Raw genomic sequence first — 113,963 nt, 5'->3', positions numbered from 1 at the left:
GGAACAAACAGCTGGGAACTGCTGGTAAAGGCTTTTAACTGCTGGTAACTGCTGGTAACAGCTGTTAACGGCTGGTAACTGCTGGTAAGTGCTGGTAACAGCTGGTAATGGCTGTTAACGGCTGGTAACTGCTGGTAATGGCTGGTGACTGCTGGTAACTACTGGGAACGGCTGGTAGCTGCTGGGAACTGCTGGGAACAGCTGGGAACTGCTGGTAACGGCTTGTTACTGCTGGTAACTGCTGGTAACGGCTTGTAACTGCTGGTAATTGCTGGTAATGGTTCTGGGAACTGCTGGGAACGGCTGGTAACTGCTGGGAATGGCTGGTAACTGCTGGTAACTGCTGTTAACTGTTGGTAACGGCTGGTAACGGCTGGTAATTGCTGGGAACTGCTGGGAACTGCTGGGAACTGCTGGGAACGGCTGGTAACTGCTGGTAACTGCTGTTATTGTGTTCAGTTTAAGAATAAAACTATATATTATTAAAGACAACATTTTTTTATTTATTTATTTATTTATTTATTTTTATTTAACCTTTCTTTAACCAGGAAATGGTCCCATTGAGTTACAATAACTCTTCTGCCAGGGAGTCCTGGCCAAGAAGGCGGCTTAAAAAAGTTACATTACAATAAAACACAAGAGACAAGACAAAACCACTACTACATCACATCTAAACAAAAGTAAACATTAAAAACTGAGTATACACAGACACTAAAAAACAGACAGCGAACAAGGAATGAAATTAAAAACAATTGCAGTGGTCAGTTAATGATAATTTTAAAAGGTCTTTAAAAGAATTTATGGATGGAAGAACTTCAAGATTTAGAGTAGCTTGAAGTTCATTCCAAGCTTTTGGTGCATATGATGAAAAGGCTGTTTTCCCAAGTTCAGTTCTTGTAAGTGGAATATGTAAAAGTATTTTTTCTGATGACCTCGTCCTGTAAACACTATTTTGAAAAGAAAACAAATTAAAAATGTATAAAGGTAGTTTACCCATTAGGGCTTTAGCAATAAAAGTCAGCGCATGGATTTTTCTTCGGATGGAGAGAGAAGACCATTGTACAGTTTCATAAAGAGTGCAGTGGTGAGACCTGGCTGTAGCACCTGTGATGAAACGTAAGGCTGAGTGGTACAACACATCCAGTTTTTTAAGAAAAAATAACCTGGAGTGCATATACAGTATATCCCCATAATCAAGCACTGACAGGAATGTGCTCTGAACTAACCTTTTCCTTGCAGCATAAGGAAAGCACTTCCTCATTCTAAAGAAAAAACCCAACTTTGGTCTAAGTTTCTTACAGAGGCTCTCAATATGGACACCGAGAGACATCTTATCATCCAACCAGATCCCTAAATACTTGTAAGACGATACTCTTTCTATTTCAGTGCCAACTAGTGTTGACACACCAATGTTAGGTGAAGAACGTGATTGTGTAAAAGACATAATTTTTGTTTTTTTAGCATTCAGTACCAACTTTAACTCAATAAGAAATGTTTGTACATGATTAAAAGCAGACTGCAATTGTGTAAATGCAGCATTCACTGATGAAGCTGTGGTGTACAAAATAGTGTCGTCTGCATAAAGATGCACTTTTGCTTCCTTCAGGTCCCTACCCAAGTCATTTAGAGAAAATGGAAAATAAAATCGGGCCCAAAACCGACCCTTGTGGGACCCCCATTCTGACTTCTAATGATGTTGAGGTATAGTTATCAATAACAGTACACTGTGTTCTACCACTGAGGTAGCTTGAAAACCACCTTAATACAGTACCACTAAAACCTATATTTTGTAATCGCTTCAAAAGAAGATCTTGGTCCACCGTATCAAACGCTTTAGAAAGATCAATGAATATTGCAGCACAGGACTTCTTATCATCCAAGGCATTTAAAATATCACTTGTGACTACAGTTACAGCTGTGACTGTGCTATGGTCTTGTCGGAAGCCAGACTGCATTAGGTTTAAAATGGAGTTCTCGGTTAGAAATTGTTTAAATTGCTCATTTATAAGAGATTCAAAGAGTTTGGCCAGCACTGATAATCTAGAGATTGGGCGATAGTTGTCCAAAATATAAGGGTCTCCATTTTTCAAAAGTGGGAGGACAAAAGCAGACTTCCAAGATTTAGGAATAGAACCACTGTATAAACTAACATTGAAAATGGAGGCAATAGGGTCAGCAATCAAGTTTGTAGCAGTAAGCATTAAGGCTCGATCTGGTCAGGGCCAGTAGACTTTTTACAGTCTAATCCTTGCAAAGCCCTCTGAACTTCATAGGCAGAAACAGAACGGAAATTAAAACTATTTAGACTATTATTTGGATCTGGAACAGTCGTTATACTTTTAGTAAAATTGGTTGGGAGAGTTGACTGAGTGGCAATTCCAGCATTAATAAAGTGCATGTTAAAAGTATCTACCAAAAATAAAAGTATGAATAGCATATCTAATTTATTTGATAAACAATAATATGAAAATAATCATTTCTGTGTTTGGGAAAATGAATGGCTGAAACTTTCATAAAGATGATCAGCTACAGCGCAGGAACAGATATATCTGGTTAGCATACAGGCCCACTGCTGCCAATACTGGCAGCTTCAGTGACAGCATTCAGAGAGAAATATGTAAAAAGAAAAAGAAAGAACAAAAAAATCTGTGGTAAATTATCTGAGTACCAAAAGAATTTACTAAAGGGCCATACTATAGTAATAAAGGACCATGAGGAACAGAAATGGTATCAATCTTTTTGTAGCCTCTAGTTTAACATAGTTTAACATTTTTTGTATGATTCCAGTTTGATCTTATGATAGTTCATTTTGGAAAGAATGGGTTAGCTGTTTGCCATTACATCTAGTTTTCATGCTGAGCGAGGTTATTGTGCTCCTCATGTGAATGTATGTATGTATAGGTTAGGTTAGCCTTTAGTGGCGTTGTGTGTAAGGTTAACCTTAGGGTTTCTGTGCATTGTCACCCCAGAGGTGCACTGAGGTCCCATGAGCCCCCATAAAGGCAGTGACATCTCTGCAGTTCCCATTTCATACCCCAGTACCCCAAAACTCTGACGCAAGCCAGCTGTCACTCATGTCTTTTTCAGTATTATTACAAAAGGAGGACATTTCTGTAAAATGTTGCAGATTGGAAAGTTTTTTCTCAGTGAAAATAATGTTACCACCATGCTGCTAACAAAAAACAGGTAAGGTCTTTTTTAAATGACTGATTACTACCAGCAGACATTTAGTTTATCTGGAGTTATGACTGAATTATCTTATTTAGTCAAGAAAATTTAAAGACAGTCCATCCAATGTGTATCTATGGATCTTTTTATGAAAAAAACATTCACCTGATCTACTCGAATAGTTAAAAATTAAACTTCCATAACACTATTTTTGTGATTGTTATTTTTTACTTTTATTTATCATCCTTTTATCTACATTATTTGGAAAAATATAATGCCAACAATACTGCAAGTACAGGTTAAATATATAGATAAACAAATAAATAAACACACAATCAAAACTGTTATCTTTGTAATTTATTCAATAAAACTCAAATTATACACATCATTAGTGCTTCTTCATAAATCAGTTAACATCAGGGTTTTCACTTTTTGAGCACTAACAAACACAAAGCACTGTAGTTGGCCTCCGTCTCTAATCCTTCATAATTAAATGCCTGTCTAAATAATCTATTAGAGTCACCCCTGAGTACATCACTAGGTAAGATACAGCAGTCAGTAAGTCTAACATTCACACACTGAGTCATGCTTACACGTCAATGGATTCAAGTGCGACAGCCAGTCTGGAGAGGGGACAAAGTCTGTTTCAACGATGGTTCTTCTCGGCATAGAATGATTGATACAAATGCTGTATTGAGGTAGAAACATCGCTTCAACATCAGCTGCATCGGTATCTGATGAATCCCTCTGAGCACTCATTAGGGAGCACTACTTAAACCTGAAAGGGGTTGGAATAATACAGTACTGCAGGGCTGACCCTTAATGCCTCTTTTACACGCGTGTTCAGTCTTTCATTTAAATTGTTTCACATGGTTGGAAGCTTTATGGCAGCAATGGAAGACAGTCTACCCTTCGCAGAATTGTTCTGTCCTGTATAATTGGATTTTCACATTGGCTTGCTGAAGTGATGTTGTTGAAAGACATACAAACAACCATGTATGCATTCCATACATTACACCACTTCCCATCTTTTCATTCAGCTTCTTGATACAAAGAGCGATGTCTCTGAAATCCACAGTGAAATGTATACATTTTCAATGAACTTGATACGATGCAAATTGAAGTAGATAATAATTCTATTGAATTGGACTCGTTTGCGTTCTCAGTAAAGAGCCAACGAGAAAGCCAAGTATACCATACTTTGGCTCTGGTATAAATAAACTGAATTCAACTATGGGACATTACAGAGCTTCCCATGGGCTGCCAGTTTACTTGAATATGAACTCACACATGTGGAAACGAGGCGAAAAGGAACATTTTTAGGGAGCTTTACAGCAGCTTTATAGCACACCACTCAATATGGTCCTTCAATATTCATTCCACGGTCAAAGATGTGCCACATCACAGCTTCCATTTCTAGTCACTGTCTTGTGTGCAAATGAATGCAGTTAAGTGTGCAGATTTTAATATATAATTAATAAAATTAGACAATGACCAACATCATCATGTTTCAATATGCTTGTATGTAAAATGTGACATACATATGATAGTTTTGCAATTTAAATGATTACTTTCAACAACACACCAAAGGCATGACAGAAAAAACACATACTCGTCCTCTCTGACAGTCACGGTCCATTTCACTGAGTGAACCGACTCAGAATGAACTCAGATTTCCTCCTCTGTGATTGAGCAGATCAGACTCCTCAACAGCGGAAAGCCTTCTGAAAAGAGGATACCCCTAATACAAGGTTTTTAAATGCCCCACGGGACCTAGAGGGTTTAAGTAATGGATGGATGGATGGATGGATGGATGGGTGGATGGGTGGATGGGTGGATGGGTGGGTGGATGGATGGATGGGTGGATGGGTGGATGGGTGGATGGGTGGGTGGATGGATGGATGGGTGGATGGATGGATGGGTGGCGGGATGGATGGATGGATGGGTGGATGGGTGGATGGATGGATGGATGGATGGATGGGTGGATGGGTGGATGGGTGGATGGATGGATGGATGGATGGATGGATGGGTGGATGGGTGGATGGATGGATGGATGGATGGATGGATGGATGGGTGGATGGGTGGATGGATGGATGGATGGATGGATGGGTGGATGGGTGGATGGATGGATGGATGGGTGGATGGGTGGATGGATGGATGGATGGATGGATGGGTGGATGGGTGGATGGATGGATGGATGGATGGGTGGATGGATGGGTGGGTGGTGGATGGGTGGGTGGGTGGATGGATGGTGGGTGGATGGATGGATGGGTGGTGGATGGATGGATGGGTGGGTGGGTGGATGGATGGATGGATGGATGGTGGACGTACAGATGGGTGGATGGATGGATGGATGGATGGATGGATGGATGGATGGATGGATGGATGGACATAATGTGCAATATCAACAATTTTGTGATTGACATATTTTATGTTAATTAGTGATATTCAAAATACTAGCGATCTAAACACAAAAATAAGGCTATATTTATATATATTATTTTCCTTATCCATTATTTGTTGTTAGCTTACATGGCTAGCATAGTTTCTTTTTCTTCCTTGTTCTCCAATGACACAGCAGATGTGGATGCAAATGAAGACAACAAAAACCAGCCCTAACCTTTAAACAACAAAACGAGGCTTGGTGGGTTTGGTTCTGATTGCAGAATGCTTGAAAACACAGGACATGAGTCTACAGCACAGAAATATTGTTAGGAATAAGGCCAAGCCTTGCGTCATGCAACTGAAAGCTGAACAAAGAAAAAGAAGCTCCTAAATTAAGGTTAGCATTCAGTCTTTCTAATCTCACTGCATCAGATTATGTTACTCTCATACTGAAGCCACGGGGCATCCGTTCCTTTGAAACAGTATATACCTGACCACATGAGTAAATAGGTCAACATACAACACTTAATGCTCTTCCTTTTGCTTCTCATATAGTTGACACAGTATTCAATTTCACAATAAACAGACAACTTTGGAAATTGATTCAATGTGCTGTTATTTTTTTCATATCAGCCCAAAATAACATATTCATTAAATATGATTGATCTGTATGGAAGAGTAACATCCACTAACACAATCAGAACTGAATAGAAAATGTATAGAAATCTATGGCTTCAATAAAGTGGAAATGGAACTCATCACCAACCTTTCAGCTGCAGCGTCAAGTTCCTGCTTATTATAAACCACAATTATACTGATTCAACTCCCTCTTTGTCATGCTATGGCTTTTTCTCTGAGAGGTTGCTGTACATCACATGACATGACAAACCTCGGCTTCATCATTAGAGCTGTGCCTATGTTCACAGGCAGACCTTCACATTACAGCCTCTGCTCAGATGCATGTTTGAAGTTGGCTGCCAGCAAAAAGTTATCAAGCTCCCACTTCGGTGTTTAACAGAAAGCTCCAGTCTGCTTATTTTCTGCTCATCCCATTCACTTCACATTTTCAACTGGACCGCTTTAAGCAGTGTGAACAGGATCTGTGCGGAACTGGTCATGAGTGAGAAAAACACTCAAGCAGCAGATGCATTCAGTGCAACATGAATGCACTTCACAGCCAGATGACCAATAACCAGCCAGAAGGACATCACAATATACTTGAAAATGTTCAGCATCTTTTAGTTTTGAAAGTGAGCATGTCTTCTTAATGACAGAAGCAGACCGAGCAGCCCCCTGAAAGTGCTTTACTGTAAGACTCACGAGGTCAAGCTATTTCTGTTATTGTCTGCAAAGCTGCCCTACTTCCTGCTGCAGCGCTTGAGAAAGAGGAAATGAGACTGCCTACGAACGTTCCCTACAGCCAGAAGAAGAGAGTAGAGTTAACAAAAGTCAGAATGAGGGGCCAGCTCAGCATGGAATATGGCTTCGACTGTAAACACAGTGGAGGATATTGGAAAGATGCTGGTAAAGGTCAGAGGAAGGCGAAAGTACAAAAGAAAAATCGAATCTGACATCAGAGAGTTCTATAAATGGTCCCACTATTTTTGCATCCCTTCAACCAAATGTTAAAACGAGTCGTCACATGCTCTCTCACAGGCAGCAACACTTTTCTTCTGTCCTCAACTGTACAGCCTCGAGAGGTAGTTGTTATCCCCACTGCTCAGACATCCTGTCGGAACACGCCAGAGCAGCTCTGGGGAAAGAAAAACTGGCAAGGACATTTAATACCCACTCAGCAAGACAGCCAGAATATAATCCTTCCATCTCCTGTTGTCCCCATCTTTTCCTTACGGAAGCTCGAGAGCACTCCCAAATAGGGTGAAAACATATGCGAGACTTGGAATCAGAGGGAGAGTGTTGTTTTCTTGTGGGCCTTTTATTGTAGTATGGCTTTGTAGGCATGTGGAAAACATCCGGCATGATGATAAAAAAAAAAGATTCTTTTGTGATTACTGAGTTTTCAGGTATTTCTTGGGGTGCTCCACTCCTTCTTGGTCTCTCTGGGGCTTGTCGACGCAGTTGGCACGCCACGAGAAGCAAATGATGATCGAGATGATGGTGGTCTGGAGGAAGAGCATCACTCCATAGGTGGAGGCGATTGTGGGTCCGGGCAGACGGGACAGGACGGAGGGGGGCAAGAGCAAATCAGGATTCAGCAGGATGGCCCTCACCTCAGCTTTGATCATGTGGAGTTCATCGAGGATGGACAGAAACGTGCAGCAGTGGAACCATTGGTGGCTGTGGCCCCAGATGTCAAAGCGGCCCGGCGCGAAGCGCTCGGGGATCTTGCTGATGTTGAAGAGGGCTGACACCAGCAGCCAGAGGCAGTGGCGATAGAAGAAGCTGGGCAGGGCTGTGGAAGCAGCAAAGGAGGAGGAGGCGGTGGAGTAAGGTGATCTGGTCAGGAGGCGGTAGAAGACAGGTGTGGAAGAGATGACGAATGGGAAGAGGAAAACCAGCGTTCGTATCATGTATCGATGCTTCCTCCACCTCTGACGAGTGTTGCAGCAAGACAAGACGCACATGATTGCTATAACACATGCGCACGGGATGTAGAAGGTCTCAAAGAACATGCTGAACTCTGGCATTGCATACGATGTGAGAACCTCTTCAGGTTCATGGTTGGAGTCCATGTGGGAGCTGTTGTGTCCTTCTCTCTCCACTATCCCCGCCCGGGGATGGATGTAGTAGTAGTACGCCAGCGACGAGCCTACAGTGTAGGCGCTGATTGTGCCGTAATCCACGAAGAAGCAAACTTCTCTGACGACCAGAGACATTGAGTTCAGCAGGTGGGCCATGCTGCTGGCCATCAGCAGGCAGAACACCCCGATAAAGTAGTTCCACAGCGGATAAAAGAACGGGGCACTGCCATCAGGTGCACGGTCCCAACCGAACACCTCCACAAAGTAATACAAAAAAATGAAAACGGGCAGGAAGTGTGTCCAGAAATTCCCGGTTTCATTGGTGGGCCGGAACGCCGACAGTAAACAATCCCTCAGGCTGTAGTTTGGGAAGCGGTAGCCGGTCAGGATGAAGTTTTCTATGACTCGAGGCGGCACATCTGTGTGCCTCAGGAGAGGCAATGGCTGAGCGCAGTTCAGAAGCATGATGAAGACGGTTTATCTGCGCTGCCGTCAGCCAGGAAATGGATTTCGATTTGAGCTCCCTTGCAGAACACTTCAGTTTGTAATACCCTGCTGTTCCTGGTACTCCTGATCACTGCAGTCTGGGGTGGGTAAAGCATCTACAGGCAACAAAAGAACCCTCGGCCCAGCTCCTGTTGGACCATTGATTCTGGCTTCCCATGCAGGCCGCGTGAGCTGCAGGGAAATCCAAGAGCAGAGTGAGTGTGTAGTCCAGCGACAGGCAGGGAGAATGGCAGGGGGGGGCAAAACCCAGGCGCCTCAGGCCTCTCACTTGGTCCAATTTTTTTCTTTTGGTTTCTACTTTGATCCCCTCAGAGCATTACCAAAGGTCAGCAAAACACCCAGCATGCAACGCTTATCTGCTTGTAGGTCTTATTTTTTGTTGCATAGGACTTCTTCTGCATGAATGAATAATTCACACACTCACAGCTCGTTATGCATAGTTCTACAGCAGCAAACACAGATGAACGTCCCTTACTATGTGGCACGAGACTGCACAGCACATTAGTAACTGTCTAATGTTTCCATACAGCAGGGGATGCGTCCATTAAGCTGAGTGGTATGTAGGTCAGACTGGCCATTAGCCCCGTATCAGCCTCCAGCAGGCTTCTATTCCCACTGTTGCTCCTGGGCATTCAGCTTGTATCCACGTCCGACTTTTAATTCATTCAGCACCCATTCCATTCCGTTCCGTTCCGTTCCGTTACAGTGCAGTGCGCCGCAGTAAGAAACGAATCCATCTGTTCAGGAGAAACCGCTGTGTGTGTAGTCCTCTAACGGAAGGTCACGTATGAAAACGCCATTTTACAACCGGGAATCAAGGCTTTAAAATCACGGATGACAGCCAGAACACTGACGAGCGCGCGGCGTCCCGTGAGGCTGACGGCGCTTCAACGGAGCCCGGAGAAAACGGGACGCTGCCTGACAGGTACTGCCGTCAAGTTACACAGGTCAGGACAACACGTTTCCGGCGAGGAGTTTCAAAATAAAACATGTGACGTAACACCCTTCAGAGGTCATGTGGCGACCAAGTGAACAAAATGGGCACAGTTGTTCCTCTCTACATTTTAACCTTGTAGCACCCACAGTTGCAGATATGCAACAAGCTTTTTATTTATTTACATTATTTATTTACATTATATTTTATTTATATTTTTATTTACATTACATTATTTGATTTTTTAAATATACATAAATTATTTACATTCATGTGTAATATTTTTTTACATTATATTTTATGTGCCGACAGTTGTCACAGCATCATTTTCTTGGCTCAGTGAATTACACTCTGCTTTGCGGTGGTCTGTTCTAGTTGGTTCTGGTCTTGTTTGGTGTGGTCTGCTTTGTCCACCTTTCACAGCGGTAATGGGAGCTCAGGTCTCCAAATTGTATTATTATGATTATTTTTTTGCATTTTTTTTATTAGCTTCATGTGCTTCATGTATTTATATTACATTTTTTTTTGCATTTTATATGTGCTTCACTTTTTCACAACAAAGATCTGTGAAATCTGTTTGATTTGTTGTTGAATGGAAAGTTTATGATGGTTGCGTTCCGCACTTTGTATTAAGAATGTTCAATAAAGGTCTATTATATACATTTTATTGTGGTAGCAGCAGTTACTGGTGAACTTTCACTATACCTTTTTTTGCCAAACGATCTGCAGAGAATGACTTGGTTTTGTGAACAAAATTAATCAGGAAAGCCCACAGATGCAAATATACAACATTGCCTAAAATGATCAAAAATAGCCCAATTCCAAAAATTCCAAAAATATTGGTTTATTCCCACCCAAAAAGATGCAAGAAGAGCCAAAATGATTTTTTTCAATGATTATTCATGGTGCTACAAGGTTAATATGGTGGCATGATCAGTGGCTTCATAGTGTAAGTTTAGACTGTTTGCACATAGATCTCAATGTAGGAAATACTCTAAAATTCTTACATTGTATTAACTATTATCTAAGTGCCTTGAGATGACATTTGTTGTATTTGGCACTATATAAATAAAAATGAATTGAATTGAATTGAACTATTTCATGTTTTTGATGCTTAACTTTTACAAAAACAATTATGATTTTTGTCGTGTTATCAGATCCAGCTTGGCACTTTAAAACAAGGTCACGTGGGTCCCATCCAAGGCCCATCATAAACCCATCTGGGCGAACATATTTCAGGCATCCGTGGAAATTGAGATCAAAACTAGCCTGGCCCCAAGTATGTTAGCAAGTGGGCTCCATATATAAACCCTGACGCCGCCGATCAGGGCCCCACATATGGATGTTGGCTGGAAGGCGCAGTAATTGGTTATAAAGAAGTAAACTGTAAACAGTATGCAAGAGCCTTTTCCAGGAACCAGGGTCTTTCAAAGGTCCCTTCCTTGATCTCTTTCATTTCAATCCAATTCAGTTTATTTATAAAGTGCCAAATTACAACAAATGTCATATCAAGGCACTTCAATAATATAGTCCAATTCAAGCCAATTTGAGTTCAATTTATTGTAATCATAATCCAATCAAATCCAATTAATTAATTTAAAAATGAATCCAATTCATAAATATAGAGTCAATTAAAAAACATGATCGTAGCTAATATAAGGAAACCAACAGATTGCACCGCAACTTGTCTTCAGTCGAACCCCGGCCTGAGCGTGCCTGAGGCGACTGTGGAGAGAAACAACTCCCTTTGAACAGGAAGAAACCTCTGGCAGAACCAGAACCAGGAAGGGTGGCCATCCGCCTCCACCAGCTGGGGTTTGAGAAGACAGAAAAGAGGGGACAACAAACACTGTAACACCATTCAAAGGATATCTGTTGGAACAGGGAAACACGAGTTAATGACCACAATAATGTCACATGTATAATGTCATATGAGAAATTAAACAGGGGGGAGCAAAGTGAGGAAAGGTGTGACATAAGAGGCCCCCCAGCAGTCTAGGCCAATAGCAGCTTAACTATGGGATGTTTCAAGGACGATCTTCGTCTGGACGGTACCTGTAAGTGTAAAGTACCATTTTTCAAGTAACTTGTTACCTTCCTGAGTCTGGTTCTGCCAGAGGTTTCTTCCTGTTCAAAGGAAGTCGTTTCTCTCCACAGTCGCCTCAGGCACGCTCAGGACGGGAGATTGGACCGAAATAAAAAAAGTTTCAGTGCAATCTGTTGGTTTCCTTAGCTAGGAAATTGTTTTTGAATTGGCTCTATATGAACGAATTGGATTATTTTATGAATAATTATGATTACAATTAATTGAATTCCAATTGGCTTGAATTGGACTTTATTATCTAAGTGCCTTGAGATGACGTTTGTTGTATTTGGCGCTATATAAATAAAAATTAAATGAATTGAATTGAAAATGTACAGTGTAATAACTTCTAGACATTTTCATTTTTTTTTAGCATGTAAAACATACATACAGTATATTGCTGACGCAGTTGCCAAACCAACAAACAAACGTGATTTATTTTGAAGGTCTACTGTCTTAGTTTCCGGTCTGGTTCCAGCTCATTGCATGTCTTGCTGTAACTCGACGGAGTGCAGAAGTTCAAGCCAACGCTTTGATCAACCTGCGTTTTCCCTTTCCGAGATAATTACGGGGAGCTGCTGGTGTACAAGGCGCACACACGCGCGCACACACGCGCGCACACACGCGCGCACGCACGCACACACATGCATGCACGCACACACACACACTTGCAACCTGAAAAACGACAACAGAGAGGCCGATCCGTATTCTGCTTAGAATGCTCAGTCCGTCCCTGTTGGGTACAAACAGCCCCTGCCTGCCCCCCCCCCCCCCCCTCACCACAGTGCCCTGAAAGACATTCTGCTTCATATAAAGTTACAACAACTTAGCATTCATCTGCCTCATAAACAGGAGGCCATGTTAAATATTAACTTGTGTTTGAAGCACAGTCAGTGGAAAGTTGATCCGTGGCCTAATGGAGGATTCTAAAGTAGGGGAAAAAGCTGTGGGGGCCAGTAGCAGACGCTTATGTTTAATTCAATTCAATTCAATTCATTTTTATTTATATAGCGCCAAATACAACAAATGTCATCTCAAGGCACTTAGATAGTAAGTCCAATTCAAGCCAATTGGAATTCAATTAATTAATAATAATCATAATTCATAAAATAATCCAATTCGTTCATATAGAGCCAATTCAAAAACAATTTCCTAGCTAAGAAAACCAACAGATTGCACTGAAAACTTTTTGTTTTTCGGTCCAATCTCCCGGCCTGAGCGGCGTGCCTGAGGCGACTGTGGAGAGAAACGACTCCCTTTTAACAGGAAGAAACCTCTGGCAGAACCAGACTCAGGAAGGGTGGCCATCCGCCTCGACCAGCTGGGGTTTGAGAAGACAGAAAAAGGGGGGGGGAGGGGGGCAGGGGGCCACCGCGACGGCGGCACTGTAACACCATTCAAAGGATATCTGTTGGAACAGGGAAACACGAGTTAATGACCACAATAATATCACATATACATAAAGAGAGTAAAGTGAGGAAAGGTGTGTCAGATGAGGCCCCCCAGCAGTCTAGGCCTATAGCAGCTTAACTATGGGATGTTTCAGGATCACCTGAGCCATCCCTAACTATAAGCTTTATCAAAAAGGAAAGTTTTAAGCCTGGTCTTAAAAGTGGAAAGGGTGTCTGCTTCCCGGACATTTACTGGCAGCTTATTCCACAATTGAGGGGCCTGATAACTGAAGGCTCTGCCTCCCATTCTACTTTTAGAAACTCTGGGAACCTCAAGTAAACCTGCAGTTTGGGAACGAAGTGCTCTGTTAGGAAAATATCTTACAATGAGATCTTTAAGATATGATGGAGCTCGGTCATTAAGAGCTTTATATGTGAGGAGAAGAATCTTAAATTCTATTCTGAATTTAACAGGGAGCCAATGAAGAGAAGCTAAAACTGGAGAAATATGATCTCTGCTGTTAGTTCTCGTCAAAACTCTGGCTGCAGCATTTTGGATCAGCTGGAGGCTTTTCAGAGAATATGTTGGACAGCCCAATAATAAAGAATTACAGTAGTCCAATCTTGAAGTAACAAATGCATGAATTAGTTTTTCTGCATCACTCTGAGACAAGATGTTCCTGATTTTAACAATATTACGAAGGTGAAAGAAGGCAGTCCTAGAAACCTGTTTTATATGCGAGTCAAATGATAAGTTCTGGTCAAAAATAACTCCAAGGTTCCTCACTGTAGAACTAGAAGCCAAGGAAATACCATCTAGAGTAACTATATAGCTAGACAATTTCTCCCTGAAACGCTCAGGTCCAAAGATAACGACTTCAGTTTTGTCTGAATTTAGCAGCAGACAGTTCTGAGTCATCCAGGTCTTTATGTCTTTAAGACATGCTTGTAGTCTGACCAACCTATTGGTTTCATCTGGTTTTATAGATAAGTACAGCTGAGTATCATCAGCATAGCAATGGAAATTTATGCCATGCTGTCTAATAATGTTACCTAATGGAAGCATGTATAAAGTAAAAAGAATCGGTCCAAGCACAGAACCCTGGGGAACTCCATGACTTACTCTGGTGTGTGAGGAAGATTCTTCGTTTACAAGAACAAACTGAAATCTATCAGATAAATATGATTTAAACCAGCCTAATGCAGTTCCTTTAATCCCAATAACATGTTCAAGTCTGTGTAATAAGATACTGTGATCGACCGTATCAAATGCAGCACTGAGATCCAACAGGACAAGCACAGACACAAGTCCGCTATCAGAGGCTAAGAGGAGATCATTGGTAACTTTCAGCAGTGCAGTTTCTGTGCTATGATGCACTCTGAATCCTGACTGAAACTCTTCAAACAGATTATTTCTGTGTAAGTGATCACAAAGCTGAGCTGCAACTATTTTTTCAAGAACTTTAGACATAAAAGGGAGATTGGATATAGGTCTATAATGAGCCAACACTTCTGAATCAAGAGTAGGTTTTTTAAGTAAAGGTTTAATTACAGCAACCTTAAAAGTCTGAGGTACATATCCTGTCAACAAAGACAGATTGATCAAATCCAATATGGAAGTGTCAATTAAGGGGAAAACCTCCTTGAACAGTCTGGTTGGGATTGGGTCTAAAACACAAGTTGATGGTTTAGAAGAGACTATTGCTGTTGTTAGTTCAGAGAGATCAACTGGGCAGAAGCCGTCTAAATACAAATCAGGTTCTAAAGATACTTCTAAAGCTGCTGTACTTGATGATACATCACTGATAATAGTGGGAAGGACTCCATCAATCTTCTCTCTGATAGAAACAATTTTATTAATAAAGAAGCTCATGAAATCATCACTGCTAAGAGTTAAAGGAATAACTGGCTCAGCAGAGCTCGGACTCTTAGTCAGACTGGCTACAGTGCTGAAAAGAAACCTGGGATTGTTCTTATTCTCTTCTATCAATGATGAATAATAAGCAGTTCTAGCTTTACGAAGGGCTTTCTTATACATTGTTAAACTATCTTTCCAGACTAACTGAGACTCTTCTAAATTAGAGGAACGCCACTGTCTCTCCAGCTTTCTTGCAGTCTGCTTTAAAGCACGCAGCTGTGAATTATACCAAGGAGCCAACCTCTTCTGACTGATTACCTTCCTTTTCAGAGGGGCAACATTGTCCAGTGCTGTACGCATTGAAACTATAGTGCTGTCAACAAGAGAGTCAAATGCTGCTGGAGTAAAGTTTATGTAGTCGTCCTCTGTCATATCTGCACATGGCAGTGAAGAAAAGGATGATGGAATTAATTCTTTAAATCTGGTTACAGCATCCTCTGATAGACACCTTCTATATGTAAATTTCTTCTCAGAAACTGTATAGTCAAGTAATGTAAACTCAAAGGTTATCAGAAAATGGTCAGATAAGACAGGGTTATGAGGGAACACTGTTAACTGTTCACTCTCAATGCCATAAGTCAGAACAAGATCAAGGGTGTGATTAAGGCAGTGAGTCGGTCCGTGAACACTCTGAGAAAATCCAATAGAGTCTAATATAGAATTAAAGTTCATATTCAGGCAGTCATTTTCAACATCTACATGAATATTAAAGTCACCCACTACAATGACTTTATCTGTACTCAGCACTAACTGGGATAAAAACTCTGAGAATTCAGACAGAAACTCAGAATAAGGGCCAGGTGGACGATACACAACAACAAACACAAGAGGTTTCTGGGATTTCCACTTTGCGTGGGAAAAACTGAGAATCAGATATTCAAAAGAGCTCAAACTAATCTTGGGTCTGGGACTGATGAGTAACCCTGATCTGAAAATAGCTGCCACTCCTCCTCCTCTGCCTGTGGTTCCAGGAACGTGAACATTTAAACAGTCAGAGGGAGTTGCTTCATTAATGCTAACATGATCCTCCTGCTGCAGCCAGGTTTCTGTAAGACAAAATATATCAATATGATGATCACAAATCAACTCATTCACTAACAGAGACTTCGAAAGGAGAGATCTGATATTCAGCAAACCACATTTAATAGTTTGATGTTTTTGTTCAGTTAAAGTTTTTGTTTTAATAATTTCTTTTTGCACAAGAGGATTTGCTCCTTTTGTGTTAATTGATTGGGTGGGTAGCAGTAGGTGGGAAGCTGCAGAGAAGTGTGTAAGACTACAACTCTGCATCCTGGTCTGAACCCTGGGTTGTCATGTTTTAGGGTGGCAAATAAATTCATCCATATTTCTAGAAATGAGAGCTGCTCCTTCCAAAGTGGGATGGATGCCGTCTCTCCTCATCAGACCAGGTTTTCTCCAGAAAGATTGCCAATTATCTATGTAGCCCACGTTGTTTGCTGGACACCATCTAGACAACCAGCGATTGTAAGACGACATGCGGCTAAACATGTCATCACTGGTCAGATTTGGCAGGGGTCCAGAGAAAACTACGGAGTCCGACATTGTTTTGGCAAAATCACACACCGATGCAACATTAATTTTAGTGACCTCCGATTGGCGTAACCGGGTGTCATTAACGCCGACGTGAATAACTATTTTACCATATTTACGTTTATCCTTAGCCAGCAGTTTTAAATAGGATTCTATGTCGCCCGCTCTGGCCCCTGGAATGCATTTGACTATGGCCGCTGGTGCCTCTAATGCCACGTTTCTGACTATAGAGCTGCCAATTACCAGGGTTTTGTCCTCAGCGGGTGTGTCGCTGAGTGGGGAAAATCTGTTAGAAGCGTGGACAGGTCGATGGTGAACAACGGGCTTGACTTTAGAGCTATGCCTCTTCCTGACAGTCACCCAGCCACGATGTAATCCCGGCTGCTCGGGTTCTGCCTGGGGGCGGCTAATGGAGCTAGCTACGCTAGGTGGCTCCACACTGGCAAAAGGGGCCTGGCTCGCTATCGGTTGATTTTCAACAGTGCAGAGCCGAGCTTCCAATTCAGATAACCTCGCCTCCAAAACTACAAAAAGACTACATTTGTTACATGTACCATTATCGCTAAAGGAGGCAGAGGAGTAACTAAACATCTGACACACGGAGCAGGTGAAAGCAGGAGAAGGAGGAAGAGAACCGGTAGCCATGCTACGCTAGAGAACCAGACACACCGTTAAAAAGTGAGAATAAAGATTAAAGATCTGTAGGAGTGTGTTAGAACAGAACGGTAAGCTATAGAGTTTAACTATGCAAAATTGTGTAAGTTATAGATCGAAATAAAGTGATTATCAGTACTCCAAGCGGAGCAAGAAATTCCACAGTGCACGAGCAAGGTAACAGGAAGTGATGCAACACGTCTTACCGCAAAGCGTCACAGCGTCAGCAAAGCCTCCAACCCAACAAGGTGTGTCAGTTTATCATTTAATAACTAGATAATACTTGATGAAATGAACACACAGGCAACACACTGTGGTGGTGGGACCAAATCCTCAAAGAGCTTCCAGCTAAGTGTTTACATTTTTTTTCCAAAAGTACACTTAAATCCCCCTTCTGACATAGAAAGCCCTCAGTGGCATAGCTCTGTCTTATCTGAAGTATTTCATGTTCCGCTGTCAGCCCGAAGCAGCTGTTTGCTCTCTGAATGCAGGCCTGTTTGAGCTTCCAGACCCCTTTACTGCAGAGGCACTGTGCAGTAAAGGGGTCTTTCAAAGAGCTAATATCTAACTCACTCATCTTCTGTAGCCTACAATTCTTCTTTTAGTATAGTTTTAGTCTCTCGTACATTTCAACCCTTTTTATCTTGATTTTTTAAAAATACAATTTATACAATTTATATCTCACTGTTTGATCTGTTGTAAGCCTTAATAATATTTGAATATTTTGTGTTACTGAAAGTTTTACTTTGTTTTGTAAAACACTTTGTGCTAAAGTAGCAGAAGAAAAAATCAAACTAAAATACTACATTCTGGCGAGATAAATATAACTTCTAAAGGCTGTAGTATGAGCAAACTCAGGCCTTCAAGTGCTGCTACACCTCCTCTTCCCCCTCCAGCAATGACTGTGGTGGCCAGATGTCAGCAAGTCTTTTAACCAGCAATTTTGGCAGGATGGGGTGGAGGAGGGAGGAATGGTGCGGAGGCCACTTTCCAAAACCCCCGAGGAATAAGAAGCAGGCAACATGTCAGTGCACAGCCAACTGGAAAGCAGCAACATGCTGTTTTAATTAGTGATTGACATTCTCCAAGGATGGGATGGACCAGGAGCTTTTTGCAAGATGTTAGGATACAGTGCGAATAAAAAGCAGGACAGATTTAGATGCTCAGCCGTGATGATTACACTGGGATTGAGCTGAGATCAATATAACTTAAGGAAGTTGTGAGGGAAACTCTTAAAACAAACGTAGTGATCATGTGATCCTCCATGATGTTTTGCCTCGATGAAAAGCCTTTTTGATATCCTGAGCCTCTGAAACCAGTTCGCTTCATGTCCTGTCTGAAGCTCTGTAAGCTCCATTATAACAGTACCCACTATGTGCAGGAGAGTGTGAAGTTAGTCACAGCACATATGCAGCACTTGACTGGTCATGTTTGCAGAGGAAAGGCTGTCTTTAATCACTTTGATTCTCCATCCAGGGGGAGAGAGAGTGCTCGTTTTATTATCTGATGATGCTTCACATTCTTTCCTTCTCCACATCTTCCTTGCATCTGATGTCATCCTCTGCCCCCTGAAGGTAAAGCATGATGCCTCTTTAAAAGACTGTACCAGCTACTGTACACTGTCTACAGGTGGGTAAGATAACAGCGCTGCACTGGCTGACAGGAAATTACACGTGTAGAAAAAAACAAAGCATGCCCAGGACTACAAGAATGATGAATTGAGCAAAAAATGTAAAACCCGAGAGCACCGCTGCACTGATAACTGCAGTGCAAAGCAGCGCAGTCAGAGCATCTTAAACCTATCAGGGACATTTTTAGGTGACTCACTGAGTTTAAATATGCCCAAACAGCCCTTCAGTGTGGTAAACTTCCAGAGTTAATAACATTTTAAAGTCATGTCTCTCTGTTAGAAACCAGAGGATGTGGTGCACATTGCATGTGCTACTTGCTGGTGCACAGGACATGCCACCAATTGGAATTCAATTAATTGTAATCATAATTATTCATAAAATAATCCAATTATTTTATGAATACAACATATATAAACATCAGGCATCCATTGCACAAAAAACTTTGTGCAATGGATGCCTGATGTTTACACGTTCCATGACTGATTTGTTCCTAACATTTTAACAACGCTGTTGTACAGCTGATGATCATGATCTTGTTTACAGTTGCAGCTTCCTGTTGGTGAGAGGGTGCCAACCTTTATCAGAACTCCAGGAAACGGGCTGCCCAATTCATTTGAAAGTAGTCTGATGGAAAGTCTCAGAAAAGGTTTCATATTTACAGTTTTTAATCTATACTTTTTTAAGATAATTCACAAATTCAAATGAAAATGACTCATATTAAAAACAAACACATATACAGTAAAATTATTCTAATTTGTTTTTTGTTGATAGCTTATATTATGCAATTCATATGATTTTACATATGGACATCTGGATGTGACATGATCATAATCTGATGGTGTTGTCATGGCAACAAAACAATGCGGAATGTATGGAATGACTCCTCCACTCGTGTTTATGTGATTTGAGAAAGAGCAGTTTGTCAGCCGTAACAACTGGTCGAGGTCATCTGCTGGAGCCCAGTGAGTCGTTTCACAATCACAATACACAAAGACTTGAAGCAAGGGAAATATTAGTTTCCTTCCTGCTATTCAAGAGCACACAAAAACGTGCACATGCAAGTCAACCATGCGCTGTAATGCTGGATACATTGCATCCTTTGAAAGTTGATCCAAAACTAAAGTCATGATAGACAGCTCACGCTTTGTATTGGAAAAAAACTGCAAAAGAAAACATTAATACCCACCTAACTTCATCCAAGCATGTCATGCAGATATGAGGAGTTGTTTTGTTGAGCTGAATGAATGGATGCTACTGTATAGTATAGGACTTCAGCAGCTCTGGTTGTAGTTTTTTTTTGTCTATCCTGTTGAGATTTTTCAACTCCCTTTATTTATTCATTTATTTAGGTGATGTCTAGGATGTTGGACAGGAGGAAAATGTCATGGAGAATGTGAGATAACTGGCAAATAAAGTGAAAAAGCTTGCAGCAGTCACGACCGCAGTCAGGACAGTCAGGACAGTCAGGACAGTCAGGACAGTGAGGACCGCAGTCAGGACTGCAGTCAGGACAGTCAGGACAGTCAGGACAGTCAGGACCGCAGTCAGGACTGCAGTCAGGACAGTCAGGACAGTCAGGACAGTCAGGACCGCAGTCAGGACTGCAGTCAGGACTGCAGTCAGGACTGCAGTCAGGACAGTCAGGACCGCAGTCAGGACAGTCAGAACAGTCAGGACAGTCAGGACCGCAGTCTGGACAGTCAGGACAGTCAGGACAGTCAGGACCGCAGTCATGACTGCAGTCAGGACAGTCAGGACAGTCAGGACAGTCAGGACCGCAGTCAGGACTGCAGTCAGGACTGCAGTCAGGACAGTCAGGACAGTCAGGACCGCAGTCAGGACCGGAGTCAGGACCGCAGTCAGGACCGCAGTCAGGACCGCAGTCAGGACAGTCAGGACAGTCAGGACCACAGTCAGGAAAGTCAGGACAGTCAGGACATTCAGAATAGTCAGGACCGCAGTCAGGGCAGTCAGGACAGTCAGGACCGCAGTCAGGGCAGTCAGGACAGTCAGGACCGCAGTCAGGACAGTCAGGACAGTATGGACCGCAGTCAGGACAGTCAGGACCGCAGTCAGGAAAGTCAGGACAGTCAGGACAGTCAGGACCACAGTCAGGAAAGTCAGGACAGTCAGGACAGTCAGAACAGTCAGGACAGTCAGGACCGCAGTCAGGACCGCAGTCAGGACCGCAGTCAGGACAGTCAGGACAGTCAGGACCGCAGTCAGGACCGCAGTCAGGACAGTCAGGACAGTCAGGACAGTCAGGACAGTCAGGACCGCAGTCAGGACAGTCAGGACCGTCAGGACAATCAGGACAGTCAGGACAGTCAGGACAGTCAGGACCGCAGTCAGGACTGTCAGGACAGTCAGGACAGTCAGGACCGCAGTCAGGACCGCAGTCTGGACAGTCAGGACCGCAGTCAGGACAGTCAGGACCGTCAGGACCGTCAGGACCGTCAGGACAGTCAGGACAGTCAGGACAGTCAGGACCGCAGTCTGGACAGTCAGGACCGCAGTCAGGACCGCAGTCAGGACCGCAGTCAGGACAGTCAGGACTGCAGTCAGGACAGTCAGGACCGCAGTCGTAACCGCATTCAGGACCGCAGTCAGGACCGCAGTCAGGACCGCAGTCAAGACAGTCAGGACAGTCAGAACAGTCAGGACAGTCAGGACAGTCAGGACTGCAGTCAGGACAGTCAGGACAGTCAGGACCGCAGTCAGGACAGTCAGGACAGTCAGGACCGCAGTCGGGACCGCAGTCAGGACCGCAGTCAGGACCGCAGTCAAGACAGTCAGGACAGTCAGAACAGTCAGAACAGTCAGGACCGCAGTCGGGACCGCAGTCGGGATCGCAGTCGGGACCGCAGTCAGGACCGCAGTCAGGACCGTCAGGACCGCAGTCCGGACAGTCAGGACAGTCAGGACAGTCAGGACTGCAGTCAAGACAGTCAGGACAGTCAGGACCGCAGTCGGGACCGCAGTCGGGACAGCAGTCGGGACAGCAGTTGGGACCGTAAGGACAGGACAGTAAGGACAGTCAGGACAGTCAGGACCGCAGTCAGGACCGCAGTCAGGACAATCAGGACAGTCAGGACAGTCAGGACCGCAGTCGGGACCGCAGTCGGGACAGCAGTCGGGACAGCAGTTGGGACCGTAAGGACAGGACAGTAAGGACAGTCAGGACAGTCAGGACCGCAGTCAGGACCGCATTCAGGACAGTCAGGACAGTCAGGACAGTCAGGACCGCAGTCAGGACTGTCAGGACAGTCAGGACAGTCAGGACCGCAGTCAGGACAGTCAGAACAGTCAGGACAGTCAGGACAGTCAGGACCGCAGTCTGGACAGTCAGGACAGTCAGGACAGTCAGGACAGTCAGGACCGCAGTCTGGACAGTCAGGACAGTCAGGACAGTCAGGACAGTCAGGACCGCAGTCTGGACAGTCAGGACAGTCAGGACAGTCAGGACCGCAGTCTGGACAGTCAGGACCGCAGTCAGGACCGCAGTCAGGACCGCAGTCAGGACCGCAGTCAGGACAGTCAGGACTGCAGTCAGGACAGTCAGGACCGCAGTCGTAACCGCATTCAGGACCGCAGTCAGGACCGCAGTCAGGACAGTCAGGACAGTCAGGACCGCAGTCGGGACCGCAGTCAGGACCGCAGTCAGGACCGCAGTCAAGACAGTCAGGACAGTCAGAACAGTCAGAACAGTCAGGACCGCAGTCGGGACCGCAGTCGGGACCGCAGTCGGGACCGTAGTCGGGACCGCAGTCGGGATCGCAGTCGGGACCGCAGTCAGGACCGTCAGGACCGCAGTCCGGACAGTCAGGACAGTCAGGACAGTCAGGACAGTCAGGACCGCAGTCGGGACCGCAGTCGGGACAGCAGTCGGGACAGCAGTCGGGACAGCAGTTGGGACCGTAAGGACAGGACAGTAAGGACAGTCAGGACAGTCAGGACCGCAGTCAGGACCGCAGTCAGGACAGTCAGGACAGTCAGGACAGTCAGGACCGCAGTCGGGACCGCAGTCGGGACAGCAGTCGGGACAGCAGTTGGGACCGTAAGGACAGGACAGTAAGGACAGTCAGGACAGTCAGGACCGCAGTCAGGACTGTCAGGACCGTCAGGACAGTCAGGACCGCAGTCAGGACCGCAGTCTGGACCGCAGTCAGGACCGCAGTCAGGACCGCAGTCTGGACCGCAGTCTGGACATTCAGGACCGCAGTCAGGACAGTCAGAACAGTCAGGACAGTCAGGACAGTCAGGACCGCAGTCTGGACAGTCAGGACAGTCAGGACAGTCAGGACAGTCAGGACCGCAGTCTGGACAGTCAGGACAGTCAGGACAGTCAGGACCGCAGTCTGGACAGTCAGGACCGCAGTCAGGACCGCAGTCAGGACAGTCAGGACTGCAGTCAGGACAGTCAGGACCGCAGTCGTAACCGCATTCAGGACCGCAGTCAGGACCGCAGTCAGGACCGCAGTCAGGACCGCAGTCAGGACCGCAGTCAAGACAGTCAGGACAGTCAGAACAGTCAGGACAGTCAGGACAGTCAGGACAGTCAGGACTGCAGTCAGGACAGTCAGGACAGTCAGGACCGCAGTCGGGACCGCAGTCAGGACCGCAGTCAAGACAGTCAGGACAGTCAGAACAGTCAGAACAGTCAGGACCGCAGTCGGGACCGCAGTCGGGATCGCAGTCGGGATCGCAGTCGGGACCGCAGTCGGGATCGCAGTCAGGACCGTCAGGACTGCAGTCCGGACAGTCAGGACAGTCAGGACTGCAGTCAAGACAGTCAGGACAGTCAGGACCGCAGTCGGGACCGCAGTCGGGACAGCAGTCGGGACAGCAGTCGGGACAGCAGTTGGGACCGTAAGGACAGGACAGTCAGGACAGTCAGGACCGCAGTCAGGACCGCAGTCAGGACAGTCAGGACAGTCAGGACAGTCAGGACTGTTAGGACAGTCAGGACAGTCAGGACCGCAGTCAGGACCGCAGTCTGGACAGTCAGGACCGCAGTCAGGACAGTCAGGACAGTCAGGACCGCAGTCTGGACAGTCAGGACAGTCAGGACAGTCAGGACCGCAGTCTGGACAGTCAGGACAGTCAGGACAGTCAGGACCGCAGTCTGGACAGTCAGGAAAGTCAGGACAGTCAGGACCGCAGTCTGGACAGTCAGGACCGCAGTCAGGACCGCAGTCAGGACCGCAGTCAGGACCGCAGTCAGGACCGCAGTCAAGACTGCAGTCAGGACAGTCGGGACAGTCAGGACAGTCAGGACAGTCAGGACCGCAGTCAGGACTGCAGTCAGGACTGCAGTCAGGACTGCAGTCAGGACAGTCAGGACCGCAGTCAGGACAGTCAGAACAGTCAGGACAGTCAGGACCGCAGTCTGGACAGTCAGGACAGTCAGGACAGTCAGGACCGCAGTCATGACTGCAGTCAGGACAGTCAGGACAGTCAGGACAGTCAGGACCGCAGTCAGGACTGCAGTCAGGACTGCAGTCAGGACAGTCAGGACAGTCAGGACAGTCAGGACCGCAGTCAGGACCGGAGTCAGGACCGCAGTCAGGACCGCAGTCAGGACCGCAGTCAGGACAGTCAGGACAGTCAGGACCACAGTCAGGAAAGTCAGGACAGTCAGGACATTCAGAATAGTCAGGACCGCAGTCAGGGCAGTCAGGACAGTCAGGACCGCAGTCAGGGCAGTCAGGACAGTCAGGACCGCAGTCAGGACAGTCAGGACAGTATGGACCGCAGTCAGGACAGTCAGGACCGCAGTCAGGAAAGTCAGGACAGTCAGGACAGTCAGGACCACAGTCAGGAAAGTCAGGACAGTCAGGACAGTCAGAACAGTCAGGACAGTCAGGACCGCAGTCAGGACCGCAGTCAGGACCGCAGTCAGGACAGTCAGGACAGTCAGGACCGCAGTCAGGACCGCAGTCAGGACAGTCAGGACAGTCAGGACAGTCAGGACAGTCAGGACCGCAGTCAGGACAGTCAGGACCGTCAGGACAGTCAGGACAGTCAGGACAGTCAGGACAGTCAGGACCGCAGTCAGGACTGTCAGGACAGTCAGGACAGTCAGGACCGCAGTCAGGACCGCAGTCTGGACAGTCAGGACCGCAGTCAGGACAGTCAGGACCGTCAGGACCGTCAGGACCGTCAGGACAGTCAGGACAGTCAGGACAGTCAGGACCGCAGTCTGGACAGTCAGGACCGCAGTCAGGACCGCAGTCAGGACCGCAGTCAGGACAGTCAGGACTGCAGTCAGGACAGTCAGGACCGCAGTCGTAACCGCATTCAGGACCGCAGTCAGGACCGCAGTCAGGACCGCAGTCAAGACAGTCAGGACAGTCAGGACAGTCAGGACTGCAGTCAGGACAGTCAGGACAGTCAGGACAGTCAGGACAGTCAGGACCGCAGTCGGGACCGCAGTCAGGACCGCAGTCAGGACCGCAGTCAAGACAGTCAGGACAGTCAGAACAGTCAGAACAGTCAGGACCGCAGTCGGGACCGCAGTCGGGATCGCAGTCGGGACCGCAGTCAGGACCGCAGTCAGGACCGTCAGGACCGCAGTCCGGACAGTCAGGACAGTCAGGACAGTCAGGACTGCAGTCAAGACAGTCAGGACAGTCAGGACCGCAGTCGGGACCGCAGTCGGGACAGCAGTCGGGACAGCAGTTGGGACCGTAAGGACAGGACAGTAAGGACAGTCAGGACAGTCAGGACCGCAGTCAGGACCGCAGTCAGGACAATCAGGACAGTCAGGACAGTCAGGACCGCAGTCGGGACCGCAGTCGGGACAGCAGTCGGGACAGCAGTTGGGACCGTAAGGACAGGACAGTAAGGACAGTCAGGACAGTCAGGACCGCAGTCAGGACCGCATTCAGGACAGTCAGGACAGTCAGGACAGTCAGGACCGCAGTCAGGACTGTCAGGACAGTCAGGACAGTCAGGACCGCAGTCAGGACAGTCAGAACAGTCAGGACAGTCAGGACAGTCAGGACCGCAGTCTGGACAGTCAGGACAGTCAGGACAGTCAGGACAGTCAGGACCGCAGTCTGGACAGTCAGGACAGTCAGGACAGTCAGGACAGTCAGGACCGCAGTCTGGACAGTCAGGACCGCAGTCAGGACCGCAGTCAGGACCGCAGTCAGGACCGCAGTCAGGACAGTCAGGACTGCAGTCAGGACAGTCAGGACCGCAGTCGTAACCGCATTCAGGACCGCAGTCAGGACCGCAGTCAGGACAGTCAGGACAGTCAGGACCGCAGTCGGGACCGCAGTCAGGACCGCAGTCAGGACCGCAGTCAAGACAGTCAGGACAGTCAGAACAGTCAGAACAGTCAGGACCGCAGTCGGGACCGCAGTCGGGACCGCAGTCGGGACCGTAGTCGGGACCGCAGTCGGGATCGCAGTCGGGACCGCAGTCAGGACCGTCAGGACCGCAGTCCGGACAGTCAGGACAGTTAGGACAGTCAGGACAGTCAGGACCGCAGTCGGGACCGCAGTCGGGACAGCAGTCGGGACAGCAGTCGGGACAGCAGTTGGGACCGTAAGGACAGGACAGTAAGGACAGTCAGGACAGTCAGGACCGCAGTCAGGACCGCAGTCAGGACAGTCAGGACAGTCAGGACAGTCAGGACCGCAGTCGGGACCGCAGTCGGGACAGCAGTCGGGACAGCAGTTGGGACCGTAAGGACAGGACAGTAAGGACAGTCAGGACAGTCAGGACCGCAGTCAGGACTGTCAGGACAGTCAGGACAGTCAGGACCGCAGTCAGGACCGCAGTCTGGACCGCAGTCAGGACCGCAGTCAGGACCGCAGTCTGGACCGCAGTCTGGACATTCAGGACCGCAGTCAGGACAGTCAGAACAGTCAGGACAGTCAGGACAGTCAGGACCGCAGTCTGGACAGTCAGGACAGTCAGGACAGTCAGGACAGTCAGGACCGCAGTCTGGACAGTCAGGACAGTCAGGACAGTCAGGACCGCAGTCTGGACAGTCAGGACCGCAGTCAGGACCGCAGTCAGGACAGTCAGGACTGCAGTCAGGACAGTCAGGACCGCAGTCGTAACCGCATTCAGGACCGCAGTCAGGACCGCAGTCAGGACCGCAGTCAGGACCGCAGTCAAGACAGTCAGGACAGTCAGAACAGTCAGGACAGTCAGGACAGTCAGGACAGTCAGGACTGCAGTCAGGACAGTCAGGACAGTCAGGACCGCAGTCGGGACCGCAGTCAGGACCGCAGTCAAGACAGTCAGGACAGTCAGAACAGTCAGAACAGTCAGGACCGCAGTCGGGACCGCAGTCGGGATCGCAGTCGGGATCGCAGTCGGGACCGCAGTCGGGATCGCAGTCAGGACCGTCAGGACTGCAGTCCGGACAGTCAGGACAGTCAGGACTGCAGTCAAGACAGTCAGGACAGTCAGGACCGCAGTCGGGACCGCAGTCGGGACAGCAGTCGGGACAGCAGTCGGGACAGCAGTCGGGACAGCAGTTGGGACCGTAAGGACAGGACAGTCAGGACAGTCAGGACCGCAGTCAGGACCGCAGTCAGGACAGTCAGGACAGTCAGGACAGTCAGGACTGTTAGGACAGTCAGGACAGTCAGGACCGCAGTCAGGACCGCAGTCTGGACAGTCAGGACCGCAGTCAGGACAGTCAGGACAGTCAGGACCGCAGTCTGGACAGTCAGGACAGTCAGGACAGTCAGGACCGCAGTCTGGACAGTCAGGACAGTCAGGACAGTCAGGACCGCAGTCTGGACAGTCAGGAAAGTCAGGACAGTCAGGACCGCAGTCTGGACAGTCAGGACCGCAGTCAGGACCGCAGTCAGGACCGCAGTCAGGACCGCAGTCAGGACCGCAGTCAAGACTGCAGTCAGGACAGTCGGGACAGTCAGGACAGTCAGGACAGTCAGGACCGCAGTCAGGACTGCAGTCAGGACAGTCAGGACAGTCAGGACCGCAGTCAGGACCGCAGTCAGGACCGCAGTCAGGACCGTCAGGACAGTCAGGACAGTCAGGACAGTCAGGACCACAGTCAGGAAAGTCAGTACAGTCAGGACAGTCAGGACAGTCAGAACAGTCAGGACAGTCAGGACCGCAGTCAGGACAGCAGTCAGGACAGTCAGGACAGTCAGGACAGTCAGGACCGCAGTCAGGACTGCAGTCTGGACAGTCAGGACCGCAGTCAGGACAGTCAGAACAGTCAGGACCGTCAGGACAGTCAGGACAGTCAGGACAGTCAGGACCGCAGTCTGGACAGTCAGGACAGTCAGGACAGTCAGGACCGCAGTCTGGACAGTCAGGAAAGTCAGGACAGTCAGGACCGCAGTCTAGACAGTCAGGACCGCAGTCAGGACCGCAGTCAAGACTGCAGTCAGGACAGTCAGGACAGTCAGGACCGCAGTCAGGACTGCAGTCAGGACAGTCAGGACAGTCAGGACCGCAGTCAGGACCGCAGTCAGGACCGTCAGGACAGTCAGGACAGTCAGGACCACAGTCAGGAAAGTCAGTACAGTCAGGACAGTCAGAACAGTCAGGACAGTCAGGACCGCAGTCAGGACCGCAGTCAGGACCGCAGTCAGGACCGCAGTCAGGACCGTCAGGACAGTCAGGACAGTCAGGACCACAGTCAGGAAAGTCAGTACAGTCAGGACATTCAGAATAGTCAGGACCGCAGTCAGGAAAGTCAGGACAGTCAGGACAGTCAGGACCACAGTCAGGAAAGTCAGGACAGTCAGGACAGTCAGAACAGTCAGGACAGTCAGGACCGCAGTCAGGACCGCAGTCAGGACAGTCAGGACAGTCAGGACCGCAGTCAGGACCGCAGTCAGAACCGCAGTGAGGACCGCAGTCAGGACAGTCAGGACAGTCAGGACCGCAGTCAGGACAGTCAGGACAGTCAGGACCGCAGTCAGGACCGCAGTCAGGACAGTCAGGACAGTAAGGACAGTCAGGAAGGTCAGGACCGCAGTCAGGACCGCAGTCAGGACCGCAGTCAGGACAGTCAGGACAGTCAGGACCGCAGTCAGGACAGTCAGGACCGCAGTCAGGACCACAGTCTGGACAGTCAGGACCGCAGTCAGGACCGCAGTCTGGACAGTCAGGACTGCAGTCAGGACAGTCAGAACAGTCAGGACCGTCAGGACAGTCAGGACAGTCAGGACAGTCAGGACCGCAGTCTGGACAGTCAGGAAAGTCAGGACAGTCAGGACCGCAGTCTGGACAGTCAGGACCGCAGTCTTGACCGCAGTCTGGACCGCAGTCAGGACCGCAGTCAGGACCGCAGTCAGGACAGTCAGGACCGCAGTCAGGACCACAGTCTGGACAGTCAGGACCGCAGTCAGGACCGCAGTCAGGACAGTCAGGACTGCAGTCAGGACAGTCCGGACCGCAGTCAGGACAGTCAGGACCGCAGTCGTAACCGCATTCAGGACCGCAGTCAGGACCGCAGTCAGGACCGCAGTCAGGACCGCAGTCAGGACCGCAGTCCAGACAGTCAGGACAGTCAGGACAGTCAGGACAGTCAGGACCGCAGTCAGGACCGCAGTCAGGACAGTCAGGACAGTCAAGACAGTCAGGACTGCAGTCAGGACAGTCAGGACCGCAGTCAGGACAGTCAGGACCGCAGTCCGGACAGTCAGGACAGTCAGGACAGTCAGGACAGTCAAGACAGTCAGGACTGCAGTCAGGACAGTCAGGACCGCAGTCAGGACAGTCAGGACAGTCAGGACAGTCAGGACCGCAGTCGAGACCGCAGTCAGGACCGCAGTCAGGACCGCAGTCAGGACCGCAGTCAAGACAGTCAGGACAGTCAGAACAGTCAGAACAGTCGGGACCGCAGTCGGGATCGCAGTCGGGACCGCAGTCAGGACCGCATTCAGGACCGTCAGGACCGCAGTCCGGACAGTCAGGACAGTCAGGACTGCAGTCAAGACAGTCAGGACAGTCAGGACCGCAGTCGGGACCGCAGTCGGGACAGCAGTCAGGACAGCAGTCGGGACAGCAGTCAGGACAGCAGTCAGGACAGTCAGAACAGTCAGAACAGTCAGGACAGTCAGGACCGCAGTCGGGACCGCAGTCGGGACCGCAGTCGGGACCGCAGTCGGGTCGTCCAGCACCCGTACCCTCTTCTTCCTCTGCCATGTCTTTGGAATGTTTGCATAATGGGACTTTGCTTTCTTGAAAAATGGATGTATGTCCCTTAAAAAAGTCTTAAAGACAGCATAGGTTGCTATAAACATCAGGCTTCTTCTTTGCACAGAAAACTTTGAGGTGGCTTTTGTGAGTTTCTGTATTTGAGTTCTTGATAAAATGTTCCCACAGTAACCCCTGGCTTTGCATGCTGGTTCTTGATACATTGATGTTTGAGGGATCAGAGATCACAGGCTTTCCTTCAGATTCCTTGAATGGTGTAATGATATTCTGTACTGTGGAGGACTAAACAGGCTAATATGATCAATTGAACATAATTGTTTTTTAAATATCTTATCACATCTTTTTTTTCACATCCGTTAATATCAGCTCATCTTTGCTCTTCAAATTCTCAGCCCTGGGTGAATAGTGCTGCCATAAGTAGCAGGACAGTAGTCAGGACAGTCAGGACCGCAGTCAGGACAGTCAGGACAGTCAGGACCGCAGTCAGGACCGCAGTCAGGACCGCAGTCAGGACCGCAGTCAGGACCGCAGTCAGGACAGTCAGGACAGTCAGGACCGCAGTCAGGACTGTCAGGACAGTCAGGACAGTCAGGACCGCAGTCAGGACCGCAGTCTGGACAGTCAGGAAAGTCAGGAAAGTCAGGACAGTCAGGACCGCAGTCTGGACAGTCAGGACCGCAGTCAGGACCGCAGTCAGGACCGCAGTCAGGACTGCAGTCAGGACTGCAGTCAGGACAGTCAGGACAGTCAGGACCGCAGTCAGGACCGCAGTCAGGACTGCAGTCAGGACACTCAGGACAGTCAGGACCGCAGTCAGGACCGCAGTCAGGACCGTCAGGACAGTCAGGACAGTCAGGACAGTCAGGACCACAGTCAGGAAAGTCAGGACAGTCAGGACATTCAGAATAGTCAGGACCGCAGTCAGGACAGTCAGGACAGTCAGGACCGCAGTCAGGACAGTCAGGACAGTCAGGACTGCAGTCAGGACAGTCAGGACAGTCAGGACCGCAGTCAGGACAGTCAGGACAGTCAGGACAGTCAGGACCGCAGTCAGGACAGTCAGGACAGTCAGGACAGTCAGGACCGCAGTCAGGACCGCAGTCAGGACAGTCAGGACAGTAAGGACAGTCAGGACAGTCAGGACCGCAGTCAGGACCGCAGTCAGGACAGTCAGGACAGTCAGGACCGCAGTCAGGACCGCAGTCTGGACAGTCAGGACCGCAGTCAGGACAGTCAGGACCGTCAGGACAGTCAGGACAGTCAGGACAGTCAGGACCGCAGTCTGGACAGTCAGGAAAGTCAGGACAGTCAGGACTGCAGTCTGGACAGTCAGGACCGCAGTCAGGACCGCAGTCAGGACTGCAGTCAGGACAGTCAGGACAGTCAGGACCGCAGTCAGGACCGCAGTCAGGACCGCAGTCAGGACCGTCAGGACAGTCAGGACAGTCAGGACCACAGTCAGGAAAGTCAGGACAGTCAGGACATTCAGAATAGTCAGGACCTTAGTCAGGACAGTCAGGACAGTCAGGACCGCAGTCAGGACAGTCAGGACAGTCAGGACAGTCAGGACTGCAGTCAGGACCGCAGTCAGGAAAGTCAGGACAGTCAGGACAGTCAGGACCACAGTCAGGAAAGTCAGGACAGTCAGGACAGTCAGGACAGTCAGAACAGTCAGGACAGTCAGGACCGCAGTCAGGACCGCAGTCAGGACCGTCAGGACAGTCAGGACTGCAGTCAGGACCACAGTCAGGACAGTCAGGACAGTCAGGACCGCAGTCAGGACAGTCAGGACAGTCAGGACCACAGTCAGGACCGCAGTCAGGACCGCAGTCAGGACCGCAGTCAGGACAGTCAGGACAGTCAGGACAGTCAGGACCACAGTCAGGACCGCAGTCAGGACCGCAGTCAGGACAGTCAGGACAGTCAGGACCGCAGTCAGGACTGTCAGGACAGTCAGGACAGTCAGGACCGCAGTCAGGACAGTCAGGACAGTCAGGACCGCAGTCAGGACCGCAGTCTGGACAGTCAGGACCGCAGTCAGGACCGCAGTCTGGACAGTCAGGACCGCAGTCAGGACAGTCAGAACAGTCAGGACCGTCAGGACAGTCAGGACAGTCAGGACAGTCAGGACAGTCAGGACCACAGTCAGGACCGCAGTCAGGACCGCAGTCAGGACAGTCAGGACAGTCAGGACCGCAGTCAGGACTGTCAGGACAGTCAGGACAGTCAGGACCGCAGTCAGGACAGTCAGGACAGTCAGGACCGCAGTCAGGACCGCAGTCTGGACAGTCAGGACCGCAGTCAGGACCGCAGTCTGGACAGTCAGGACCGCAGTCAGGACAGTCAGAACAGTCAGGACCGTCAGGACAGTCAGGACAGTCAGGACAGTCAGGACCGCAGTCTGGACAGTCAGGACAGTCAGGACAGTCAGGATAGTCAGGACCGCAGTCTGGACAGTCAGGAAAGTCAGGACAGTCAGGACCGCAGTCTGGACAGTCAGGACCCCAGTCTGGACCGCAGTCTGGACCGCAGTCTGGACCGCAGTCAGGACTGCAGTCAGGACAGTCAGGACCGCAGTCGGGACCGCAGTCGGGACCGCAGTCGGGACCGCAGTCGGGACCGCAGTCGGGTCGTCCAGCACCCGTACCCTCTTCTTCCTCTGCCATGTCTTTGGAATGTTTGCAGAATGGGACTTTGCTTTCTTGAAAAATGGATGTATGGCCCTTAAAAAAGTCTTAAAGACAGCATAGGTTGCTATAAACATCAGGCTTCTTCTTTGCACAGAAAACTTTGAGGTGGCTTTTGTGAGTTTCTGTATTTGAGTTCTTGATAAAATGTTCCCACAGTAACCCCTGGCTTTGCATGCTGGTTCTTGATACATTGATGTTTGAGGGATCAGAGATCACAGGCTTTCCTTCAGATTCCTTGAATGGTGTAATGATATTCTGTACTGTGGAGGACTAAACAGGCTAATATGATCAATTGAACATAATTGTTTTTTAAATATCTTATCACATCTTTTTTTTCACATCTGTTAATATCAGCTCATCTTTGCTCTTCAAATTCTCAGCCCTGGGTGAATAGTGCTGCCATAAGTAGCAGGACAGTAGTCAGGACAGTCAGGACCGCAGTCAGGACAGTCAGGACAGTCAGGACCGCAGTCAGGACCGCAGTCAGGACCGCAGTCAGGACAGTCAGGACAGTAAGGACAGTCAGGACAGTCAGGACCGCAGTCAGGACTGTCAGGACTGTCAGGACAGTAAGGACAGTCAGGACCGCAGTCGAGACCGCAGTCAGGACCGCAGTCAGGACCGCAGTCTGGACAGTCAGGACAGTCAGAACAGTCAGAACAGTCGGGACCGCAGTCGGGATCGCAGTCGGGACCGCAGTCAGGACCGCATTCAGGACCGTCAGGACCGCAGTCCGGACAGTCAGGACAGTCAGGACTGCAGTCAAGACAGTCAGGACAGTCAGGACCGCAGTCGGGACCGCAGTCGGGACAGCAGTCAGGACAGCAGTCAGGACAGTCAGAACAGTCAGAACAGTCAGGACAGTCAGGACCGCAGTCGGGACCGCAGTCGGGACCGCAGTCGGGACCGCAGTCGGGACCGCAGTCGGGACCGCAGTCGGGTCGTCCAGCACCCGTACCCTCTTCTTCCTCTGCCATGTCTTTGGAATGTTTGCATAATGGGACTTTGCTTTCTTGAAAAATGGATGTATGTCCCTTAAAAAAGTCTTAAAGACAGCATAGGTTGCTATAAACATCAGGCTTCTTCTTTGCACAGAAAACTTTGAGGTGGCTTTTGTGAGTTTCTGTATTTGAGTTCTTGATAAAATGTTCCCACAGTAACCCCTGGCTTTGCATGCTGGTTCTTGATACATTGATGTTTGAGGGATCAGAGATCACAGGCTTTCCTTCAGATTCCTTGAATGGTGTAATGATATTCTGTACTGTGGAGGACTAAACAGGCTAATATGATCAATTGAACATAATTGTTTTTTAAATATCTTATCACATCTTTTTTTTCACATCCGTTAATATCAGCTCATCTTTGCTCTTCAAATTCTCAGCCCTGGGTGAATAGTGCTGCCATAAGTAGCAGGACAGTAGTCAGGACAGTCAGGACCGCAGTCAGGACAGTCAGGACAGTCAGGACCGCAGTCAGGACCGCAGTCAGGACCGCAGTCAGGACCGCAGTCAGGACCGCAGTCAGGACAGTCAGGACAGTCAGGACAGTCAGGACCGCAGTCAGGACTGTCAGGACAGTCAGGACAGTCAGGACCGCAGTCAGGACCGCAGTCTGGACAGTCAGGACCGCAGTCAGGACCGCAGTCTGGACAGTCAGGACCACAGTCAGGACAGTCAGAACAGTCAGGACCGTCAGGACAGTCAGGACAGTCAGGACAGTCAGGACCGCAGTCTGGACAGTCAGGACAGTCAGGACAGTCAGGACCGCAGTCTGGACAGTCAGGAAAGTCAGGAAAGTCAGGACAGTCAGGACAGTCAGGACCGCAGTCTGGACAGTCAGGACCGCAGTCAGGACCGCAGTCAGGACCGCAGTCAGGACCGCAGTCAGGACTGCAGTCAGGACACTCAGGACAGTCAGGACCGCAGTCAGGACCGCAGTCAGGACCGTCAGGACAGTCAGGACAGTCAGGACAGTCAGGACCACAGTCAGGAAAGTCAGGACAGTCAGGACATTCAGAATAGTCAGGACCGCAGTCAGGACAGTCAGGACAGTCAGGACCGCAGTCAGGACAGTCAGGACCGCAGTCAGGACAGTCAGGACAGTCAGGACTGCAGTCAGGACAGTCAGAACAGTCAGGACCGTCAGGACAGTCAGGACAGTCAGGACAGTCAGGACCGCAGTCTGGACAGTCAGGACAGTCAGGACAGTCAGGATAGTCAGGACCGCAGTCTGGACAGTCAGGAAAGTCAGGACAGTCAGGACCGCAGTCTGGACAGTCAGGACCCCAGTCTGGACCGCAGTCTGGACCGCAGTCTGGACCGCAGTCAGGACTGCAGTCAGGACAGTCAGGACCGCAGTCGGGACCGCAGTCAGGACCGCAGTCGGGACCGCAGTCGGGACCGCAGTCGGGACCGCAGTCGGGACCGCAGTCGGGACCGCAGTCGGGACCGCAGTCGGGACCGCAGTCGGGTCGTCCAGCACCCGTACCCTCTTCTTCCTCTGCCATGTCTTTGGAATGTTTGCAGAATGGGACTTTGCTTTCTTGAAAAATGGATGTATGGCCCTTAAAAAAGTCTTAAAGACAGCATAGGTTGCTATAAACATCAGGCTTCTTCTTTGCACAGAAAACTTTGAGGTGGCTTTTGTGAGTTTCTGTATTTGAGTTCTTGATAAAATGTTCCCACAGTAACCCCTGGCTTTGCATGCTGGTTCTTGATACATTGATGTTTGAGGGATCAGAGATCACAGGCTTTCCTTCAGATTCCTTGAATGGTGTAATGATATTCTGTACTGTGGAGGACTAAACAGGCTAATATGATCAATTGAACATAATTGTTTTTTAAATATCTTATCACATCTTTTTTTTCACATCCGTTAATATCAGCTCATCTTTGCTCTTCAAATTCTCAGCCCTGGGTGAATAGTGCTGCCATAAGTAGCAGGACAGTAGTCAGGACAGTCAGGACCGCAGTCAGGACAGTCAGGACAGTCAGGACCGCAGTCAGGACCGCAGTCAGGACAGTCAGGACAGTCAGGACAGTCAGGACCGCAGTCAGGACCGCAGTCAGGACAGTCAGGACAGTAAGGACAGTCAGGACAGTCAGGACCGCAGTCAGGACCGCAGTCAGGACAGTCAGGACAGTCAGGACCGCAGTCAGGACCGCAGTCAGGACAGTCAGGACCGTCAGGACAGTCAGGACAGTCAGGACAGTCAGGACCGCAGTCTGGACAGTCAGGAAAGTCAGGACAGTCAGGACCGCAGTCTGGACAGTCAGGACCGCAGTCAGGACCGCAGTCAGGACTGCAGTCAGGACAGTCAGGACAGTCAGGACAGTCAGGACCGCAGTCAGGACCGCAGTCAGGACCGCAGTCAGGACCGTCAGGACAGTCAGGACAGTCAGGACCACAGTCAGGAAAGTCAGGACAGTCAGGACATTCAGAATAGTCAGGACCTTAGTCAGGACAGTCAGGACAGTCAGGACCGCAGTCAGGACAGTCAGGACAGTCAGGACAGTCAGGACTGCAGTCAGGACCGCAGTCAGGAAAGTCAGGACAGTCAGGACAGTCAGGACAGTCAGGACCACAGTCAGGAAAGTCAGGACAGTCAGGACAGTCAGGACAGTCAGAACAGTCAGGACAGTCAGGACCGCAGTCAGGACCGCAGTCAGGACCGTCAGGACAGTCAGGACTGCAGTCAGGACCACAGTCAGGACAGTCAGGACAGTCAGGACCGCAGTCAGGACAGTCAGGACAGTCAGGACCACAGTCAGGACCGCAGTCAGGACCGCAGTCAGGACCGCAGTCAGGACAGTCAGGACAGTCAGGACAGTCAGGACCACAGTCAGGACCGCAGTCAGGACCGCAGTCAGGACAGTCAGGACAGTCAGGACCGCAGTCAGGACTGTCAGGACAGTCAGGACAGTCAGGACCGCAGTCAGGACCGCAGTCTGGACAGTCAGGACCGCAGTCAGGACCGCAGTCTGGACAGTCAGGACCGCAGTCAGGACAGTCAGAACAGTCAGGACCGTCAGGACAGTCAGGACAGTCAGGACAGTCAGGACCGCAGTCTGGACAGTCAGGACAGTCAGGACAGTCAGGATAGTCAGGACCGCAGTCTGGACAGTCAGGAAAGTCAGGACAGTCAGGACCGCAGTCTGGACAGTCAGGACCCCAGTCTGGACCGCAGTCTGGACCGCAGTCTGGACCGCAGTCAGGACTGCAGTCAGGACAGTCAGGACCGCAGTCAGGACCGCAGTCGGGACCGCAGTCGGGACCGCAGTCGGGACCGCAGTCGGGACCGCAGTCGGGACCGCAGTCGGGTCGTCCAGCACCCGTACCCTCTTCTTCCTCTGCCATGTCTTTGGAATGTTTGCAGAATGGGACTTTGCTTTCTTGAAAAATGGATGTATGGCCCTTAAAAAAGTCTTAAAGACAGCATAGGTTGCTATAAACATCAGGCTTCTTCTTTGCACAGAAAACTTTGAGGTGGCTTTTGTGAGTTTCTGTATTTGAGTTCTTGATAAAATGTTCCCACAGTAACCCCTGGCTTTGCATGCTGGTTCTTGATACATTGATGTTTGAGGGATCAGAGATCACAGGCTTTCCTTCAGATTCCTTGAATGGTGTAATGATATTCTGTACTGTGGAGGACTAAACAGGCTAATATGATCAATTGAACATAATTGTTTTTTAAATATCTTATCACATCTTTTTTTTCACATCCGTTAATATCAGCTCATCTTTGCTCTTCAAATTCTCAGCCCTGGGTGAATAGTGCTGCCATAAGTAGCAGGACAGTAGTCAGGACAGTCAGGACCGCAGTCAGGACAGTCAGGACAGTCAGGACCGCAGTCAGGACTGCAGTCAGGACCGCAGTCAGGACAGTCAGGACAGTAAGGACAGTCAGGACAGTCAGGACCGCAGTCAGGACTGTCAGGACAGTCAGGACAGTCAGGACCGCAGTCAGGACCGCAGTCTGAACAGTCAGGACCGCAGTCAGGACCGCAGTCTGGACAGTCAGGACCGCAGTCAGGACAGTCAGAACAGTCAGGACCGTCAGGACAGTCAGGACAGTCAGGACAGTCAGGACCGCAGTCTGGACAGTCAGGACAGTCAGGACAGTCAGGACCGCAGTCTGGACAGTCAGGAAAGTCAGGAAAGTCAGGACAGTCAGGACCGCAGTCTGGACAGTCAGGACCGCAGTCAGGACCGCAGTCAGGACCGCAGTCAGGACTGCAGTCAGGACAGTCAGGACAGTCAGGACCGCAGTCAGGACCGCAGTCAGGACTGCAGTCAGGACACTCAGGACAGTCAGGACCGCAGTCAGGACCGCAGTCAGGACCGTCAGGACAGTCAGGACAGTCAGGACAGTCAGGACCACAGTCAGGAAAGTCAGGACAGTCAGGACATTCAGAATAGTCAGGACCGCAGTCAGGACAGTCAGGACAGTCAGGACCGCAGTCAGGACAGTCAGGACCGCAGTCAGGACAGTCAGGACAGTCAGGACTGCAGTCAGGACAGTCAGGACAGTCAGGACCGCAGTCAGGACAGTCAGGACAGTCAGGACAGTCAGGACCGCAGTCAGGACAGTCAGGACAGTCAGGACAGTCAGGACCGCAGTCAGGACCGCAGTCAGGACAGTCAGGACAGTAAGGACAGTCAGGACAGTCAGGACCGCAGTCAGGACCGCAGTCAGGACAGTCAGGACAGTCAGGACCGCAGTCAGGACCGCAGTCTGGACAGTCAGGACCGCAGTCAGGACAGTCAGAACAGTCAGGACCGTCAGGACAGTCAGGACAGTCAGGACAGTCAGGACCGCAGTCTGGACAGTCAGGAAAGTCAGGACAGTCAGGACCGCAGTCTGGACAGTCAGGACCGCAGTCAGGACCGCAGTCAGGACTGCAGTCAGGACAGTCAGGACAGTCAGGACAGTCAGGACCGCAGTCAGGACCGCAGTCAGGACCGCAGTCAGGACCGTCAGGACAGTCAGGACAGTCAGGACAGTCAGGACCACAGTCAGGAAAGTCAGGACAGTCAGGACATTCAGAATAGTCAGGACCTTAGTCAGGACAGTCAGGACAGTCAGGACCGCAGTCAGGACAGTCAGGACAGTCAGGACAGTCAGGACAGTCAGGACTGCAGTCAGGACCGCAGTCAGGAAAGTCAGGACAGTCAGGACAGTCAGGACCACAGTCAGGAAAGTCAGGACAGTCAGGACAGTCAGAACAGTCAGGACAGTCAGGACCGCAGTCAGGACCGCAGTCAGGACCGCAGTCAGGACCGTCAGGACAGTCAGGACTGCAGTCAGGACCGCAGTCAGGACAGTCAGGACAGTCAGGACCGCAGTCAGGACAGTCAGGACAGTCAGGACCGCAGTTAGGACCGCAGTCAGGACCGCAGTCAGGACCGCAGTCAGGACAGTCAGGACAGTCAGGACAGTCAGGACCACAGTCAGGACCGCAGTCAGGACCGCAGTCAGGACAGTCAGGACCGCAGTCAGGACTGTCAGGACAGTCAGGACAGTCAGGACCGCAGTCAGGACAGTCAGGACAGTCAGGACCGCAGTCAGGACCGCAGTCTGGACAGTCAGGACCGCAGTCAGGACCGCAGTCTGGACAGTCAGGACCGCAGTCAGGACAGTCAGAACAGTCAGGACCGTCAGGACAGTCAGGACAGTCAGGACCGCAGTCTGGACAGTCAGGACAGTCAGGATAGTCAGGACCGCAGTCTGGACAGTCAGGAAAGTCAGGACAGTCAGGACCGCAGTCTGGACAGTCAGGACCCCAGTCTGGACCGCAGTCTGGACCGCAGTCTGGACCGCAGTCAGGACTGCAGTCAGGACAGTCAGGACCGCAGTCAGGACCGCAGTCAGGACCGCAGTCAGGACAGTCAGGACCGCAGTCAGGACAGTCAGGACCTCAGTCGTAACCGCATTCAGGACCGCAGTCAGGACCGCAGTCAGGACCGCAGTCAGGACCGCAGTCAAGACAGTCAGGACAGTCAAGACAGTCAGGACTGCAGTCAGGACAGTCAGGACAGTCAGTACCGCAGTCAGGACCGCAGTCAGGACCGCAGTCAGGACAGTCAGGACAGTCAAGACAGTCAGGACTGCAGTCAGGACAGTCAGGACAGTCAGTACCGCAGTCAGGACAGTCAGGACCGCAGTCCGGACAGTCAGGACAGTCAGGACAGTCAGGACTGCAGTCAGGACAGTCAGGACCGCAGTCAGGACAGTCAGGACAGTCAGGACCGCAGTCGGGACCCCAGTCAGGACCGCAGTCAGGACAGTCAGGACAGTCAGAACAGTCAGAACAGTCAGGACCGCAGTCGGGACTGCAGTCGGGATCGCAGTCGGGACCGCAGTCAGGACCGTCAGGACCGCAGTCCGGACAGTCAGGACTGCAGTCGGGACCGCAGTCGGGACCGCAGTCGGGACCGCATTCGGGACCGCAGTCGGGACAGCAGTCGGGACCGCAGTCGGGACAGCAGTCGGGACAGCAGTCGGGACCGCAGTCGGGACAGCAGTCGGGACAGCAGTCGGGACCGCAGTTGGGACAGCAGTCGGGACAGCAGTCAGGACAGCAGTCAGGACAGTCAGAACAGTCAGAACAGTCAGGACAGTCAGGACCGCAGTCGGGACCGCAGTCAGGACCGCAGTCAGGACCGCAGTCAGGACCGTCAGGACAGTCAGGACAGTCAGGACAGTCAGGACCACAGTCAGGAAAGTCAGGACAGTCAGGACATTCAGAATAGTCAGGACCGCAGTCAGGACAGTCAGGACAGTCAGGACCGCAGTCAGGACAGTCAGGACCGCAGTCAGGACAGTCAGGACAGTCAGGACTGCAGTCAGGACAGTCAGGACAGTCAGGACCGCAGTCAGGACAGTCAGGACAGTCAGGACAGTCAGGACCGCAGTCAGGACAGTCAGGACAGTCAGGACAGTCAGGACCGCAGTCAGGACCGCAGTCAGGACAGTCAGGACAGTAAGGACAGTCAGGACAGTCAGGACCGCAGTCAGGACCGCAGTCAGGACAGTCAGGACAGTCAGGACAGTCAGGACCGCAGTCAGGACCGCAGTCTGGACAGTCAGGACCGCAGTCAGGACAGTCAGAACAGTCAGGACCGTCAGGACAGTCAGGACAGTCAGGACAGTCAGGACCGCAGTCTGGACAGTCAGGAAAGTCAGGACAGTCAGGACCGCAGTCTGGACAGTCAGGACCGCAGTCAGGACCGCAGTCAGGACTGCAGTCAGGACAGTCAGGACAGTCAGGACAGTCAGGACCGCAGTCAGGACCGCAGTCAGGACCGCAGTCAGGACCGTCAGGACAGTCAGGACAGTCAGGACCACAGTCAGGAAAGTCAGGACAGTCAGGACATTCAGAATAGTCAGGACCTTAGTCAGGACAGTCAGGACAGTCAGGACCGCAGTCAGGACAGTCAGGACAGTCAGGACAGTCAGGACAGTCAGGACTGCAGTCAGGACCGCAGTCAGGAAAGTCAGGACAGTCAGGACAGTCAGGACCACAGTCAGGAAAGTCAGGACAGTCAGGACAGTCAGAACAGTCAGGACAGTCAGGACCGCAGTCAGGACCGCAGTCAGGACCGTCAGGACAGTCAGGACTGCAGTCAGGACCGCAGTCAGGACATTCAGGACAGTCAGGACCGCAGTCAGGACAGTCAGGACAGTCAGGACCGCAGTTAGGACCGCAGTCAGGACCGCAGTCAGGACCGCAGTCAGGACAGTCAGGACAGTCAGGACAGTCAGGACCACAGTCAGGACCGCAGTCAGGACCGCAGTCAGGACAGTCAGGACAGTCAGGACCGCAGTCAGGACTGTCAGGACAGTCAGGACAGTCAGGACCGCAGTCAGGACAGTCAGGACAGTCAGGACCGCAGTCAGGACCGCAGTCTGGACAGTCAGGACCGCAGTCAGGACCGCAGTCTGGACAGTCAGGACCGCAGTCAGGACAGTCAGAACAGTCAGGACCGTCAGGACAGTCAGGACAGTCAGGACCGCAGTCTGGACAGTCAGGACAGTCAGGATAGTCAGGACCGCAGTCTGGACAGTCAGGAAAGTCAGGACAGTCAGGACCGCAGTCTGGACAGTCAGGACCCCAGTCTGGACCGCAGTCTGGACCGCAGTCTGGACCGCAGTCAGGACTGCAGTCAGGACAGTCAGGACCGCAGTCAGGACCGCAGTCAGGACCGCAGTCAGGACAGTCAGGACCGCAGTCAGGACAGTCAGGACCTCAGTCGTAACCGCATTCAGGACCGCAGTCAGGACCGCAGTCAGGACCGCAGTCAGGACCGCAGTCAGGACCGCAGTCAAGACAGTCAGGACAGTCAAGACAGTCAGGACTGCAGTCAGGACAGTCAGGACAGTCAGTACCGCAGTCAGGACCGCAGTCAGGACCGCAGTCAGGACAGTCAGGACAGTCAAGACAGTCAGGACTGCAGTCAGGACAGTCAGGACAGTCAGTACCGCAGTCAGGACAGTCAGGACCGCAGTCCGGACAGTCAGGACAGTCAGGACAGTCAGGACTGCAGTCAGGACAGTCAGGACCGCAGTCAGGACAGTCAGGACAGTCAGGACCGCAGTCGGGACCCCAGTCAGGACCGCAGTCAGGACAGTCAGGACAGTCAGAACAGTCAGAACAGTCAGGACCGCAGTCGGGACTGCAGTCGGGATCGCAGTCGGGACCGCAGTCAGGACCGTCAGGACCGCAGTCCGGACAGTCAGGACTGCAGTCGGGACCGCAGTCGGGACCGCAGTCGGGACCGCATTCGGGACCGCAGTCGGGACAGCAGTCGGGACCGCAGTCGGGACAGCAGTCGGGACAGCAGTCGGGACCGCAGTCGGGACAGCAGTCGGGACAGCAGTCGGGACCGCAGTTGGGACAGCAGTCGGGACAGCAGTCAGGACAGCAGTCAGGACAGTCAGAACAGTCAGAACAGTCAGGACAGTCAGGACCGCAGTCGGGACCGCAGTCGGGACCGCAGTCGGGACCGCAGTCGGGACCGCAGTCGGGACCGGAGTCGGGTCGTCCAGCACCCGTACCCTCTTCTTCCTCTGCCATGTCTTTGGAATGTTTGCAGAATGGGACTTTGCTTTCTTGAAAAATGGATGTATGTCCCTTAAAAAAGTCTTAAAGACAGCATAGGTTGCTATAAACATCAGGCTTCTTCTTTGCACAGAAAACTTTGAGGTGGCTTTTGTGAGTTTCTGTATTTGAGTTCTTGATAAAATGTTCCCACAGTAACCCCTGGCTTTGCATGCTGGTTCTTGATACATTGATGTTTGAGGGATCAGAGATCACAGGCTTTCCTTCAGATTCCTTGAATGGTGTAATGATATTCTGTACTGTGGAGGACTAAACAGGCTAATATGATCAATTGAACATAATTGTTTTTTAAATATCTTATCACATCTTTTTTTTCACATCCGTTAATATCAGCTCATCTTTGCTCTTCAAATTCTCAGCCCTGGGTGAATAGTGCTGCCATAAGTAGCTGAAATGGTCCTCCTCTTAGTTTTTTTGCAATGTGTTGCAGGATGGAAATGCAAAAATGAATGTATATTAATAATCACAATAATTAAGTGAAATGAAGGAAATGAGAATGTCTGCAATCAAATAAATGTCTCTTTATAAATTTAAAAATCACTGCATATTGCTATCATTATTATTCATTGGCACCTTATATTATGGTTAACGCAATCGCTTCACAGTAAGAAAGTTCCTGGTGTGAATCTCTGTGCAGTCTGCATGTTCTCCCCGTGTATGCGTGGGTTCTCTCCGGGTACTCCGGCTTCCTCCCACCACCCAAAAACATGCATGTTAGGTTAACTCAGTGTTTCTCAATTCTCGTTTGTCTCTGTGTGGGCCTGTGATGGACTGGCGACCTGTCCAGGGTGCACCCCGCCTCTCACCCAATGACCGCTGGGATAGGCTCCAGCCCCCCCATGACCCTGAGTTGGATTAAGCGGGTATAGGAAATGGATGGATGGATTCACCATTATGTAACATCTTTTTCTGATTCAGGGTTGTAAATCAATAAGGACTACTTCAGGGTCAAATTTGAACAGATTTATGTAATATCACATTTAGTTGTTTCATTATCCTTAGACAGCCCTGTTCAGTTACTCATTATTCGATTTCCATCTGATTTGCAGTCATCAATATAGATATTTAAAATGCCATACATAATTGCATGTATCATAATAACAAAACGTATTGCAGAGCGGAAAGCTGTAAAGTTTTCACTCATCTTATGTCATTGTATGGACCACAATGTAAATTTACTGGGCCTATATATTGACCTATAGGTACTGTGTCATTTATTCCTGCCTGAGCAAAGTTCACCTGTATCTGCAGTATTCAGTGCACTGCAGCTGAATGTACGCAGCAACAGAATGTAGGACTCGCCATATGGAATCCACTGCATAAAAAGTGTAAGAAATCACATCCAAGACTATTATTTGGTGGCTACACAGATTTTTATTAGAGTATTATAAATGTCTGACTACCTTTGAATGGCTTAGCAACAGGTCCACCAGATGTGCCTTCTGGTCCTTATGACTGCCAGTTTTACACATCAGTGTTCCTGCTCAGCATCTGCTTTACAGCACTTGTATACACACTGTAAAGCCTGGTTTATAGTCGGTAACGCAAGACGCAACGCAAGACGCAACGCAAGACGCAACGCAAGACGCAACGCAAGACGCAACGCAAGACACAACGCAAGACGCAACGCAAGACGCAACGCAAGCCCTTGCGCGGTTGCAAGCCCCCCCTTGTGTGCTTGCGTGTGTCACCTCAATTTTCTAAACTTCACGCAAGACGCAAGCGCAAGCCACTGGCTGTGGTCGAAACTGCCTACTACTTGATCGATCTGACAGTATTCAGAGCGTTTACACACAGTGCACTTCACTCCTGCCCGAGCCGAAATCAGCCGGCCTGAAAAGCTGATTTCCCTTAAGCTATAAACTCTGTAAATATATAACTTTAGCAGCATTTGAAACATTTTCAGGCGAGAAAGTAGTCGTTTAGACCCCCAAGGTGTTGAAAATCTGACAAAATACCGGCTATTTACAAGAAGAAGAAGAAGCATGAATCTATGGAAGAGAGACTTGCCAAAGAGCTCCTGGCGGTGAATTTCCTTTCATCATAGTAGGCTTGTCATTGAAAAAACCCGCTACTCCACCTACTGCCTACTATGATGAAAGGAAATTCACCGCCAGGACCTCTTCGAGTGGATTCATGCTTCTTCTTCTTGTAAATAGCCGGTATTTTGTCAGATTTTCAACACCTTGGGGGTCTAAACGACTACTTTCTCGCCTGAAAATGTTTCAAATGTTGCTAAAGTTATATATTTACAGAGTTTATAGCTTATGGGAAATCAGCTTTTCAGGCTGGCTGATTTGGGCTCGGACAGGAGTGAAGTGCACTGTGTGTAAACGCTCTGCATACTGTCTGATCGATGAGTATGCCGTTTTCAAGTAGTAGGCGGTTTCGAACACAGCCAGTGGCTTGCGCTTGCGTAAAGTTTAGAAAATTGAGGTGACACACGCAAGCACGCAAGGGGGGGCTTGCAACCGCGCAAGTGCTTGCGTTGCGGCTTGCGTCTTGCGTTGCGTCTTGCGTTACCGACTATAAACCAGGCTTTAGGAATGCTTAGGAGCCGCATAGACACAGAGACTGACATTACAATCGGGGGCGCTGTTGCGTTATTCTACCTTTAAGGCCGGGAAAGCGTACACGTCTTTTTTCCTGTATGTAGAAAACATGGCTGTTATGCTGGCTAACCTCATCCCAGCACTTCTGTCACCTGAAAATCTGGTGGAAAAAGAAATTGGAGGAGTAAAACTCACCTGCACTGCTGCACTACTTCAAAGTGAGTTTACGTACTCGGTACACTGAGTTTGTAAGGATCACACCTTTCTGCTACATCAGGGGTCGGCAAGCCGCAGCTTCGGAGCCGCATGCGGCTCTTTTATCCTTATGCTGCAGCTCCGCGTGGCTTGGGAAAATAAATTAAAAAAATATCCAATTGAAGTGTATTTTATTTGTGTTTTAACTTTTTTTTTTTGTAGTTCTAAATTGGAAGATTATTGTGATCTTGAAATATTAAAATAAATTATACATATGTTTTTTTGTCGCTCAAAATATGAGTTACACTCGCCGAAAGCCGGTATATGCCCGCTAAAACTCTGTGCATTTATCGAGACTTTCAACCCCAGGTAGGCCAAGTATGGAGAAATGTAAGAAAATAAAAGTATCTGAAGAAAATTGGTGCAAAACAACCCTTATACAGGAAAAAAGACGTGTATGCTTTCCCAGCCTTAATGGTAGAATAACGCAACAGCGCCCCCGGCTTTAAAGGTAGAAATGCGGCAATGCTTTCCTGGCCTAAATGGGTTAAAGAACATCCAGTACCAAAGCTGGGAGTTGAGCAGCAGCAGAGGAAGGAACTGAGATAAGTTAACAAAGAGCAGAGAAAGGGGAAGAGATAGTATTGATTGCAAGGTGCAAAAAGTAGAAAAAAGAGTGTTTCTAACAGAACAAACCCAGTGCAAACCCCGGGATAAGAATGTCAACAGGAGGCAAACAATGTGGGGAAATTGCTCACATTTCTCAATAAAGACAAACCTTTTGTTTTTCAGTTGGCCTGTTTAAGCTAACAGCTACGGCTCATGTTGCAAAGCTTTCATCATCAAGCGGTTTCTCGAGTTAGACTTCCTGAAACTGCCCACAATGCACATCAGTCAGTCTGCTATCTGTCACACACATCTGTTTGTACTTCTGCACAACGTACAGGGTTATATTTAGCAACATGCCAATGATGTCGCTTTGGAAAAATGACAGTAAGTAAGCCTATAAATACGTTTTCTCTCGATCTCCTAAATCAAACAGCGAAACCATAACAGGCCAATGCAGGCAAAGTGAGTCGAACACTGTGGAAACAAACACCCGTTTTTACGCAGTCTACTACCTCTGTGAGGGTGGAGATTATAGCGTTTGCAAACTCTGGAGACATGTGTTGCATACCACTGCTGCAAAGCTGGCAAGTACAACGCGGGGATGAAGGAGCCTGCAAGCTACTAAAAATAGATGTACTGTACTGTGAGCTGTGCTGGACTCAAACTGCTCTTAAAAAAGCTCTGAAATGATAATGCATTGCAAGTTACAGATATGTTAGGCATGGCAGCACGTTTTCTGGGTGAGCAACACAGTAGTGTAGCCATACCTGTTAGAGCTTTGTTCATGATGAGCCAGAGGACACGGATTTTAATTTGCAGTGATTTTATGTCTCAAATGTCAGTCATTTTCACAAGTATGAGACAATGATTACAAGTTTCATGAATAAGTTACTGGCACAAAGTGGCTCGCAGGCAGGATGAAAATCTCAGACATTTATAAGGAGCTTGGTACTGAAAGTGACATGAAATGGTGTGCTGTTGTGTGGAACTGCAGCATTTATCCATCACACCATTTATTGGAAGGCTTTCACATAGGATAAATTTCAAATAGGAAAAATTCTGTTCCTTATGTAAAGCGTCTTTGAGCATTTGGAAAAGCGCTATATAAAACCTATGTATTATTATTATTATTATTATTGTTATAAAGCGATAGACTGCATACAGAAAGATGGATGTAGACACATGAATCACTCACTGGTTTGAAAGAACAAGACTAAACAAAATCAATGCAAATTTAGACTCTCCGGTTGGGCTACTTTTAGATCCCCTGTCCTTTCTGCTCTTAAAGCTGACTCCAGGGGAACAGTCGCCAACTCTATTAGTCTGTGTTGACCACAGGTGTTTAGCTGTACAGGTATGTTTTCATTCGTTTTAAACAAGAGGATAAATTCTAAACTTAGACAATTGCTATGGGAATAGTTAGCATCAGTGTTAGCTGTTTAACCACTCAGTCCAACTACTCCTTTGTCCAAACCAAACACCAAGCTGGTGACATATTGTAACAGTTCTGCACCTAAAGTCTTCTGGATGTAGCTAAGGTGTTGGTATTCAGTCATTCTTAAATTGTGGATCATATTCACATCTGATTTCTTCTTTGCGTGATAGAGCTTTAACCTGCATGTGGCGCGGTGAACAATGATTTCTGAGTGCAGGGATTTCCATGACACAATCCTGTCTGCTTTTAATGCAGTGCTGCCTCAGGCCCCAGAGATCACAAGCATCCAAAATGGATTTTTAGCTGTGTACCCTGCACACAGAGCTGTCTATCATTTTTTTAATTTAACAATGACGAATATTTGTTTTTCTAAAAATTGCTCCACAGTTTGTAGATGCAATTTGTTTCCCAGGTTGCTGAAACTCTGCCCCTCTTTTCTTTCTGTGACCAAATCGAGCTATCTAGCTGCAACGTGTTCCTCCAGCTGCTTCTTTTCAGTCCCACTTATTTTTCCTGCTTTCTGTTGCCCAGCTCCAACATTTTTGAGGCGTTGCTGACATCAAATCCACGAAATAGTAAAATGTCTAATTTTCAGAATTTGAAGTTTTTGTTTCTGAGATTTGGAATGTAAACAAACGCTGCAAACCTAAATGAACTGAAGCACAGAGCAGACCAGAATTCCTCCACAATGATGTGAGAGACTGATGAATCTTAGAAAACAACTGTTTCAGGTTTTTGTGTTTCTACAAGCTGTTAAATCATGGAGTGTGCTCATTTTTCCACAAACTGCTTCTGCAGTTTTCCTTAGTAAATAATCCTGCAGTGTGTTGTCATGTGCTTGTTCCTGATCTACTGTTCTATTTATCCAGTTTCTTAAACACTTAAGATTAAAATAGGGTGTGCCTTCTTTTTTACATGACATTAGATGTGGGATGTAAGATTAATGAGATGACTGGGTTGAAAATTGCTCAGTCGGCTCCGGTTTCATCAGGCATTGTCTAATTTGTGTGCAAGCAAAAGCTTTATGCCTCCAGAGTGACTTCATTAAATCTGACCTGGTGGTGCACAAATGAAGAAGAACCTTTAGAATGTGTGCAGCTTCACATTCAGAAAGGTCACGTTAATCTGAGACACAGAAACATAATGCACAGGTTATAAAATAATATGTTCTTTAATATTGTTGTGTTGCATTATTTAAACATAGTTCTATATATAACTGTATACAGAGTCTTCAAATCGATTCTGATAGAAACAGCAGAATTCAAAATGTACAGCATACCATGATATTCTCAGGGTTGATTTGAATGTACTATTGTCTTATGATGGTATTTGGCTTTTTTTGCATATGCGAGTGCTTCCGGGATGAGTCCTCCTTCCTCTTTCTGCCGCTCAGGCCGCTCTGCTGCAGCCTGTAGGTTTTTCGGGCTTGAGCTCTCTCTTTCTCCAGAACCTCTGTGTCATCCAGAATCTCCAGGCCTGGGATCTGACTGATCACATACTGTCTGGGAGGGATGAGGCCACAGGAAAACAGGCTGTTAACAACATTTACACCACACGGATGAGAAGCTGCTAAAGTGGTACATTACTACGCCACAGCAGCCGCCAAGTGGGCAACGACATGAGAGCAGCAGGATTTAGGACCAATCATTCCCAGGATCTGAAAGTTCATTCATGCTGTAACACAACCTCCCTGTTGGCTCATCTTTGATGATAATTGGTTTCGATGTTTGTTGGTCGTCATTGCAAACTCAATTCTGTCACATCACAGGCTTCTAGTTGCACAAATATGTGACAAGTTTGAAATGTCAAGGTCTTCCATCTCTGAGCCCCCCATGACATGAGAATATGCCAAGCATGACACATTCAGTCCACTGATTCACTGTGGCTGGAACACATCTGGTCAGCCTGCAGTAAAGAGCTTTACATGGGCTTTTATTACATCAGTGTCACTGAGTTGTTGTTATGAAGCTGGTGTATACTTTCTCATGTGTCTATGTATGAAATTTGCACAATATCTTTGAACTTATCTGGACTGTTGCTTGTTTTTAAATTCATTTAAATAATTTTATTTGTTTCTCTTTATATTCTTTTATGTATTTTAATGCTTCTTCCACCCCCTGCTGCAATGCTTTTATTTTATGTGAAGCACTTTGAATTGTTTTGTACATGGACCCTGATGCAGCCCCCCACCATCACAGACGCTGGCTTTAAACCTTTCTCTGAGAACAGTCTGGATGCTCTTTCTCATCTCAGGCACATAGAAGCAGCTGAAACATGGACATTGTTTTCCGATAATGTCCTGAGCCCATGTAATTGTATCTATCATGTTAGCATGATGGTTTCTCATGCAGTGTTGGCTGAACGTTGGAAGCTCACAACCATCCAACAGTACGTTCCATACTTGGCCTCTACGCGCTATGATTTTCCCAGACTGAATTAAATTTTTTCACAATATTCTGTAGATGTTGAAAGACCAAAATTCTTTGCAATCTGGCATAGAAAAGCATTTTTTCTCTCTCAACATATTGATTATTCTCTGACACAAAGTGGTGTGCAAAGACCCTTCCCCTTTCAAACCAATCCTGACACCCTCACCTGTAGATTCATCTGCACATTGTAGAATCTTCCAGAACTCGAAGCCTGTCTTTCTTTGCCTCTTTACCAACTTTTTATGACTATGCTGCTGGCATCCCATTTGAAATTTGTTTCTATGTTCTAAATTCAGTGGACTTGGTCAGAAGCAGTAATCTCTTGCATGAATGTTTTGGAAGTGTCACAAAGTGGCATGGATTAGCCCCTCCCACCTTTCTCTCCAGTCTCTGTGTAAGAGTTTGTGGCAAAGTCAACGTGAGCCAGACATGAAAAGAGGATGTTATCATGTATATGGATGCAGAATGTTAATGTGCTGATGAAGAATGTTGATGTGCTGATTAATCTAAACTCAAGCTGGGAGTACTTCTAAAGTCAAGAAAGAATCATGATGCCGCCAGGATGTCACTTCATTAAATTCCATCCAATGACTGTTCCAATGTTGAGGACCCTTTAAGGATGTGTATCCCCATTTTCTCATTCATGTCAAAGACTGGTGCAATACACAATTACATTTTTTAGTTATTTGTTTTCACTTTATTGTGAAAGGATGTCCCATCAAAGGACAGCAACGTATGAAATGGCTGTTAGGTAGCCAGCTACAAGCTACACGCTAACAGCCAAGTTAGTGCTCAGTGGTTTTCACACTTCACACTTCTCCCCTCAGGCTTTAGGTTTAGAAGTGTGAAATGCAGGACCACCAGGCTCAAGATCTTTTTTCCCCACTGCCATCAGACCCCATAACAACTAACAAATTGCACTATCAACAACCTGTTTGCATTGGATTTTTGCACTATTCAGTGGATTATATTTATTATTTTTCTTCTGTTTATTTGCATTTGTGTGTAGCATTTTTTTACTCCTTTGACAGCAAAGTAAGTTTTTCATTGTACAAGGAAACGTGTATTTACTGTGCATATGACAATAAAAACTTAAAAAAACAAAAACAAACTTCAGTGAGTCAGACAAAGCTCAGTCATTTCTGCACAAAGTGTCTTAGATAAAGTATATTTACATGACGGAGGAAGAGAAGCTGAAATGCTGACGTGGTTCCTACCCACTGAATCTGGTGTGCTGGTTTGACATGGGTTTTGTGGGTAAATGACTTTACAGATTAGAGTGAAGGACACAGCAGCGAGGCAAACAACTCCCAGCCCTCACCAGACCCTTTACTCCACATCACCCTTTACTCCACATCACCCAAGGTCTCCAAAGGATGTCTCTATCCCAGCCAGGACTCCATCAGCACAACATCCAGAGTTCAGAGCATGTGTTCAGGGTCCCTGCTATAGTAGTCTTACTACTGACAGCTGTTCCGAGAACAAGCTGGGGCCCAATAGGATTCCTGTATTAGTTAGTAAAAGAAGGAATCGAAAACAGTCAACCTGTTGGGTGAATTTATCTAATCTGTTAACGGTACCACGTACAACTCAGAATACAACAGAGACCAGTGTAAACTCCACAAAGCTAGCCTTACTTAATATTAGATCTCTGTCCAATAAGTCACTGTTAGTTAATGACTTCATAATTTCACACAATTTAGATTTTCTTTTTCTGACAGAAACATGAGCCCCTTTCACACTGCGACCCGCTACCTTAGAGGGTCCAAATTGCACCTTCGACCCGCGTCGAGCAATGTGAACGCTTGGCGTGTCAGGGTGACCCGTGTCGCCTGAAGCCGAGTTCGGGGGGCGTTGCCAGAGAGTCTCTATTATGAGGAGAGGGAAAACTGGCGGCTATTTCCGGGTGGTACTGCACTCTAGGGGCGCCAACGAAGCAGTGCAGAGCACGCCGAACTCTATGGTGGTACTATGAAATCCACATTAGATCCAGCCATTGCTTTGGATAGAATTTTTTATATTTTTTTATTTTCATTTTCCTAAAGGAAGGATAAATTATCCTTTCAAACGGCACTTGGTTTGATTTTTTAGACTCGCTAGATCTTTTTAAAATGCACATTTATTGTCAGTATTGCCTCACGAGTGACGTCAGGCATGTGGCATCACTTTACGGCATGGTCAGTCCTAGCGCTGAGCTAGCAGAGAGGTATTAGCGCAAATAGTTACAGATTTCAGCACATCCCTTTTACATACTATCTGACTAGCCTCTGGTTTAGCTTTGGTTGTTGTTAGCAGCACCAGGTTAGCACTCTGGCACAGTGGACAAGTGCCGTAAAGCAGCCGGTCGTAATCTGCCGTGCGTTCATCAGATTCCGTTAGCAAAATGCTAGCGGAGATTGACTCGCAAATGCCAGACCTGTAAGAAAACAGAAAGATATAACTCCCAGGTTATTGTACTTTTGATATAAATCTACATCCCGCTGTCAGAAATCACAGTAATATTTTCAGGTTTCAGTCGCTAGCGGGGACATTTTTTGAGTTATTAGCGCCAGCCCTATGGAAAATGGTCATTCTGCACTCGCTCGCCAGCGCCCCCAGCGAAAATCAACTGAACTGCAGCCAAATTTTTTATAATGGGGCGAATAGGAAGTGGAACGGCTGTCTGTAAAAGGGCTGTGGCGTTGCCGAGTGGCAGAGCGTCACACGAAACCCAGAAAATGCTGGGCGTATACAATGACGTAGGCACAAGCCATGCGTCGGAGGTAGGGTTAAATACACCTGTCTGCATTAAATTTTTCAAACAAACGATGGCGGGACACCTTGAGATATCGTTTATGCAATTGTATATGCAGTTCATGGAGATGTTACTTTACGGTGCGTGGGAAACCGCGCTCTCCCATCTTTCTCGCCAGCCCTTCCAGCAGAAGTCCATCTTTCACCGTCCCCGACATGTGGCGGTAAATAACGTCCTCTGCTCGGGGGCTGAGGAGCTCGCGGACCTCCTTGTCTCCCCAGTTGGCCATATTAAAAAATGTCTCCAACTTGATGTAGGCTAAAACAGAGTAAAACTTGTCCTCACCTGTCGCTGTTGTTCTGAATCAGCTGTCCATTCTGTTTTTTAAACTCCTCACGTCACGCCCACGTCCGACCCGCGTCGATTGCGTTCGTTCACATCAAACTAGGCTCGGCAAAAAGACTAGGGTCCGACGCGGGTCGAAAGGCGAGTCGAGTTGACGCGGCAGCCGGGTCGGCAGTGTGAACGCAACAGCGGACACGCTAAATTCGCGAATTAAACGGGTTCTTCGGCAGTGTGAAAGGGGCTATGGTTAAAGCGATACTCCGGAGTAGATTCAACCTGGGGTCATTTGAACCGTGATATCCAGCCAAGTAGCCCACCCGCAATTTTTCCGATCTTGGCTGAACATCAGCTGAGTTACTGGGTTATCCCGAATAGCTTCGTACAAGGGTTAATGGACCCTGGCAGTATCTCCAAAATGACCACACTAAAATCACATGCCATGACACCAAACTTCTACAGTAGTACAAATATGGTCTGTACTCACAAAACGATGCATTTGGAAGTTTGTATATAGTCCAGGAGTTTATTATTATCAACACAAGCCTGATAGCTTCTCTGCTGCTAAAGCTGCGTCGACGTCACTTCTGGGAGCTGGGAGCTTCAAAGTAAGATGAGGGTTGATCTACTACTGTAGACAACAAAGTATATGCTATATTCTACATGTTTTTTTTATGAATTTTTATGTTGTAGAGTTGTGAAATTATTTTATCAATGGAGAAATTGAGCAGCCTTGCTTTGTTGTTCTTAATGAAGCAGCCCCCCCAAACTTTAGTTTTATGGATAAATGCCGAAATGGTAGGAAAGGTGGGGGGGGGGGGGCTGCCTTATTTAAAGATACATTCCAGTGTAAAGAGATCTCATTTGGTGAATTCACTTCTTTTGAATATCTGAGTTTTATTTTAAAGGGTGTTCCTAAAATCTTTCAGAATTTTCTGAATTATTGTCTGTTATTTCGACTGATTTGAACCATTTTATCTTGACCGGGGATTTTAACATTCACATAGATAATATGACGGATGGTAATGCCAAATAATTTTCTTCTGTGCTGGACATGTTTGGTTTGTGGCAGCATGTAACAGAACCTACCCACCTTCGAGGTCACATTCTGGACCTGCTCATTTCTAAAGGTGTTGATATTTCTTCTGTTGTGGTTATTGATTTGGCCTTAATTGTCTGACCATTTTTGTATTTTATTTTATTTATTCATCACTCAGAATGTTCAAACAACCAGCTTCTCAGTTAAGAAGAGGTACATCAATGAGAAAACAAGTGCTCAGTTTAGGGAGGCCATAGCTATGTTACCAACAATGAGCGCAGAGTCGGTTGAAGGAATGCTGGATCATTTTAATTTGAAAATTTTTAATGTAATGGAAGCTGTTGCACCGATAAGAATCAAGAGCACCTTGATCAAACAGAAAACTCCATGGAGAAACACCACTACGGTCAAAAACCTGAAAAGAGAATGCAGGAAAGCTGAACGTAAGTGGAGGAAAACAAAGCTTCAGATTCACTATGAGCTGTACAAAGAAAGCCTGCGTAGTTATAACAATGAGCTGTGCAAGGCCAGACAGCTGCATTTATCTGAAATGATTAATAAGAATGTCAACAATTCTCAAACTCTGTTTGCTATGGTTGAAAAACTCACAAATCCTCCTAAACAGTCAAACCCAGACCTCCTCTCCACTGAGAAATGCAACGAATTTGACAACTTTTTTTGCCAAAAAAATAAAAAAAATTAGACAAAACATTCAAGCAACACAGACAAACAAGAAAACTAATCTGTGTCTAAAACTTAGAAATAACTCTGATGTTATGTCACAATTTAATGTTGTTGATTTAAAAATCCTGAAATCAACTTGCACTCTGGACACAATTCAATTCAATTCAATTCATTTTTATTTATATAGCGCCAAATACAACAAATGTCATCTCAAGGCACTTAGATAATAAAGTCCAATTCAAGCCAATTGGAATTCAATTAATTGTAATCATAATTATTCATAAAATAATCCAATTCGTTCATATAGAGCCAATTCAAAAACAATTTCCTAGTTAAGGAAACCAACAGATTGCACTGAAACTTTTTTCTTTTTCGGTCCAATCTCCCGTCCTGAGCGTGCCTGAGGCGACTGTGTGAATACCATCCGACTTTTTAAAAACTGTTTTTACCTCAGTAGAAAGTGATCTCCTACAAATAGTTAACAGCTCACCGGCATCAGGCATTTTTCCCAAGTCACTAAAGACAGCTGCCATTAAGCCACTCCTAAAGAAGAGAACTCTAGACGCCTCTGTGATGAACAACTACAGACCTGTCTCTAATCTCTCTTTTATATCTAAGATTATTGAGAAAGTTGTATTTAACCAGCTCAATGACTTTCTGAATGAAAGTGGAAGTCTTGATAAGTTTCAATCAGGCTTCAGACGTCATCACAGCACTGAAACAGCTCTGGTCAAAGTGTTAAACGACATCAGGTTGAATACTGATTCTGGTAATGTTTCAGTCCTGGTTCTGTTGGACCTCAGCGCTGCGTTTGATACTGTAGATCACAGAATCCTGTTGCACAGGCTGGAAAACTGGGTTGGACTTTCTGGAGCGGTCCTTAACTGGTTCAGGTCCTACTTAGAAGGCCGGAGTTATTTTGTTACAATTGGCAGCTATGAATCTGAGCGAGTGGCCATGACTTGTGGAGTCCCCCAGGGGTCAATTCTTGGACCTCTTCTGTTTAACTTGTATATGCTCCCTTTGGGTCAGATATTGCAGAACTTTAACATCAATTATCACAGTTATGCAGACGATACACAACTTTATGTGTCTCTGTCACCGGACGACTGCAGCCCAGCAGACGTACAGTGTCAGTGTCTGGAGGAAGTAAACACCTGGATGAGAGAGAATTTTCTACAATTAAATGAAGACAAAACTGAGATCATTCTGTTTGGTAGCAAAGAGAAGAGGGTCAGCGTTGGTAAATATCTTGAGACTCGGGACCTTACAATCACTGACCAAGTTGGTAACCTCGGAGTGTTGATAGACTCAGATCTGACTTTCAGCAGCCACATCAAAGCTGTCACCAAGGCAGCATTTTACCATCTCAGAAACATCAACAGAATTAAAGGTTTCCTCTCCCAAAAAGACCAGGAGAAACTCATCCATGCATTCATCTCCAGTAGACTCCATTACTGTAATGCTCTTTTAACTGGACTTCCCAAAAAGAGCATTAAACATCTGCAGCTCATCCAGAACGCTGCTGCTGGAGTTTTAACCCGGACTAAGAGATCTGAACACATCACAGCAGCTTTAAAATCTTTACTCTGGCTTCCAGTCAGTCACAGAATAGATTTTAAAAGCCTGCTGATGGTTTACATCTGTGATATGTTCAGAGAATATAAACCCAGCAGAGCTCTTAGATCCAAGGACTCAGGTCAGCTGGTCCAGTCCAGAGTCCAGACTAAACATGGAGAAGCAGCATTTAGCTGTTATGCTGCAAACAAGTGGAACAAACTGCCAGTGGAGATTAAACTTTCACCAAATGGAGACATTTTTAAATCCAGGTTAAAAACATTTCTGTTCTCATGTGTCTATGCATGAAATCTGCACGCTATCTTTAAACTTATCTGGACTGTTACTTGTTTTTAAATTCATTTAAATGATTTTATTTGTTTCTCTTTATATTATTTTATGTATTTTTAATGATTCTTCCACTCCCTGTTGCAATGCTTTTATTTTATGTGAAGTACTTTGAATTGTTTTGTACATGAAATGTGCTATACAAATAAATTTGACTTGATTTGATTTTGATTAAACATGTTTCAACAACAAAGCTGGCATGCAGCAGTATAGAATAATAAAAAGCTATTAAATTACATAACACAAAAGCTTTTGCAAATATTGACACGACACACAGTAGTTGCATTGTGTGACGCATATTGAGGAAGGCTAGGTGCACAGAATCATGCTCCACATTGTTGTGTGGAGGAGGATCTGATTCACCAAAGAGGCCGAGGGCCCATGTATTTGCAAAACCCTCCTCTTTTTCAGTTTCCTCTTTTTCAACTTTCACATGAAAAAATGCTCATTGTTTGCTAAGTGCACAAATGAACACTACTCTGTCTACAACGACATCACATAGGAAACAATGCAGTCCCAACACGCCCACATTACCAAGGAACACAGCATATTTCGGCATTGTGTCGTTAAACTAATGAGCCACACGGGGGCGCAATCGTTCAAGTAAAAAATTCATTTAAATTTGGATTTCCATTGGTCACTTACAGACAACATGACTGCCTTTTGTTCATCATACACTGTGTCACACACATTCATACTGAAGTTGGATTGATATTAGTGTATGAAAATGAAGACATTGGGAATTTTACATGGATTTTATAATGAAGATATACAAACTGTAAAGCTATTTGCACAGGGCACAAACCTGAAAATAGCCTTCACCAATTTTGTTGCTATATTCAAAGAAGGTAAATCAGTGTCAAACAGAAAACACATATAGATGGGCTGGTTTTAAAACCTTCATTGTGCAAGGACTTTAGAGATTAAAATTTCTCTAGCAGTTATAGAATACCCACCATGAGTATGTTAAACACAGAATGTCGTGCGTCTCTCAGTTTGCTAAAACACACTATTTTCTAAAAAAGAATAAAAAGAAAGAAAAGAAAAGGAAGATCTCAAAGCTCACCTATAGTCTATGTATTGGGTCAGACTTCCTCCATTGAAATAGCTTGGTGCGGCCTCATTGTTCATCATACTGAGGATCCTACAATTGAAAAAGGCAGAGAGGTGTTTTATGGAACAGAAGAGAAATGATGAATTCATACTCCAGCTCCAGCTCATCAGCATGAAAAATCGATGAAATGAATAAAGAGCAGTCTCACTTGATGCTGGGGAACTTCCGCCTGATCTCCTCCACAAACACAGGCAGGTTGTTGACCTTGTTCTTGTTGATGCACAGCGTGGTGACGCTGGGCATGTAGGGAAACTTGACGTGAGACGTGTAGTTGTTGCAGTCCAGAATCAGAGTGCTGAGCTTCTCCAGCCGCCCCAACAGAGCCGGGTTCCAGTAAGGACTGAATGAAGGAGAACACACTGAACTGCAGCTGCTTCAGCTTGGGACTTCACAGTGATGTATTCCATGTTGCTCGGATCTATTTCCAGAGTTCCCATCTGCACGTTTCACATAACAACTGAATCCCTGTCAGTTAGTATCAACACCCTTTATGCAGACAGACGTCGCTACGTCAATAAACGGCCGGTTGCATAAATGGCAGTTGGATGGCAACATCAGAAGATGAAAAAAATATGACGTATACATATATGACCCCAAATCAGGAAAAGCTAATTGAATAAGGCTAATTTACTTAACCTTTTTTTTCACTGCAGACAGTATGAACCCAAGATATTTTGTTTTGTCTCAACAACTTTATTTCATTTGTTAATATACATCAATTTGTGAATTTTAGTCCTGCAGCACATTCTAAAAAGGTTGTTAATTGTGCTCTCTCATTACAACATAATGTTGCCATTCCTTCTCCCGATACTTAAAAGGCATTCTGGTACAGGATGAGGTGAGGATGCAAAGCAAGGAAAAGTTGCAGCTGTTATTTTGTCCCATTATTCTTGCAAACACGTCTTAACCTTGTAGCACCCACAGTTGCAGATATGAAAACAAGCTTTTTATTTATTTACATTATATTTGTATTTATATTACATTATTACATTTATTTATTTACATTACATTATTTAAATTCATGTGTACGTTTTTATTTACATTACATTTTTATTTACATTACATTTTTGGCATTTTATATGTGCTTCACTTTTTCACAACAAAGATCTGTGAAATCTGTTTGATTTGTTGTTGAATGGAAAGTTTATGATGGTTGCGTTCCGCACTTTGTATTAAGAATGTTCAATAAAGGTCTATTATATACATTTTATTGTGGTAGCAGCAGTTACTGGTGAACTTTCACTATACCTTTGTTGCCAAACGATCTGCAGAGAATGACTTGGTTTTGTGAACAAAATTAATCAGGAAAGCCCACAGCTGCAAATATGCAACATTGCCTAAAATGATCAAAAATAGCCCAATTCCAAAAATTCCAAAAATATTGGTTTATTCCCACCCAAAAAGATGCAAGAAGAGCCAAAATGATTTTTTTCAATGATTATTCATATGCTTGGGTGCTACAAGGTTAAGGTGTGCAACAGTACGATATCATCATCGTCCCTTTCCTAATTTTCCACGCATTTTCTCCATTTGGAACAGGTCAGGACTGCAGGGGGGCCAGTGTCATACCGGTACCCTCCTCTTCCTCAGCCATGGTCATTCACACAGGGACACAGCCAAGTCTTTAACTGATGGAGAATTTTCACCAACAAGGCTCAAACCAAGTGATTTTTATGTCAGATTAAACAGGTTGACACAAAAATCCACCCAGATGTGTGACAGTATTCCCACAGCTACAGCTTACGCTGTTTCCATGACGTCCTACATGTAGACACATGCTCATGGCCCCTGCATTTCTGTGGAATTCTCTGGACCACATTTTTCCACATCACCTGATTCTCATCAGCCAGCGGACCTGCTTCTCTTTTTAATTACTGCATCAGAGGCCTAAGTCCCTGAAAAGCAACATTTCTCAATCAAAATTATGTCTTTGTTATGTTTGGAGATGATCAGAATGCACAGTCTGCCAAGAAATCCACTGATGCTGCTTCACAGATCTTTACAACCTGGGGTTTAGCAGCACAAACTTTATCACCTTCTGAAGTTATTATGCTATCATCATCACATAATGCACTTGTATGCACAACTGACAAAAGCAAAGCAAAACTATATGATAAAAAACCCAGTAAGCTCTTTACTTGCTAAATCTATTCTCACGTCATCCGTTCACTGCTCGCGTGGGGCAGAAAGTATTCTCTGAGTTTATCAGAGGCTTTTCTTTGCTGCGGCTTGGAACACAATTTCTGTCTGGGGTCACATCCATCACCAACCTTCTCTGAGGCATAGTTAATGGCTCTTTTGTTGATACTCAAATACCCGATAAGTACAGCTTCATATTTCAAATCTCATTCAAGCCAAAGCGGCGCGATATGACTGTTGGTCCATTATACTCTGGATAGTAGGAAAAGGATACTCATCCAGCAGATTGTAACTCAGGTCCAGCACCTCCAGGGTGTGTGTCTGTGTCAGTATGGTGTCATAAGGGATTTCTGTCAGGCCCTGATAAGCAAAGGAAAGCCACTGAAAACCTGGGGCTTGGCTGGGATGACTGTGTTGACCAGAGGTGTGATGATCCATGACTACAACCCCAGCACAGCGACCTCCTCTGTTCATCCTCACATGTACAGATGAAGGCGAGAGGAGGAGTACGGTGATTACGTCATGACCCTGAGCAAGCAACAAAACAGGGAATGATTAACACACCTTAAATACAATGACTACCAGCTGAATCAGTTTAATGAGAATATATACAATTATATATCGTGTATATGTGATTAGAATAAACAGAATAGCTTAGAAATGTATACTTCAAACTACAACATACTTCAGTGATAAATACTATAGCAAACCTTTGACTCATTGGTGTTTTAATCTTCAAGCTGCACGAGAACATGTAAGAAAGCGCTGCAAAATCACAATGCATGTGTGCACGGCATGTTTTTTATTAACCCTATTAGAAATATACAAAACTCCTTTCATCAACAATTGGGAAATTTCCTAAAATGCAACTAAACATAAAATCTGTATTTTCTGAAGTGGTTTGAACCCTTGTCCAACAGAATAAGAGCTCAAAATGAATTGTTTTCACTGTCTTCACTGAACCAACTTCTTTGAATTTACAAAATATAACAAATACAGAATTTGATGCAGCAACACATTCAAAAAGATTATGACAGAGGCAAAGAAATACAGAAAAGTTTATGGAAAATACAAGGAACAATATTTTGGAAGATTATATAATCAGCAGTTTAATTCGTAACAGGTAAGGGTGTCATGAGAGGAGCATTCAACAAAAGCTTCGACCTTTGAAGCAAGGATGGCTTGAAGCTCATTACTTTGAGCCAAACTCTGCCAGAGAATAATTGTTCAGTTCCAAAAAATGTTTTCTCACTGCAAGATTGTAAAAAACTTTGCTCTTTCAATATCTACAGATGTTGTGAAAAGATTCAGGAATTGTGGGAAGATCTCACAATCAGAACAGAAACCACTGTTGGATGGTTGGACCTGCGAGCTCTCAGTCTGCACTGCATGAGAAACCGTCACTGAGCCCAGAAGCACCTTTGAACAGAGCCTACCCAACAGAAATGTAACCTGAACTGTATTTCACAAGGAGGAAGCCATATATCAACTCAATGAAATCTCCTAAACAGCAGGAATGGACACATATTCCTAAAAAAACTGCAACTATTAGCATCCTCAACTCAAACCAATAAAAAGAGCACAATGCTAAACAGGCACTCAGTTCTCTTTGTATGTGTGTGTGTGTGTGTGTGTGTGTGTGTGTGTGTTGCTGCATCAAATTTCAAATTTGTTTATTTTGTCTTAAAACAAAGAAGTTGGTCAATGAAAATGACTTTTCCCTCAAACTCGTGTTTTTTTAAATACAGCCTTAAAAGAACCAATTTAAATCCGGTTTGTATTCTGTTGTGTTGCTGGGGTAACTTGATCAGTACTGTGGGAGCAGCCGACCTGCTTCTGTACACACTATTACAAATAAACTCATCACAACATCTGGAGCTGTGGCACTGCCAAATGCAGCTTGCAATTCCACCTTAAAACTCAAATTGCTGTTGATACATTTCTGTGGGTGTATGGAATAAATAATAGAAATGTTAATTAGTCTTAATGTTAAAAGCTGGGCTCCCCTCATTCTGACTTTGCTCAAGAAGACAGCTGTTGCATTGAAACAAACATTACAGTACAAATCTAACTTCTCAGAGAGAGCAGCTAATGATAAGACATTATAATACATAAGGCAGTGTTGTGGATTAAATCTGGAAACAGAAATATTGATGTTCAGAATAATAAAATCTCATTTTGTACAAAAAAAAAAAACACCCAAGAAAAGGAGTCAGTGATGAATTTCAGTTGTAGTTTAGTTTGAGTTTTCTGCTAAATATCTTCCAGACTGTCAAAGTGTTCACTTCAGTCAATACAAGCAGAGAATTATCAGTTCAAATGTGAGCCGAGACTCCAAAGGCTTTCAAGTCTGACTGAAATTGGAAATCTTTTTTTAATCAAGCAGAAATTCCCATGATTTTTCAGGTTGAACTGATACTTTGTGAAACATGATCTCAAAGACACACGCTGGACTCATTGTATACATGCTCATCAGGTTAGTTTAAAAGCAGGACTCACCAAGCTGTAGAGGATCTGCTGGATCTTTTCACAACATGCAAACGTCTAAGAACTGCTTACAGCTCGAATGAAAAGCTCTCTTTCATACCCCGGTGGGAGATCACATGATGGGGATAATCACATTGCTGCTTAACCTTGTAGTTCCGACCCACTGGCCCTGATTAAAATGATGTAGAGTTGAATTCTTAACAAAAGGAGCAACAGCAGTTCATAACCAATTAATTGAGTAAAAATGTCACCATTAAATAAAGTTTTACTGCACTTCTCATTGCGATAACATTTTGATTGTTGCAAACAGTCAGCAGGAAAGCTCAAAGAATCTCCATTTGATTCACTTTTCAATTCATTTACGGTAATTAATGTGCACGTTTGATCAAATTAGACCGTATTCTCTGGAATCCTATACATACAAAGTAAATCAAGTGAGTCTTCATTCAATATTATGATTTTAAAAGTTTGATTTTATTTGCATGTTTTCACTCTGTTTACACGGGACTCAGACCATTTCAATCTTCATCTAACATGCTGAAACAAAGAGTTGTTTGTGTGTGTGTGTGTGTGTGTGTGTGTGTGTGTGTTCTGTTGGGTGAACTTTTAAAGGTCCAGGGGAAAATGTTTGCAGATAAGCCCCCATTATCTAAACGCCCCGCACCTTCAGCATTTCTGTCCTTACATGGCATATCTTCCATATATTCCCACAAAGTACAAGTAAAAAAGTCAAAGTTGCTCCGACTGAAATCAGTAAAAGCCCTTTGTGCCCTTCTTTAAAAAATAGGTTTGAGCTTTACATTGGTAATAATACTTTCAGTGGTTAAATAAAGTAAGAATAACTTGTAAACAAGGCCCCTTATATCTGTTATATCTAAAATCATAATGCACAGAAAAAGTTCAGGTAAAACTCCTATAGATTGCAGTAACAGTGTCCTGAGCTTCCACCTGCAGCTGCTCAGTGAGCGGCGCACGGCCATGAAGCTGTGCGCTGTTGAATTCAACCTTTAACTGAACAAACGAAATGATGACCTCTTCCACTCTTGCAGTCCCTGATTTGCCACTTTGCCTTCCTCCACACCAGTACACACTTTTTGCGTCTCTTCATTCTCAACCTTGGTGGCGTCTTTCTCCAGTTGGTGTAGCTGACAGCTTCGCCTCCTACCCACTCCCAGCGTCCTCGGCCCTCCCTGTCGTTCAGGCCTTCAATAGTAAAAGAAAAAGCAGTTATTTTGTTCTGGGTCAAACATCTAATTCAAACATAAATGGCTGAATTTATTCATTTATTCTGACAAATGTCTTATTTGCCTTTATTGAACAGTCATAAGCCATACTTTTATACCTTTAATTAAAAAAAAAAACTTGTAATACATTGTGCAAACGGAACACACAACTAATTTGTTTTAACACCTGAAAAGGTATCACCCCAGCAACTATGCAGAAAGCATAAGAATCATCATTTGTGGCTGAAAAGCATTCAACACTTGTTCCACATTTCATAGTAAAAGATAGGATTTAAATGTACATGGGTCTTGTGATCCAGACTTTTGTTTGGAATTTGCAATTACAGAGTTTTAGTTTAATAATTTTTTTTGTTTTTAAATTCATTTAAATGATTTTATTTGTTTCTCTTTATATTCTTTTATGTATTTTAATGCTTCTTACACTCCCTGCTGCAATGCTTTTATTTTATGTAAAGCACTTTGAATTGTTTGTACATGAAATGTGCAATATAAATAAATTTGATTTGATTTAATTAGAAGGGGAGGAAACTTACACAGTTGAGTGTTTATATGGCGTCACTTAACTTTGGTTATTAAACTCTGTTCTACAGTTGAACTACATTTGTTTTAAGTTGTGCGTAATTTTGAAATATTGACAGCAATAATTTGATATCTTGATCGAGATCAAATTATTAATTTTTTCTAGCTGAAATACTTCGATATTATATCTGGTCATTGCTTAGCAGAGACGATGAAGTTCTGGTGTCAGCTGATGGTGGGATTTGGATTTGGGAGCAAGACCAGATTGGCATCTTCATAAATCCCCACTCAGTGAATGAAGAAGAAGTACTTTAAGAACTTTGATGCTTAAATTAACACTAGGGAATGTGGCTATTAATTTGCTCTTTGGTTCCCCCTACAGCATTGGAATGTAACGCCACTGTCATAAAAACTGTGTGAGCCCTGTGCATGTACAGCCATACACATGAATTGTTGTGGTCATGTTGAAGAGGCCACAAAGATGCCATCAAAAGCTCACAAAAATGTCAAGTGACCGTAAAGCCAAACGGTGTGGTGTGGTGTGGTATTTCAGCTTCTAGGTGCGCTAGTTTCAGTCCCTGGAATATGCCAAAGAAAAGACAATGTACTTCAGAATGAGTTAGAAGCACCAGGAAAGGCAATAACTCACCTGTTCTAGCAGCTTGTACCTCTGTTTCACAAACCCATTTAAACACCCTATTTTCTGTTGTAAAACAGTATAACAGTGAAGTTGTACCATTCTGAACATAATTCTAAATGTTGTCTCAAACATGTGTGAACCAGGGCTGAACTGCATTGATTGGGTAACAATGAATTGTGTTTGAACAGAACAGTAAAATAACTGACTTGTACTGACCTTATTTACGGTCTGTGTAGTGAATGTAGTGAAATGTAGGGAATTGAGCCGAACACCCACCTATCCAGAAGGGCTTTCTTCCACTGAAGTCCCACAGCCAGTCCATGTTGCTTTCAGACAGAACACTTGCAAGAGTTCCCTTATATCTGGCATCAAAAATTTTTTGAAGAAGTGCATCACAGACAGAGCATACAAATGAGGTCATACAGCTTTAATACGTGACTGACAGCTAATCCAAGCATGTATGTCCATTTCAATCGGTTTATTCTGGGTGTAATCTGTGTGCCTGAGAGAGCACACAGAATGTTGAACTGTACCTCTCCCTGCAGGCTTTGTTGGCTGCGCTCCACGTGACCTTGGGCTCAGTAATGAGAATGTAGCAATGGCCACCGTGAAAGGTCCAACCCTGATGGCACGTCTGAGCACTCACCATCTGAGGAAATGTGTGCACGTGTTGACATTTGGGAGTAAAGTAAAGTGTGATCCAGATGATCTCAACCTCTGTTGCTCCCTTTGAAACTCAGATTATTTAATGACCTTTAAAGCGGTTTCCTTAAACTGGGTCACAAGACAACAGAAATCCTAATCATAGCAAAAACAAAGCAAGGCGGTGTGCTTAGTAACATCATTCTGTACGCTTGACAGAACTGAGGAGGTGTTTTTTTTCTCTCCACAGATTCAACAGGACTTTTACATGTAGTGATTCCAGGCAGGTTTCCCTGGCTGGTGTGTACCTCATCAGTTGGTACCCAGGGTTTCCAGGCGACGCCGTCACAGTGAAAGAGCTGACTGATAGTTTGATTGAAATGCAGAAGTCCCATCAGCTCCGGCACACAGGGCTTAGGGGCCGAGTTATCAGGAGCTGCCTAAAGGCCAAACAGTTAGCAGAACAATTCATTTGTTCCGTCGGAAACAGAAGGTAACAACATGCTCCATAATAACTGCAAGTGCAGCGCAAAATAATGAAAAAAGAGAAATGAAACATTTTGTAAGAAAAAAGCATCCAACACATGACCCCAGAGTGACAGAGGGTTGGTTCTATCAACATTTCAAGGATAACTGATGCCCACAGACTTTTTTATCTTGGACCAATCACAACTTTGTAGGAAGGAAACTACCTACAGTTTTTATCCCGCAATGGAAAACAGTCACGATAAAAGCATTAAAGAAAAAAGACGACAGGATGAAAGCTAACTGGCCCAAGCAACCACTGTGGCCGTTTCCATGTGGTCAGGAGACTTTGTTAGTGGGCTGACATGTCACTGACTACTAAGGGTGGGACGATATGCTCTGGTCACGATTCGATTGTATCACGAGTCTTGATAATTGCGATTCGATATGATCAGTAATTGCAATTTTCTTCCTCCTTAAAAAACAAAACAAGTTGAATCATACACTTCTAGAATGAATGTCGTTCCCATAAACGATGCACATCAGTCTGTGTCAGTCAGTCCAGCAGCTGACATTTATTTCAACTCAGACAAAAAGAGGTTTTTTTTAAAGTTTACAGTTACAAAATTAATTAAAATGTCCACACAGCACAAATGTGGGCTAGTTTTAACATAACTTAATGTAATGAATTGATGAAGTTTTTCTGGACACGGATATGACGTAATATAATCGATTCAGGGGAGAAAAATCGATTTTTAAAATGATCCCATTAAAAACTGCGATATGTCCATGAATCGATTTTTCCGCCCACCCCTACTGACTACCAGAAGCAAAGCAAAGACAAACAATGCCCCCCTTCAATAAAGATGTTGGCATGCTTGACTAAATGCATGACCAGGCTGCTGGATTTACAGGAAACAAATTCACTAAAGAGTTTAAATTGACACACAGGACATATATTTTTTAAATCTGTTTCTTAAGTGGGATTGTGTGAAATGTTTCTTTCCAACCTCTCAAATGTCTCAGTGGTTCAAGGGAACCCCATACTGCGGATTTTTACAGCATGTCACCTTTACATCAGACGGTTATTTATTTCTCAGTTAGTACAGCGGTGAGCTTGGCTGGCCTTTCAAAAATCGTCCCTGAATCTCCAAACTAAGTGTGCTGACAGCTGTCCGCTGCAGGTAAAACACTAACTACTCATGAGCAGTTCCACTCCAACACCAATACAGTTCAAATAGAAATAAAAAACTACATATCCATTTAAGATCACGGCAACAGAGCAGTCCAAGTAGCACTTGTATTCATACTCACACGTCCTTTTGAAAGCCCAGTTCTTTGTAGTTTTTGGATCTTTCTTGGATGATCTGACTGAAGAGGTGCCTGTTTCCGCGCTCCCCCGTTAACCACACGGATATTTGCTTTTCTCCCCCTTCTGGATGGGGAAGTGTCGTCCTTGACTTGCATCTGCATGATTCCATGATACTGCACATGAAGAAACAATGAGAATGAAAGCTTTCAACCCTCAAAAGCATCAAGCTGCTGTCAGCTGCTGCAGCTACTTACTGTGTAAACTAAATCCGTCCCATTGTGAAACATAGACGATGGGGCTATCTGAAAAATAAACGGTTTATACCAAGTACTCAAGAAACAAGAGAAAATGGCAGTGATTTAGTTCAAGATAAACTCAAAAAATGATTCTTTGATACTTACAGATTTGGGATTGCCAATAGCTCTGAGTTTCTTTTTTGGGAGACCTGCTCCCGGCCCAGAGATGCCGTCTCCTCGGGTCCAGACGACAGATTCTGTGCCAAGGGGAAGTTTCTCCAGCTGGATGGATCCGTGCTCAGGATATGCATCTGATCGAATCTCTTTTCCTCCAAGAAGAGGATCCTGATGCTCCCGGTTTAACCTGCACTGTTCTGAGGTGTTTGGGAGTCAACAGTTACAGTAGTATGAGCTTTTGGAACAATCTGCCGAGATTTTGTAGGAGAGAGACATAACTGCATTATTTTACCTCCTCCTGAGTCTCTGATGGTGAGTTCAGCCTTATTGATGCTGCCAATTATTGCGGCTTCAGGAGAGACCAGCAGAAGCTCGAATTTTTCATCAGCCTCCTCAATGCGGTCTTGAATGATCTCAGTTTTCCATCGCCGCTTTGCCACTCCTGTATGGACAGTTTCAGAGATAAATACAGACACTTTTTAATCTAACCTTTTAAATTAATTTAAAGGAAAAAGTCAGACCTCACAAACGCTTGGCCCTATTTTCTCTCCCTTCGTATCACTGCGTTCAGCCACCTGCCGATAGCCGCGCCTGTTACAGTGTTTACTGCCTGGAAGCAGGGGACTGCTCGGTCTGCACTTCGGTCTGCATGGTTTACACAGCCCGTAGTGATACGAAGGGAGAGAAAATAGGGCCAAGAGATTGTGAGGTCTGACTTTTCCTGGATGAACGATTTTGTGATGCAAATGTATTACTCTTTTGAACGCATATTGTTTTGAAAAGCAAAACGCTTTATTTTTGTGGCCCCAGCCAACTAGCCGGACTACCTTCGTCAACGCTAAAACGAGGCTGGAACTCTGCTCACAGGACGCAGCAGAGGGTAAGAAAATGTTCATAAATAATATTGCTAGTATAGGATGTCATACAGCTTCATGTCAAAAGAGGCGAACTGTCCCTTTAATGCAAGTCATTACGGTATCAGTGTTTTACTTGCTGACCGTCCCTTGTGTTTTAAAAGTGTAATGCAAAGTCTTGGCAAAGGGGCATGTACCTGGATCAAACTGAATAAGAGAGGAAAGGTTTATGAGAAAATCTTTTCCCACAGTTGCAGTACCCTCTTTCACCTAGAAAAAAAAGAAAATAAACAATAAAGTTGCAGAAATGTGTCATGTTGATAAAGTATCAGGTTACTGAGCTGTGATGAATCTGCTAAACTGCAGTCCAAAGAGCAAAAAGGCTCAAGCCACTTTGAAATACTGAGAAGCTTCATTAGCAACAACTCTGTTCCAATTAAACATACTCAGAAGTTCTAAATGTACACGCTCATCTAGTTCTGTAACAAATGGTCTTTTGACCTTGACAGTGATATATGACGACTCTGCTAAGTTCCCCTTTCGAATGATGTCCAGTGAGATTGTTCCCTGCTGCTCACATGCAGAGGACTCAGGCTGAGAGAGCTCAACACTGGACCACCTGAATTCAAGTCTGAAAAGGCAAGGTGGAAGCATGGAGAAGGAGAAACTGTTGATTCAAGATATCATTTCGAAAAAATGAAAAAAAAACAGACAAACACAGTGTATCAATGTTGTTTCTTACATGTGAGAGGGCCCCATGTTGCCCAGAGGATCAGACACTCTGAACTCGAGGCTGTCTGAGAGAGACTCCCTATCCAGATTGATGATGTATACAATCGTTCTTTTGTTGAGCTCCATTTGAGAGAAGCGCTGTGACACAAAACTGCCTGCAGGGAGCAAAGAGAAGGACTGTTTTTTATTATTCCATCCCAGATTCAGCTTCAGTATAGATGGAAACAAAATTCTTCCTGACCTGTGGTAATGTTTTCTAGGTAGCCGAAATAGGGAGGACGAACGACACAAAAGATAAGCTCCTCCTCTCTGCTGTCACTGTCTTCAGCCTTCAGCTCCCGAGATGACAGGAAGATCCCATACCGCCCGTCTGCTAAACGCTCAGCTTTCCAAAGTGGAAGCAGCTTCACCACTTCAGGAGAGGATTTATCCAAAGGCTTGATCTGAAATTAGACCCAGCTTTATAAAGCAGGACTTAGTTCAAATGAAAAATACACGAAAGAAAAGGTTAAACATGGCCTGTGTAACATCTTCAGACTTCACGTGTGGAGCTCAGGCCTGCGAACAAATGGGAAGAGAGAAGCATTTCCTTACAAGAGGCCGTGGCGGCTCCTGACATTGTTTTTAGGTAGTGCAATTTCCAGTCTGTGAAAGCTGCATCAGAGTGTGCTGTGCAAAGCTGAACCGATTGCACTGATGCAAACCTGTTATGTTCCCACACAGGAAATAAAATGTCCAATCGTTCAGAAACTCCTTGTCTTCCTTAAATAAACAAAACGCAGAGTCGAGGGGTTATTTGGTCTGCCAAATAACCAAAGTGACTCTGCAATTTCCCCCCATTATGTCCATAAGTACCATAAAAGTCCATAGGACTGAGGTATATTTGTCTAGGTAGAATAATTCATTGTAATAATTTTTTATTATTTTTTGTTATTTTTTGCAAACCTTAACCATTATTTATTTATTTTCCTCATATTGTTCCAGGATTCTATGAAATAAGTAAATACATAAGCTCTTAATGATAAGATTCATTAAATTTTCATTCTAAAAAATGTAATTAAAATGACAGCATATAAATCCAAGTCAAGTGTTTATTGAAGAAAAGCATAACCAATTGTCAAACATAGTTAAGTGCAGCTTACTTATGTGAGATTTCACTCTTTTTTTAAATATAATACTGCACCATTAACAATGAATGTGTCATTATACATTCTGCTATCATAGTCAACATTATATAAAAGATTTAAATCATTACAAGTCAATGACTAAGCACAAAAGTTTAAGTTATTTAGCTACATCAAATACTACCTCGAAAAATAGCCGGGTTGGTGGAGCCCTGGGTTTCATCTTTGCCTCGCAAGGCGAGCCCGAAAATCCCGCAAAATTCTTCCAAACTTCCTTCTCCGCATTAGTACGACGACTAAAGGGTACTTCTTTCAGAAACACTACCGTATTGTTGCACTCGCCATCTTCTTCGTAGAATGTTCATGGTCCCGCGCAACAGACATAGGACGAAAGCATGTCGTTTGTGCGAGCACATAAACCCTCATAGAAAATGCATTGGGTGCATGATTTTTGAAAAAAACTGATGTACCATTCATGTCAATGGGAGCTTCCTGGTGCAAATTCAACCCTGACAGAAATCGCCCCAAATGGGCGTGGCAACACCAGGCGCGACCTTAATCTGATTGGACAATGACATATACAACCAGTTTGCCTAAAGTAGATCAGTCCCGCCTTAGCAACTAGATTAAAAAACAAACAAAAAAAACCTCTGTGTTTGGTAGTGCGTCGCACAAATCGCCTCCATGAAGGAGCCGCCACTGACAAGAGGTGCAACAGTTTTCCCCCAAAAAAATGTATTCACAAAGCTTTATTTGAGCAAAGTGTGTTGCTAATGAGCCCATACATTATCAGCACTCACAGTTGAGGGAATACTATGTGCAGATGCTGGGCAGTAAGTGAATAGTCAGTCCTTGTGTTGGATGTGGAAAAAAAATTTATTTTTATTTTAAATGCTTTCTAACTCTGTTTTGTATACAATCTTTGCCTCTTCAGAATTACCTGCTCTGGTGTGGAGAGTTGGTTGTTTCTATTATTTGGCAAAAGTTAAATAAATTCAATGTGCATAAAATTCATTGAAAGCCTCTGAACATTTTCTGATATCTATTCGAATGGTAAAAGGCAGCAAAGGAATGCATCGCACCTGAGTGTCCTCTCTTCCCATTTGTTTATAGGACTAAGATTTATAGATTTGAGTCATACATTGTGAACTCTTCATATAATTTTCAGGTTCCTAGAACAATGGGCATAACCATCAACTACACTCTTTATCACCCACCTGAACAGTGAAGAACACAGGCTCCGTATGTAACTTTCCATCGAGCAGGAAGCCTTGATTGGTGGTGTCAGAGGCAGTGAAGGTGAATCGGTCAATCTGTGACGACCCTCCATCATGTTTATATGTCACTTCCAACTCCGTTATGTCTCTCTGGGTGAAGTTTGAGCCAGCAGCCAGCACAGTACCAGCGACAGCCAGTTTGCCATACTGCGGAGGCTGTCGGAGGACAAAGGTCAGGGCACTCGGTGGAGTGTCGGGGTCGGACATGGACAGGCAGTCAGGACCCAGGATCATGGCAGAGCCTTGGGGGACTGTAACGCCTTTGTTGGAGGTCAGAGAGGGCAGGACACGATCCACCATCTCCACCCGAATTTCAAAGCATCCATTCCGGGTAGTTTTACCATTACTCACAACAAACCTGTCAAAACATGCAGCAGACTGGGTGTTAGGCTGAGGTTTCTGGCTTAATGACATCAATGTAAACACTAAATGAGCAACCATGAGTCGAACTACTGTTTATTATTATCCCCTGAAAATAATTTCCTACTTTCTCATGAAAAAAAAAAGATTTTTTTTTGTTACATTTTACACACCCCCGTAAGAAATAAATGCACTTTAACAAACTCCTCCCCAACACTTAATCAGAAAGACATGAGATTTGGTCAGTCAGATCTTACGAACTTTGTGATTTTTAATGTTTTTTTTAAGTATGTTGAACCCAAGTTTCAATTTATGTACTGACCCAGGAAATTGGTGTAACTTATACATTCATTAGAGAAGCTCTGGTGGCACTTTACAACAACCAAAACTGACGCACGCCAATAATTAATAAAAGCCCCTTAGACCTATCCTTTAAATCCAACGGGAAGTCAGCCATTTTAAATTTACCTACTGAGTTTTGCTATAAATTTAATCTTAATAGGCCTTATATTTAAACAGTCTCCTGTTCAAATTTTTAACAGAAAAAGGATATTTTACATATCTAGACTAGAGAAATTAGGAATGCCAAATTGCAAAGCTTTAATTTATGTTAAACAAGGTAGGCAGCAACCTGGAGATTTTAACAGTTTAGCTATGGAAGTAAAGGATTTGTTACACAACCAAAGATTCCTCAATGTCTGTGGTAAATCTCCCAACTGAGGTTAGAGGTGCAACAGTCAGCTATTGCTGCTTTCAGCTTTAACTCAAATGATCTTTAATGAAAGATGGGCTGAATTTAGAAACTAAATGGTTAATGCACAGTCAGCACAAAGAGAACAAACATCTCTTTTTGACACTGAAAGCTTAGATTGAACTTTACTGTTCATAGACTGAACTCCTAATGTATGACAAAGCTGTTTGAGATTCTGATATTAAAAGATGGCTGAGCCCTAGCCAGAGAGTCTTGAGCTGGGTTTATTGACATACAAGCCCATTTCCAAAAGTCAGAAGACTGAGCTATCTATCCATCTTCTAGACCTGCTTAATCCAATTCAGGGTTGTGGGGGGGCTGGAAAGGTACCATCAGTGCTAAAGTGTCAGGGTTCATGGTCAGTTGTTGGTTTTTTTCCATGACTCTGTGTGTGTGGGGTTCCTGGTGGGTGTAGTGGCTGATGGTGTCCTGATCACTCATCACCTTCACCCCTCGACTGATCCGTTATTTCCTGTTTAAAAGCTCTGGTCTTCTCTTCTATCATCGCTAGTTTGTTTGTTATCATGAAGTGGTACACTGTCGGCCAAGCTTTTTCATGTCTTTCAAGTTTTTGTCAAGTCTTTGTTTAAATCTCTCTCTCCTACCTTGCAGAAAGACAATTACCAGATCTGCCAGTTCTTCAATATGCAACAACCTAAGGAGAAGCCCCCCCCACTGCTATTGCCACCATTATTACCACCACAAACCAGGTTCACCACAAGAAAGTGTTTCCAAGCCTCAATCCTCAATTTCTGTCTGAATTGATGAACAGAGTATGAGAATGAGAATCAGCACCTCCAAATCTGAGACCATGGTCTTCGGCCGGAAAAGGGTGGAATGCTCTCTCCGGGTCGGTAATGAGATCCTTCCCCAAGTGGAGGAGTTCAAGTATCTCGGGGTCTTGTTCACGAGTGAGGGACGAATGGAGCTGGAGATTGACAGACGGATTGGTGCGGCGTCTGCAGTGATGCGGGCTCTGCACCGGCCCGTCGTGGTGAAGAAGGAGCTGAGCCAGAAGGCCAAGCTCTCGATTTACCGGTCAATCTATGTTCCTACCCTCACCTATGGTCCCGAGCTGTGGGTAGTGACCGAAAGAACGAGATCGCGAATACAAGCGGCCGAAATAAGTTTCCTCCGCAGGGTGTCTGGGCTCTCCCTTAGAGATAGGGTGAGAAGCTCGGTCATCCGGGAGGGGCTCGGAGTAGAACCGCTGCTCCTCCGCATCGAGAGGAGTCAGATGAGGTGGCTCGGGCATCTGGTTAGGATGCCTCTTGGACGCCTCCCTGATGAGGTGTTCCGGGCCCGTCCCACTGGGAGGAGGCCCCGGGGGAGACCCAGGACACGTTGGAGAGACTATGTTTCTCGGCTGGCCTGGGAACGCCTCGGGGTCCCCCCAGAAGAGCTAGAGGAAGTGGCCGGGGACAGGGACGTCTGGGTCTCTCTGCTCAAGCTGCTGCCCCCGTGACCCGATCCCCGGACCAGCGGAAGATAATGGATGGATGGATGGATGGAATTCTCAGAGTTTTTATCCCAGTTAGTGCTGAGTACAGATAAAGTCATTGTAGTGGGTGACTTTAATATTCATGTAGATGTTGAAAATGACAGCCTGAATATGAACTTTAATTCTATATTAGACTCTATTGGATTTTCTCAGAGTGTTCACAGACCGACTCACTGCCTTAATCACACCCTTGATCTTGTGCTGACTTATGGCATTGAGAGTGAACAGTTAACAGTGTTCCCTCATAACCCTGTCTTATCTGACCATTTTTTGATAACCTTTGAGTTTACATTACTTGACTATACAGTTTCTGAGAAGAAATTTACGTATAGAAGGTGTCTATCAGAGGATGCTGTAACCAGATTTAAAGACTTAATTCCATCATCCTTTTCTTCACTGCCATGTGCAGATATGACAGAGGACGACTACCTAAACTTTACTCCAGCAGCACTTGACTCTCTTGTTGACAGCACTATAGTTTCAATGCGTACAGCACTGGACAATGTTGCCCCTCTGAAAAGGAAGGTAATCAGTCAGAAGAGGTTGGCTCCTTGGTATAATTCACAGATGCGTGCTTTAAAGCAGACTGCAAGAAAGCTGGAGAGACAGTGGCGTTCCTCTAATTTAGAAGAGTCTCAGTTAGTCTGGAAAGATAGTTTAATAACGTATAAGAAAGCCCTTCGTAAAGCTAGAACTGCTTATTATTCATCATTGATAGAAGAGAATAAGAATAATCCCAGGTTTCTTTTCAGCACTGTAGCCAGTCTGACTAAGAATATGAGCTCTGTTGAGCCAGTTATTCCTTTAACTCTGAGCAGTGATGATTTCATGAGCTTCTTCATCAATAAAATTGTTTCTATTAGAGAGAAGATTGATGGAGTCCTTCCCACTATTATCAGTGATGTATCATCAAGTACAGCAGCTTTAGAAGTATCTTTAGAACCTGATTTGTATTTAGACGGCTTCTGTCCAGTTGATCTCTCTGAACTAACAACAGCAATAGTCTCTTCTAAACCATCAACTTGTGTTTTAGACCCAATCCCAACCAGACTGTTCAAGGAGGTTTTCCCATTAATTGACACTTCCATTTTGGATTTGATCAATCTGTCTTTGTTGACAGGATATGTACCTCAGACTTTTAAGGTTGCTGTAATTAAACCTTTACTGAAAAAACCTACTCTTGATTCAGAGGTGTTGGCTCATTATAGACCTATATCCAATCTCCCTTTTATGTCTAAAGTTCTTGAAAAATTTGTTGCAGCTCAACTTTGTGATAATTTACATAGAAATAATCACAGGTTTACTTGAGGTTCCCAGAGTTTCTAAAAGTAGAATGGGAGGCAGAGCCTTCAGTTATCAGGCCCCTCTATTGTGGAATAAGCTGCCAGTAAATGTCCGGGAAGCAAACACCCTTTCCACTTTATATAAATAAAAATGAATGATTCAACTTTTCCAGTTGAATCACAAGTAATGACAAAATACACATAAGTAAAAAGTCCTCAATAGGTTTTTGTACTCACTGAAAAGTCTCTGTTGCTGTACTGGCACGGTTGTCATGAACATAAGCCACAAGGTTCCCTGCAATGTCCATCTGGCTGAAGGTGGAGATGACCAGTCCAGGATGTTTGATGTACTCTATGTGTCCGTGAGCAGGTGGCTTGGTGGTGACATACAGAAGCTCCTCTGGCTTGTCTGAACCATCTGTGGCCAGCAGCACATCTGTGGTGAGAACCACGCGATCACCGCGGCTGACAGTCACTGGCTTCAGAAAGATGGCAATGTTTCCTGAAAACCACAAGCAAATAAAGTTTGCACCAAGATTGGAAATGCATCAGCACACAACTGTGTGCCTAAATGTTAGAACCAACCCAGCCTGACATGCCGGCGGTCCTTCACATGCTACCAAAAAGGCTGAAACTCCAAGACGTGTCCTGCAGAGCTTGACAGCAAAATCCTTGCAGTGGATCTCTACAGTAAATCCTAAGACTTAAATAAACTGAAATCTGTTGAACAGAATTTAAACCTGGCTTCCACGTCATTATTCAACATTAATATCACCTGGTCATGGTTTGTGCAACCATTGGGCCACTGCCAGCAGGTACTCAACACTGCTGACCAGCAGCATTTCACAATTCTTTCCCTCGCAGAGATGCTCCAAAGCAGTCATGACATAAAAATGTTGATCATGTGACCAGGCAGTCATGACAAATATCACAAGTAGGCGATTTTATCCAAACCTGTATCTAATGAAAAACTCAAGGCTAAATGCCAGTACCTTTTTCTAGATCTCTGACAGAGATCTGGAAGTGTTGCCTGGGTGATTGATTCCTTCCGTCTCGCAAGTGGAAGACAAAGAAGTCCTGTGTTTTAGCAGCGTGGAGGCCTGTGTGTACATAACGCAGCAGGTTCATGTCCACCGTTACCTGGCTACAGTTCCTCCACGCTGTCAGTGTCACCCACTTCTGGCCTTCCTGAGAGGTTTAGGAGCACAGTTAGAAGCTTAATAACAATAAAGAAATGTTTTTTTATTTGAGAAGCTGTTTTGTGACTCACATCAGTTTTAGATTTATTCATTGAGCTAAACTGTTTAGTTCTTTGTTCCATTAATAAAAATGTGGCATTATACCTGGCCTTGACATTTTTTTTAACCCCTTAACGCCTATTGTCGCACATATGCAAACCGTTTGACTCAATCAACGAGCTGAGATAGCATCCTTATTCCCCCAATGCCGGTTAGTCCATATTCACTGCGGACCTTGGAACCTTTATATAAATAAATATGTAAGAAAAAAAAGGGTGAAAAAACATTGTTTTTTTCACTGTTATATTACTGTGTTGTTGTTATCTTATTATTGACCATTATGCCTGTTGTCGCAAATTTGCAACATACCGAAATTTCTATTTATTTTTTGTGCAATAGTGAAATTAATAATCTCAGCATTATTTACCATCTACTTAAAGGCTAAAACACACACAAAACATTTTTTTATATACAGCTATATAAATTCAGGCATTAAGGGGTCATGTAAGTGTATATATACCAGCCTCGCTGATGCCAATAATTAGTAAACTGCCTTTACGTTACATGTATCGGATTTAAAATGATGTGCATCGACCTTAAGCTGAAGAAGTCCTTGGGTTGGAACACTCTCAAATATGAACATGAGCTCAGATGAAGGGGTATCTCCGTCCTGTGCAAACAGCGTAACGCTGGATATAATCTTGGCTTCTCCTGGGTCCACCTCCAGTCCATTGTTCCTTAAGGACACCAGAAGGAAACAGTCAGTCACATGGTGGCTTCTGGTAAACATGAGCTCTGCAGAAGATGCTCGTCTAACCTGATGATACGAGGCTCTTCGTCATTCACTGGCAGCACTGTAACCACCACCTGTCTATGAAGCTGGTGTCTGCCGTCAGTCAGCCGGATGGTAAAACTATCCTCAATATTTTCAGAGTCATCATGCATGTACATCAGATCCAAACCTGTGGCACAATGGTGATACACAGATTTAGTCATGATCATACAGTAGCTCAGTTTGAGTTTAAAAGGAATGGCATGACCATAAGTTTACAAGAAGGAATCAGACTGTCAGAAGTTATAAATCCCCAGGTTGATCAAGGTTTTTTTTTTTGTCAAAAATGTTATTTTATTGTGAAATCACATTAGGTACAATAGGTTTTGCGTAGAGCAAGAGATTGGATGAAATCTGCCCTGTTTAGCATCAAGAATTGAACTTGCCTGGTTCTGTTTATGCATCAAAAATATGACCACTTTCACCTATAAAAGCTGACGTAAGAAATACAGAAATATAGTTTTTATCTTTCCGTTTCTGGTGAACAACAATCAGGCCAAAGTATAGACTTCCTTGAGTCTGGGGCTACCATCACACTTACATACAGCATATTCCACAGTTTGAAAATGCTATCTGTGCTATTCAGACAAACTTGAGTAAATGGGGATGTTCACTAAGAAATAGCTGAAACATAACATAAGGTTTAACTGTTTTAAGTGTTTGTATATTGATGAAAGACGAGAGGTTTAACACATCTTAATCTTTAATGATGGATAAAGAATTTATTTCTGAACTCAAAACACAGCAAGGGCTGGGTCATAGCAGAACTGCTTTTTAAGATTTGCTGACTGACCATCTAAGAAAGTGAATGTCATTTTTTCCAGGGACACATTGTTCACAATAAATTTTCAAATGAAAATTTGAAAGGCCTTGATGAAGCCTGGGGAACTATTGCATAAGACCACTTTAAAAGATTATAATCTGGCTGCTTCAAAATACAAAGATATGAGGGGTGGCTTGTGACTTTTGCACAATATTGTATCCACTTAACAGACTTTAACGGTGTAAAAAGTACCATTAGTAAGATCTGCCACAGTGAAGTCGACCACTGCGGACTGAAGATTGGCTTCTCGTCTCTTGGTGATGGGTTTGCCGTCACTGTGGTGGATTATGCTGCCATGCTGAGGAGGTTTCACCACAGAGAAAAGCAGCTCATCCTTGGGGACATCCAGATCCATTGCCTTCAACACTGACGAATCCAACTGCTTCATTTCTCCTTCTCGTACCTCATCACAGAGGGAAGTCAGTCAATTTATGGACACGCTCTGTGAACAAAGTCTGAGGGGAATGTGTCGTTATTACGATTCTTATCAGTGAAACTGACGTTAGAAGAACTCACTGTGATGTTGTGAGTCACAAATTCTGGGATTTCATCATTTGTGGGGTTAATGATGATGTAGAAGGGGACGTGGGCAGAGCTGTGCTTGCCATCTGATACGCAGAGTATGAACTGGTCAGCTGTGGGTTCCATCCTCTGGTGTCTGGACTGTACATAGTTAACATGACCATCAAGGATGTCTTTAAATGAAAAAGAAGCTGGGGAAAAGGAGGAAAGGCCAAAGACATCAAACTACTTTTTGGTTCACGTGTCTTGAGAGAATACTGTATGTCATCGTGCTCACCAATGCTTATGCCGGTGTTACTTTTCTCAAAGCCAGGACTAGGAAGGATATTTTCTATGTAGCCAAACTGGGGAGGAGAAATTAGACTGACCACCAGCTGATCTACAACCGTGTCCATGTCAGAGGCCTTTAAATGAGATGCAGTTATTGAGGCAGACCCCCCTTCATCCACCATAAAGATGTCACCTATGATCATAAAGGACAAACCAGAAAAACATTATGCCATAACATGTCTATTTTATAGTTCCTCATCTCTTTTCCCTGTTTTGGTCTGTAGCTGACCTGTGGTTAGTAAAGGTGGTTGGTTGTTGACAGGAAACACAGTGATCTGGAGGTCATATATGGGCAGACTGTGCCGTAGCAGAGTGCTGCCTCTGCTCTTGATGAGATTCCCTCCACTGCAGCACAGAGCAGAAGTCTCTGTCCCTCCATCAGAAATGACAAAGGTGATGGTGTCATGGCGAGGTGTTAGACCGATCTCCAGCCCTAAAAGCACAAAAAAGGAAGAAGTATCTAAGAGTCCTCTCCTACTGTAGTGCATTGTAATACAATATATGGAAAAATATTAACACATTTCAACAGGACATCTGTAGTATACATATGGCTGAACTCAACTGCGAGAACAACTTGAAGATTTGAGGTCTGAGCCTTTTTTGTCTCCATCACAGCTGACAGTTTCATCGCTTTATCTGTACGTAACTGAAATAATTGGCTCCTTGGTATAATTCACAGCTGCGTGCTCTAAAGCAGACTGCAAGAAAGCTGGAGAGACAGTGGCGTTCCTCTAATTTAGAAGAGTCTCAGTTAGTCTGGAAAGATAGTTTAATAATGTATAAGAAAGCCCTTCGTAAAGCTAGAACTGCTTATTATTCATCATTGATAGAAGAGAATAAGAATAATCCCAGAAAATGAAATAGCGAAAATGGGATAAATAATTGTAAAATTAATTAATAAAAAAGGGTAGGTCATTACTTAATCGCAATAAATGCTTCATTTTTTTCTAAAGTAAATCTAAAAAAAAATTAAGCTTAATTTGCTGTTTTGTATGATTGTAAATTCAACATATATGAATTTTTTTCATATATAGGAAGTAATTACAGATTATTCATAATGGTAACAGGGAGTAATAAGAGGCTGAATTTGGAGGTAGATAGTTTCCTTTTATTTTGCTTTTATTCCGCTCTGTGTCTGCTCTTGGGTCCGAGTAACATTGAGGCGGCCAGCCGGGACAAAGTTGGAGAAAACAGACCTTGTGATAGTAAATATATTTATTGCTTGGATCTTCAGTTCATGGTTTCATAGTTTACTCATATAAAAAAAACCCAGACATAATAGGGTTCAGTCCCAAGTCCAAAGTTTAAATTCAGAACAGATGTCTGACCTCCAACCAAAATCCCCAAACTTCATTAGAAATGACAGGAAATCAGCTAACATGGAGGAAATTAAAGTACAGAAGAAAAGATTGACTAAACAGTACAAAGACAGTCTAGCTGAGAAATAAAAGAGACAAGGCAGCATAAATACAGGGAAGGACTGAATTAACTGAACATAGGTGAGAGGAAAACACACCAAGAAGAAAAGCTGTCATAAGTGAATGGAAATAAAAGATTTTCAAATACAACAGATGATCACGGAAAAAGTCAAAACCATCCCCTATGCCTGAGCTTTCATTTCTATGTGTTAATTACCTGACACACCAAAAACGTAGCAATTAGAAAACAAGTTAACGGCTACAAATATCAAGCACAATTATAGTTTTCAGTATAATCTAAAACAATTCAGGTCCTAAAACTGGAATAAGAGTCCCTCTACAAGACTAGGTCAACAAGATGGATATTCCATGGTCAATGGGGCAAATAGTCCCTGATTAAAAGCATTTCCTCTTTCAAAGAGCATCCAGGTCATAAAAGCATTTCCTCTTGAAATGAAAATCCCTCAGTTGAACAAAATAACTTTTACTGCTATTTTACAGCAGTCTCAGCCGTCATATTAAAGTAGGTAAGTTGAGCTACCTAACCCTTATGCATGCACTGAACTTAGTCCACAATCTGGCCTTTACCTGTGTGTCTGTAGGAGATGATCCCTGCAGTAATGTCTGCTTGGATGAAGCGATCAACCACAACACCATCTCGCAGCACCACACCATGATAAGGCTGCCGGGCAATTAAGAACGCCAGGCTGCTGTTGTCATTGTCGGCATCAGTTGCATAGATATACTCTACTGTGATGACTATTTCTTGTCCCTCTGCACACATGAGAACTGGTTTCAAACCAGCAACCATCACAGGGACCTCATCGTTGATGGGTGTTACCTGTAAGTGAAGGACAACAAGAGTGAAGCGAGTGCATGTACATTCTCTTTCTCTTTTTGTGTTATTTCCCCAGCATTTACCTTCACTAGCAGAGTAAAACTGACTGAATTGGTCCCATCTGTTGCAGTGAATTCAGTCTTGTCCTCTGTAGTTTCTGAACTGTCATGATTGTACCTGCGTGAACAAGAAAGCAAAACAAAGATCGAAGCTGCACCATCAAGAGATTGTTTTACTTGGATACTGAAAAAGTTTTAAAGTGCTTTGGTTAAGAATAATTTCATCGGGGGGGAATCACAGTTTTGATATCCTGGAATTTAACTTGTATTTTAAATCAAACCAGACATTTCCTAAACCCAACCATCTATTTCTAGGGCTTAATCCTAACCAGGGAACTGCAACACACGATGATCAAGTCTGATCAAGTACTTGTGATGCCTAAACCCACCTAACAATGACTGCAGTCATGAAAACACGTCAAGACAACGTTACTACCGGATTGAGTTGCTTAGTTGTGTTGGACTTTTAAGGTTATGTAGTCAAACTACTAAAAAACTAACAATTCATCACAAATGTTTCAACAAAAACTGCTAACATTAACATCTGTCTGGTTAAACTCGGGTAGGCCATCTGACCTAACTTTGAGGCCCCTCAGGTCTTGTAGAGTGAAGGTCTGGCCTGGTGTAAGTGGAAGGCCACCAAGCTGCAGAGCCCCATGCTCCGGTTCCCTCTCAAGCACCACCTGCAAGGCTTCTTCTGCAGAGTCCACATCTGACAGCAGCATGTGTTCGGGGCCCAGCCAGCTCTCCCCTCCCTCATCAACCGTCAGAGGGTTGGTGATGACCTGAAACAAAATGTCTGCACATATTCTCTATATGTCCACATACAATAAATGAGAAAGGAACGAGACAAGCTTTCCACATGAAATTGCTTTCCACCTGTGGGGGCTGGTTGTCCACTGGCATCACAGTGACGTTAAAGCAGATCCCAGGGACTGTTTTTCCCAAGTGGTTGGTTACAGCCAGAACAAACTGGATATACTGAGGATAAGGGCCAATGTCCATGATTGGAGGCATGTAGGCTACTTTCATGAAGTTCACTGCATGCTAGAAACAGTATGACAGAAAAAAAAAAAAGGTTTGAGTGAACCAGACAGCTTGTGTCCTTTCTGTTCTCCTAACAAGGGAGAAGAACAGGAGTTACCTGTGTGAAGAGTCTCAGCACTGGTGCATTGGAGTCTTTGGTGAATTTGGGGATGCTGTCAACCAGGAATAACCTCCCTGCATCCAGACTGCTGCTTATTAAGACAACCACCCAAACTTCAGACAGAAACATTTCCAACAGTGTATTTTCTGAAGATGAATATATACTAACCTGTGAGGACCAGTGTAAAAAGGTGGAGTGGTAACTGTGTATGTCAGCTCACTGTCGGGTGACTCCTGGTCAACAAAGTGAAGCTGCTGCCGTGTAATATGGGCCACCTCCGTTTCTCTGATCACCACACAGCGACTGGAGCCAGGAACCTCTTTTGGTGGTTGATCTGGAACAGGTTCTATGTGCACCATCACCACCTGGATGTAATGATACAGATAACTGATTCAAATCCGTGGGATTACATTATAAATGTCACAGAGGGCTGGATTCAAAGCCATTAACTAAGCCAAGTCAAAGAACGCAGACTTTGACTTTCCAAGGATTGTTTCAATAGTTCCACTTAACATGTTAGCAACATTGTTCTATGAATTGAAATGTCCACAATTTTCAACCAGACTAAAAATAAAAACACACATCTATAAAAACCACTCAAGTTGTCATGTTGCCATGACATTTTAATACAGCCATTATTGCAGCCCAAAAGGCCAAATGACAAATTACTTCTCAGAATTCTTCTGACTTTATTTACATTATCAGCAGATCAAAACATTTTGGGGAGATTAAAGGAAAATATTTCCATATTCATCTAAAGTACAAAAGTAGAAAGCAACTTTTGGTTCTTAAATAGATGAAGTCAGCATGCCCTCTCTTAAAGGCATATGTTCGCCTCTTTTGACATGAAGCTGTATGACATCCCATACTAGCAATATTGTTTATGAACATTTTCTTACCCCCTGCTGCGTCCTGTGAGCCGAGTTCCAGCCTCGTTTTGGTGTTGATGAAGGTAGTCCGGCTAGTTGGCTGGGGCTTAATATGCGTTCAAAAGAGTAATACATTTGCATCACAAAATTATTCAACAGAAAAAGTCAGACCTCACAATCACTTTGCGCTATTTCTCTCTCTGCATATCACTGCGTTCAGCCACCAGCCGATAGCCGCGCCTGTTGCGGTGTTTGCTGCTCGGAAGAAGGGGACTGCTCGGTCTGCACTTCGGTCTGCACGGTCTACACAGCAGGCAGTGATACGAAGGGAGAGAGAAAATAGCGCCAAGCGATTGTGAGGTCTGCCTTTTTCTGTTGAACGATTTTGTGATGCAAATGTATTTCTGTTTTGAACGCATATTGTTTTGAGAAGCAAGACGCTTTATTTTTGTGGCCCCAGCCAACTAGCCGGACTACCTTCGTCAAACCTCTTGTGTTTGTTGTTGTGTATCGTCCACCTGGCCCTTATTCTGAGTTTCTGTCTGAATTCTCAGAGTTTTTATCCCAGTTAGTGCTGAGTACAGATAAAGTCATTGTAGTGGGTGACTTTAATATTCATGTAGATGTTGAAAATGACAGCCTAAATATGAACTTTAATTCTATATTGGACTCTATTGGATTTTCTCAGAGTGTTCAGGGACCGACTCACTGCCTTAATCACACCCTTGATCTTGTGCTGACTTATGGCATTGAGAGTGAACAGTTAACAGTGTTCCCTCATAACCCTGTCTTATCTGACCATTTTCTGATAACCTTTGAGTTTACATTACTTGACTATACAGTTTCTGAGAAGAAATTTACATATAGAAGGTGTCTATCAGAGGAGGCTGTAACCAGATTTAAAGAATTAATTCCATCATCCTTTTCTTCACTGCCATGTGCAGATATGACAGAGGACGACTACCTAAACTTTACTCCAGCAACACTTGACTCTCTTGTTGACAGCACTATAGTTTCAATGCGTACAGCACTGGACAATGTTGCCCCTCTGAAAAGGAAGGTAATCAGTCAGAAGAGGTTGGCTCCTTGGTATAATTCACAGCTGCGTGCTTTAAAGCAGACTGCAAGAAAGCTGGAGAGACAGTGGCGTTCCTCTAATTTAGAAGAGTCTCAGTTAGTCTGGAAAGATAGTTTAACAATGTATAAGAAAGCCCTTCGTAAAGCTAGAACTGCTTATTATTCATCATTGATTGAAGAGAATAAGAATAATCCCAGGTTTCTTTTCAGCACTGTAGCCAGTCTGACTAAGAGTCCGAGCTCTGCTGAGCCAGTTATTCCTTTAACTCTCAGCAGTGATGATTTCATGAGCTTCTTTATTAATAAAATTGTTTCTATCAGAGAGAAGATTGATGGAGTCCTTCCCACTATTATCAGTGATGTATCATCAAGTACAGCAGCTTTAGAAGTATCTTTAGAACCTGATTTGTATTTAGACGGCTTCTGCCCAGTTGATCTCTCTGAACTAACAACAGCAATAGTCTCTTCTAAACCATCAACTTGTGTTTTAGACCCAATCCCAACCAGACTGTTCAAGGAGGTTTTCCCATTAATTGACACTTCCATATTGGATTTGATCAATCTGTCTTTGTTGACAGGATATGTACCTCAGACTTTTAAGGTTGCTGTAATTAAACCTTTACTTAAAAAACCTATTCTTGATTCAGAAGTGTTAGCTCATTATAGACCTATATCCAATCTCCCTTTTATGTCTAAAGTTCTTGAAAAAATAGTTGCAGCTCAGCTTTGTGATCACTTACACAGAAATAATCTGTTTGAAGAGTTTCAGTCAGGATTCAGAGTGCATCATAGCACAGAAACTGCACTGCTGAAAGTTACCAATGATCTCCTCTTAGCCTCTGATAGCGGACTTGTGTCTGTGCTTGTCCTGTTGGATCTCAGTGCTGCATTTGATACGGTCGATCACAGTATCTTATTACACAGACTTGAACATGTTATTGGGATTAAAGGAACTGCATTAGGCTGGTTTAAGTCATATTTATCTGATAGATTTCAGTTTGTTCTTGTAAATGAAGAATCTTCCTCACACACCAGAGTAAGTCATGGAGTTCCTCAGGGTTCTGTGCTTGGACCGATTCTTTTCACTTTATACATGCTTCCATTAGGTAACATTATTAGACAGCATGGCATAAATTTCCATTGCTATGCTGATGATACTCAGCTGTACTTATCTATAAAACCAGATGAACCCAATAGGTTGGTCAGACTACAAGCATGTCTTAAAGACATAAAGACCTGGATGACTCAGAACTGTCTGCTTCTAAATTCAGACAAAACTGAAGTCGTTATCTTTGGACCTGAGCGTTTCAGGGAGAAATTGTCTAGCTATATAGTTACTCTAGATGGTATTTCCTTGGCTTCTAGTTCTACAGTGAGGAATGTAGCAGTCACAGTGCCGTGTGGATTAAGAGTTTTTCAAACTTTGACAAAACCAACATTCCTGTGGGGGATGTTTACGTATGTGGATATAAACCAGATCTTCATTTTCTTTCCACAAAGGAAAAAGAGACAGAAACTGCCTAATTTACGTTCACTTCCTGCCCTCTTAAAAGCTTTTTGGGAGTGAAAAAGAACTCACTCTTGGAAAAGTGGGACACTTACTATCTTATCTAGACCATAACTCGAAAGTTGACACTTTAACACCCCTTTTCACCAGCAAACCGACCAGATGGCTACATACAAACTGAGAAGACTTCATAAGACTCACTTTTAGTCGAATCTTAAAACTATATTAAATGTGTTTGATAACCGTGTACAATTTCTTTCAGGTTTCCAGCTTGATCACAAGACGCATATAGAGACAATTTGTACGATTCTGGCTTAAATATTGACAAAGAACTGATTTTGGTGGAAAATGCCCAACCTGCCTGATGGAACCACATTGCCCCCTAGTGGTCTGCAGTGTTGATTTGTTGAACATTTAAATCCCAGAGGACTCAGTAAAATGGACAATGTATATGCAACAATTTAACTTTTAACGATGTCCCTTCGGTATCTATTTGGTATTTGTTTAGTGTCCCCATTGTTAACACAGAAATTAGCATTGTGTGACTCACTATTCATATGTCACGATTTCATAGATATTCATCTGAATTTTGAAAGTCATAATTGTCTTTATCATGTGTGTTATTTTGATGTCTTTATATTACAAGTCTATGTTATATCTTTAATCTGCATATCTTAACAAGATGTGGTGTTTTCAGAATCACCGAGACAAATGTTCTATGAGATGGGAGTAATGGAGAAACACAGAGTTCTTTGTCTCATCCAGAAATCCCCCTATAGCACAGATCACCTTACAGAGACATGCACACAGTTCAAGCATGTCATTGGCTGAAAAAGTAGTGTAAGCCCCGCCTCCGAGAGTCAAAACCCGGAACCCGCGGAAAACACAGGCTCTCTAGTGCTGGCTCTCTAGTTCTCTCGTTTGCTGGCTCGCTTCAGGCGTCTGCTCTCTGGCTTCTTGCCTCTTGTTCCAGAAGGGTTCCAACCCAGAGTTTCAGAAGGAGATTTGAGCAGAGAACAGCTGCTCAGAGAGTTTTGGAGATGGTTTAAGCAGAAGAGAAGAGCTCACCAGAGTTTGGGAGTTTTCCCATAATCTCAGGAGAGAACGGAAGGACGTGTGGATAACGATGCAGCGGACGACCGGAGGAGACCCTCCAGAACCCAGTGAGACCCCGGAGACGAGAAAGAAAGACCCGAACAAAGAAATAGATTGAAATACTCTGAAGATGCACGTTTTACGTGTTTTTGTTCGTCCCTCGCCATCCACGTCCTTCTACGTCGCACGTCCTAACCTCCGCTGTTTCACGCCATCATCACCTTTTCCTACCAAGAAAGCCAACTCCAAGCAACCTTTTATTAATCTTCTGTGAACTTAAGTTCACTTCATCAGAGAAGCAACGGACCCACTGACATCAGAAGATTCGATCATCTAACAGCAAAGCCCTCAACACCATCGTCCCCGTTTCCCGGTGGAAAGAAGCAACTGAGAAGCTAAAAAAGTCAGCCACCACAGCCAGGAAGGCCCAGAGAACGGAAGAGAAGTCCCCTCGGACCCCACGTGGCCGCTGCCGTGTTCCGACTAAACAGAACTTCAGCACAGTAAGACCGACCCGTTTTCACCTTAAAGTGGGTTTGATGGATGTCTCGAGGCTTTCACAGAATGATAAATTAATCCGAAATGTCAGTATTTAGCGTCAAATAGTCAGCCAACCTAAACTATTTGAATAAATCCAGTATCTCCCCATTCCCCATATTTTATTTTCCATTCACTAAGTGTTTTATATAATCACCCATATTCAATGCATCTCCTGTTTGTTTAAAGGTTCATGTCTAAGATCATATCATTGTAATAAACAGTTCATATATCTATATATATGTTATAATCACAGATTGTGTCGTATGCTTTCTTTACGTAATGTCTGTCCAACCAAACGAGAACTTCACGAAAGTAGCGAGATATGAGACTGAATATTAATTGAATATTAATTTAACACCAGGATCGTAAGATTTCGAACAGTTTTCCTACCTGACTGTGACTTAAATTAAGTCAAAACCTAGGTAGGTGGTGCCCTGAATTCGAGGTAAGGTTTATTTGAGACTGTAAGAACATCTCATAAATCCTTATATTTAATAGGTATATAAATACCCGGTAACGCTACAGGAACCTTGGAGTTATTTTTGACCAGAACTTATCATTTGACTCGCATATAAAACAGGTTTCTAGGACTGCCTTCTTTCATCTTCGTAATATTGTTAAAATCAGGAACATCTTGTCTCAGAGTGATGCAGAAAAACTAGTCCATGCATTTGTTACTTTAAGATTGGACTACTGTAATTCTTTATTATTGGGCTGTCCCACATATTCTCTGAAAAGCCTTCAGTTGATCCAAAATGCTGCAGCCAGAGTTCTGATGAGAACTAACAGGAGAGATCATATTTCTCCAGTTTTAGCTTCTCTTCATTGGCTCCCTGTTAAATTCAGAATAGAATTTAAGATTCTTCTCCTTACATATAAAGCTCTTAATGACCGAGCTCCATCATATCTTAAAGATCTCATTGTAAGATATTTTCCTAACAGATCACTTCGTTCCGAAACTGCAGGTTTACTTGAGGTTCCCAGAGTTTCTAAAAGTAGAATGGGAGGCAGAGCCTTCAGTTATCAGGCCCCTCTCTTGTGGAATAAGCTGCCAGTAAATGTCCGGGATGCAGACACCCTTTCCACTTTTAAGACCAGGCTTAAAACTTTCCTTTTTTATAAAGCTTATAGTTAGGTCTGTTGAATCTGATAGTGTGTCTGCTAGTGTGTCTTGTTCTGCCTCCACCTCTGGCACCCTCTATACTTTCATTACCCCCTACCCGAACCAGGGTTTGAATCCCATTCCCGCTTATCTTACCTCTTTTATTTCTCCCCCTACCCGAACCAGGGTTTGCATCCCCACCCCGCTGTGACTGGTGTGCAGTTGGTGAGAGTGAGTTGTATGGCTTTGTTTTTGCTGGTATTTTTAGTGAATATAGGACTGTTTAGGTGAATTTGTCTGCGTATCTGCTAGTGTGTCTTGTCCTGCCTCCACCTCTGGCACCTTCTATACTTTCATTACCCCCTACCCGAACCAGGGTTTGAATCCCATTCCCGCTTATCTTACCTCTTTTATTTCTCCCCCTACCCGAACCAGGGTTTGCATCCCCACCCCGCTGTGACTGGTGTGCAGTTGGTGAGAGGCTGAGGTAGCTTGTGGCTGTAAAAAGATGGTTGTTGTGGTGTGAGGAGCAGATCTATATAGGGAGTATAGGGAATTACTTACTGAGTCTGGTCCTTTATTTATTTATTTTTTCGTTAGCACAAGTTTCTTGTGTTTACCTTGAATAGGGATGGCTCAGGTAATCCTGAAACATCCCATAGTTAAGCTGCTATAGGCCCAGCCTGCTGGGGGGACTCATCTGTCACACCTTTCCTCACTTTACTCTCTTTATGTATATGTGATATTATTGTGGTCATTAACTCGTGTTTCCCTGTTCCAACAGATATCCTTTGAATGGTGTTACAGTGCCGCCGCGGCCCCCTCCCCCCCTTTCTGTCTTCTCAAACCCCAGCTGGTGGAGGCGGATGGCCACCCTCCCTGAGTCTGGTTCTGCCAGAGGTTTCTTCCTGTTAAAAGGGAGTCGTTTCTCTCCACAGTCGCCTCAGGCACGCTCAGGCCGGGAGATTGGACCGAAAAAGAAAAAGTTTTCAGTGCAATCTGTTGGTTTTCTTAGCTAGGAAATTGTTTTTGAATTGGCTCTATATGAACGAATTGGATTATTTTATGAATTATGATTATTATTAATTAATTGAATTCCAATTGGCTTGAATTGGACTTACTATCTAAGTGCCTTGAGATGACATTTGTTGTATTTGGCGCTATATAAATAAAAATGAATTGAATTGAATTGAACGCCAAAACGAGGCTGGAACTCTGCTCACAGGACGCAGCGGGGGGTAAGTCTAATTTAATAAATGATATTGCTAATGTGGGATGTCATACAGCTTCATGTCAAAAGAGGCGAACCATAACCATGACCTGGATGATCTACACAGATAGATGTCAGTATGCTGACATACTAAGAGCAAAGAAACTGCCCGAGATGCTTGCTGGACTGTAGATACTAAAGACCTATTCAGATGGAATTGATGTTTCAGAGGAAATTCATAATAATGCACTCTAGTCTGGAACAAACCCAGTCACTCTCTCCTCAGTTCATTTACCAAATAGCAGTGTCATGAAGATGTGTTACTGTTACCCACCTGAGGCTCCGACAGATTTGGAGGGTCATGGAAATCAGACAGCACCACCTCAAAGGAATCATCAAACACCTCGTTTCCAAGGTGTCTATAGTAAACTATGGACTGAGAAAGGTCTCTCTGGAGAAAGTGGGTGACTGGGTAACCTGAATTAAAACCAGAACATAATGTGGTTATAGCATCAACAAATGCACAAAAACAGACAGACAAGAGAAAGAAAAGAGGAAGAAGAATAAGCCCGCCCCCCTGACCTGTCAGCCCTGGTCCTGGGATTTTCATGACCTCCCCTGCCTGCGGGAGGCGGGTGATGTTAAAGAGGATGTAGTCATCATTGGAGTCCGTGTCTGAAGCCTGGAGGGTGGAGCCTCTCAGCAGAGCCGTTTGGCCCTCAGAGACCTCCAACAGCATGTTAGTTATAAGTAAAGGAGGACTGTCATCTTTGGGGAGGATCTTGATGGGGAACTTGTGTCGGGTCTGATGGGGGCCATCGGTAATGCGGAAGATGATGAAGTCCTTTGTGGAGTCACTGTCATCATGGTGATAATGGACCATGCCGGCTTTTATGTCATCGACAGTGAACATGAAGCCCTTTCCACCTGGAGTTTCCATCAACAATAGGATAAAAATAGATATCATATATGACAGCACAGGTCTCTAAATTAAGATTTTACACCAAATGTGACCTAAGGATGTTTATTTGGTTTGCATCTGATACTATTAAAATCCTCAGTGGGGTCATACAATAAATCTGATGTCATTATATAATCTTGTTTATTTTTTACTATTGAAAAATATTAGAATAAATTCACTCATACTATAGATAGAGTTTACCAGTACTGAGGATAACACATCTTTCCATTGTCTGTATCCTAGCCGTCTTTGGTCGTTTGCCCTGACAGATCAGTCCATCACATGACTTACGCAGCAACAGGCAATCATGTATGCTCACACTTAAAACTAGGAGCAATTTGAACATGGACAACGGGTGATATTTAGAAAATAAAATATGGCTATCATGTAAATAATTCCACAGCAACATCTAACATAAACTACAAAGATGGCTGTCATAGAACTTGGTGGAGAATGGCTCATTTATGCACAACGTTAAATAGGCAGACGCATACAGACGGAGCCTTCTGTCCATCCCCCGCTACGTCATTGGGAATCCCCACCCCCCTGACTGCTTCACGCTGGTTTGTTTGAGGAAGTCGGGGGTGTGCTTCGGCTGTGTTTTCCGCACCGGAAACTAGTTCCCAAACCGACATGAGCAAACCCAGCCTTCCGTGTAGATTTACACACTCATTTGCACTCGATGTGAAAGTACACCACTCACACAGTAATTAGAAGGTAAATCAAGTAAATTAATTCACGTTGGGCGAAATATTTCGATTGGCGACGCTGGCGACGCTAGCATGTATGTATTACGCGCAACCAAGCAGTGGTCAGTGCTGTGAGATTCGGACAATGCCTGGGTCGCCAGGAAAACGCTCCCACACACTTATTTATGTCTCGGGAATGCGGGGATACACTTAGGCTGCGGCTACACGGAAACGTTTTTCACTGTAAACGATACTTTTTCTTATCGTTTCGCTGTCGCGGCCACACGGAGCCGGCGTTCCCACTACCCCAAAACGATAGTTTTTGAAAACGGGTTCCAGAGTGGGAAAGTTTGAAAACGGCCTCGTTTCGTTTCCATTGTTACAGCTAAAACGTTTTTGCGTCAGTCACACGTTGACGCTGTGAGCCAATTTTAACACTTCTCTATTGTCTCACAGCGTGGCGTGACACAGTGGCGTGTGTACTGCATCGTTTCATCGTTTTCGTCTGGACCAGCAGCGCGTTTCCGTGTGGTCGCAAGAATTTTCGTACCCGTTTTCAAAAAAAACCTCGTTTCGTTTTCGTGTAGCCGTAGCCTTAATTTGGCCTGGGGGTGGCATATCCCTTTAAGGTGATCTCCTCCACCGTCACCATGTTTGTTATTGTCTGAAACAGACGTCGTAAACCCTGAAGTTAACTCTGAGCTGCCCTATGGTGGATGTACTGCCTAACAACCATGCCAATGTAAAACACGCATGGGGTTATGTTGGTTTGACAAAGTTTGAAACAGACGTACCTACAGTGAATCTGGAAAGTATTCAGTGCCTTATTCCCAAACAGAATAAATTCATATTTTACCTCAGAACTCTACTCACCAAAAATGACAAAGTGCAAAAAGTTTGTTTGAAACTTTTGCAAATTTATTCAAAATAAAAAAACATTTGCATTTGTAGGCAGTGTTTGCTCAATACTTTGTTGAAGCACCTTTGGCAGAAATGACAGCCTCCAGTCGTTTTAAGTATGATACTACAAGCTTGGCACCTATTTTTGGGCAGTTTCCCTCCATTCTTCATTGCAGAACCTCTCAGGCTCCATCAGGTTGGATGGGGAGCGTCGATATACAGCCATTTTCAGATCGTTGTGCTGTTGGAAGATGAACCTTCGCCCCGGTCCGAGGTCCAGAGCGCTCTGAAGCAGGTTATCATCAAGGATGTCTCTGTACATTGCTGCATTCATCTTTCCCTTGACCCTGACTAGTCTCCCAGTTCCTGCCGCTGAAAAACATCCCCACAGCATGATGCTGCCACCACCATGCTTCACTGTAGGGATGGTGTTAGCCAGCTGATGACCAGTGCCTGCTTTCCTCCAGACAAAAGTTGACATTCAGGCCAAAGAGTTCAATCTTTGTTTCATCAGAGCAGAGAATTTTAGTTCTCATGGTCTGAGAGTCTTTCAGGGGCCTTTTGGCAAACTCCAGGCAGGCTGTCATGTGCCTTTTACTGAGGAGTGGCTTCTGTCTGGCCACTCTGCCATACAGGCCTGATAGGTGGAGTGCTGCAGAAATGGTTGTCCTTCTGGAAGGTTCTTCTCTCTCCACAGAGCAATGCTGGAGCTCCATCAGGGAGGTCACCAAGAACCCAAATTGTCACTCTGACAAAGGCCCTTCTACTCCGATTGCTCAGAGTGGACGGGCGGCCAGCTCAAGGAAGAGAAGCTTATTGCCGACAGTAAGTTTGGTGGTTCCAAACTTCTTCCATTTACAGAAGATGGAGGCCAATGTGGTCACTGGGATCTTCAATGCTGCAGCAATTTTCCTGTAGCCTTTCCCAGATCTGTGCATCCATATAATCGTGTATCGGAAGTCTACAGACTTCATGTCTTGGTTTGTGCTCTGACATGCACTGTCAACTATGGGACCTTTTATAATAAGGTTGTGCTTTTCCAAATCATGGCCAGTCAACTGAATTTACACAGCTGGACTGCAATCAGGTTGGAGAAACTTCTGAAGGATGATCAGTGGAAACAGGATGCACCTGAGCTCACTTTTGAGGGTCATGGCAAACGCTGTGAAACGCTGTTTTATTTTAATTAATTTTGCAAAAGTTTCAAACAAACTTTTTATCACTCTGTCATTGTGGGGTATTATGTTTAGAATTTTGAGGTAAAAGATGAACTGATCTATTTGGGAATAAGGCTGTAACAGAGGATATCGTGGAAAAAGTGGAGCACTGTGAATACTTTCCGGATGCGCTGTATTTGCGTACCTAATGGGAGTACAAACAAGCCTTTAAATCGTGTGGTTATGCCATAAACCATCAGAAAGCAACTTGCATGCGCATTTTCAGTTCAAATGATGGATCTAGACAGAAGTGGGGAAATGTGGTGCTTTCTGTTGTTGTTGTGCCTGTACCTCTTACAGTTAGCCGCCCATGCAGCAGGCCATCAATAGTGATGATACGAACAGCATTTAGGTTGTCATTATCCACAATTTGAAGCTGGTTCCATGTAACTGGACGAGACTGACCTTCCAACAGGCTCAGACCTGCAAAACAGAATTTTATTAAGGAAACAATACATATGTAAAAAGCTATATGAATTCAATATCTATGTTCATTTTGGGAGATTAAAAAAAGTATATGGTTCCATGTTCAGAGAACATGTGGCTCCTGTGGATGTAGTTGAGCTCTAATGGATTCCCTGTGTATGCCTCGTTGTTGGGATCTGTGCAATGATCATCTAATTTCACAGTTTCTGTTGCTTGTAGTCCAATCTTGCCCTTGAATTCTTCAAAGAATTATTCGCGCCTTTAGGCGAAACTTCTGTATTTGTTATTATGAAATCTTCCATTTTTGGTAGACTTTGACAGTTGTATGGCTGGTGAAGCATACACTGTTGTATTTTGCAAAAATAATAAAAAGCATGTTATGGCCCTGACAGATTCATGAAACACTACAAATCCATCAGGTAGCGGCCTAATTGACATGCACATGTTGATAGACGTACACATCAGAATGCGTCTTTAATGATTAAGGATTTAAGTCTCAACACAGTTCAAACGTAGCCTGGCTGACTCGTCCACATCTCGATGAGATGGTGGTCTGGGAACTAGGTGTGCATTTTCTCGTATTTGAGGCGTGGTTTACGAATGCCTAGAGCCGTTTATTGGGCGCTACGAATGTCTATCAAATGGCGTCAGGTTCTTCCCATGCTGCTTTGCGCGCGATTCATAGCCAATTGTATCACTTATACTAGATGACGTGTGTAGAGCGACAGAAATTTGACAAGGAAGAAGGCAATGAAATCTTTCAACGCCAAACGTTGCTCTTTTTTAAAAGTAAACTTGCGTTCTAAGCTACTTAAACACTTTCTAAGGCTGCATCGAACGGTAACGTTGTGTCCGCTGCCATGTTGGATTAACACTCTACAAGCTTCGGTGTCGCGCATAGACGTCGTCATCATCTTGCTGCCCCCCGCGTTCTGTGATTGGTTCCCTAACTCAGGCAAAAAAAAGGGCGGTGGTTTCCAGGCTGCCTTTACAGTGTAAATGAAATCGCACACAAAGCAGCATGGGAATTCCTAGGCTAGTTCAAACGGGTGGGTTATACAAAAAGTCTCCAATTGTGCAGTTGTCATAACTGACAAAATTAGCTTATGGTGCTTTTGTACCAGGATGTTTATTTCTCAAGTAAAGTTCATTTCAGTCCCAAAGTTGCAGCTTGAAAGATTAACTATGCAGATGTATTGTTTAAATTGAGATTATTTAGCTAAATCTTATTTGTGCACAGTGAGATTCTTAAGAGGTTTCTTTCTAAAAACCTCTGCCTGCTGCTTGTAAATGGGAAAATTTTGACCACCTGATAAAATGTAATACAACCAAACCGTTGGCTAAAGAGACTACAAAGTTCTGTGGAGGTTTTCATTGTCTCAAGTGGAAGAATTGATCATTGGTTATATGTGAATTTTAAAACTCCAATCAACAAAACTGTGACTATGTCAACATACCCATGTTCCAGGACACTCTGGGTGCATTCGTGTCCGCACTCCTTACAGACACAGAAACAGTTATTGATGGACTCTTCTCAAAGAAAACATCGTGAACTTCAAATTCCACCTGTAAGTAGAATCTAGTTTTACCAGATACTATTAGCACAACCAAATTCATTGTTCTATCTATAGCAAAGAAACAGGATCAAGAGATGTCTTACCTCATAATTCCTACGTTGGGTGTGTGAAGAATTCGGAGGTTGGTACCCTATAAGCATGTCATTGAGATCGAGCCATGTAAAGGAGGAGATTGGACGAGTGTGATCAGACAGATGGGTGAGAAAGCCTTCAACGGGGGGTTTGGTGATATTAAAAACCAAAAGCTGTTTGGGAGTTTCCTCATCCTCAGCATCCAGTGTAGCAGTGGATAGCGGTGTGAGAATGAACTGGTCTACTTCCAAGATAAACATGGACATGAAGGATGGTTTTGGAGGCTGGTTGGGCATTGCACCAACTATTTTCACCGGAATCCAGGCCCGCTCAGACTGCAACACAGTATTAAAAGAACGTTTTCTTAGTAACAATTTAAAATCCCATTCCTAAGAAAAACAAATATGTGCACAAAGCATAAAACCATATGAAAGTTCCCAGTAAGTCACAAAACAACAGGGTTTGGCAAAAGCCATTTTCCCTATATTATAGAGAGATGAAACCTAGTACATTGTGTTGTCACTGCATATATCTTGGAACCCCAAACTAATAAATGTTTAATAGGTATTAATCCAGACCTAGGGAAAAACCCTAAAACTTCACACATCACATATATACGTGACTTAGCTGCCAAATTACCTGAAATATGCTGCCACTTCTGGTGTCCTTGAGGTTCAGCCTGATTGTGATGTAGTCTAGATCTGGTGATGGAGGGTCTATGTGCTGATACTTTAGCCCCATCATCAGAAACTCATCACAGGAAATTTTGGTGAACTTTACCATCTTCAGACCTTTTAGGCAATCTTCAGATTTACACATTGCCCTGGCTTTATTATCTGAAATAATGAAGAAAACATTCAGCGATAACACCATGTTAACATTAGTCTTACATTACTTAGGCTTCTGGTTTTATATAGTGTGACATCCATATCATTTATTTGGATTTGGTTAAAACACAGTATTTTGATAAAAAACAAAATTAGGCCCTTTTATCTTTAATAATGGGATGCCACAGGGGTCTGTTCTTGGTCCATTATGATATCATCCTAGCTAAGTTGTTCTTTTATATGGAGATGACACAATTATTTGTGCTCATAATTTTGTTCCAAACCAGTCTCTCATCTGCTTCCACTGCTTTCAAATGGTCACATTTGAATCGGATTTGATATTGATTTGTCACTATGTGCGCTACTGCTTCTATAATTAACTTTGATCAATTGTGCCCAAGTCAAACATTTGCTGGGAAATTTTGCTTTGCAGCAGACTGTTATTCAAGAACATCTACCCTAACATTAAAAACCTAATCAGCTGCTTGTCTTTCTGTCTCAATAAACTGTAAAGCTATGCAGGCCTATGACATCATCTAGATATTTCATAAGTATGCACAAACCTCTTCAGAACTGGATCACTACTTTACACATAATCAACTTGAATCGATGGAGTCGACAGTTTAAGAAATAACATCCATTTCTGATGCTCTTCACAGAATCTAAAAATTCCTAAACTGGTGTCCCACTACTCCCCAAAATGTATGTTTCTGTGCACTGGCAAGTTACTACACTGCTCCAAAAAATAAAGGGAACACTAAAATAACATATTCTAGATTTCAATGAATGAAATATTCTAGATGAAAATCGTTATTCATTACATAGTGGAATGCGTTGAGGACAAAATAACCTAAAAATGATCAATGTAAATCAAAATTATTATCTCATGGAGGTCTGGATTTGGAATCATACTCAAAATAAAATTACAGGCTGATCCAGCTTCAGTGGAAATTCCTCAAGAGAAGCCAAAAATGAGGCTCAGTAGTGTGTGTGGCCTCCACCTGCCTCTATGACCTCCCTACTACGCCTGGGCTCCTGATGATGTTCTCCTGAGGGGCCTCCTCCCAGGCCTGGACTAAAGCATCAGTCAGCTCCTGGACAGTCTGTGGTGCAACGTGGCGTTGGTGGATGGAACCAGACACGATGTCCCAGATGTGCTGGATTGGATTCAGGTCTGGGGAACGGGCAGGATTCAGGTCTCATCCCGGTACCTAATGGCAGTCAGGGTACCTCTGGCTGGCACATGGGAGGCTGTGCGGCCCTCCAAAGAAATGCCTCCCCTCACTATTACTGACCCACTGCCAAACCGGTCCTGCTGGAGGAGGCTGGTTTCTCCATGGGTCTCCAGACTCCATCACATCTGTCACATCTGTCACATGTGCTCAGTGTGAACCTGCTCTCATCCATGAAGAACACAGGGCGCCAATGGTGAATCTGCCAATCTTGGGGTTCTCTGGCAAATGCCAATCTCCCTGCACGGTGTTGGGCTGTCAGCACAAGCCCACCTGTGGAAGTTGGGCCCTCACACCCCCCTCATGGAGTCTGTTTCTGACAGTTTGAGCAGAAACATGCATATTAGTGGCAGCTGGGGGTCATTCTGCAGCTCTGGCAGCACTCCTTCTGTTCCTCCTTCCACAAAGGAGGAGGTAGCGGTCCTGCTGCTGGGTTGTTGCCCTCCTACGGCCCCCTACATGTCTCCTGGGGTACCGGCCTGTCTCCTGGGGTACCGGCCTGTCTCCTGGTGTACCGGCCTGTCTCCTGGTATCTCCTCCATGCTCTGCACACTGTGCTGAGAGACACAGCAAACCTTCTTGCCACAGATCACATTGATGTGCCTTCCTGGATGAGCTGCTCTACCTGAGCACCTTCTGTGGGCTGCAGACACCGCCTCATGCTACCTCTGGGGGTGAGAGCACTGACAAAATGCAAAGTGACCAAAACATCAGCCAGAAAGGGTGAGAACAGAGAAATGCTCTGTGGTCACCACCTGCAGAACCACTCCTTTACAGGAGTGGTCTTGCTAACTGCCTCTCATTCCCACCTGTTTGTTCCATTTGCACAGCAGCAGGTGGAACTGATTCACAGTCAGTGCTGCTTCCTAACTGGAAGGTTGATTTCACAGAAGCGTGATTGACTTGGACTTACATTGTGTTGTTTAGGTGTTCCCTTTATTTTTTGGAGCAGTGTACATGTGTACTCCATTCCCTTTATACTACTATTTAGGTATAAATGATCTGTCACACAGTTGCACACATTTAAATCAAACAACAAGAATCAAGAAATGACAAAATTTGTGTGTTTTTATAGTGCTCTCTCAATGATGATAATAACTATGTGGATAATGGCAAGTTTCTTCACACAACTTCTGCTGAAAACAGAGCTGGAGTTAAATGCAGCAACAGCTGTTGTTGAATTTTTTATATTTTTTAACCCTATAACACCTATTGTCGCATATATGCTACAAACCGTTTGACTCAATCAACCAGCTGAGATAGCATCTTTATTCCCCCAATGCCGGTTAGTCCATATTCACCACGACCGCAAAGTGACAGACTTATTTCCTGTTGCAGATTTATAGAAATAAATATGTAAAAAAAAAAGGGTGAATAAAAAAACATTGTTTTTTCACTGTTATATTACTGTGTTGTTGTTATCTTATTATTGACCATTATGCCTGGTGTTGCAAATAAGCAACATACCAAAATTTCTATTTATTTTTTGTGCAAAAGTGAAATGAATAATCTCAGCATTATTTACCATCTACTTAAAGGCTAAAACACACACAAAACATTTTTTTATATACAGCTATATAAATTCAGGCGTTAAGGGGTTAATTTTCTCCGTTCATTTGTAGGTGGGGCACTTAGAATGTGTACAGTGTGGCCTGAACCCAGATGTCTGACAAAAGGTCTATGAGACCCACACTAACTTGGGTAGGCAGTAAAATTGACATCATTTGGACTCACACAGAAAGTTACACCTTGTGACTGTCCCCTGTGGACATGTGGAAAGCTCTACTTAATTGTCCTGAGCTGCAAATAAGAAAGATGAAAGCTGCATATAATCTCATATCTTAATCTATACTTTGTGAACAGCTATCAACCAGCGATTACTGAAACACAGTGTGTTTCTTTGTTAAATTAGTTGTACTGTATTGTTTGATTGTTTTTAGTAATAATCCTTGGATTGAGAATGACTTTCGCAGGTTACCCAGCTGCTGACGCAGGTGAATGAAGCTCTCTGGCTCATCCCCTCTCTTAGTGGCTTTTTCTGGCTCCCCAGTGACCAACTTCCCATGGGCAGGCAAGTGGGTATCATGGTGACTGAGGTGAATGCTACATTCCAGGCTAGATTTCCTTTCATAGTGGAAGGACACCACATTGCCATCAACAGCATCAGAGAGGCCATAGAATTCAGGGACCTCCAGGGATTTGGGCCCCAGTTTAATGATACTGCATTCAGGCTCCACAATGTCCACGTGGAGAGAAAACTCCTCCAAGTATGTCTCTGTCTCAGTGAACCTGGTCAAAAAGAAATGAAATAATGACCTAAAATTACAACCCAAATATTTAACTCATGCACTTTTTCATGCATCTATTTTTCTCAGAATTAAATATTTTTACTTCTCCTGTGTATCTATGAATTTGATGTTAGTTCCCCCACATCGTACCTGTATAGGCGAAGCTTGACTGTGTCTTCCTTTAATAACGGACAGCCATTGTGGATGTATTTTACCTCATCAGTTAGATACTGGCAATCAAATACCTAAAGAAATGAAAAGAATCAGACATGAGTACAACAACATCTGGGACAATCTCACACCTGATTTGACATCTATATCCTGGCATATCGGGTAAAATCAGAATTGTAATCTAAAGTTCCCCTCCCTCATGTTTTACATGTTACAACAAGACCCATTATCAACAAAATCAGCCATTAATGCTGTGGCTGAAGAATTGGGCTTTGAATAAACAGCGTGAAAACAGACTACTAAACTGTTTCTAACTACATACAGATCTGTCTATCTGAAATATGACTTTTTTTTTTATTAATGAACTGCTACAGATTATCTCTGGAAAAAGTGTTAAAAATAACCAAAAACTATAAATATCAATCAGCTAAATGCAGTTACAGCCTTTTATAAGAAGTAAGCTTTTGAAGACTGGGCATGGGTTATGTCCGAACATAAAAACAAGTTGAAACTAATATGAACTGACATGAGCAGCCTTATCACCGACTCACTGCCAACTTCCTTTCTAACTAATCTTGAGCTGAATGAATAAATGCCCTGTGAGCTAATACCCTGCAAAGTGAATGTTTGAGGTTTCATGCTCAACTTTAAAATGGAACTCTTCACAAGAGAAAAGGTCTCATTTGGGACATTCAGCAGTTGACTGTGTCTGTCAGAGCAGACATATCAGAGAAGAGACAGACAAACTGTCTACCCTGGAAAACAAAGGGAGGAGTGTAGAGAAACTCTTCCCACTTGTATTTCCCTAAATTCCTATTTTCCTTACATGATGGCCACAGCAATAAAACTACCAGCTAACTCTTGTGTAGTTACACCAAAACCGTTCTGACTTGTTGAGGTGTGAACTAAACTCCTAAAGGTGATCTGTGGTATTCAATTCAATTCAATTCATTTTTATTTATATAGCGCCAAATACAACAAATGTCATCTCAAGGCACTTAGATAATAAAGTCCAATTCAAGCCAATTGGAATTCAATTAATTGTAGTCATAATTATTCATAAAATAATCCAATTTGTTCATATAGAGCCAATTCAAAAACAATTTCCGAGCTAAGGAAACCAACAGATTGCACTGAAACTTTTTTTTCGGTCCAATCTCCAAGTATTATGCCCCATGATGTCAGCAGCAGTTTCTTTAGGTCATGTAAGGTTATGATGTGGGGCCACCATGGATCTGACTGGATAACACAGAACATCCCACAGATGCTCAGCTGGACAGATCTCTGGAATATCTGGAGGACAAGTCAACTCCTTGACCTCTTTGTCATGATTTTCTCTGCATTTCTAAACTTTTTGTTGTGTGGCCGGGTGATTTATACTGCTGAAAGACACCACTGTGACCTTTTGGGTACATTTGTGCTCTGCCACAGCTTTTAGTCTGTGTAAAAGTAACGTCCACATGAGAGAACTCACCCAGTGTTTCCAAGCAGAGCACTGCCCACTGCATCCCAGAGACTCAGCCAGTTTGCTTCCCCTATTTGCATCATGATGTCGTCTCTTCCCCAGGTAAACACCTGATTGTCCTCATGATGCAAAGACTAAGTGATACACGAAACCAGGCCACAAAAATGATCTGCACTTCATTTGCCCATTAATGGCACTTTCAGTGGTGGACAGGGGTCAGCATGGACACTTTAACTGCATTGTGGCTTCACATCCCCATACTGTACACAGGAAGCTGTGATATACAGTCTGTTCTGGGACTTTTCTACCATTTTCACTGGGAAGGACTAGGGATGGGAATTGATAAGATTTTTACGATTCCAATTCCATTTTCGATTCTGCTTAACGATTCGGTTCTTTGTCGGTTCCCTTATCGATTCTCATTTGGAGAAAAAGGACAACAAACCGGTCGATTAGCATCAACTTTGTTTAGTTTAGAAGTAACACAAGTCATGACCTTACAAACCCAACAACGGTGAGGTCCACATTGGTCTATCATGGCCTGGGTAATTTAACTCTTCCCTGCAATGGTGAAAGGAGAAGCTGGAGGTAGACGTGAACTGGGGGTAGTACCACCAGCCTCTGGCTCTGAGCCAGTCAGGCTCTGTCTCTCATGATTTCATCTAAATGTAATGCCTGAGAAGGCATTCATTTAACCTTAACCGTTACTAACAGCAGCTTTTACAATGAGGCAAATGGCGCTAACATGATAGGCAGTGTTTATTAGTTAGTTAGTTACCTGCAGTGTAAGCCGAGGACATGCTAACGTTGCTAACGTTGCTGGGTTCAGATTCACCGCCGTTAATCATTCATTCATAGTTATTGCATGTTGGTAGTATTTCCTCCCTTTGGTGAAATATTCACTTTGCAAGTTGCCCTGTTGGCGTCTTTTTTAGGGATGTGTAATCAAACTTTCGAGCTTTTGTACCGCTTGGGCACCATGTTTACTGTTGACTGCTGGCTGCGCTGGACTCGCCACGCAACGTTGCGTGGTGACGTCTTTCGCGCCCACTGGAATCGATAAGGGAATCGTTTGCAAAATCGCCAAACGATTCCAAGGAATTGAAACACTGGGAACCGGTTCTCAACAAGAACCGGTTTTCGATTCCCATCCCTAGGAAGGACCACAAAAGGCAGCCTTTGATCCACATACCTCTTAATGGGTCTTGAATCCTTCTGATCATGTTCTGACCAGTGTATACCAGGAACACCCCACCAAAGCTGCTGTACTGAATATGCTCTGACACAGTTATCTAACCATCACAATTTGGTCTGTGTCAAGATCCTAATGCTTGCAGAATTTATGGCTTTCAAGAATGTCAACAGCGGCCTAAAGACAAGTTTTAATGGTAATCGCTGGTGAGTTCATAAATCAACAATTGCACATCTATGCAGTCTTGAGGTACATTTACATCAAATAGGAAAACAATAACCTCATCATCAACACAGTGAAGACAGAGGAGGTAATTTTTGGAAAACCACCCAATCTCCAACTACCCCCAGTTAAAATCCATGACTCAGACATCACTCAGGTCTCAACCTACAAATATCTAGGTGTAATGATTGACCAAAATCTGACATGGACTGACCACATAGACTTCACATGCAAAAAAATTCAACAGCGCATCTATTTCCTGCGAAGGTTATGATCCTTTGGTGCCAGTGCCCAAATAATCTTTTTATTTTTTACATCTGTGACCCAGAGCGTCATGCTTTACTGCAGTACAGCTTGGTATAACAGCCTCTCTGTCAAAGATAAAGCTAAACTTCAACATCAAATCAAAATCTGCTCTAAGATCATTGGGCTGCCCACATCACACTTATTCCAGGAAGCTCACAACAAAAGTACGCTCAGACTGGCCATATGCATCTCCACTGTCATCACACACATACTACACCAAGAGTATAGATTATTACCTTCAAATAGGCGTTTTAGAGTTTCCTTCTACAACCGCAACAGACTTAAACATTCCTTCATACATCAATCTATTCTCTTGTTGAATCTGCAGTCTTAGAGCTGTATGTAGTACAATCACCCCATGGAAAATTGTCCTCACTTTATGTATGTCTGTATGTATGCGATGTATGTATGTAATGTGCAATATTGTGCAATAGTCCTGTGATGTTACATGTTTGTCTTGTCCTTCCTTAAACGAGCCTTGTTCAGAGATGCAAAATGAATTTCAGTGAAAACTGACAATAAAGTATTATCGTATCGTATCGTATCGTAAAATATTCCATAACAGTGAAAAATAAATGAAAGACTGAAAACCCAGTACTGAGGCATGATCATCATTTGCACAACACATATGTAGCGTGACATTCCTTCACATTAGCTGTCAAACATTGTAATGTGTGCGTTTGAGCTATGCCGCTTAGTTTTACTGCTCAAAAAGTGCCTGAGGCAAACACAAGTTTTCTTTGGAGGGAGACTATTCCATTACCTGAGGCATGAGTCGTCCCACTCGTTGAGTTATGGGCTCATTTAACACTATTTCCACCTTACACGCGTCCTTCTGAATGGGAATATGGAACTGCAGGTCACCCTCCTGAAGGTAAGCCGATTGACCTCGTTTCACCTTTAAACCTCTATTGACTTTTACAAGGGAACTGTGAGATGAGCAGGTCAATTCCAGTAGAAGAACTGGGAGCAAAGTCAGGGCCAGCGAATGACCCTGTGAACCCATTGCTTTCAGTCACCAGCGGACGTCCTGTGGGGTCCGGAGCCGGCTCCGCTGCACAGAGGCCGGGGCTCCTTCAGAAACACACTTCAGTCAGAGACGCCTTTCCTTTTGCAGAGGCAGCAGTTTTATCCGGTTGCATGATGAGCTGTAAGCTTTCAGCAGTTCACATGGTCAGTCAGGAGCTGTGAAGAAAAAAGAAAACATTTCAGGTTAAAGCATGGTATATATGAGAGAAGTCAATATCACAAGCCGTCAAATGGATTCAAGGATGCTTTGTAGCACATCATAAATGCTCAAAGCACAACAAAGCAAGTGAAGAAATCAGAAGACTGAAATAAACTGAATTTTATGGAAACAAAGTCAAAGATGCATCTCATTGTGAAGTTGCTGAAGAGCCACGTGGGGTTGTTGTGACAATACACTGACACATGTACATAAAAGCAGGAGTGGAGCTCTGTATGGTGAAGCAGGTTTAAGGGTTCATTTGGTCACCCAAGACAATGATTGCAACCAGTGACTTTCTATGGTGGCTGTTCCAAAGCAGGATGTGTGTATGATAAACTTCCACACAGTAAATGCACTGCTTCCTGACAAGCTTTTCTCTTGTAAAATGCCACCAACAGTCCTGTCAGAGTGGTTTCTTTTCACTCCTCTTTTTCAATAATCAAGACTTACAAAGCCCTGATGAGCATCTATATCATATATATATGATATATAGATACAGATGTATACAGACACTAAGCGAGTCTCTATGGTCTTTTCAATTAGTTTTATTTTTTTTATTATTATTTTTTTTTATAAGCGTTTCCATTCACTTTTATCTATTCACATCTTCTAAATGCAAAAGCCCATCTTATGAGAGGGATGGAGGTGTTCAACATGGCAGACATCTGCTAACTCTGACAGCAATAGTATGATTCACATCATCATTATACACAGTAAACCGTTTAGTGAAACCTAACAGGGGGCATTGTCAGATTCGAAAATACTATCCATCTCACTACATTTTATTTTAGATTAGCTTTGTACTGATTTACACAGACTCTTTCCTCTAATGGGACAGATAGACCTAAACCATGCTACATGCTACATGCTATAAGAGAGTTGGTGGTTCCACTGACTCTCAGGATTAAGGGTTCAAGTATACTTCATAATTGGCCACTTGTCTAGAATCAAAGTGGAGGAAAAAAATTAACTTATTAAGTTACAGAATTAAAGCATAGTACTTGTTGACCTTTTAAGAAATACTACTTACTAATTAGAATGGCTTTTCAAATGTGTTCCTAACTTGTCCCAGAGAGCACCTAACACCCCTTCTTCACAGATAAAGATAACTTTTTATAGACTGTTGGAATACACTAATTCATGCCACTATTTTATAGTAATTATAACTAGATCTACCCACTGAGACACTGAGAGGCTTCTGCAGCTCTGCTACAACAAAGAACAGAACAGGAGCTTTACTTTCTTGAGCTTTCTTGAGTTTTTGTTTCTCCACCATGAGTCTCATTCGAATGATTTCCCTTCAAAGACAGCAGATTATGCTTGTCCAAACGACAAAAACCGCCTAAATTAAATATACTTGAGGGCGGTCCAATTATCATTGGTCATATACTGTTGATTTCATGATGTTTGATGCAATAAAAGTTTTAATTTTGAATAAGATTTATCATAAAAGTTACTTTGGCCTTCAGTTTTTGTTGGAAATGTGTAGATATAGGCAGCAGCAGAAGACAGATGTAATTAGACAAAACCACTGCGTCTACATGCAAAAGTACCAGTGTAAACACACCCTCTAATACAGGAACTGACCAACACTGGTAGTTTATGACAACCGGAACGTGGAGATGTCTTCATTATTTGTGTAATTATAAGTCAGACCACAGTGATAATGGGAGTTTTTAGTGAGCTTCAGGCATGTTCCAGATCTCTAGTTGAACACTAGCTTGCCAGGAAATATGTTAATAATGAACAAGAGTTCCTCTCCCTGAGGCTAAACATTCATCCTTGTAATGACATGATTTTCTCAGTGACCTCTGACATTCTTATAAAGTTAGCAGATAAATGTACTATTTACATCTACACAAACATCTTTGAAATATTATTCCAAATAACTTTATGGTCTCTTACATGATAATCATTTCCGTGTATCTAAAGTGCAGTGATCCTCCCTCTTTCTACAAACATGCTTGCTTTCATCTCGTGTGTGTGTCTCATAGTACCTTTTTTTTCTCCTTTCCCCATGGGAATCAATGCTGTTTGAGCTTATCTCACTTGCTGTTAGGTATCTGAAAACAGGCTTCAGATGTCATCCTGCCACATTCCTTCAACACTTGCCCAGGACACCTTCCCCAGACCTCACACAGAAAACACCGTATAATCACCCTCTGAACTGAGGAACATGTTATAGCCTGTTGCAATGAACAATGCTTGTGTTTGAGGAGCTGAAAAAAGATCATGTTTGTGGAGCTGTATGTCAAAACAGGGTTTCAAATGGTCACAACCTGCATTCTACATCTCACTTAAACGAACTGGGAGCCCTGCCACTGTGCTGCTTTAGTGTGTCCTAAGAAAGATTTTATCCAACACAAAAGTTGCAACTATATGACTTATTGTAAACTTTATATCCACTACATAATAATTGATGATCAGTAGTAAGGGCAGTCTGTTCACTTAAATGTAGTACATCATGTTTTTTTCTTCTTCTGTTTATTGGTTTTCCTTTGCATATAGGCACTATTATATTTCTTTGTCTCATCTTATCTAATTCTTATTGCATGATCATTGTTGTTACATTATTATGAGGTGCAGGAGTTTCCCCTCATCTATCTTTGCTTGATGCAGGGTAGGTTGTGTGTACTGGGTATTTTTTTTCACTGAATATGAAAAGTGAATGTAGAGGTGAAAATAAACCAAAACACTGATTCAGTTCAGCACTGCAACCCTTTGATACGTTTGAACACGCTTGTTTCTGTTTACATCCATTTTTCTCATCAAAACACACCGTGTTACTTTATTTTTTACTTTTATCAACACATTTTTTAAATCTCCAGTTCACTTTCTATTTCTTCAATTTAATTTGGCTTATTGATATAGTGCCAATTCATAGCCAAAGTTATCTTCATGCACTATTTATATACGAGACCAATTTGATATAGTCCAATTAAATCCAATTCCATCAAATAATTCAATTTAGTGAAATTAATTGAAATTGTATTAATATAATGCCAGTTCATAAAAAGTTGCTCTGCCAAGCAAACTAACAGATTACATTGAATCTTCACTTGGATTCAGTCCCCTATCCTGAACATGTACGGGGCAGCGGGCAACAGTGGAGAGGAAAAACTCTCTTTTAACAGGAAGAAACTTCCAGCATCAGCAGACTTATGAAGGCTGTTGTCTTCCTCACCAAAAACAACAAACTGCTAACCTGCCTTTGATATTTTGATTAGGGTTTGGCTTGTGTTCTTCCTATTTTGTGGCAATTAGTTCAGTTCCTACCCTGTTTTAAAGTAACACCAGAGAATTCGGCAAAGTTCTTGCTCTGTGGCTCTCCCCGCAGTTGTGCAATAAAACACCACTGTCATGAAAACAAATTTTCATGTGAGCCCTGCATATGTACAACCATAGGCATGAATTTCTTCTCATGTTAAAGAGGCCACAAAGACGTCATCAAAAGGCCACAAAAATGTCAAGCGACTGTAAAGCAAAGTGGTTTGGTGCAGGGCTGGAAACCAGAGTCACGAACAGCTGCATCCCAGCCGCCGGTGCTTTAATATGGCAACGCTGCAAAGCCAGCTCTGTGATTTCTTTTATCCTGTTAGGTGAGGCAGCCTGGACAGAGTCCTGACCCCAACCTCATCCAACATCTTTTGGGTGAACTTAAGACGCTGCCAAAGAGCCAAAGAGCCAGAGGTTATCACTCAACAGCAGAGCTGTGTGTGAAATGCACAACAAAACAAAGGCAAACTGCATGCCGAGACAGGGACGAGATAACATTCTAGCAGATGACAGTCTCACTCCAGCCCTGCGTTGCACTGAATGACTGCACATTGCTGAAAAAACAAAACAACAAAGGGTTCAGTGAACCATTCCATTAAAGATCTGGATATTATGCTGACTGATGTGAGTCCCAGTGGGGAGGCTGCACATGGGAGGCAGGAGCGCTGGGAAAGGTCCCCGTTAAGCTGCCCGGAGCACTCCAAGGGCCCTGGCCCTGTTTACAGTTTATCCTTTTTCCTGTTTTGGTAAAGACTCATGTTACAGCTGCTTTACAGTATACTAACAAGATGCATCCAGTTAAGCCTCCCTCTTTCCTGTCATGGAGGACATTAAGACTTTACATCCCAAAGCAAAGACCAGCATCAACCTTACTCTCACAAATACGTGTTTATTCCACTGCATGTCAATCAGGAGGAGACGCAGCATCTGCTGAATGTCAAAGCAAGCAGGTCTAATGACAGACTGCATTTACATTCCCAGGGCAAACTCATGGCAGCACAAAATGCACTCCCCTACGCAAACTTAAACAAAAACGCTATTTCTCTTCCCAGCTGATTCCCACCCTCTTTACCCTGAGCAAAGTCTTCAGTGAATAGTTTGAATAGTTCAGAGTCAAAAGAAGGAATCTCAGTATATTTGCTTTAGCATGTGAATCCGTCTTCAGGATACATTTCAGCCATGTCGAACTTCAATGACCTTTGACAGTTTCTTCAAAACATCTATTAACCTTGATGGGAGGACAGTGAGGGCTGCACGGTGGTGTGGTGGTTAGCACCGTTGCCTCACAGCGAGAGGGTTCCTGGTTTGAATCCCAGCCGGTGCCTTCCTGTGTGGAGTCTGCATGTTCTCCCTGTGTGTGCGTGGGTTCTCTCCCACAGTTGGGTTAGGATAGAACCTAGGAGTGAGTGTGAGCATGCTTGTTTGACTCATTTGTCTCTGGTGACCCATTCCAGGTTGTACCTTGCCTCTCCCCCAATGGCAGCTGGGACAGAATCAAGCCACCCCGAGACCCTGAGTTGGATTAAGTGGGTATAGAAAATGGATGGATGGATGAATGGAGTCAAGCTAGAAAATCTTGCCAGTGGATAGTTTAAGAACAGTTAGCTTACAGCCTGCGTTTTCTGGCTAACAGCTTCATAATGAGTCACCTCAGCAATCTTCTGGTACATGCTATGAAATGTATATTTAGTCTTTTTGAGGACTGGCTGACATAAGCTATCATGCTCAAAGTAGCCATCAGGATAATGCAGAATCATGTGACCCCACGTTAAATAATATAAGCACAAAAAGAGAAAAGTCAATGAGTAAGCAAATCAGAAATTGTCTGTTAAATGCCTGTTTTCACCAAAGGATTATTAAATGGCTAATCAGCTACAGCAGCTACAGAATTCAATAGATGTTACGGCAAACACGGAAAACGTTAATTGCTTTTCTGTTTTTAACCCTGATGCCATCCAAATGATCTTCTAAACTACTTTAATGAGAAACCAGCAAAAACTTGGGTAATATATATTTTTTAAAAAATGAGGGCATTACCAGGCAGGAAAGTTCTCATGTTTATATATAAGATGAGATTTTTTTTTCTTTTTTATCTGGGTACACCCACTAACAACAGATTATTAAATCAGTAGCAGAGTAGATCCCCTCACAAATAGTCGTAGAGCCAGGGTTATGTTCAGTTAGAAAGCTGAACGCTGCAGCACTTTCTCAGAGAGAACAACCCTTTAAACAACCTGAAAACAACAATTTTAATCAACTTTAAGCATTGCACTGTATCCTTGTGTGCTACAGGCTGCCTGTTCAGTTTCTGCCTTTTCTTTTCTCACTACAGAAAGAGTCAGCCATATGCTGTGGGCCTGAGGGTTCAAGGTGGCAGCTGCCCTGCAGGCTGGTGAAATGGAACCATCATGATTGTTTTTCTCCACATGTCATTCCTACCCTATCCCAGTGCAAACAGAAGATTAGTTGGCTTTTTCTCTGTTGTGAAAGGGGTCTTATTATAGAGTATAAGTCAAGTAATCTCAGCCTTTAGTGCTTTGATTTTTGCTACATGCTTTTTTTAATTGAATATGTTTAATGTGAGTCCAAACCCTAAAGAAGTGACATCTTATATAAGTGTAATACCCCTTTCATTGTTTGTCATGACCTAAAACAAACTTAGAGGAAGCCGATTAGTTGTTGTACTGTAGAGCTGAATCATGGAACACGTGAAAATGTTTTATATTTGATCATTTTTTAAAATATATTCTCACAAAACAGCTACTTTTTTCAAAAGCTCCTCTGCATACACCATGAAATACATGTGTTTTAAAGTATATAGCACTGTTAATTAGTGAATACTAAAAATGGACATGTCTTAGAAGGCAAAAACAGAACTTCTGTTCTCTGTCTGCTTATAGAGAAAACACTACAAGCATAAATATCCTCCACCCGCCCCCCTGAAAACATGCAGCTGTGAGAGAATGTGATGTGTCATGTAATAAATAGGTCTGCTCCATAGCTGGGAATGCATCCAGACACAACATCTTCTAATCTTAATAATAACAGGGTCCTTAGCACTCAGCAATTTTCAAAGGACGAAGAGCCATCAGAGAAAAAGAAAGCACTGCTGAAAGAACAAGCTAACATTTGGCTGCCTTCCAGTTGTATGGAACAGAGAATGCAACAGAAAGGCAGAAAAGGCTTCCAAATTCTCCCAAACAGCAACAAAGACGAGCTAACTGTGTGCTGAAGGGGTGAAAGTTTGTCCAATAGAAAGAAAGTTTGTCTTGCTATAACACAATTTCTTTTTAAATGTCACCCAAACCACAAGACATTCAGTGTATACCAGGCACTCAGAGGACTGTTTTTTCCTGGAAATACATTATTGTAATAACTTAATCGGAAAGCAATTATGAGAAAAATATTCAAAGACCCAGATTTATTTGATGAGGAATGGGTTGCAGTAGATGCAGTGAAAGAGCCAGACTGTTTGTACTGATCACAAGGCATCCAGATAAAAACTTTTCTTTGTTGAAAAAAAAGGCTTCCATTAAAGATGTCTACATACACTTAGACATGTTCTTACCTGAACATCTGGCGCTCTCTCCTCTTCTTCTCCAGTACCTGTGTCCTCTACTCTGTTTTCAACAGCTACTGCCTCATTGACAGAAACTGGGGCCCTTCTCAGTCCTAAACTCCACCTCTGAGAGAGTATGGTGACAAGAGAGGGAGGAGGAGGGAGGGAGGGAGGGAGGGAGGCTAACGGCAGGAAGAAGCAACCGAGAACGCCTTCCTCCTGTTATGCTGCTTTGGGACGAGGAATCGGAGTGGGAAAATCTGAAAACAAACAGCAGACTGTGAGATCAAAGTCTTCACCAAAGTGCCAGGTGGTTTGTCATTACTGAACAGAAGTGGAAAAAGATAAGAGGTTTGACACAATAATAATGCTGAACCTACAGAGAGAAAATGATGTTTTCTGTAACCAACGCATGCCCTGTACATCACCGGTGTAAACAGAAAAGACTTGGGCAAGAAGACACAAAACATTTGTTTTCTTGGAAACCTAAAGTGTTCAATATTTGAAACAAAAGCCCACGAAAAGTCTTGATAATTGGAATAGAATCGTGAGGGAACAAAAAGATCAGGTGTGTAATTGTGCCTGAGAAAGCTCAACAGAATTTATGAAATGCAACCTGTGGTGGTGTTTTTTTTATTTGGACCCTTTTCAGTACACAGTCATTACTGCTGGAGGGATGGAAGGTAAAAGGGAGATTGCCTAACTGCAGACCTCCTGGCTGAGTCCAGAGTGAACCAATCTGTGAACGATTTGTATGGTCCTTTTTGTATTGGTATGCAAAATGCTATGATTCCTCCACACCTGCCTCCCATCCAACACCAGCTGGGGTGGGCTCCAGTTTCCATGCGACCCTGGATAAAGCAGGTACATATCTGTTGTATAACGCTGGATGTGTAAACTGTTTTCACTGAGCTGTCCTCATAGAATTATAAAAACAAAGGTCAACTCTAATTAATATCAACTAGTTGTCATAAAAAGAAGTTTCAAAATTCTATAAAATGTTATTTATTTATTCCATTGATTCCATTGTCCTTTTTTTGGTTGTTTGTTGTTTTGTTTTCCGTCTCTATTTAATTAAACTTCAGTGACCAATTTTTAACTTTCTTTTCAGTTGCTGTTGGAAAGAAACCAAACCTCCTTGGTCAGCTGTCGGAAAAGATCATGGCTGGGCAGCCCAATACCAGAAGAACATCAGCTGTACTCGGTTTTTGCCACTGTGTACATAGAGTACATGCAAAATCTCAGAAAGTCCTGCAGGATTCACCTCTGAGCATTTAATTTAACCCTTGAACAATCTAAGCTGTTTTAGTGTCTACTACTTTCAACAATCTCAGCTACGTCTCGTTAAGTTTGAACCTTGAAATTGAGAGTTTGAAGACCCAAACATCATTGGAACATCAAACACTCAGCACATCTGTTAATTCATTACAAATATGTGCAGCAATTCTACGCCAAGCGCTTACCTTATTTTCATTAAACCATGACACAACCCTCAATGACAACACCTGCCTGGTTTGTAGAAGAATCCTGTTTTGAGGTTTGGCTATCTTTAAGAAAACCAGGAATCTGTCCTGAGGCTCCACAAATTAAAGAGTGGTTTAAAAGATTCAGGGATACCACCTTCAAACAAAAACAATTGATCTTGGAGTGGCAATTCCACTATAACCATCTGTAACTGAGGTCCTTAAAGGCAGCTTGGTTTTATGTCTTGTTTGACCTAGCCATGTCCTTCTAATATCACTAGAAGGACATCTCGGAAAAGGAAAATCCTTGGTTGAAGTCTGTATCACTTATAGTCAGCTTAAAGAATATGAGATGGATCAAACCGGATTCTCTTTGAATGTGACACTGATCAAAAGACAATCAAGATTAGAATGATCATTGTTACCAATGGTTTTCCTTTCCGCCTGGACCAGCGAGTTAACTTTGATTTAGCAGTCATCTCATATCTAATTATACACTCAAAAACAGTGATGGAACAAAACCATTATTTGTTGTTCTACTTGATACAAACAGGGCAAATGTTTTTGCAGAAAGTGATTTTTTTTTAGGAGTGTAGAACAAACCCA

The 113,963-nt window shown here is 44.4% G+C and overlaps 3 protein-coding genes, 1 long non-coding RNA gene and 1 pseudogene across 7 annotated transcripts; 1 reads left to right on the top strand and 4 right to left on the bottom strand.

Moving 5' to 3' along the window:
* Positions 1 to 3,510: 3,510 nt before the first annotated feature.
* paqr9 (progestin and adipoQ receptor family member 9) lies at positions 3,511 to 9,700 on the bottom strand. Its single transcript, XM_075451266.1, has one exon. The coding sequence runs from the start codon at positions 8,718 to 8,720 to the stop codon at positions 7,563 to 7,565; it is 1,158 nt and encodes a 385-aa protein (XP_075307381.1). The 5' UTR covers positions 8,721 to 9,700; the 3' UTR covers positions 3,511 to 7,562.
* A 39,141-nt stretch (positions 9,701 to 48,841) lies between these two features.
* LOC142369370 (leucine-rich melanocyte differentiation-associated protein) lies at positions 48,842 to 62,540 on the bottom strand. The gene is made up of 4 exons (XM_075451724.1): positions 60,350 to 62,540; positions 58,085 to 58,276; positions 57,889 to 57,966; positions 48,842 to 49,191 (listed from the first exon to the last, which is right to left on the bottom strand). The coding sequence occupies exons 1-4, from the start codon at positions 60,547 to 60,549 to the stop codon at positions 48,999 to 49,001; spliced, it is 663 nt and encodes a 220-aa protein (XP_075307839.1). The 5' UTR covers positions 60,550 to 62,540; the 3' UTR covers positions 48,842 to 48,998.
* A 153-nt stretch (positions 62,541 to 62,693) lies between these two features.
* frem1a (Fras1 related extracellular matrix 1a) lies at positions 62,694 to 111,995 on the bottom strand. 4 transcript variants are annotated; one of them, XM_075451721.1, is made up of 37 exons: positions 111,904 to 111,995; positions 104,595 to 105,016; positions 100,626 to 100,720; positions 100,166 to 100,476; positions 96,768 to 96,964; positions 96,140 to 96,463; positions 95,937 to 96,045; positions 94,345 to 94,476; positions 90,869 to 91,213; positions 90,621 to 90,763; positions 83,055 to 83,251; positions 82,884 to 82,977; positions 82,619 to 82,786; positions 82,316 to 82,524; positions 81,764 to 81,857; positions 81,431 to 81,683; positions 79,654 to 79,857; positions 79,372 to 79,557; positions 79,089 to 79,285; positions 78,765 to 78,975; positions 77,735 to 77,879; positions 77,513 to 77,654; positions 76,672 to 76,867; positions 75,917 to 76,181; positions 71,725 to 72,142; positions 69,625 to 69,826; positions 69,394 to 69,538; positions 69,153 to 69,282; positions 68,849 to 68,921; positions 68,090 to 68,239; positions 67,786 to 67,994; positions 67,639 to 67,686; positions 67,387 to 67,557; positions 65,916 to 66,047; positions 65,499 to 65,614; positions 65,242 to 65,327; positions 62,694 to 63,765 (listed from the first exon to the last, which is right to left on the bottom strand). In XM_075451721.1, exons 2-37 carry the CDS (start codon positions 104,835 to 104,837, stop codon positions 63,563 to 63,565), a joined length of 6,543 nt encoding a protein of 2,180 aa, XP_075307836.1. In that variant the 5' UTR covers positions 104,838 to 105,016; positions 111,904 to 111,995; the 3' UTR covers positions 62,694 to 63,562. The 4 variants fall into 4 exon arrangements, 3 of the variants coding, with proteins under 3 accessions (XP_075307836.1, XP_075307837.1, XP_075307838.1); XM_075451722.1 differs by having other exon boundaries at positions 62,698 to 63,765; positions 82,884 to 82,974; XM_075451723.1 differs by lacking the exons at positions 62,694 to 63,765; positions 65,242 to 65,327; positions 65,499 to 65,614; ... (18 more) ...; positions 81,431 to 81,683; positions 81,764 to 81,857 and having other exon boundaries at positions 82,410 to 82,538.
* LOC142369428 (uncharacterized) lies at positions 93,109 to 93,810 on the bottom strand (annotated as a pseudogene).
* Positions 111,996 to 112,129: 134 nt separating the features above from the next.
* LOC142369538 (uncharacterized) lies at positions 112,130 to 113,344 on the top strand. Its single transcript, XR_012767629.1, has 3 exons — positions 112,130 to 112,245; positions 112,547 to 112,758; positions 113,006 to 113,344. It is a non-coding gene; the product is annotated as an uncharacterized LOC142369538 (long non-coding RNA).
* The last annotated feature ends 619 nt before the right edge of the window (positions 113,345 to 113,963 follow it).

This window comes from Odontesthes bonariensis, chromosome 19 (assembly GCF_027942865.1).
Source record: "Odontesthes bonariensis isolate fOdoBon6 chromosome 19, fOdoBon6.hap1, whole genome shotgun sequence".
Lineage (NCBI taxonomy): Eukaryota > Metazoa > Chordata > Actinopteri > Atheriniformes > Atherinopsidae > Odontesthes > Odontesthes bonariensis.
Note: the sequence above shows the minus strand (reverse complement) of the source record. Positions and strands in the feature narration are given on the sequence as shown.

What these genes read in the sequence shown, in the direction of transcription:
- LOC142369370 (XM_075451724.1), bottom strand. Translation starts at nt 60,549, where the DNA reads ATGAACAGAGGAGGTCGCTGTGCTGGGGTTGTAGTCATGGATCATCAC. An exon ending in CGGAAGTTCCCCAGCATCAA is followed by an intron (nt 57,967 to 58,084) that starts GTGAGACTGCTC and finishes TTTCAATTGTAG; the next exon opens with GATCCTCAGTATGATGAACA. An exon ending in ACCCAATACATAGACTATAG is followed by an intron (nt 49,192 to 57,888) that starts GTGAGCTTTGAG and finishes CATCCCTCCCAG; the next exon opens with ACAGTATGTGATCAGTCAGA.
- paqr9 (XM_075451266.1), bottom strand. Translation starts at nt 8,720, where the DNA reads ATGCTTCTGAACTGCGCTCAGCCATTGCCTCTCCTGAGGCACACAGAT.
- frem1a (XM_075451721.1), bottom strand. Translation starts at nt 104,837, where the DNA reads ATGGGTTCACAGGGTCATTCGCTGGCCCTGACTTTGCTCCCAGTTCTT. An exon ending in ACAGCAACAGAGACTTTTCA is followed by an intron (nt 72,143 to 75,916) that starts GTGAGTACAAAA and finishes ATGTTTTGACAG; the next exon opens with GTTTGTTGTGAGTAATGGTA. An exon ending in AAGAAAGCCCTTCTGGATAG is followed by an intron (nt 63,766 to 65,241) that starts GTGGGTGTTCGG and finishes TTACTATTGAAG; the next exon opens with GCCTGAACGACAGGGAGGGC.